The sequence below is a fragment of the Dendroctonus ponderosae genome, unplaced genomic scaffold, assembly GCF_020466585.1.
Source record: "Dendroctonus ponderosae isolate FM_Combo_2020 unplaced genomic scaffold, Dpon_F_20191213v2 Dpon_F_20191213_1, whole genome shotgun sequence".
Lineage (NCBI taxonomy): Eukaryota > Metazoa > Arthropoda > Insecta > Coleoptera > Curculionidae > Dendroctonus > Dendroctonus ponderosae.
The window spans coordinates 27,970,883-28,073,778 of record NW_026017110.1 but is presented as its reverse complement, the minus strand read 5'-3'; the positions used below and the strand labels follow the sequence as shown (position 1 = coordinate 28,073,778).

Below are 102,896 nucleotides of genomic sequence, written 5' to 3'. Positions count from 1 at the left end.
TGTACGCTCCTCTAGTGCTATTCTCTTGGTTTCTTGAGTTGGTGTTGTAGGGGTTGGTTGAGACGGCTTGGATTTTGGTTTTCGACCGCGCTTTTTCGAGGCCGGTTTAATGAAAGTGCCGTCCTGGGAGGCATAGTCCGATTCGGACTCCTGCCAACTCACAGGATTCATCCTTATTTTGTTGTAACCCTGTAGTTTAAGTTAAATCGACGACGAAGTGTTGACGAATTCTCGAAATTCTTTTACAGACTAACAGTCACATTAACAGAAAAAATTGTTTTGCTTTCGGTTCACTGTATACACGTCTTATCGGTACGAAGGTTTCGACGCGTTTTCAAATATTCCGATTTTAAGCGATTTGACTGAAATTTTTTCCATGCATCGGCTCTCTTCTATAGAACGAGCGAACTTCAAGTCCTTAGCTGTTCGGGATTGAAACCTATGATTTTTTCAAAAACAGCATGCTCTTGAGTTAAATTGTCCATTTTTGGCCGATCATTTACAGCGATGGTTAAAGTTTTGAAAAATCAGAGTGTTATTCGATTTCAGTGAAATATCTACAATATTTAGAGACAAGCTTTTTCTATTGGGCGAGCAAATTTCAAGTCGTTACCTTCTCCACATGTATAGTTACGAATTTTTAGAGCGTACTTGAGTGCAATTGTTTATTTTTGACCAATCATTTACCGCGTTCGAGAAAGTTTGAAACCCACGAATTTTTTAAGATCAGCAAGCTCTTGAGTAAAATGTTCATTACTTACCGCTGACCTATAACGTTAAAAAAAGTTTTATAAACTCAGAATTGTATACGATTTCAGCGAAATTTTTACTGTTTTTAAACTCAAGCTTGTTCCTCGGTCGTGTTGTCAAGTCGGTACCTGCTCTCGATTGGAACCTACAAATTTTTTAAAAAGCATGCTCTTGAGTGAAAATGTTAATTTTTCAGCGATCATTTACAACGTGGGTCAAAATTTTGAAAACTTAGAATTTTATACGATTTCAGGAAATTTTTGCAATATTTAAACTCAAGCTTTTCTATCTCGTGAGCAAATTTCACGTCGCTTCATTTTCCACATTTGAAGTTACGAATTTTTATAGAGCGCGCCCTTGAGTGCAATTGTTTATTTTTGACCGATCATTTACCGCGTTCGAAATATTCAGATTTTAAGCGATTTCTCTAAAATTTTCTCCACATCTTTAGTAATCGACTCTTTTCTATTGGATGAGCGAATTTCAGGTCGCTACCAGCGCTGGATTGGAAATAACGAATTTTTTAAAAGCAGCATGTTCTTGCGTAAAATTGTTCAATTTTGGTGGATCATTTACAGCGTTGGAAAAAGTTTTACAAACTCAGAATTTCGTACGACTTCAGCGAAATTTGTACCGTAATTAGACTCAAGTTTTTTCTCATGGGCAAGCACATTTCAAGTCGCTTCCTTCTCCACATTTAAAGTTACGATTTTTTTAAGAGCGCGCCTTTGTGTGCAATTGTTTATTTTTGATCGATCATTTACCGCGTTCGAAAATATTCACATTGTGACCGATTTGACTGAATTTTTTTCCATACTAAGCATCGGCTCTCTTCTATAGGACAGGCGAACTTCAAGTCGCCAGCTGTTCGGGATTAGAACCTACAATTTTCTTAAAAAGGGTGTGCTCTTGAGTAAAATTGTTCATTTTTGGCCGATCATTTGCAGCGATGGTTAAAGTTTGGAAAACTCAGAATTTTATTTGATTTCAGCGAATTTTCTACAATATTTAGACACAAGCTTTTTCTATTGGGGGAGCAAATTTCAAATTTCAAGTTGCTACCTTCTCAACATTTAAAGTTACGATTTTTTTACGAGCGCGCCCTTGAGTGCAATTGTTTATTGTTCAAAGATCATTTAGCGCGTTCGAAAATATTCTGATTTTAAGCGATTTCGCTGGACTTTTCTCCATGTTTTTAGTAACGATTCTCTTCTATAGGGTGAGCAAATTTCAGGTCGCTACTTGCTCTGGATTGAAACGAAATATTTTTTTAAAAAGAGCATGCTCTTGAGTAAAATTGTTTATTTTTGGCCGATCATTTACAGCGTTGGAAAAAGTTTTGCAAGGTCAGAATATTATACGATTTCAAAGAAATTTTTACAGTATTTAGACTCAAGCTTGTTCTATGGGGCGAGCAAATTTCAAGTCGCGTTCTTCTTCACATTTTAAGTTACGAATTTTTAAAAAGCGCGCTCTTGTGTAAAATGGTTCATTTTTGACCGATTATTGACAGTGTTGGAAAAAGTCCCGATTTTAGACAATTTGAGCAAAATTTGCAGTTGGTTTAGCTGCAACTGTGCTATAGGACTAGTGAATTTGAAGTCTCGGCTCTGAATTAAAAGTAACAAATTTTTAAATTATAGCGCACCCTTGAGTGAAATTGTTCATTTTTGACCGATCATTTAACCCGTTGGAAAAAGCCTCCATTTTACGTAATTTGACTGCAATTTTCCCCGTATTTAGCATCGACTCTCTTCTATAGGGCGAGCGAATTTCAAGTCGCTACCTGCTCTAGATTAAAAACTCCAATTTAAAAAAAAAACAGCATGCTCTTGAGTAAAATTGTTCAATTTTGGCAGATCAATCAACAGCGTTGCTTAAAACATTGAAAGCTCAGAATTTTATTCGATTTCAGCGAAATTTCTACAATATTTAGACACAAGCTTTTTCTATTGGGGGAGCAAGTTTCAAGTCGCCATCTTCTCGACATATAAAGTTACGAATTTTTAAGAGCGCGCACTTGAGTATAATTGTTTATTTTTGGCCGATGATGTACCACGTTGGAAAAAGTCCAGATTTTAAGCGATTTGACTGAAATTTTCCCCCTGTTTAGCAGCGATTTGTGTCTATAGAGCGATCGACTTTCAGCTCGCTACCTGCTCTGGATTTGAACTTACATTTTTTTTTTAAACGGCATGCTCTTGGGTAAAATTGTTCATTTTTGGACGATCATTGGTTAAAGCGTTGGTTTCAGCGTTGGTTAAAGTATTGAAAACTCAGAATTTTATACGATATCAACAAAAATTTTACGGTATAGAGACGCGAGCTTTTTCTATTGGGAGAGCAAATTTCAAGTCGCTAGCTGCTCCACATGTAAAGTTACGAATTTTTGAAGAGCGCACTTATGTGCAATTGTTTATTTTTGACCAATAATTTACCGCGTTAGAGAAAGACCAGCTTTTACGCGATTCTCTTGAAATTTTTCCCATACTTAGCTCTCTTTTGTAGGTCGAGCGAATATCAAGCCACTACCTACTCTGAATTGGAACCCACGCATTTTTTAAAAACAGCATGCTCTTGAGTGAAATTGTTCATTATTGACCGTTCATTTACAGCGTTGAAAAAGTCAAGATTTTAAAAGTGAAGCAGAGTTTTTAGGAAAAACTTCGTTTTATTTAAACCGCCCAATCGTTCGCCCAAAACAAGGTTGATTAAGCTCCGATTTAAAAAATTCAAAATATTGAAGAAATCAAAGATTCGGTGGCTCACAAACGCTCTTTTGATTTTCCAGAAATTCTTAAAGACGCTCTAACTACAGTTGCACTTTTCTGAAAAAGTTCGCTTTACTGAAACCCTCTAGCACTTTCAGCCAAAAACGAATTCAATTATTGGTCGATTTAGAAATTTCCAGAAGTTAGAAATTTCCAGAAGATAGCGAGGATTTGAAACTTCCGAATGCAGTTCATTTCGCAAACTACTGAAACCACCTTCGAACTTTTCCGGGAAATTACGTTTTTCCGAACCCTCCACACCCTTCACTATAAAATGAGCGCAACTAAAAATAATTCTGAAGACGGAAAAAACTGATGATTTCCTGTATTCTAATGCGGTTTTAAAATGTCGTAATTTCCCAGGGTGACCAAAAACCTCACCCCCGTTTTTCGGGAAAAGCTTTTTAAGCCCTCTACACTAGTTGCTACAAAACGAGCCCAAGTAAAAAAACAAAAAACTGACGACTTTGGACTTTCGAAATTTTGAAGGACGCTGAAACTACAGCAGGATTTTTTCGGAAAATTTGAAAAACAATTCATCTCAAAACGAGCCCAATTTAAGGCCGATTTTGAACATTCACTGATGCACAAAATTAAAATTAACCGACATAATTACATCGGTTTTTTAACTCTTCTTAACACATTTTTCGATTTCAAACAGATTCACAGTGGAGATTCTAACAATAATAATATAAAAAATGTGCAACACTTTATATCATTGAAATCCCATTTTTTCGGATGAATATTTGCTGCAAATCGGGTTCAATAAGTTCTATAGAACTATAGCGACTGCCGTTATTAGTCGCATTTAATTCGCTTGCGTTGAATTGAAAATAATCCCATTTCGGAGCAGGACGAAAGTGTTCAATGTTCAAGCCGAAATGCTGGTCCAACCAAGAATTGGCAATTATTTGATTTTTTTGAAGTCTTAAAGACAGCAGATGGACCTGTGGGCTTTTAACACATTCCGGTTCTGTTACAATGCACGAAACGAATTATAGCGGATTTTTCGCTGTTTCCCGCTAATGCCTAAGGGCAGTGTTATTTGAGCAGCTTTTCGACTAAAAGCTTTTAAAATACTACGCGATTTTGCTACTATTTGCGCAACGGCTAAATCAAATTAAAAAGTCGGTTGCTTGCGTAGATTTTCCAATTTTTTTTGCAAAATACAGTCAGTAAATACTTATCCGAACCCCGGCCACATTGCAGACAGTTAATCCGGAAGAATCGTATCGCTGTCGCCTTTAGCATGTCTCCATTTGGCCAAAATCACCTATTAGAGCCGGCCATTGACGAAAATCTGCTAAACAGATTAACATACAACAGGCAGCGTATTATTGCTAGTTAGAAAAATGCCCACAAAGCTGATCCATCTGAATGAACTGTGGTACTAAACCGGGCCGAGATGGGGGTGTCAATCACCGCAAAAGAAAATCCCCCTTTTCAACGCCCGAACGTCAGATTAGCACCCTTCTCAAGACTCGATACATATGGGTAGAACAAAGCTGTTGTTTGCTCGATTTTACTCATAAGGCGATTAATGGGGCTTAAATTTATTAAGGAGAGCTTTTAAGGCCCTGATCGGGCCAACCGCACAAACTGCTAATGAGAAATCAAGTGGATTTTTCCTGGAACGTTGCTGTTTTTTAGAGTTAGCTCTCGTTAGCTCTAAAACTGGCATCGCTGACCGAGCGGGCACAGTTAAGCGCTTCCAGAAGGGCGAGACTAAAGCTTCTCCTTTAGGAGCTTTCTCTAATCCGGCGTTGTTTTAGCGAAGATTATGCGAGAAGGGCAGTGAGCCTCCAGGGATAAGGGCCCATAGACATCACCCTTTTGTCTAGAGTGGATAATTATGAATAGTGCAAGCAGTGCCTAGCAAAGGAGCGTGCTGACTTTGTAAAATTAGCTTAGCTGGAAACAGTGCAAGGGCTCACATAGAAAAATCCATCTCTTCTCTCCAAACACTTGAAGATGTAAAACAGATTTTCTTTAGCACCCCAGGAGGTCGCCATCAAGAAGTCTTCAGCTGAACCAGAAGAATGGCAACACGCATGGTAAAAGGGTTTCGTCTTAATACAGCGAACCGTAACAAACAATCTGTTTGAATACAAGCTAAAACCAAACACGCAACATCTTTTTTACGGTTATCTGCGATCTGGAGAACCCCTTTTAGGGCAATCCGCTTCTGTTTGGGCAGATGCGAATGGGGCTTAACAAAAGGGAAATATGAATGCAATAATTCAGGCATCGGCTGAGATTCGTGATAAGTTTTCGAGGGTTTTATGTTTCGGTGTTCACCATTATGTTCGAAATTATCAGAGATGGGCTCGGAATCGAACAAACTGGTCAATGTGATTCGCTGAACAGTTAAAATTGCTTTGGAATGAGCAGCAAGTTGAGGGTTTTCCAAGAAAAGAGCTGGATTTTTGAATGGACGTAGAAAGTTCTGGTCTAGTTCTAGCTCTAGAGATCCACTACTGAGTTGCCAGATTCAAGGATTTTTCGGACAAAGTTCGCTTCTAATCCAGGAAAATTCATCGAAATCGACACGATGCTAGATTTTTACTGACCTTAGTATTTGTTCTTCTCTAAGCCCGGGACGTCCAGCCGAGCTGCAGAACTGCAACAAAAATGACTGGTGTCAACCTCAGAACTAGTATTTTTTTGCCAGTGCATAGGCTAACCTTTCATCTATGAACCCAGAAAATGTTTTTCCCATACACCTACTGTTGATTTTTAACAAGCTGTGCAACTAGCCGCTTATTTAAGCCTGAGGTAGCTAAGTGGCGAATAAACAAAAAAAAATTCTGCTGGCAACACCAGATTTGGCAGCTTCTTGCAAATTCTCCAGTGCATCGCAAAACCTTCCGGCTTCAAATCCTGAAAAAATCGTTCAAATCAAGGGACGCGTTCATTTTTCACAGACCTTGAATCTTGCGCTTCCACTGAGCCAGGGACGTGAAGCTGTATGCCTAAGAAAGAGCTTCTAACGTTAATTAAAAAATTAACTGGCGTCAACCCCAAAGCTCCCACGCCGCTGAAATTTGCCCAACTCATAGAATAACAATTCCTCTATAAATCCAGAAAAACTGATTTATATGGAGACACAGATTCATTTTACGCACTATTTGAAACGTGCTCCTGCACTAAATCCGGATCGCCAAACGGCCGAATTAAGGAAAAAAAAATAAAGGTGCCGTCCTCAACGCCGGCAGCCTTTTGCAATTTCACCACTACATCGGGATGCTTCCAGCTATAAATTCAGAAAAATTCGTTGAAATTCAGAAACTCGCTCATTTTTTGCAGACCTTGAAACTTGCTCTTGCACAAGCCCAAAATGTCAGACTGTAGGAATACGGAAAAATATTGCTGGTGCCAGCCACACAATTGCTCTTGGTGTCAAACTCAAAGCTGGCAGAATTTCACAATTTCGCCAGTACATTCAGGAAGCCTCCCGTTGTAAGCTGAGGAAGACTCATTCACATTGAACTCCTTAGTTTTTTTACAGAGCTTGAAACTTGCGCTTTCACTAAGCTTGGAACGCCAAACTGCAGGACTCTGGGAGAAAATTGCTGGTGCCAGCGACAAAACTGCAGCGCTTTGGGACTTTAATTGCCTCATAAAAAAATGTCTGAGCTGCAAATGTGGGAAATCTTACTCGAATCGAGACATTGGTTCATTTTACATTTTGACTTTGAAACGCGCTCCTGCACTGAGCCCACGACTCCTAACTACGGCTACGAACAAAAATTACTGGCGTCAAATCCCAAATTTGGTGGAACTTTGTGCTTTCACCCACAAAAACCAGAATCTTCTAGCTATTCACACAAAAAATATCCTTAAAATCCTGCCACTAATTAAGCAATTAGGCGCTCTGAAACTTGTTCCTTATTTAAGTCTGAAACCGCCAACGGTGGGATCACCAAAAAAAGTCCTAGTATCAACCGCAAACCTGACTGATTTTTGGAGTTTCTGCAGTACATAGGGGAAGCCTTCAGCTATAAAGCTAGGAAATTTCATTGAAATCCAGCTATTAGTTAATTTTTTACATCCATTGAAACTTGCTTCTCTACTAAACTCAAAACTCCAAACTGTAGGCGCAAAGAAAAAAATACTGGCATTACCCATTAATTTAACGAATATATAGAGAAAGCTACCAGCTATAAAGCCATCAAATTTTATTGAAATCTAGTGTTCATTTTTCTGTGAGCTCAAAAATTGGCTTTTTCACTAAGCCCGAACGCCAAACTGTATACCTACTAAAAAAATACTGGTGTCAAGCACGAACGGTGGGAGTGTTAAGAATTTCACTAGCGCATAGAAGAGATTTTCAGCTATAAGTTCGGACAATTTATTCCAAATCTAGACATTGGTTACCTGTAAGACACCTTGAATCGTACTGTTGCACTAAGCCCAGAACGCTAAAAACGGTAAACTGCAGAGCTACGGAAAACCTCCCTGGTGTCACCCCCAAAGCTGGCAGGATATTTGAATTTAACCAGCTCCAAGAACGGCTTTCTAGCTCTGCATCCCCGAAATTTCAGTGAAATCCCCAAACCGGTTAACTTTTCACAGGCCCTGAAACTTGCTCTTGATTCAAGGCTAAAACAGCCAACTGTAAAATCACCTCAACAAATTTTTGGTGTCTACCTCATCACTCACAAATCTTTGCAATTTCACCAGTGCATAGAGGAAGCTTCTGAATATAAATCTAGAAAATTTAATTACGTTTCAGAAATAAGTTCAGTTTTCACAAACTCTAAAACTAAGCATCGAACGCCAAGCTGTGTAACCACGGAGAAAATTATTGCTGTCCACCCCAAAATTGGATTTAAAAAATTGTGATATAAACCTGAGGAAAGGGAGGTTTTTAAAATTTGTCCAGCCCATTGAGGAACCTTCCAGCTACGATTTGAAGGAATTTGATTAAAATTCCAATATTGGTTGAATTTTAACAGACTTTGAAACTTGTCTCTAAAACTAAGCTTTAACACCCAACTGCAGAACTGCGACGTAAAATTGCTGATGCCGTGTAAGGATTTTAAAGCTTTGCTGTTGTATTAGGGAATTTTTAACCTATAAATGTAGGAAATGGCCCTAAAATCTAGGGGCCAGTTGATATTTTAGGGGCTCTGAAACTTGTGTGTCAATTAGGCCTGAAACGACCAACTGTAGAATTTAAACATATTATGTTTTTAACCTCCGAACGAGCACATTTTTGCAATTTTTCTCGCTTATAGAGGGACCTGCGGGCTACAAACTGAAGGAATTTCAATAAAATCCAAGTATTTTGCCGACTATAAAACTTGTCTCTAAAACTAAACCTGGACCGCCAAACTGCAGAACCACGAAGAAAAAATCGTAGTGACATCTCCAAAGCCGACAACTTTTTGGAAGTTTGCTAGCGCATAGAGGACTCTTCTTGCTAGAAATCCAGAAAATGTTCATAAAATTCATGTGCTCATTGGTATTTAGTTTATTATTAATTAGTTATTATTAAACCCAAATGAAACAAGTGTAGCAGGATCAAAGAAAAAATCGTGGAATCAATCCCAAAGCGAGCAAGTTCTTGATACTTTGTCAGTGCATCGAAAATTCTTTCAGCTAAAAATCTGAAAAAAATTGTTAAAATTCAGTGACACATCGATTTTTTCAGAAATTTGAAACACGCCTTTCAACTAAGGCTAGAACGACCAAACTTCAAACCCAAAATTAAAAATTCCTGCTTGCAGCCTCAAAGTCGGCAGCTTTTTAGAGTTTTGACAAAAAAGACATAAACTTTCAAGCTATGAATGCAGAAAATGTCATCGAAGCCGAAACTTGGGCTGATTTTTTACTTGGGTACTTCTGACTGTGATTCATACTTGATGCGTGTTGGGATAGACAAAGATTACAAACCTTCCGGCTTCTCTTAGCGTTTTCTCTTCGATTTTTGGATGTGGCAAAGACGGGACGAAAAACTGGTTAGTTTTACCAGAAAAGTGCCCAATTTGTCACGTTCCATCGACGTGATTTTCTGCGCAAAATGAGATCACAAAACCGATTTTCGATGCTTAGAAAATGCCTCATAAAAAGTATGCAGAATTCCCAGTCAGAATCGCATAAAAAGCCGAGTGTTTGAAGATTTTTTTTGAAAAAAACTATTTTGAAAAAGCAAATTCTTGTAAACTTCAGGAAAACGGCAAATTTGACAACAATGTTGACTCCGTAAGTTCACACCTGAAAGTGTAAAATTTCATGCAAATCCTGCGGCCACTGCGGGCCGTTGCTCAAACGTCTCTAGCTCAGAATTAAAATCGCTCAATTAAGGTTTCATTTTCATACTTCCCTCAAAAACATTCAGTTCAACAGGGAAATTAAAAAGAACCTTGAAATATCCAATCAGCAACAGAAGATTAATGTATCTATCTAATAATCGACTGAAAGGATCGTTTTTTTTGAATTAACTGAATATTTGACAGTAGCTTGTCAAAAAATACAAACTTATTGTCAACGAATTTACAGCTGTCATTCACCGAAATGTCACGTAGGGGGTGATAATCACGTCAGCTGGCAATCTATGTCATTGTCACTGTGTGCATTTAGTATTGAAGAAAGTTGACTACTTCAAAGAGAGACAAAGTCGAAGTCACTTGATCCAGAGCACGAAAAAATCAATTCCAACTTCAAGTCATTTCGGGGTAACTGTAAATCTCCCCCGAGTGGATTTTTCACCCCCACCCCTTCCCCCACAGGTGTATTACCGCTGTGTCGCCATGGATACCAATCATCCCATTTCATTTACCTGTATAGAAACCTCAAACAAGATTATTGACATACTTCCCGGTCTCGGTATAACGTAAAAGGCGTATCTCCAAACTTATCGCACTGACAGAGTTATTGAGTGTGGAGAGAGGACCACTTTATCCATCACCTTTAGTTAAGCATAAAGCACAAAAGCTGGCCAGCTGATCCCCGGCCTCCCAAATCGACAGCAGAAACGCCCAATGGGCGGAGCGCCGCCCCTCCATTCGACTAGCGGATTGGTGGGCCGCGCAGCGCGTAGTTCTAGTAACAGCCCATCACTCACCAATGGTGGCGGCGGACGCTCAAGGTGTTGCTAGACAGTGAAACTCGAGCACCAGTGCGCTTTCGTGGGCTGTTGGTACAGACAGACCGGACACTCTTCGAGTCGTTTTGGCTGCTTGGGTTTGGGGAAAAAGAATTAGCAACAGTGCGATGCAACGACGCGATCGGTGAATTAGTGCTGCGAATATTCTGAGCGAAAACTGTCAAAATTGCAGTAGCAACGCTGGCCAGCCACATGGCTCTGGGTTTGAGCTCCGGTTTGTGTTCCGGAGCCGGCTCTGGGCCCCATTCGGAAAACTCCTCGTCCCCAGGCATCAGTGTTCCCATACCGGTGGCTCCAACGCCAATTCTGCCCAACCCCATGTTCGGTCTGCCGACGCTGAGTTTCACCGTAGCTCAAGTGGCTGCCGTTTGCGAAACTCTCGAGGAATCGGGCGATATCGAGCGGCTGGCACGGTTCCTCTGGTCGCTACCGGTCGCTCATCCCAACATTGGCGAACTGAACAAAGATGAAGCGGTGCTCAGAGCCAGAGCCATAGTGTCGTTTCATAGTGGCAACTTTCGCGAACTCTACTCGATTCTGGAGTCGCACAAATTCACCAAGAGCTCCCATGGCAAGCTGCAGGCCATGTGGCTGGAGGCCCACTATCAGGAGGCAGAAAAGCTGCGAGGCAGAGCCCTGGGGCCAGTTGATAAGTACAGGGTGCGCAAAAAGTTTCCCCTGCCCCGTACGATCTGGGATGGGGAGCAGAAGACGCACTGTTTCAAGGAACGCACTCGCTCGTTGTTGCGGGAATGGTACCTGCAGGATCCCTATCCCAACCCCACGAAAAAGAGGGAGCTGGCTCAGGCCACCGGCCTCACTCCCACTCAAGTGGGCAATTGGTTTAAGAATCGACGGCAACGGGATCGAGCTGCTGCTGCTAAGAACAGGTCAGTGGTCAATCTAGAATAAGGCTCTAAAAGAGGCTTGCCACACAAGCTAAACTATCAAAACCGATAGGATCAAATGAAGTTATTCCTTACAGGCGTGTAGGGAAGACTCAATCGCGCGATAGCCGAAGGATTGGCCATTTGAGTGAAACCGCGCGCCAAAAATGCAAAACATCCAAATAATCAAACTTAAAAATTAGTCTAAATAAGCCTAAAACCCTTTTTAAGCCCAAAGTTTCACTGGATTTGAAGAAATTGACGGGTTCCGCACAATGTACCAGGCGTTTGGCTAATAAGGGATGTTGTGAAAATGTCAAGTCCATCGAAGCTAACCCGAAAAAATCCCACTAATGAAAATCGAAATTCAGTAACAAAACGATTAATAAACAACAAACAAATTCAATTTTAAAGTTAGTTAAATTAAGGCTGAAATTCTTGAAAAATTTCACTAAATTTCGAGAAACTGACAGAGAGCAATACACTTGTAGGCAGGACCTTGTTTTTTTTCGCATTGATTTCATATGGGAAAACGTGTTAATTTGTTTATACTTATCGTATATTATCCGTGTAAATTTCGGAATTTTATGATTGTAGCTATTTTGAGCAAAAATGCTTGGAGAATTCGAAAATTGATAGAAAAAATACAATAAATATACAAAAATAATCATTCAGTTTTGTTTTAAGTAAAGTATTGTTTCATGTGTTCAGCTTCTAAATCGTGTGCGCTTTTTCTGTCTACATGTTTATGAATTCTTATGTGGGCTTTTTACGAACAATTTGAAAGTTTTTTCACATTCAACTCTGTTTTTCCCCAATCAGAAGGCATTTCTTGCTGCCAGGGCTTTCCCAACATCACAACCGATTTACAACAATTCAACTGGTTTTTTATTGGTTTCTTCCTCGCTCGATTTTTATTTTGTTGGTCTTATCTTTGGTTCATTTGTTTAAATCAATAATTTTAAAATGAATAGTAGATCAAAGCATTCTACTTCGATCATTTCCTACGATTTTTTTAAGTCTAATTAGCTAATTTTAAACACAAACGTCGATTATCAGGAAAATTTTGTCTTCAGTTCGTCAGTTCCTGCCGTTCGATTTTCGTTAATCTTTTTCGATTTGGTTTTGGAAGCCCAGAAGTTTTTGGTAATTTTTCTTCTCGTAAGCGGGTGTCATGTTCGTTTGCTTTATGCTATTTTATAAGGTGTTTTTACGAACAATTTGAACATTTTGGATCATATCGCACTGAACAAATTTGACTTTCTTTTCCTGTTCTTTGTTGGCAATTTTTCAATTACCCCAAGCAATTTTTTTGCATGTAGGAAAAACCGATGGCGCGATAAGTTGAAGATTCACTTTTTAATATGAATTCGAGTGAAAAGCAATCACAAAAGATATGAATGATCATAAATCAAAATTCAGCTGCAGAACTTATTAAATTACAATTAAAAAGTAAAGCTGAAAAAAATGTATGGAAGTTCCATTGAATTTACAGAATTAAGAGAGCAAAATACCGAGTTGGCGACTAATAAGAGACATTTCCCGTTTGGCTAAAAAGGGACGTTTTCCGTTTGCTCAGGAATTTTGAGCAAACTCTTTTTTCTTGACCAAAACGTCAAGGCCATCGAAGCTAACACGAAAAAATCCCCATAATCAATAGCGAAATTCAGTAATAAAACGTTTAATAAACAACAATCTAATTAAATTTGAAAATCAATCCAAATAAGGTTGAAATTCTTCAAAAATCTCACTAAATTTCGAGAAACTGACTGTTTGAGAGCAATACACCAGTAGGCAGGACCTTAATCTTTTTTCGCATTGATTTCATATGGGCAAACGTGTTAATTTGTTCATTCTTCTAGAAACCCGTGTAAATTTCGGAATTTCATGATTGTGGCTATTTCGAGATGCTGAATCGAATGATTGGTTATAAGCAAAAATGCTTGGAAAATTCGAAAGTTGATAGCAGGAATACAATAAATTGGCCTGTATTGACCATAATCATTCAAATTTGTTTAAAGCAAAATATTTTTTTGTGTGTTCAGCTGCTAAATCGGGTGCGCTTAGTTTCTGTCTACGTGTTTATTAATTCTTATTTGCGCTTTTTACGAACAATTTGAACGTTTTTCATATTCAACTCTGTTTTCCCCATTTAGAAGGCTTTTATGGCTTTGTCAAGCTACAACAACCCAATTGTTTTTTTATTGCTTTCTTCCTCGCTCGATTTTTTTTTTGCTGGTCTTATCTTTCGTTCATTTGTTTAAATCAATAATTTTAAAATTAATAGTAGATCAAAGCAGTCCACTTCGATCAATTCCTGCAATTTTTTAAAGTCTAATTACCTAATTTTATGCACAAACGTCGATTATCAGAAAATTTTTGTCTTCAGCTCGTCCGTTTCTGCCGTTCGACTTTCGTAAATATTTTTCGATTTCTTTGCATGTAGGAATTATGGTGGCACGAAAGTCAAACATTTCCTTTTTAATATGCCAGAAATCAAAATTCAGTTACAAAACTACTATTAAATAACAATTAAATAGTAAAGCTAAAAAATGTAGAAAAGTTTCGCTGAATATGCAGAATTTAGAGAGCAAAATACCGACCGTTCGAATGCTAAGATCTATTTCGCGTTTGGTTCAGCGATCTCAAAATGAATGTTTTATCAAATTCGCATTTTCCAACCTAAAGCAAGTAGCAATTTGTAATGTTAACACTCTGTAGCCAAAGGTCGATTCTTCAAATGCAGAAAGTTGTATAAAACTCGCGCAAATCATTATTTTTTTAGAGCTTAGGAAAGACCAACCTCAAAAGGAATAATTCTACACAGCTGCGCTCGCTGCTTAAACAATATGCAACTTCCAAACGGAAAGAGGTAGCAATTTTAAATACTCACCATCTTTACCAGGGATGCGACTCTACAGATACAGAAAGTTTGATAAGAATGCCAATAATTTTAATTTCTGCCTACTTAGTAAAACCGACCTCTAAATGGACGTTGCTACCCAATCGTTCCTCCCTTTTAAAAATTTGTACTTTTTCAACTTATCCACACAGGCATTTGAAATCTTCGGAATCTTTGGGAAAAAACCGAGTGTAAATATCCAGAAAGTTTAAGGAAGACCGCCTGTAATAATAATTTTTGCAGGCTTTATAAATACCGGTTTCAAAATGGAAGTTAATAGCCATTTGTTCTCCCCTTTAAAAATTCGTATCTTCTAAAGTAAAAAAGACAGAAATGCAAAACCTTTGCCAGCATTGTCAGAGCGCTCTGGCTATAGATTCTGAGAAGCCGCAAAAAAATTGCAAATAATACTGATTTTTGCTAGCTTAGAAAATATCGGTCTCAAAATTGGAAAAAAAGCTTTTATTCAACAATTCTGCGTCTTTAAAAAATTCGCATCGCCCAAACTAAATTAGGTGGCATTCCGAAATTAGCCCCATCTTTAGCCAGCACTTGTACCTACAGACCTAGAGAATTTCGTAAAATTCCCTGATCATCCTGATTTTTACTTGCTTACTAAACTACTCACCAATTTCAGAATACATGCTTGCTTTTACTCGCCGGCGCATACACATCGTCTAAACTGGCACAAGTAGCAGTTTTAATTTTTCCGGCTCGTTAGCAGATACTTGGCTCCGCAAATAAATACAGAACGTTTCATAAAAATCTCCCAAAAATCGTGGTTCTGCCCGCTTTGTAAATACCGTTCTGAAAATTGATGTTTTCACTCAACTGCACTCTCTTCTTACAAAAGCTCAAGTACTACAAGCAACTGAAAATGGCAATTTAAAATTGTCACCATCTTCAGAATAGACTTGGAGCGACTAAAAGAGGCAAAAAATTCGGTAAAAGTGGCACAAATTATTAATTTTTTCGAGTTGAGGTTAGACCGATCTCAAAATGATAAATTTAGTCAACTACGCTCGTTATTTAAAAAATTCGCATCTTCCAAATAAATCACCACGAACTCTAATGTTTGCCGATTGAGAAAATATCGGGTTATAGAGAGATCAGCTAAATAATGGATTTTTCGTTAAAAATTTCGTATTTTCGCAAGTGAAAATGGAAGGGATTTTAAATTTCTGCCCACTTAGAAGACAGTTCACAGTAACGACCTGGAAAAGTGGACTAAAATTGTACTCAATGCTGATTTTCCAGCTTAGAAAATCTCCATCGCAAAATTGATGCTTTTATTCTACAGGACTCTCACTTTTCAAAAATTCAAATTCAAGTCAAATTTGTACTTTCCTTTATCAAAGGTGGCAGTGTAATGCTTGTTTTATCCTCTTTGTGACTGGCGATTTTTAAACGTTCCGTTCTATTTAAAATTGCGAATTAAAACAGCTTAAGTTGCGATTTTTTAAGAATGCGGTGGCCCAAAAAGGTTTTTTTTTTAAGGAAACCAAACGTGACTTTTGCTGGGATGCAAACAATATTTCCGTTCACATTTAGTTAAATAGAGAGTAGGTATAATAAGTGTTAAAAAAAATAGCCAAATTTTTCTCATGGATCCAATTAACCCATTGTGACTGCAAACTACCTCTTTTAGCTGCTCACACTGAATATTCTGTTAGTAAGTCAAAATAAGTTAACAAAATAACTTCATTTTGAATTAAACTTTCAAATTATGCAGTTTGAGCTCATTTAGGAACAGGCATTTTTTTACATTTCCAAGTTTTGCAACAATTTTCAAAAGTTTTCCGCAAAATGGCCACACATTCGTATATACGCAGTTCACTATTAGACATTTAATGTTAACAAAATAAACATGTTCTTTGAAGAAAAAAGATAGCTTTCTCTGTAACATCGCCTTTGAGTATATTTTCCCTGGATGAAAGCGAAATTGTCGGTTTTAAGACAAAAATTTCTGCTACGCTTCAAAATTTTAATGAGTAAATAATTGGGTTTTACCACGTTAAGCAATTCCATGCCAAAATTATTAAAATTGGGAATTTTGAAAAATCGAAGTGGTTAACTTGGTTGGCCTGCAGTTGCCCCCGATTTAGCATCTACGGATTTTAAATGGCTGAATTATTTTAAAGGAAAAAGTGAACCGGGTATTAATTTGAAAATTCGGACAAACGAAAGATCACATCAAGCAGAGAAAAGAACAACGAACATCTTGATTGTAAGGATGGCAAATTGAAAAAAGTAGAAATCTATGTTCACATTCTAATGGGCAAAAATGATTTTTTTATTCCTTACTAAAGCTCGTAGAGTCCATGACATAAAAATCTCCAACTTTCAGTAGAAAAACCCGCTTGGAACTATTTAATTCATTATATGGAAAAGTCCATAAATATAATTAGCGCCACGGCGCGCTCAGTTTTAAGTGCTGACCAATGATCGATTGTCATTTGCCGGACAAAAATCCAGTGAGGAAATAGCAACAATCCCATTAATGGTGGACAAAGTATTTCATTGTTTTCCGATAATAAAAGCAATAAAATTTAATGCCTCCGCTGGAAATGTCGGTCATTTATCAAAAAAACATATATTTGCTGCGACAGTGTATGATTAGGTTTTTCTTCCCTATTTGTTTAGTTGTCATTAGTTGTTCCTTTGTGTTTTCCATATAATTTATTTGTGAGTTAATATTTAAACAGCTCATATATTTTATTTACTTTCTGCCTTAAAAGATCGGAGTGCTGATGTTCACTGGTCGTAAATTCTTTGAGGTTAATGAGGGAAAAGTCGAGTTTTTACCACTGGTAATAAGGGAATGTTCACTTTGGAAGATCAACTATACTGGGTGTTTTCAATCAGGTTTCTGCTTTATATTGACTATTTAACTGGCAAACTGGACATTTCCAGTTAGAATAATAATTTATCGTCCATTGTTATTAAAAATTAATTGCACATATTCCGATCCAAGCTCTTAATCCTCAAGGCACCAAGTCGTGGCACACACAATGCGACTTGAAGGTGATTTATCTATGCCGGTTGTTTCGTAACGGGGACTCAGATATCGCCGCTTTACATACTTATATCGGCAATTATTAAATTATAATACAGATAGTTCATTTATTATTTTACCTGCACAGTGTTTTCCGCAGGAAAACTCTGTTTTTTTCAGTTGTACATTGGCGTAAATATATACTTAAGTGAAGTTAAAGATGTGGGGTTCAGATCCAAGTGCAAAGCTTGCATTGTTGCCTTTTTGGGTGTTATGCCTTTAGCTCAGCATTGAGTAGAGACCCTTACTTGGGCGCAGTTTATCAGAGAATAGAGGCTTTATTTCTGCGGTTTTTATACTTTGTTATACAGTCAAAGTTTTCTAAATTAGTTCAACCATCTTTTGAAAAAATGTTTCTTGTGAGTCCTTGTATCTCTTTAGAGATTAGGAATTCCTGATTTGTTTGGCTTTTCTTGAACTGAAAGTTTTTCCAAAAATCGACCTTCCAGTTTTTGTCGATGACTTTTAGATATTATATAGAGTACCTAAACTTTGCTCTATTCCACTCACAAATCCTCGCTAAAAATGTGCTGTGGTTAAGAAGAAATCACTGTTTGAAGAAGCGGCTAACGACATGAGCATGAGCGCATCGAAAGCCTCCTTCTTCATTCCAAAGCTTCTTCAAAAATCTATCTCTCTTCTTGGTTTCTCCAGTGTCTTTTCGCGCATTTATAGAGCCAAGTTTCCTCTATTTTCTCTTTGAATTTTCAGACGAAAATCTATTCTGCTTTGGCAAGAATTATAATTTGACCAGCGGTTATAGAATTGCTCATCAAGAGCTTGATACTTCGATTTGCGACCCATTCAAAAATTGTTCTTCTGAGTGTCTTCATCTGTTTCAATCATTATTCTAAAGCCAACTTCCTTCTGTTTCTTCCTAAAGTCCTTGGTGGAAAATATCCGCTGGTTAAGCAGAAATTAATGTTTGAACAACCGTTGTTACCGACTCGCGTATCAAAAGCTTCTTTCTTCATTTTGAAGCTTCTTCGAGCATCCCTCTTCTAGGTTTCTACAATGCCTTTTCCATCATTTATAGACAAAATTATCCCCTATTTCCTCCGTAAATTTTTAGACGAAAGGGTGTTCTGGTTGACCAATAATTAATACTTGACCAACCGGTTATAGAATTGAATATCAAGAGTTGGTTTCCGTTATTTGAGGTTCATTCATAACTCGTTCTTAACTGAGTTTATTTAACTATTGTAAGCGCCAGTGTAGAGCCAACTTGCTTCTATTTCGTCCTGAACTCGGTAGTAATAAATAAGATCTGGTTGAGCAAAAAGTTAAGTTTGAACAAGCGGCTGCTTCAGCTTCATTATGAATATTCTTCCAGAATGGTTCTTCTCGGTTTCTTCCACAAATTTTCCGGCACTTGTAGAGTCAACTTTTCTCTACTGTCTCCTTTAATACTCACAAGAAATTCCGTTCTGGTTAAGCAGAAATTAGTGCTTGAACAACCGGTGGCCGACTCGGGTATCAAGAGCTTTTACTTTATTTTTGCGAGTTTGACAAGAAACGCTCTTCTCGGTTTCTTTAATGGATTTTACGGAATTTGAAGAGTCATCTTCGCCCTATTTTGTCCTCACTTAAAAATAATTGTTTTGTCCTCACTTATAAATCCTCACTTAAAAATAAGCTATAGTTAAGCAGAAATCACTGTTTGAAGAAGCGGCTGCCGACTGGCGAATCGAAAGCTTCCTTCTTCATTTTGAATCTTCTTCTTGAATGGATCTTCGGGGTTTCTTTTACATTTTTTCCGGCACTTGTAGCGCAACGCGTGTCCCTGTTGTTTTCATTAATTTTTACAAGAAAATTTGGTCGTCACTCGAAAATGTGCTGTTATGCAGAAATTACTGTTTGAAGAAGCGACTGACGACTAGCGCATCGAAAACTTCCTTCTTCATTTTAAACATTCCTCAAAAGTATCTCGTCTTGGTTTTGACTTAAGTATCTCTTTAGCAATTTATAGCGCAAACTTTCCTCCACTTCTTCTTTAAGACTTTAAGACGAAAATCGGTTCTGGTTAATCAATACTTAAAATTTTACCAAGCGGTTGTAGAATTGAACATCACGAGCTTGTTACTTCTATTTGAGGCTCAATCAGAAATCGTTCTTCTGGGTTTCTTCAACTACTTTTTTTGTGTTTTGTCGGGAATAGTCAGTTTTGCAAGCAGCAAAAGTTTCGACTCAAAGCCATCATCAGACTATTTTCAAGACTTGTTGAGATTTGCAATAGAAATTTGCGGTTGTTCATGCTGCAGGAGGGCCTAAGTTTGGGATTTATTTCCCTAGGAACCAGTAAAGTTGGCGACTCAATTTCACAGCCGTTTTGTAGCTCAAAAGGCGTTTTATCTGTGGAAGGGATTTCGCTTTTGACTCATCCCAATAGACTTTTCAGAAATTTTCTGTGTTTGCTGAACATTCCTTTGCGCTCTGACTGGATTTTATCAATTATTTCCTCAGAAACCAGTCAAATTAGAGATCGGCTTTTGTATGACTTTTGTAAGCGATAGTGAGTTTGGCTAGTGGCCAAAGTTTCGGTTTTGAGTCATCATCAGGCTGATTTCAAGATTTTTTGAATTGTGGGGTGGAATTTGGTGGATGTTTACGTTGAACCAATCCTAACTTTGGCTTAAATTTTCTCAGAAATCAACAAAGTTCCAGATTGACTTTTGCACCAATTTTCTAGTGCAAAAAGCGTTTTGCATGTGGAAGAAGTTTGAATTTTGTCTTATAAACAGGGAATTTTCGGGCAGTTTTCCAATGTTCACTTTAAAAATGGAGTTTTGAAGTTGCTTTACGGCCCAAAGTTTGCCATTTGTTTGATCAATCAAGTAATCTTTCGCAGCAACACGATCCTCCCTATTTTGGCCATCATTTTCACTCCCAATTTCCTTCGAAACAACCGTAATTTTTTTTCTTTTACAACCTTTAAACATTTTCCTCCAGTTATCATGCAAAACATCCGAAAAAACTTGTATAAATGGCAATGTCGAGACCATCCAAGTTCGCTCTATGTACTCAGGCAAAATCGGGTCGGACACCAATTATGATGGCAGCAAAGTAAGTTACAACTTAGATGGATCTGCGATAGGCGGCCGGAGAACGGGCAATAATGGTTCCGGTAGTCTTCTTCAATGGGCCGTATATCAAACCTCCAACTTGTAATTATGATGTTCCGAAAGCAGACCTTCGTGCCCCGGTGGTAAAAATACGATCGTTTACGGACCCGGCTACCGTCCAGCCTCGGAATGGTTTATTTGATATGGGATTGTACGTCATTTGTCACGGGTTGATGAACCGCCACTTAGTTTTTCGTTTTCATAGATTAAGAGGAATCAATTTGCTGCCCGTTAAAGGCTCTAGTTCAGGCCAGGCCATTCAAATTTTTCATTTCTAAGGCGCCAACTGTTAGCTACTAACTTTGATTTGTTCAGCTCCAGTTGGTTATTCGGGTTGCATGCAGGCAGCTGTTGTGACTTGAGAAAGGCCTTTGACCGAGCGCTCTTGGTGACGCCACTCGAAAGAGGTTCAACCTAAATTGCAACTTTTTTGCTAAAGATGCTGAATGATCGTTTTTTTTTGGCGGTTTAGAAGTTGGGCCCATTTGATCATTTTAGGTAGTTGCAGGGACTGAAATGCTCCGTGAAAACGACAGCTAAACAAAGATATATTCAACTGTTTCTTAGCACTCAACTTTGGCAACTTCAAAACTCAACTTTTAGAATAAACATGCTCAAAAATTCCCTGACTATGACAAAAAAACCAAACTCCACCCACAAAGAAAATTGAGAATTTCTGAGAAAATACATCATGTGTTACACGTAAACAACCACAAAATTCCACCGCACATTTAAAAAAATCTTGGAAATAGCCTGATGATGGCTCAAAACTAAACCATTTTCCTCTAGCAAAACCCACTATGCCCTATAAAGCTCATACAACAATAAATCTCTAATTTGACTAGTTTTTAAGAAAACAGTTGCGAAACTTCATCGAAATGGCAAATGAAAGCCCAGAGAGCAAAGAAAATTTTGAAAATTCTCTTAGGACAAGTCAAAAAATTAGTTTCTTTCACATATGAAACCCTCTTTGAGCTGCAAAACGGCTGCAAAAGTGAGCCTTCAACTTTACTGAATTCTGATACAACAACCACAAAATTCTGTGGCAGATCTAAACAAATCTTGAAGGTAGTTTGAGGATGGCTTAGAGCCTAAACTTTTGCCGCCTGAAAAACTGGCCTTTCCCTATAAAATCCATTAAAAAATTAATTTCTGAGTCGATCAGTTTCTGAGGAAATCACTCTGAAACTCTTGTAGGAATGCAAACGAAAGGCCTGAATGCAAACAAAATTCAATAAAAAATAATGAAAATCCTCTTAGGATGAGTCAAAATCGAAACACTTTCACATATAAATGGCCCTTTGAGCCACAAAACGACTACAAAAGTGAATCTCGAATTTAACTGGTTTCTGCAAAAATAACTTTGGCCAGCGAGTAGTAACCTCTAAAATCAAAGGGATGTTCAAGAGGGTCCTAAAAATTTGCTAACTATGACTGAAAATCAAAACTTTATCCACACATTCAGCGTAGATTTGCCAACAAAACGCACTAAAACTTGAATTTGGAACTTCACTAGTTTCTGAGAAAATAAATGCCAAACTCTAAATGAAACCCTAAAAAAATTCCTGAAAATTTCCTGAGGCTGAGTGAAAATTGAACCGTTTTCCACTCTAAGTGGCTCAAACTAAATTTTCAAATTTCTGAGAAAATTGATATCAAAATAGCACCTGCATACAAATCCACAAAACACATATGCAACTTTGAAAATGAAAATTCCTGTAAATTGCTATATGACGGTCAAAGAAAACATTTTTAGCTTCTACAATGAATTTTTCCGCGCAAAATACATACAAAAGCAAGTCTCTCACTTGACCAGTTCCTGAGTAAAGAATTTGGACTCCCACTGAATTGAAACTCCCACTGGCAAAAACAGCCTTGTAAACCAGACCAAACTTGAAAAATGTTCAAACATTGTCTGATGATGGCTGAACATTGAAACTTTGTCCGCTAACAGAAGGGATTTTGCCCTATAACATGCTTTTAAAAGTGACTTTCTGACTTTGAAAGTTGCAGAGGAAGAAAATGCTAAACTCCGGCCTGCGGATTTCGAGCAGTTTTCTCGAAAATCCGGCAAGAAGCAAAAAATCGTCAGCAGCTTGATTAGTGATCACTTAACAGCGTTTTTGTATGTTTTGAGCTAATCTGTCTATTGGCGTGCTCGAAATTTTTCCATCGATTTTTGTTTTGAAAAAAAATTGTTTTTTATCATAGTTTTGCTATTTTTTCATAAACCACTCTTTGTTTTCCCATTTTAAACCTTTACTTTTTACATTTTGCTTTTTAGCTACATTTAAAATTTCGAGCAATTTTCTCGAAAATCCGGTAAGTAACAAAAAATCGCCAGTAGCTTGATTACTGATCACTTAACAGCAAAAGTGTAAACCAACGTTTTTGTGTGTTTTGAGTTCCTCTGTATATTGGCGTGCTCAAAATGTTTCTATCGATTTTTGCTTTGAGAAAAAAAAGTGTTTTATCATATTTTTGGTATTTTTTTATAAACCACTCCTTTGCTTTCCCTTTTTAAACCTTGTTAATTTTTTACATTTTGCTCTATGCACTGTTTATTTAATCTTTATGGACTGGACTTCAATTTCATACTTTTTCTTCAGCTGCAGCCGATCTCAAAGTCAAGTTTTGCTTTATTATGCAACTGTCTAATTTTCAAGGTTGTTTCCTTAAAAGACAAAGTAAAAAATGTAGAAAAGAGCAAAGTAGAAACCAGCAGAAAAATCAAAGTGGAAAGTTTCAGCAAGGTTTTTTATAGGAATGTTTCAAAATAGTGAATTTTTTATTGAAGTAGAGCAAAATGGTTTTGTGAATTTTATATAACTTTTATATAACGTTTGATATGGATTCGTCAGAGAATAACTGACATTTTGACAAATTTTGATGTACGTTTTAGTAGGCAGAAATGACCCGTTTTTCATTCAAACAGTTCCAGTTTTTTTGTCGAGTGTTGACGGAAGAAAAATGTGAATTACAGTGAAAATACATAGAAAATGTTAGAAACTTTCATTTGTACAGAAGCAAAGGAACGAAGAAATGTTGAGAAAATAATCAACAGAATCGCAAAAGGCTGCAGCAAATCCTAGAGAATGGCAATTCAGAATTCGGCAATTCGGAAAATTTTGCATGAAGAGAAGTTGGGCTGCAAAAAACCGCAAATAGTTAATCGGAAACAGTGATTGATCATTAGAAGCATAAAAAGTTAGTACAAGTTTCACGCCCAAATTTCGCAACGAAGAAAATCTTCACTGTTCTCGTTCCAGCTGTAGTAAAAGACACTTTTTTTAAGATCTTGCAGACGCAAATAATTTGTTTCCGGTCAACATCCAGCTACACTTTATTTCCTATTTATCCAGGCCAGAGAATTACGGAAATCCAATCAAAAGCACAGAAGCCCCATTCGGAAACGTCTACATGTGTGTAAGAGGCCACTTATCCAATTCCCTTTGTTTAAGTGGCACAGTCAGTAAAAGTGTTTTGACATTCCGAGGGCGTTAAAGAGTAAACACCACTCCAGTTCAATTGTTTTGTTTAGGTAGCGTTTTATCACGCTTAAACACTTTAATAATGGCGACCTCTTCAACACTTGATCGTATTCAGTGTTGACGGCATTGGGAGGCGCACGAATGCGCCCTCTGTTTTCCTTGCCATTTTTTCACTTGAAACACTTTTATTAGGGGCCCTAGTGGTTGTTTTCCGGAAAAACTTTCAAACGTTTGCAACATTGGAAGCGCAACAATTTTTGGCTTGGACAGAAAGCTTTTGTTTATGCCCTGCTCTATCAGAAGTAATTTTGAAAAACCGTGGAGACTTTGGGGGGTGAAGTTCTTCGGGACAGGGAATTAACGATACTTTTTGAAACTTTGCAAGGTGGCGATAGTGAAAGTTGCGTTCAAAAACTTAAAAAAGCGCTCCTGGAGTTTTTCACTTGCTCCTACTCATTCCCGCTCTTAGATCGATTTGGAAAACGAAACAGTTACATTTTCCTTGCACAGTAAAGGGATGAATTTCCATTGTGTGCCCGTTCAACAAATATTACTTCAGCCCACTTTGCGCCCAATTCGTTTGCTTTCATTCGGGCAAACAAAACGATGTTCAGTTGTCCCTCCGCCCGAAACCGATGTAGCGCTGATTCCATTAGGCGAACAATTTCGAAAACGTCCTTTTATAATTTATTCACGTAAAGCAATTAGAGAACGAGAGCTGATCCCGAAAGAGCATTCATTAAAAATTTGACGATTGCGATCCGACAACTTAAGCCAATTGCGCAACGATACAATAGACGTAGTAGGCAGCAGGCTGGGGAAACAATGAAACAGTTCAGTTGTTTGCTTTTGAACTGCGCGCCAAATCGAATTTAAAATTTATACCCGGCACTCTTTGATATACTTGAAATCTTTTGTGCAAGTCGGCGACGGATTGGAGCTGGATTTTTGTTTGGACGGGGGGATGATTGCTTTTGTAAATATTCTTTTTCGGGGAACTTAAATGAGATATAAACGAAGCCCGGGCGCTGGTCCCTGCACGGATCAAATATTGAGATCGAATTGAGCACATTTGATTTCAATCGGCTTTGAAAGCGCCCCTGCATGGATTCTGTCATTCATTTTCCTCGATTTTTATTAACCCGCACATCGATAATCAAGCGAAGATTTTCAACAGCAACTGGTTTGTCAATTTTGTAAGTACAAGTTGAAAATCTTGCCTTGAATCACTTGAAAATGTCGTTGTCAAAGTGTGACCAATAACGACGTCATTGTCACGTCAAAATGTCATCGTGAAATGACGTTCACCAATGACCTATGCGTACGTCACAAAGCGGTGACAGAGTCACCAGAATTGGCACATTGATATTGAAAGAGATCGCCTAATGTTTGAAGGGAAAAAATCACTAGTCACTTCTAGAGTCGGTAGAACTTTTAAATAGATCGCAAATATACAGTGCTATATTTCAAAATCAGAGAAAAATTGAAATATTTTGTTCAAATTTAGTTTACTTTTCCAGTTTCCCACTATAAAACCTCAATTTTGTTCAACATCAAATTGCGCAACTCCGTCCTAATTTAACCGACTCAATGTGAAGACTTCGAATTTGTAACATCCTGTATAGTGGCGGAAACTTGGGACAGTCCCAAATGCATCTAAATAAATATTGGTACATTCGGATCTACACTTTATAATTCCGGTTTATTTCCATTTTAATATATGGAAACCTCTTTGGTCGAAATAAGATCTTCAAACTGCTGAAGATTTTCTTCTTCAGTTGAGGCATTTGCTTGATGAATACTTGCGAAAACTTCTGGAAAAGAACAACATTTGATGTGCTTTTGTAACCGATCGACCACGAGCTAATTTTGAATCCAAACCTAAAGAGCCGATTGAAAGTTTAAAAAAATTACAAGAGTCCAAAATGCAAAAGGTTCCAGTTCGAAAATGTGAAGTAGAAAAAGCAAACAGAAAATCAAAAAATGGACGCCAAATTTTGAAATAATTGAGGCAGAAGAAAAATTTGTGAGGACGCAGGCCAGAAACGAGAAGATCAAAAATTTAACATAAAAACTTTTGAAGAAAGAGCTGCAGAATTTGGAAACACTAAAGGTTTGGAAAACAACGAGTTAATTTTCAAACCAAAGCTCAGAATCAGAAGTTTCATTGTATAAGTCGAATAAGACAGTCCAGAAAGCAAAAAGTCGCATACAACAGTTGCAGTTGGAAAACGTAAAGAAGAAAGAACGCACCAAAAAAAAATAATGTAAACTTTTTAAATAAATGAGCTAGAAGAAAAATTTTTGAAGGTAGGCCAGAAAGTTTATAATCGAAAAGTGAGCACAAAAATGTTTGAGGAAAGTTTAGGAAAGAATTAAAGATATGGAAATGAAACCGGAAAAAATCCATGCGTCCTTACAAATGGGAATTAAAGAAGATATTGAAAAATAGATGCTTGTAGCTGGCCGAAGAAAATGAGGAATTTTATGAATTTTTTTTTGCAAGAAATCAGGCATTTTTATTTTATTGCTTCTATATCCAAAAAGTAAAGCCTTGGAAGTGATTCAAACATTGAAAATGATTCTTCTCAACAAGAGTTTTTTGATTTTAGCTAAATTTAACGTGCAGATTAAACGTTTATAAGGAAATCGTCTGAAAGAAATATCGTGTGTAAGAAAATCAGGCAAACATTTCAATACTCATTTCGCCGCATTTTAACTAATAGAGAAAATCAGGGAACATCTAGTTATAGTTTGAGGAGCCAATAACTTCTTCATAGCCAAAAAAACTCTTTGAAGATTTTAAAGGAAACAGGAGGAACAAAAGAAAAGAAAAAATTAAGCAAGCCGAGAAATTGAAGAACAACTAGAAAAACAACTTTGATCTTGCATCGGTCATCAATAAACTTTGTTTTAGAGTTCAGGAGAAATACAGTCAAATTCCTGGAAGCAAATCGATAATTATAATGATTATGAGCTCGAAAACAAGCAGAAAAACACTTCAGAGTGCGTATATTATCAAACAGCAAAAAATGCATGAAAAAAACTTTATGACACGGGAGAAACAATGCAAGAAATTACACCTGAAACCCAAAGAGAAAGAGTTAAATGACACCGAAGTTATGTGGAAAAGAGCTAAAAAAATCGCCTTCAGCAAGGAAAATCAGATATTAAAGTTAAAATTTAAAAATTGTCTGAATCTTGAAATTGGTCATAAATCAAGCCTATTTTGAAGATTTGGAGAAAAACCATCAAATACGGTATAAGCAAATCGATAATTATATTGATGATATGTTCGGAAACCGACAGAAAATATTTTAGAGTACGTATATGATAAAAATACAACAAGCGAACCAAGAGAATGCTGGATAAAAAATGCTGAAAAAATCCGCGAAACATCTGTCAAAGAAACCGTAAAAAAATATGGAAAATGTCTACCTATCTATTGATAGAATTCAAGAAGACAAAATCCATTCATCCTCACAATTGGGAATTAGTTTGTTTGTTAGTAGAATTAATTGTTTGGAGCTGGAGGAAGAAAATTGAGAATTCTTGCAAATACTTTCTTCTGCAACCATATAAAAAGAAGACGCATTTTCATCTGGTTGCTTTTAACGAACGCACTTTGCTAATGATATAAAGACCCATGACTACTTAGACAACTTCCAGAATTTTTTTGCAAATCTGTGCTGAACAGGGAAAACTTTTGCAATGCAGTGTTTCTGATAGGGGACGCCACTTAGATGCTATACGTCGCAAAAATGTGGCCAAAATTTCTTTCGGTGAGGATTTTTGAGGCTAATGTGGCTTTTTGAGGCTAATGGCTATAACAGATTGGACATTTTTATGCAGAAAATTTATACATTTCAACTGGATATCTGCAACCGTTTTTGAGATATCGACAATTGAAAGCATCATGCCCAAGTGGCTGAACGCCATTGGTTTTTTATGCTTAATGCAGTGAAATCAACCAAATACTGAATATGAATGTGTTGGAGCCACAAAAGCCTTGAAAACACGGGATGAGTTTAATGCACGGGCATTCCATCCATACATATCAGGTATCAACGGGCTTAAATGAGAAGGTAATACGAGCGGGACAACCGCTGTAGAAAATTAAAGAAAAGCTGAGCAAATCTACCGTATAAACGACATCGTCTTGTACGAGACCCTCGTTTAACGGCTCAAATTACTCAGATGAAATGAATATGGAACATTTTCGACCGCACTTTGTAATTACTTGCGGTCGAGATACTTTTCGGGCAATTTTACTCGCAAATTGTTCGGCGTCGAATGCAAAACCCCTCTGTTCGGGACAAGAACAGAAAAAGCCATTCTTTCAGCTCAAGCGGGCATTTAATGTACTTTTTCACTCAATGTAGAATCTTTCATCTGTTATTCTTATTCAGATGCGTTCTGATACGTTTCTGATTATGGAGCTTTTAAAGTTCTTCTATTTTGAGCAGTTTAGATTACTGTCCAAGTTCCGTAGTGGATTGGATTAGAAGTTAGCACGAGTTGCCAAAATGGCTGCGGATGAAGGCCAAGAAAACTTCATTGGATTAATTAAACAATTAAAAAAGCTTTGATTTTCTACACAACAGCACCTGATCAGAAGCTTCTGTTAAGTCCAAGAATGTTCCCTCACCTCCTACCGCCGCTAATCATGCTTACCATGCTTTTGTCGGAACTCTGAAATGAAAATGAACGTTGTCCCAGTATTGAGCAATTATGAAACAATTAAAATTATTAAAATAGTCGAAGCAAATCTGGAAAAATAATTGATACGGTGTTAGGTGGACCATGCAGAAATCCGGCTAACACAATCACTGTAATCGGCTCGTATTGTGGAGCCCTACAAAGCAGTGTTTCACCCCCCAGGAACAGTTCAACAATCAAATTTTCGATGATACAATTTGCCTTTCTAACCCAATGCCTGGGGGGCCCAACTGGTTTCACTGGGGCTCAAGCAGTTGATGCTTTACGGATGATTGAAAGATCGACGATTCCAAGTATTTTGCTGATTAGAAGAAGAAATATAAGCATTAAGGTGGGGCAACTACATTTTTTGGGGAAATTATTTTTGTACCGCAAAGACGAAACGTTCTGCTGTATATTTTGCTTTATTTATATTCTGCTCATTTTAGTACTCATTTTACTTCCATTGTTTGTTGCTCATTTATTTTTATTTAATTGTCATTATTGGTTTTTCCTATAATACATGTGTTTATTTGCGTACTTTGTTGGCAATTTTTAGCAATACCTTAACGACCAAACTGAGAATCTTGTACAAATCAGAATAATCTTGCGGGGCGAGTGATGAGGGAGTTTTTAAGGCAAATTTTAGTCAGCAGGACTTTTCTTTTCTTTGGAATTGAGCTCAAACTCAAAAAATGAAATCTCAAACGATCAAAAGTGATTTACGAAAATTATTCACTTTATCAAGAGTTATTGAATTTAATTAAATTAAGCATGAAAGCTCAAACAAATTGAATAAAACTTGCATTAAAAAATGTTGAAAATCCTCTAAAACTGATTTGGCTGTTCTTCGACTTCGACGAGAAAAATAAAAAAAAACAAAAAAAGTAATAAAAGAAGCCAACATTCTTCAGAGAAAAGCTTTCATGCGTTCACAATAAAAATTATACTTAAAAAAATTGTTACAAGACAATTAAGTACTGTAAGCAAAACTTATATGATGGAAAGGAAGGAAAGCGAAAAACACGCTTTAGGGAGCGCATATTATAAAATTGTAAAACGTAAACCAAGAAACTTTATCACAAGGAAGGATGAAGGATGGAGGCAAGAAATCATGTCTGAAACCCAGAAGGGAAAGAAACAAAAGCAACGAATAATATGTGAAAAGCAATGAAAAACGTACCTGAACAGGGAAAAGCTAAAACATTGTAGCAAAAGGTTAAAGCGTTAGAACAAAAGTTTAAACAAAAGAACAGAGAAAATACTATAAATAACGTTGAAAGGACAGGTGGAGAATGTGGAGAAAAATCGAGCTTCACTGTTTGAAATATGCCCAAAAAACACTGTGAACAGCAAAAAAGTCCGAGTATAAACTAAAGTGTTAGACTATAAACTAAACTAAAAAAACGACTGAACAACAATGAACAATGAAAAAGAACAAAATGCATCAAGAAACTTTATGGAAAATCAGAAAAAAATGCGAATATATAGATTGATTTAAAGTTGAAAGCAAACAACAATTAATCCATAAAATTACATCGCTAAGTACTTCAGCTTGTTTCAAAGCTTATTGGCCCTGAAAATGAACAAGAAAGAGTCAAAAGCAATGAAAAAACAGTGAAAGAAAGCGGCTTAAGAAAGTGCAAAGAAGTAATAAAAACTGGAAATATTAAAAAAGCCCTAGAAATTCGGGCAAATCATCACGAAAAAATTAACAAGAAAAAAACATCAAGGAAAGTGAAAAACTCAATATTTACTGTATCATACAGTAACTATTGAGTGGCAAAGTATGGGAGAACTGACTATAAAGAATTATGTGTAGACGAAATAAGAAAATCAGCTTTTTTGCATGAAATGTGCAAAATCTTGCCAGACTCAATATCGAGAGCAAAAAAATACGTTAAAGATTAGGAATATAAAAATGAGGACAACATAAATTAACGGAATGAAAAATGAGGACAACATAACAAAAATGAAAAAAAAAAAACTTAAATTTATACATTTAAAACTACTCACAAACCACATTATTAAATTATAATTATTAATTTAGTAATCATTCAATATTCATATTAAATTATGTTTATAATTACCTAACGTGGGTTTAAAAGCCAAGGAGCGAACGTCAGTTAGTTAGTTAACTATAGTTAAAAATATCTAGAGAATAATAGAGAAGAGAAGAAAAAATTCTAGAGAAAGAATAACGGAAAATTGAAACTGTAAAAACGAAAAGTCCTTGGAAGGATTAAAACCAGTCAGAGGCAAGAAAGGAACAGGAAAAAACCATCAAATACAGTGAAAACGTATCAAATAAATGAATATTAATTGACTGTTGAAGTCAAACAAACTCTAACGAAGTCAATGTAGACCACATATAACAAAACAAACATTTTTATTTTAATGTGCGAACGTCTGCACAACAAAATGTATTAAAGAATAACAATAGGATACTTTATTTAGCAAGAATTGTTACGAAATGGAAGAAGATAAGACAATTTTTCATTTCATGCATGTGAAGAATTAGAGAAAAATCAAATAAGCAAAAAACATCAAACATTTTGAAAACACATCGATAAATAAAAGTTAAAATGCGAAGTAAATGCGATTCGAACGACATCAATTAAAAAACAAGAGACGTGGAAGAAAATAAAACATAAATTTTGTGAAAAAGAAGAAAAAAGGACGAACTTGTTCTTGCAAAAGTTCCAACGAACAACAATAAACGTATCAAATTACGTTTATTCTAATGCCCACTTTTTTCGAGAGATAAAGTCAAAGACAGTAAAAAATCGGTTGAAAACAATATCGCAATAACGCAATTTAAGAAAGATACGCCAAATTTTGTTACTGCAGAAACATGAGAAATGCCTCTGAAGCAATAAAAAAAGAGGATGAGTATCAGATCGCAAGCGTGAAACTCCACACCACTTAGGGTGAAGCAGATGTAAAAAATCGAGGTTTATTGTTTGAGCCAGACTTGTTCTGTTTTAGAAAAACATTAATTAATAAAGCAAGAAACTTCGATGAAAAATACAACACAAAAGTCGAACAATTGCATTTAAAACTGACAACAAATATCTTTTTAGATTGGAAAAAGTTGTCTCCTATACACAGTTCCCATAATTAACTCTCAACATATTAAATTAAGTTCCTAATTGCTTGGGCTCGTTCCAAGGCGCATTAGCTCTGAACACCAACGTGATCATTCGAACAAAAGTCATTTTAAGGGTCATATTTTAGCATTTTACATAATATATTGTCGGACTTCATTAGGCACTAAAATCACTTCGCGAGTCGACTAATTGGAAAATGCGGTTTCAAATCCACTTCTTCGGAAAATGGTCACAATGAAAGTTCTGAAAAGGCGAAAAGTACAGAGGCTGGTTTAACGTTCTTTTAACACTTTTAAAGTGTAGTGTATGAATTATAAGTACGATATATTTTTGACTGAAGAAAATTGGTTTAATTCGGAGTATCAAAAATAACAGTCATCTAACATTTAAGTCGCCAATTGAGAATTTTTCTAGTGAAATGCAGTCCCCTGTTTCGTAAAGGAAACCCTCCGGATTCCAACCAGGTTTATTCGCAAATGGTATTCAAATGCCTAGATGGTATCACATGACTGGTGCGCCGCCCTAATAACGGTGTATCGAAGTAATACCCTTTTGTAGGCACCCTAGGAATATGGAAACAAATGCAACACATCCATTATGTGACTTGGCTGCTTTTGTTGTTTTTTTTTGCTCTGGGACACGCCCATTTGTAATGATACTGGTGGCCGATAATGGGCAACTGTGCCCAGCCAAATACTGGATGTTTTCGCAGGAAAACACGCAGTATACAGACGTGAAGTAATCCGTTTTTCCAGTGCATGTTGGGCCCCCCTTTGAATACGGGCAAAACCTTATTATGCTCTGTAAATCCGAAAAATGACTGAAGATAATAAAGCGAGAAGGGCACACAGAGTGGGCCAAATCGAATAAAACAGTAATTTCAAGGTTTGTTTAACTCCAACTCGTTTCCTTGTGAGCTAGTGAGGGTCGAGGACAAACACACCACCACATTGCCGAATAAGAACGACAGTGGCTTTCGCTGGCAGGGGAATATTTATGTCTCGAGGTGTAACATTCACTAATTAATGGAACATTAAAGCCTGGGCAAATAATAGCTGAAATGCGGCATTTCGGCCCTATCGGTGTGAAAAGATCTCGGGAAAGACGCAGATAGCATCGTTACATATTTACCCTTCATCCCTGAGTGACATGCCCTGCCTAACGAGCCGAAACATAATTAAGAAACCGGAGAGTTTTGCCGCAAATTTCCAATCTACTCCATTCAGGGCACGTCGATAGACTACCCTCTTTAACCCTATAATTTGCATCGTGCTCAAAAGTTGCAAATTGAACCATTCAAGATCGTTTCTGGACGATATTTTCCGGAATCGTTTATTCAGTTGATCTAGAAATTGCCATCGTAAACTAGGAGCGCCTAATGATTACAGTTCCAACCCCCCCCCTTCTTTAATCTTCAAAGACATTCTTAATGGGTTAAAATCCAATTTTTCCAGTTCAGTCGACTGCTGTTGTTTGCCACCGGGCTGAAGTGCCCTGGACAAATATCCGCTGCTTGTTCGATTGATTTCAAAGTCATTCCAAACCTTTCCTGTATCAATATCAGGCTCTAAAACTCCTCGTTCCGACACCATCACATAACTGAATCGTTTGGCTGTGTCACGTCTATTGTTCTAAACACTTCTTTTGTGCCAAACTGTTTACCCACCTTGTTTGGATTCTACATTCGTTCTCGTCTAGCGGTCAAGTCAATTGGGGTTTTAGACACTCTGTCACTCGCTCGGTTTAGTTATTTTCCGACAAAACACCGTCGCTATTGTTTTCCTCGCTTTGTTTGCCGTCTGTGAACCAACGAGGGATTTGTTTAATTTCATTAAGGAATTTCTCTAATACGAAAGCATTAGCACAAGATTTTTCCTCGTGTTCCTGCAGATCTTGAATTTCCCGGATTGGTTTGGTTTGTCTTATGGTATTAGCCCATGTCTGATTTCTGTTGGGCTCAATTGCCATCATTGCATTTTTCACACATATTCAGATGAGCATTTAGGGCAAAACTTGCAGGATTTCAGATCGTGGTTCCACGCATCAGTGGCGTGCATCCTCAGATTGCTTGTTTTCTGCTACTTTTCCCAGTTGACACAGACACCAATAGAGTCCAAATTAATGGTTCCTCTCATTTCTTACTTATTTTTCTTGTTGTTTCTCGTCTTTGATGCTTTACTCATTACCTACTTGGCTTTAATGCATCATTTGTTTTTCTTGTTCTTATTTTCACACAAAATAATGTTCGTACTTTTTGTATTTCTTTGCCATTTTACTATTTCTTACTCTGCATTAACGTTGTTTACATAACTTATTTTATATTTTCAATTTGTTCAATGCTTTTATAGTTTTTTTTAACTTTTCGTCGGAGTTCCGCACGCATGCTACTTCGCTCATTGTTTTCCTTGCAATTTCTTACTTACGTTCCTTGTTATTTTTCATCTGTACTGCTTTACTCGTTATATTTCTTTCCCCTCCATATATTTTCATTCGTAACTGGTGATACTGTCTTTTTAATTCCCCTTTTTTCTCATTTTTGAACTACTGTGTATTGGCATTTTTCACATGCTGTTTTCAGTTTGTTCATTATCTCCTTAAGATTGTTTCTGAGTGGTTTCACAGTTCGTGTTATTTTGCTCGCTACTTGACTTGCTATTTATTACTTATTTTTCACTTGTGCTGCTTTGCTTATTGTCTCCCTTGCTTTCCGCATCGTCTTTTTATTCCTTCTATTTATTTTCACTAATATCTAGTGTTAATTTCTCTATAAACTTTTCTATTTTCGATGTGATTCACTGTTCAAGTACCTACTTGGCATTAACTTTTTTTATAATTTTTCGTTTTGTTCTCATCAATCCTATTTTGCTCGTTGTTTCCTTGAAATTTCGCACTTATTACTTGTTATTTCTGACCTGTAATACTTTGCTCGTCAGCTTCTTTGCTTTGCTCATCTCATTATCTTTCTTCTTCTCCTTCTATTTATTTTCACTGTGTCTATTGTTACTTTTCTCTTCACATTTCCATTCTCCATTTTATTTATTTTTCAACTACTATGCATCTACTTGTTTTCGCATTTTTCATTTTGCTCAATGTTTTTTTTTAGCTAGTTCCTAATTGCTTTCGAAGTTTTACCTGCATATTGCTCGCTGTTTTCCTTGCAATTGACTATATATTTCCCTTGTTATTTCTCACCTATAAAGTTTTGCTGATTATCTTTCTTCCTTTGCGCGTTATCTGTATTTTCTTCATATCTAGTGTTTTCATATCTCTATTCGGTTTCTTCATTTTTCATCTCCTGGGCATTAACGGTATTTCGAATTTTTAATTGTTTTCACAGTTTTGTTAGTTTCTTCTTCTTTCTTCAACTTCTCGTTGTTTTGCCTAGAATTTCTTGTCTATTTTCCTGGTTATTTTTGGTGTGTAATGCTTTCATTGCTTTCTGTAATCTTCACTAATTTATGATGTTACTTGCTCTGCTCACTCATTCAATTTCCACTTTCATTTTCTTGAATGTTTTTTAACAATATGTTTTTACTTCCTATGCCCGTTACTTTCCTTGCGATTTCGTTCTTATTTTTCTTGTTGTTTCTAATCTGTAATGCTTTGCTCGTTAGATCCCTTGCTTCGATCATTATCTTTGATTTCTGTCTTCATTTTCACTAATTGTAACTTTCTCTATGCACTTTTCCATTTTCCACTTTCTTCATTTTTAGCTACTCTCTACTAGCATTTTTTACTTGCATTTTGCCCCATTTTAGTTTTATTCAATGTTTTAGTATCTTGTCGCTAATATTATTTGTCATTTTTTTGGTACTTTCCTCTCCGTTATGCTCATTTTCATTGCAAACTTTGCACATGTTGCGATTTGCTTTTTCTTCCGATAGTTTCGTAATACTGTTCAGTTTGTTGATTTATTTTTGCGTATCAGTTGCGATTTTCTATATTTTCCTATTCATTACTATCTTGTTCATTGCTTTCCTTGTAGTAATTTTAGCAGCTGATGTTCACTGTTTTAACTTACTATTCCTTACTCCTTTGTTTTGTTTAGTCCTCTTTCCCCAATAATCTGTTTAGATGAAATATAAGTTTAAATAATTTTGATTTGATGATTTTCTCTGTACGTTTACTTCTCCATCTTACTTATATTTTTATATCTGATGTATATATTTGTTTTGTTATGGACCTTGCAACTGGGGAAAATCGGTATGTTTACGATTACTATCCTTTTTGCTGTTTAGATTAGTTAGTTGCTCTGTGTTGTTATTTGTTTCGTCTTCTCACCTTGTCTTTGTTTGTTATTTCGGCAGTTCTTTGTTACTTGTTTTTATTATACATTGCAGGTCTATTTCTTTTTACTTTAGAGCGAAGCTCCTCTGAGGATGCCAGTCACACGCGTTGGCGAAACGTTTGCAATATTTTTCTAGCCAAGATGGCCTCATCAGTTTCTTGCAACTGTCGCGAAAGCCTTGCGCTTTTAATCAAGCATTGGGTTACTTTTTCATTCTGTCTCAGTTTCAGTAGTCTTTTACCCTGAACTATCAGACATTTGCACGGTTGTTTTTTCATTTTTCTTAATTAGGGCAGGTGACCATCAATAGCTCCCGGAGATTTATGAATTCCCCCCGAACTAATGATCATTAGGCCAGACGGTGTTGAGAATTACACACGATTCGTAATGATCCTTATTAATCTGGTATTATGCTTTGTGCGATTCAATATTGTTCGGAACCACCTATAGTCCAACTGTCTTGACGCTTTGTTTCATGACTAATAGAGCGATCAGCGTTTGATGAGCCGCATTTATCCAACTTATGACGATAATCAGTGAAAACGGGTCGTTTCATTAGTCGGTTCAACATCCCGCTGAGAAGGTCACTTCATTCATTTGTCATCTCCACACCACGTCCGAATGGGGCTCCACACGATCAGTTTGTCTATTTCAAAAGGGGGCTCAGATCGTTCACTGAGCTACTGTGCCTTCAAACACATTCTTCCCAATATTTCCGATAATTGCCATCAAAGAAGTTACTTTGGACCCGAATTGTGCCAATTTTTACGTGAAACTGTCTTTAAAAAATTAGGCTTAATGGCTTTTTGCACCATAAATAAACGCCTGAGTGTTGAAAGGTGTATTAGGTGTATTGCGAGTGATGATTTGCGCAATTAGTTTCACTTTCATTGTTCAAATGCGGTGGATTTGGACACAAGGTTAGTGATATCAACACATTCTTCTCATTCTCCCAGCCCCCATCATCAAATAAAATGGAAGTGCAATATTCAGCTTTCGAGCTTCTTCTATTCAAGTTCGCAACTAAAAAACCTGCAAGGTGATTAGGGCCGAGCCTCCGGTAGTAATTGCTTCTTTTCTAGCCGCTACTTCAACATCGTATCAATCTTATGAGAAGCTGCGCTTAATGGCTTTAGCAAATCCTATCAATAATTATAACTCTATAGCTTCTGCAGCGTATAATAGTAATTTTTAAAAGTCGAAGGAAAATACACGAGTGCCAAAAAAGCAGGCTGAAATAATGACAACAATTTTAAAGCAAATAAATATAAATGTGGCGCAGCATGTCCAAAGTTGATGCAAAATGAAGCTCTGGTGTGACTTAAAAATGATGGAAAAAAACGTCCAGAAGACAGCGAAGAAGACGAAAAAACAATTTTGCCAAAATGGCAAAACATAGGACGGTTAACATGTACAACAAGGAGAAAAGGGAGGTCGTTGCAAACCGTCACAATGTAATTGTGAAAAGTCCATAATTACAGAAACAAATGGGTTTGACAACAAACATATAAAATATGACATGGAAGAGGTGTTTAAAAAAGCTTCACGTCAGGAGTATTTAAGTTTTTTCCACAATTTGGAGAACACAAAGATGAACAAATGAAAACAATTGAGAAAAGGAGAGTAAATAAAATTGGATGCCACCAAACAAAACTACAATAACATTGACAAACAGGAATATCAATTGAAGATGAACAGAAAGCGCAAAAAACTGTAGCGATGTAAAAAAGTAGGAATGTATGTAGCAAAAAGAGTGTGGACGCACAGAAGCGATCTCGAACAGACAAATCTCAACAACTGGATTTAATATTGAAAATATGAGAGAAATAAGCATTAGGGTAGAGTTCAATGAAACTTGAAGAACAATTCAAGGAAAGTAAACTAAAGGAAGCAAAGTAAAAATTAAAAATTTCATTCTTATGGCTTTATGGAGCGCTAGTCTAAGGAAATTTTCATGTGATCACTTTGAATTCTCTACTTAATCAGGCTGGCATGATCCAAAGGCTCCATTCTCCAAATTAACTCAATTAACATCATCCAGGTCTTGTTGCGCGCCCTCTGGCACTCATTTCAATATTCCCGGTAAACTTAGTTTGGGGATTCTGAGCCACAATAGCGTTGCCACAAAGATGCAGTAGAAAATCGGTTATATCAATTTAAGGGTAATCCGCTAGATTGCAAATTATCCAAATTATCTTATGACGTTCCAATCTGTCTTCTCTAAGTAGTTTTCAGTCCTCCTTTGTATCAGATTAGGTACTTCTGAGAGGGTGATTGAGTCAGATTTCTGCATACATACTTTGCCTGTTTGCAGTAAGTTTTTGAACATTATTTTGGTTCTTAGTGAGTTGTTTTATGCAGCCAAAGTTTTACTTTAAACGGGTTTTGAAACGTTTTTGTTTTATCTCAATCACCTAATCAATTATAAAGCAATTGGCAGTTCAGAACAGAACAACTTAATCACATTCCAATAATTAATCAATCAAGATTCAGTGTGTTCCGCATGTAAGACGATAATAAATGCTGGAATTCTTCGATAATAATTCCAGTATTTCTAGGTTATTTAGGAAGTATCGTTAGATTCTAGTTTATTGGGTCTGTTACCTCGCTAATGGCCAGTTGAATAGTAATCATGGGAAATATCGACGTTTCAGTTAGCCGAGATTCGTTGCGAACGCAAACAGCGGAAATGTGTTAGTTAAACTTGGACAAGGAATCAGAAGAAAAACGACCACTTTTTCAATGGGAAGGATGCATTTGGCGTTTGTTCGCTTGGTTGCAACTACGCGAAGTGAAATTGGTTCCTCCTCGGATTAGTCAAATTTCTTCTCATTTCAAGGATTCTCTTGCCGCTATAAAAATAATTGTTTAGTTTGACAAAAAAGCTTCTTTTGCTCTCAATTTTAGGTATCGAAACTATCGAAGGACTTGAAAGCTTATTGATGGGAGCTGAAGACAAATTAGTGCTTTGCGTTTTTGGAAACCCATGAAGTTTGAATAAATGTAGTAAAAACTCGTTTTTAAATCAATCTTTTTGTTCTTACCGATCCTCTGGGTGCAGTTTACATTGCATGAAGAAAATTCCTCTTCCTATACCTACTTGGTTTGTGTTTTTTAATATAATTGTACCAAAGTAGTCGAAATTTATAATAAGCCCCTAAAAGAAGCCGCAGAAAACGCAAAAAACGACAGTCTTTGAAAGGCGCAAAACAGCTTGAAAGCCAGATTTGTTTGGTTCGCGTATGCCAAAATCAGTTTAGTAGCAAATCGAGTGGAAAACGATAGAAACCAATCTCATGTAGACACTCTAATTAAGCCGTGGAAGGTCAAATTAACAGTTGACATTCACTGAGATCGAGTTTCTCGGATAAATCGTGCAAAATACCACCGATGGCCACCTGGCTTCGATGAAATCGATCCTCGAATCGGATCGAATTTAGGTCTTCTAAACTGTGTGATTCGAGTCGATCTCTCGGTGTAACTCGAGTGGCCGACAATCCTGATTTATATGCGGAGGATTTTTATTCGGATTTTTCCAAAGTGATTAACTTTGTGACTGATTTGTCCTCTATCGGCTTCAACAAATGGCGGTAACAACTGAGAGCCCCATTAGCTTCCGGCGGCTTCCAGCCATTTAAATTTCGCACTTTCGTTTCTTTCGGCATCAAGTTCAGATGTCGTTTTCGCAGTTAAGAAAGAAGCCAGATGCTGGGGTGCGAAAGTCGGATCAAAGGGATCGAGAATTGAAATCTCCAGGGGACTGGCGCTCCAACTCCCGAATCGGCAACTATCGCCTTGGTTCTTGCTTATTTGCGCCCACCTTATCCATTCCTTTGAAGGGTGTTTATCGGAGATTACGTATAATAAACTTCTGCCCTTTGGTGTCTCTCGTAAAAACGTTGTTTTTGTCTACACTATTATTTTAAGTTACTAAGAGGCACTTGGATGAACGTTAAAGTCATTTGATCAGTTTGCTACTTAGATATTCAAAATAATTGATGTGCATTCCAGAAATTTATCTGCATACAAGAGTTTTTAAGCTTAAAACTGACTTTTGAACTTTGGAATATGTATGGATCGTTTAACTGTCGAAGAACACGTAAAAAATTATTCAATTTTACTATGAAAATGGTGATTGTGCCGTATCAACGTTTAGGGCTTTACGAGCAGATTACGGTCGACATAATCGACCCACAAAGCAAACAATTTTGAACACAGTGAAAAAAATTGAAGAGACTGGATCGGTCACTGATATTGTAAGGCCTGTGCATCATCGCAACATTCGTTCAGCTGAAAATACCGCTGTTGTTGCTCAACGTGTGGAGGAAGATCCGAATTCGTCGCTTCCCCGACGTTCTCAACATTTGGGCTTGTCTTACGGCTCATTGTGGCAAATTTTGCAATTGGATTTGAAGTTCCATCCGTACAAAGTACAACTGACTCAAGAACTTAAACCTCAAGATCATGGGCAACGCAGAACATACGCAAATTGGGTGATTGAACAGCAAGCCGTTAATGATGATTTTTTCGAACCGGATTTTCTTCAGCGATGAGGCTCATTTTTCGCTCGGTGGCTACGTGAATAAACGGAACAGCCGTATATGGGGCTCTCAAAATCTTCAGGTGATCGCAGAAAGGCCTTTGCATCCTGAAAAAGTGACCGTAAGGTGTGTATTATGGTCCGAAGGCGATCAAGGAAGAGCCATAACAGACAATTCTGAGCGCTACGGACACATGTTAACCGATTACTTATGGAGATAAATTGAAGATTATGATTTGGAAGACATGTCATTCCAGCAGAATGGGGCAACGAGTGACACAACACTGGCAGTTAGAGCCCTATTGCAAGAGAAATTTATAGGACGCGTAATTTCGAGATTGAGTGATGTCAATGGGCCCGCAAGATCCTGCGATTTAACACCGTTAGATTTGAGCAAATGAAAGTCAATATCCGTGAAGTTAAGACCGAGATATTATCGGTAATGTGCCAAAAAGTAATTCAAAATTACCTCGAAAGGATTGAGCCCTGTAGGAGGTCCCGTGGAGGACATTTAAATGATATTGTTTTTCACGTATAATGGCAAGGTTTAATCTTTATATTGAATTAAAATTATTTTCGTCTCCATCTGAACATTTTGTGTGTTTTTTTGTTTTAGTTAGTTTCTTTGTTAAGTTAGTTTAATTTTTGTCGGCGATCGCAGCGAATTTTGGACTTTTATGGGAAATTCCTGGAAGTTTCCATGATTTTTTCTGTTACTAAGGCGAGTCGACTGAGCGTTGGTAAACACGAATTTTCAAAAATTCGTCAATGAAAAACCGAACATTTCTGAATGCGCCGACCCATAAGATCACTCGACGGAGAAAATCGGCTGCTTTAAGTAAGGAAAAACTTACTTGATTAGAAACATTTTGGGAGTTTCCAGGATGTTTTCAATTGCGAAGAGCTAGATTAATCTCATGACTCATAGTAGGGCCAAGGAATTCGCCAAGGAAAAACCAAAAATTCCCGAAGACATCCTGGGAACTCCCATAAATTTTCTAAGCAAGTGATTTTTTCGTCACTTAAAACAGCGGATTTTCTCTTTCGAGTGATTTTATGGGCCGCATAGCAGGATGTTTTCAGTTACTAAAAGGAAGCGGTTGGCCGTTGATAGAGATAAACGAGTCATAAAAACACTGTTAAGAAACAACCAAAAATCTCTCAAGTCTGTACAGAATATCAGTCGAAAGAGCAAGTCTACGGTTTTAAGTGAAGAAAAACTCGCTGTAATAGGAAATTTCTCGAAATTTTCAGGATTTTTTCCAGATACTGAATCGAAGCAATTGGTCGTTTGACAACGCGGATTTTTCAAAAATTCACCAAGGAAAAACCAAATATTTCTGCATGCGGTCCATAACTTCACTCGAAAGAGAAAATTTGCCGCTTTAAGTGAGGATCAAATCAGTTCATTAACAAATTTCCAGGAGTTTCCAGGATGCTTTCATTTACTAAGACGAAGCGGTTGGCCGTTGGTATAGATAGTCGAGTTTAAAAAAAAATGTTAAGAAAAAACCAGAAATCTCTCAAGCCTGTACAGAATATCACTCGAAAGAGAAACTCTGCGGCTCTAAATGAGGAAAATGTCACATGAATAAGAAATTTCTGCGAGTTTTCATGATTTTTTTCAGATACTAAATCGAAGCAATTGGTCAATTCAGCAAAAATTGCTGAATGCGGACCATGACATAGCTCGAAAGAGAAACTCGTCTGCTTAAAGTGAGGAAAAATCATTTGATTAGAAAATTTCTGGGAGTTTCCAGGATATTTTAAGTTACTAAGGGGAAGCGGTTGCCCTTTGGTATAGAGCGACAGATTTAAAAAAATTGACAAGGAAAAACTAAAAATCTCTCAAGCCTGCCTTGAATACGATTCAAGAGAGCAAATCTGCGGCTTTTAACGAGGAAAACCTCACTATAATAGGAAATTTCTGGGAGTTTTCAGTATTTTTTTAGACACTAACCCGATTGGTTGTTGGACTACACGCATTTTCCAAAAATTCGCCAAAGAAAAACTAAAAATTTTTTAATCCGGCCCGATATAAGTTGAAAGAGAAAATCCGCGGTTTTAAGTGAGGAAAAAACCACTTTATTAGGAAATTTCTGAGATTCCAGTATTTTGTCAGTTACTAAGGCGAGGCAATTGGCTGTTGGAAAACACGAATTTTTCAAAAATTTTACAAGAGAAAGCCAAAAATCTCACAATCTAGCTCATTATATCACTTGAAGCAAAAAATACGCTGCTTTTCCTGAGGAAAAACGCATTTTTATAGGAAATTTCTGGCAGTTTTCAGGATTTTTTTGAAAACTAAAGCAAAGCGATTGGTCGTTGGGCAACACCGATTTTTTCTAAAAATCGCCAAGATAAAACCAAAAGTCCCCAATCCGGCCCATAATATAACTCCGAAACAAAATTCGCTGCTTTAAGTGAGGAATAACTCACTTTAATAGGAAATTCCTGGAAGTTTCTAAGATTTTTTCAGTTACCAAGTGAAGTGAAGAGATAGAAGAGTCTAGAAGAGACTCATAGAAGACTTCTTCCACTCTTCTAAATACAGGTGTCTCTCTAAAATCCATGAAAAGTACGACCTTTAGCTTCTCAAGCCAAGCTTTAACCCACAACTGAAAGCACTAAAAAATCGAGTTCGATATGCGTCTTTTTGTAAAATTGTATCTGTCAATAGGGCAACAGTGGCGTTTTCGCGCTTGAATGAAAGTGGAAAGTTTGTGGTTTTTCTACCGGGAAACTTGCTTAACTTCTTTCTGCATTTGCAGTTTTGGAGACTTAGTTATAAAAAACCGGCAAAAAAGGAAAAAAAATTGCATGAGAGATACGCTTTCGAGGCCTGTGTGAGTGGGAACATAACTTAATAAGCTACGATTGTATGCACTTTACGCAGGGAAATGAGTCAAACTTGTTAGTAGTTGGCGTGAAAACATTGATGCACTTAACACAATCAACTCGCCTGGACGTTCGCTCACGTCATTTGTCAAATTCGCCATTGTTTATGGTATAATTAAACTCCCAGTGTAGGAAACAACTCCATCATAATATCCAATTAATTTTCCAATGGAAATTATGCAAATAGTAAATGGGTTCGTGTCAGATATGGTGTTTTTGATTGAATATTCGTCAAAAAAGTGCAAGCAATCCTCCGCTAGATATTACTTACCATTCTTTGCGTTCTCTTGGGGATTAAAATCGAGATGTTATCGGGCTCTGAGCGCCCTGTCAGCATGACAAAGCCAGTTTGGTGGTATCCCGCAGCTAAAGAAAACACACGATATTGCTGGCGCCAAACTTCCGCCAGTGCTGCCAACATATGTGAAATGTTTATCTTTGCCTTGAACGGCCACGGAATTAAAATCGGATCAAGTAACGCGGCGTCTAAAGAGAAAAACTCAGTTCTAGAACCTTCAGTTGTACCTTCAAAGTCAACGAGTTTTACTTTGGTTGCTCATGATACAGTCAAAGGCTTTGCTCAAGTCAGAGAAGACACCTGTTTACCGACGGAGTGAAACCAAGCGAAAAATTTGTCGATTTTTGAATGCCCCAGCATTACAGCACTGAGACCCTTAATGAGGTTGTTAAGAAAAAAGGAAACCTGACCTGACCAACAAACCCACAAAATCGAAATCTTTGGCCTCAGGGATCCTCTTTCGCACATAACTTGCCATTTGACGAAAACCAATCAAGAAAATCTCGTGCAGTTATCCACTTGCAGGAATACATCAAGAAATACGAACTAAACACAGAATTTGAATCAAACAAATTGAAATGTTAACAAGAACAAAAGTTTCTGTAGTGATGAGTCAGTCTAGATTTGAAAAAGCCTAAAAAGAGCGTAAATAAACCAACTGAAGAAAAATGGTTCAACAAAAGCTTTCAACTCCTTTAATCAGCAAAACTAGGTGAATAAAAGTGAATAAGTAACAATGGGGGAGCAAAGAAATCGAAGAATTCAACAGAGGAGAAAGCCAGAAGCTCGAATAAATCAACGCAATTATCAATCAATACCGAGGAATAATAAACAGATCAAAAAGGAAAAGCTATAAGTTAATAGAAAAGAGCAAACACAATCAAGCTAAAAATGTCCAACACATGCAAGATGAGTTAGAAACTGTTGGGAAACACAGACGGCTACAAAAGCGTCCACATACAGTGAATATATCGACTAGTTTTAAACGGTTTAAAACACATGCAACAAATCTAAAGAAAATTACCTTCATAAACGAATTACACTCGAAAATAAATTATTGCAATCACGAAATTGAAAACTAGCGAAAGAAATAATAAATAAATTAACAATTTTAACTAGAAACTCAATCAGAGACGTGAACCAGAACTTCAGAACTAAAGATCCATAGAAAAATAGTTAAAACATTGTCGAAAAAAATGTTGGAAAATATTATTTAAAACCAAATTACACTCGAAAGTAATTGAATTTTACAAACGAACTACAAACCGAACAAAGTACCTTAAAAGAAATATAAAAATTTCAATAATGGTAGACAATAAAATAACGAATCTCAATGGAAACAAAAGTGAGTTTATATTTGCAAACGACTCCAGAAATTAATAACTGAAACTAACTTGAAGAAAGTTCACAAAAAAGACGTCTGTAAGGGAGTCACAAGTGAACGTCAGGGGATTGTACTTAAGAAATGCCAAAACATTCAAGATAAAAAAACAAATTATAAATATTGAAGAAATCAGTGGTAAAATATTACCTAAGGTAGCCAATAAAACGTAAAAACTCAATTCGTTTAAAGGTGCAAGCCTTAAAAGAAGCATAGAAAAACATAGAAATGTCAAGTGAAGAAACATTTGCGAAAAGTTTTGGGAAAATTAATAATAAAAATCAATTATAGTGATTCAGAGTTCACAGTTAGAGTCACTTAAAAATTATCAAGGTCAGAACAAAAAGAAAAATAACCATAAAAAACCAGTAAAACCATCAGCTTCATAATAAAGTGGGTGACAATTTCAGAAAAACTTATTTAATAACCAAGTTACACGCTAAAGTAATTGAATTTTGAAAAGAATATATAAACATATCAAAGAACCTGAAAAGTACACAAAAGTATCATCAAGTCAGTTTAGATTTGTAAACGTCAAAACAATGTAGAAAGGCTTTTAAAAATGGCACTCGGAAGCGACTTCCACGCTAAAGTAAGTGGATTAAATTGAGGAAATGCAAAATTAATATAAAACTTGCAAAATAAGTAAAAAATCAATTATATACATTTCAGACAATCAAAACACGAAAAACAAACTAAACTATTCAAAAGAGTTAGGAGGAGACAGAAACTCTAACGAACCATTCGAAAACAGTATAAATATGAACTTCACATGAAGTGATGAATGAATCACATGCGAAGTTTGTTGGATTTTATAAAATTATAAATCGAACAGAGAGAATGAAAGAAAATAAAAATAATAATAATGGTAGGTTAGGTTAGGTCACTAATAATGGCAGCAAATGAGACAAAAAAAACTCATTAGAAACGAAAGTCAGTCTAGATTTGCAAATGACTCAAGAAATTATTAACTTAACTTAACAAAATTGAACAAAGTTTAATAAAATAGACGTGTTTAGTCAATTCAATCATTAAAAAATGTCTTCCAAATTAAACCAAGTAGGAGTTGGATAGTTGGATGCTCAAATTGGATGTTTTTGGTCAACTGCTCTGTAACTGCAACAGCTCTGTAAAATTGATAGAAATGACCATCAGCCTGATTGCGAAAGTGTAAAAAATCGAAGCACGGCAGTGAAGAATCAACTTAATTAAAACTGACTTAAAACAAAATGATGAAAGTTAGGAAAAACTGCACTAAAAAGCAGGTCACATACTCAAGTGAATGCAAAAGCTAAAATTCAAGGTGCTAAAGAAAAAATTATAAACCAACAAAAAGGTTCAAAATTATCAAAGGTAACAAATAGAAGCGAGAAACGCTGTAGACAACAATCCGCTCAGAAGTGCTCTCAAAAATTCGCATAAACAATGCAAAAAAACAGTAAAAAATTAACACTGATTAAAGCCACAAGAGCTATTGAAAGACAGTGAAGATATTAACTTAAAAAAATGACAGACACGTTTGGGAAAAAGAAAATTCAATAATTTAATAAGGAAATCACACAGCAAAGTAATTGAGCCATAGAGCAAATACGAAGCAAAGAAAGAGTTTGAGAAAAAACTTAAATAATTTACAAAGAGAAGGAAAGGTAATGTTCTAAAACCACAGTCAGTTAAGGTTTGGTAATGTGCAATTAACCGGTAAAGCCCCAAAAAGCCCCAAAATATCGAGGCTCATATTAAACAGGCAAGTTTTTCGCTCTCGGCCAAAGCAAAACGATGGAAATCTCCATGCGTCCCAGGCCAATATTGTGGACAATTTAAAATTGTCCGGTCATTACATCTTTTGTACGTCCCGAAACGACAGAAATTGAATTTTCTGCCATTCAAAGCCGTAATTCGAATGCGGTGGTTTTGACGTGTCCGCCGGCCTTAAATAGGGGGCGCCGGCCTCCCCACAATGACTACAAACTTCAGCCGGCCTTGTAATCTAATGTGACGTTTATATTTGGACGTTTATTCCGCACTTCAATTCGCTTTCCTGCACCCGAACATGTTTCACACCCTCCGCCTTTATTCACTTTCACACTATCGGAATATTCGAAGATTTGATCATATTCAATGCAAAACTTTCTTTTCACTTTCTCTCATCCACTTCTAGCATTTTCCGTTTAAGTATCGCAAAAGGATCTTCGCAATTTAATCAACTTGCAGGATTTTTTGGCATTATTCAAATTACCTACTTGATCGCCCTGTATATTTCGCAAACATTGAGAGCTATCGATGACTTTATGGTTGTTCCTTCAATTTTCTGTCTATTTTCCTTGTTGTTCCATAATTCTTTTGATCATTATCATTACCTTCATTTATTCTTGTCCACTTTTTCATTTAGATTTATCTACATTCTGCATTTTTCAATTAGGTACTATTTATTGACATCTTTTTGCTTGCATTCTGCCATCGTCTTTTTATTTCAGTGGTTTTTAGTTTATTTCTAATTGCTGATATGGCGCAAATGAAGCCTAAATTCGTAGTTTTTTGACAATTTTGTTGTTACTCTTTTCTTTCGTCTCGTTTATATACATTTTTACTGTAGACATTGTTGCGATTTGTTTTTTTGTCAGATAGAATTTTTTTATTTCATACTGTTGATTTGTTTTCATCATTTGCTCGCAATTCTCATTAGGGCTTCATTAAACAGTGGTTCAGTGCTTCTGCTTCTTCCCTTTGATGCATTTCAATGCTTTCGCCTTCTTTCTTCATCTAGAATTTACCCCAGTCGACATGTTCCTTATTTTTATTTTTACTGTTTCTTATGTGTAATGCTTTGCTTATTGTCTGCCATTTCCTTCTACTTATTTTCATTCATCACTAGTTTTGCTTTCTCTATTGTCTTTTACATTTTTCACATGCATTTTTCAGTTTCGTCAATGTGTTTGAGTTTGTCTCAAATTGTTTTCAAAGTTTATCATGCATGTTATTTTTTTCGTTGCTTAACTTTTTTTGTGATTTCCCCGCTGCAATGCTTTTCTAATAAGAAAATTAATTAAATTAAAATTAAATCTAATTCAACCAAGGGAGATAACAATCTCCCTTGGTTGACTCTCTATCTTTCTGTTCCTTATCTTTATTTTCATTCTGGACTAGCGGTTGCACTTATTATTATGTGGTTTTTGTGTATCATTTTCCTTCTTATTTTTCCCGGATCAATGTGGTGCTATGATGTTTTTTTTTCAAAATTATCGTACTCTTAATGTTTGCTTTTATAAATAGCAAAGCACGCAGACTGAAAGTTGAATGCTCTTGTACAATTTCGTGGATTTTTTTTTCTTCACATATTTAGATTTTATTCAAAATTTGTTACTGTATAGGTGAATTAGTATTTTCCATCCTTTCCACAGCTTCGAATTTTCACTTAGGTCTCAGTGAATTGTCTTTTCAAGCTTGATGGTTTCTCCTATATTTTCTGATATTTAATTAATTTGTTTAAATTTGTCTTTTCCAAAGCGCGTCTGTAATTCGACACTTTCTTCATTACATTTGAACATTCTGTTTTACAAATACTTTTTGTCTCTTTCGATGTATGTAGAATTTGGAACAGACGAAATTTGGTGTTTCCTCAATTGTTTTAGAATTGTTTTTAGAAGCAGCTAATGTTCAGCGTTCACTTGATATCTGATATCTGATATTATATTTAATATAACAAAATAATTCAAATTTGCGTTGATTATAGCTTAAAATAAGAATTGGTGATCACAAAACGACAGACTGTCTCATGTTCTGGGATTTCTTTTATTTTCTCTGTATTTGGCTTATAAATTTCACTTTCACTGTGCGTTTTTATTTATATTTTCATTAGGTGCTGTTAAAGAAAATTTTCTCATTGCGTCTGACTCTCAATGTATTTGGCTTGTAAACAATATTAGTTGCTTTGCTTAAGCTGTGTGTCTTCATTTGTATTTCTGTTTAAAGTTGTTAATGTTTTATCACTTTTTAAAGTTTGTTTTCCGTATACTTTCTTTCCTATAATTTTATGGAAACTTAACTGTTTTTTTGTTCTTCTATATGTGTGGGCCTTTTACTTAAGTTTGCCATCATAGCATTCAATTTGCTCGTTGTTTGCTATATTTGGCCTTTATTTATATTCGATTTTTTCGTTTAGCGTGCTGCTGAAATTTGTTGAAAATTGCCTGCTGGCTTTGTTTTGTGTTGAATCTGAGCGAAAGGTTAAATTCAGTGGAAAAAAGTTTATAGAATAAAGAGAATAATTCATAAGAAGTGATAGCACTTATAACAGAGGTCGTTAATTAGCAAAAAATTAAAGATACTTGAAAAATTTGAGAAAAAAATTGTAAAATGGCGCTAAAGAATTCCGAGACAAAGTATCAACTGTTAAATTAAACCGTATGTAAGTAAACAAAGAAGCAACAATGGTTAAAAAAATATTGGGAAACCAAAAGGAAGTAGCAAATCACAAAGCAATTAAGTGTTTTTGTTTTTGAGCTTGGAGTGTATAGAACCAATAGAAAGAAGAAAATACAAAGGTGCTAGAACGCCCAAGAATTAGCCGGAAATGGGACATGGAGCAAACGAGCACACAACAATTGGCACGTGTTTGAATAAAAAATTACCGATTTATAAACTTGGAATGAGAAAAGCAATGAACAGGAAATACAAATCAAAGAATGAAATGAAAGGATTTAATTTGCAAGGATAGTTTAAAACTTTTAGTTGAGTTAACTAAGAAGAAGGCATAAGAATCTTTGGAAAATAGTAACATGGAGGAAACGAAAGAAAGAAGAAAGAACACTTTCGTCCTTAAAAAACTAAAATTTTGAAAGGTTAAACCAAATCAATTAAATACAGAGAGAAGAGTCCGGAGGAAGCAATGGACAGAAAATGAAATCAGCTTGAAAATATGAATGTAAAAAGGCGAAAGGTGGCAAAGAAACAAGTAACGATAGCAATGGAAATAGAAAATAAGGAAACAATGGAAAAAACAAATTTGAACGCATTTAGCAAGTGTTTGAATTGAAAAGTGCAAATACAAAGCTACCAGAACGGTTAAGATTTTTCAGAAACGTAACATGGATCAAACGAAGCAAAGAGGAACCTAATTTGATCCTTGAAAATGAAGAAATGCGGAAAATAAAAAGTACAAACAGGAATATATGTTTGATGAAAAAATAGCAGAAAATATGACATTCGAATTTGATAATACGTTATAAAACATAAAAGGACAACTGTTTGGACATAAATTTGCAAAAAAATGGTCTTCGTATCGTAGAGACTTTCGCAAAAATTATTACGAATGGATAATTAGCATGCAATCTCAATTTTTTCCAGATTCAACTGAAGAGTTGGATGAACAACGTACAAAAAGCTTGAATTAAAAAAGCTTATTAAAACTGTGGAAAGTTTCGCAGTATAGAAATACGAAAAAAATTGAAAAAAAAGACTTGATTTTGCAATCGAAAAAGTTTTAGATTTACTTGTTTTTTTTTTGGAGTTGCAAAATCGACTCAAAGATGACTGCTTCTTTCGAAATTTCTCAAGAACCATTTGAGCCACATAATTCGTTTTTGCATAACAACATGAGTGAGGAAATTCGAGTAGTTTTGACACAGAAAGCGAAATTTGAATATCATACATTGAGCAGCGGCGGATCCAGCTTTCAACTCGAAAAACGAATTGATCAAATCAGTATTATAATAATTACTCGCCGTATTATTAATGCCCCACAAGTCTATTGCCTTATTATAATAATCGCATATGGTGCACTCGCATAATACTGTAATATACCCGGTTCGAATTACCGGGCAAAAGGCTGTAATATGCCACCCTTATCGCTCGCAGCATCAGGAATTCTATTGAAGCTGAAGCCTAAAGAGGCCCATTGAAGAGAGGAATTTTTTTCACAAAATAAAGACCAATGAAATGGCCGCAGACAATGGGCATGTGAAACTGATCCCTGTAAGGTATTGTTTGAACGTACCAAATTGTCATTGAGCACAATAAGCTAAAAATATCAGTTACGGAGAATTGCTGTTTTAAGGGCGATTTTCTAAGTTGTTTAGCCCCAATTTAAGTCCAATTTTTGCCGAATTTGGCTGTTAATAGTGATGGAAGCACAATCGTCTAAATAAACAGCTCGAAGCCACCCTCCAGGCGGATTGGATGGATTGGCAGTGTGGACATTTCCCTCGTTGTATCCAACGTATTATGTTACGCGGTTCAAGCAGCTCCGACTGAAACACAAACTTTCTCAAAACCTATTTGAAAACACTTTGAGAGTTTGTTTATTTAAATAATAGGAGAGTACATTATTTTTGTGTGTTTGGTAACTCGATCGCGGGTAGTTCGAATCTACCTTCTCCGGTTTTAGGACAGTTCACATATGTTGGTTGGCAGCAGTGCCGGAAGTTTGGCGCCGCCAACATCTTCAGCAAGGTTTTTATTTAGATACTTTAATTATATCGGGGGCATTGATTGTTCTGCCACAAACGATTCAAAAACGATACTAAATAGTTTCTGAATAATTTATGCAAATACATATACTTGAGATGATGCTTAGTCCAGATCGGAAACATCCAAAGTTGAAGGAAATTGTGAAAATGTATATCCCGATAGTCAGGAAAAGTACTTCAATCCTCAAAATTCGCGTGCGTAAAGAGTTCTTCTGCAAGCGGAGTTCTCAAACTATTGGAAAACGTTTTTCTTTTCATCAGCCTGAAAAATACCCAGAATAGAATACAGAAGAATTGTGGTCTCTGACCGGGTCAGATTCGAATCCCGTCAATTTTTCTACAGTATTTGTGCCAAGAGTGTATTTGTATACGATTTCATTGAACATTAAAGAAAACAGTCAGCATCAGTTGTTGAAAATACATTTTCTAATACACAAACACCCACATGATCTGGGTTTCCTCCAGTTTAAACAAACTACCTACTGATGAAGAAAACGAAATCGCTGAGTTTCTTCCGAATATCGTGCTGAAGCATCAGTATTTTAGGGACTTTAGGTATTTGAAAACTGCGGTCGAAATTTCCAAATATTCGCCTTTTTAGTTTTGCCAAATTTCCAAATCAGCCCCCAATTGGGCTCGTTTTATGATGAAGAGTTTTTAATTTTGGAAAATAAATCCAACGGTAGCTTCAACGTTTTCAGAAATTTCCGGCGTCCTAAAGTTACGTTCAAAAGCTGAAGGTCTGTGCATTTGAAAAACGGAGCCTAAATTGGGTGCGTTTAGAACTACGGAGCGTGAAGAGTTTTGAAAAACGAACCTTCCGAGGTAAATCCGGCTGTAACTTCAGGGTTTTAAAGCACTTCCGCTACCTGAAAAGAGCGTTTGGAAGCCTAAAGTTGGAGCTTTATTCGGTATTTTGACCTCTGAAAATGTACCGTTAAATGGGTTGTTGACCAAAAATGACTAGAAATTTGGGAAGCGCGTGGATGATTCAAAGGTGATATTTTGCGCAATACTGGCAGTGACTTCCGTCTTTTAACGAACTTTCACTATATTAAACATGCATTGCAAAGCTCAAAATATGATCTCTTTTGAGTCTTAATAATTTCAAAATAAGACCTTAATTTGGCTCATCGGGGCGTAAAAAGTGTGGAAGGTTTCGAAAATTATAATTCACCCGCATAAATCCTGCTATAGATCAGCATTTTGTATACACTTGTGACCTCCAGAAAGTGCATTTTAAAGGGCAGATTGTTTTTATTTCTTAGCGATATTCAAGTTTGAAAATCAGCAGCTAATTGGTCTAGCTTCGGTGTGAAGAGTGTGGAGGGACTTGAAAAAGCAACTTTCCCGTATAAATCCGGCGGCAGTTGCAACGTCTTTAGAAACTTTTTCTAGTTGAAAACCATTGTCAAAAGATCAAATCTTTCGCGTTCTTCGCAGCTTTGAATTTTGATAATCGGTGGGAAATTGACCTTGTTTGATCTGAATAGTGTCGAGGAATTCGGAAAACAAACCTGCTCGGATAAATCAGGCCATAGTTACAACGCCTTTAGAAACGTTTTATATTTGAACACTATTTTTGAAATACTTATCCCGTTTTTCGCATTCTTCTTATCTACAAAGTTTGAAATATTAGGCTCTTAACAGGGCTCATTTTGATGTGAAAAGTTTGAATGGATTCGACAACCAAGTTTTGCCGGCTAAATCCGGAGGAAATATTAGAGTCTTTAGAAACTTTTGTTATTTCAAAACGTTTTCTGAGAGCTCGAACTTATCGCGTTCTTGAGATATCGGAATTTTAAACACGGACATCTAACCAGCCTCGCAATGTTGTATATAGTGTGGAAGAAGTCCACAGACAATGCTTTGCGGATAAATTTGGCGATGGTTTTAAAGTCCTTAGAAACTTTTTGAATTTGCAAACCACTGATGAAAAACCTCAGATTTCGTATTCTTCGGATTTTTGAAATTTGAGAATTTGCCGCTAATTACGCATTTTTTACGGTGAAGAGCGTGAAGCATTTCAAAAAACAATCCTCCTCGACTAAATCCGGCAGTAGTTTCAACATCTTTGGAAAATTTCTGTATTTAAGCACTACTCTCGAAAGAGTAAATTTTGCACGTTTTGCGGCTTTTCAAAGTTTGAAAATTGGCCTCCAATTGACCTCGTGTTGGTGCGATTAGTGTGGAGGGATTCAAAAAACGAACTTTCTTTCATAAATCCACATAAATCCAACGTCTTTAGAAACTTTTTCTAGTTGAAAACTATTTTCGAAAGATCAAACCATTCGCGTTATTCGAAGCTGTAAATTTTGATAATCGGTTTAAAATTGACCTCGGTTTGATCTGAATAGTGTGGAGGAATCCGGAAATCAAACCTGCTCGGACAAATCCGGCGGTAGTTACCACGCCTTTAGAAACTCTTTATATGAAGCGTTTTTATGTGCGTTTTTCAGGTTTTTGAGTTGAAAAAACCGGTCCCTAATTGGCCATGTTTTGGTGTGGATAGTGTAGAGGGATTCGAAAGTTGAACCTTGCCGGATAAATCCCACGAAACTTTCAACCTCTTTGGAAACTTTCTGCTTTTGAAAAGTATTTTTAAAAGTTCAAACTTATAAGGCTTTTCAGAGTTTAGAATTAAAAAACAGCCCCAATTAGCTTCGTTTTGGTGTAAATAGTGTGGAGGGATTCGAAAGTTGAACCTTGCCGGATAAATCCCACGAAAGTTGTAACTGCTTTAGAAACATTCTCAAGTTGAAAAGCATTTTCGAAAGATCGAACCTTTCGCGTTCATCGAAGCTTTCAATTTTTATAATCGGTGGCAAATTGGCCTCGTTTTAAACTCAATAGTGTGGACGAATTCGGAAAACAAACCTGCTCGGATAAATCAGGTCATAGTTACCATGTCTTTAGAAACTTTATATTTGATCATCATTTTTTAAATATCCAGTTTTTCGAATTCTTCTCATTTCCAAAGTTTGAAATATTAGGCCCCCGATTGGGCTCGTTTTGGTGTGAAAAGTGTGGACGGATTCGACAATCAAGCCTTGCCGGATAAATCCTGCGGAAATTTCAACGTCGTTAGAAACTTTGCTCATTTGAAAACGTTTTTTGAAAACTCGAACTTATCGCGTTCTTCAGATTTCTGAATTTTAAACACGAACCTTTAACCGGCCTTGCTATGATGGAAATAGTGTGGAGGACGTCGACAAACGACGCTTTGCGGATAAATTTGGCTCTGGTTTTATAATCTTTAAGAGGTTAAAAGGTGAAGAGTGTGGAGGATTAAAAAAAAATCCTTGGCAAAATCCGGCGCTGGTTTCAACATCTTTCGAAAATTTCCGCATTTAAACTCTACTTTCGACACAGTAAATTCTGCGCATTTTTCAGTCTCTAATTGACCTCGTGTCATAGTATATAAAAAGTGTGGAGGGATTTAAAAACAAACCTTCTTTCATAAATTTACTGGCTGCTTCTCCGGTTGTAGAAACTTTCGACATTTGAAAACCATTTTTGAAACCTGAAAGTTATTGCATTTTCAGATGTTTGAGTTTAAAAAATCGGTTCCTAATTGGCTTTGTTTTGGTGTGGATAGTGTGGAGGGATTCGAAAGGTGAGCCTTGCCGGATAAATCCCACGAAACTTTCAACCTCTTTGGAAACTTTCTGCTTTTGAAAAGTATTTTTGAAAGCTCAAACTTATAGAGCTTTTCGGAGTTTTGAATTAAAAAAAGAACGGTAATTTCAACGTCTTTCTAAACTTTTTGAACCTGAAAACTACTAATGAAAAATCAAATATTTCGGATTCTTCACATTTTTTAAGCTTGAAAATGGGCCTCTACTTAGGCATTTTTTGCGGTGGAGAGCGTGGAGGGAGTTAAAAAACTAACTTTTCTGTATCAATTCAGCCGCAATTCCCGCACCTTTCAAAACTTGCCTCGTTTGGAAACAGCTATGGAAAGCACAAGATCTTCGCTTTTGTCGATTTTTTGAAATAATATATTCGCCCCTAAATTGAGCTCGTTTGGATGAGAATAGTGTGGAATATTTCATAAGGGAACGTTCTGGAAAACATCAGGCTTGACTCTTTTCTTTAATACTTTCTTGTTGCAACGCACACCAATTCCAATGGCGGTTGAAAGGGAAATTTATTCTCTTAAAACCTCCAATAATCGAACTTTTTCAAGCACCACTAATACGAATTCAAGATTCAAAGCCAGTTGATCTGACTGTTTCCTTCAATATCAACACGACCACCAAGCAAGATGGGTTTTAATCACTTTTTTGCACAGCTGATTAGTAATAACAGCTTTTGGAATTAAAATAGCAGACGAGGAAATATGAACTAGTTGAAAGGCGTCTAGCATGGGGCCGTTTTTGTCTTAAGCGCATATCGGACAAATTAATCTTGCGACTCGATAACACTTAATAAGAGATTCCTGGCCTTATTAGAGGGAAACGAAATGCAAATGTGCTCGTAGAAGGAAGGCGACACCCATAAATTATAATATTAATTTCACGAATGTGACTAGTTGCGGTCATTAGTGGGAAAAGTTGACGGTATTGGAGCTTTTCGCTCAAATTGGTTATGACTGATATTTGGTTCTTGATGATGTAAATCTGAATACATTCTTGGAACGTAAATCACCATAAAAGCTCCAGCACTCAAACTTCTTCTCCACCTTCTCACCTTTTCATTAATATTAGTTTGTGGTCAGTTCTTCGCTCTAAATCACCCTCATGGAAGCGTAAATGTTAACAAATAAAACAAAATATATTATTCGATAATGATGAAGAACTGAACTGCAATTCGCGAACGTGATGATGCAGAATGTCTGGACTATACTCACTTTCACTTTAACCCTCTTCAGGCTGATTATAATGGCCAATCATGAGAAGAATAACTAAACGTTGACTTTGGACTAGAAGGCAACTTGAACTGGAAAATTCCCACAGTTGCCCAACGTGAAAACTCATTCCTGTTGACCTGCTGACTAATTTGGAACAATCAGAAACAAAGGACTGTAAAAGTATAACTCTTCGAAGCTGAAGCCGAGCAGTTACTTCAAGCAGTCACATTATTGACATCATGGCAAATAAGGGGGGTTTCTGTCACAATTTAGGGCGTTTAAAGAGACCATTATTATGTGAGGACACAATAGGGCAATCGAGATGTGCATATTTAAACTGGAAGGGTTACCCTTCGAAGGTTAATCGATGAGAAAAATAAGACTAATCATTTAATGCTTGAAATAATGTATCGTGCGAATATCGAATTCGCTTGTCAAGAGCGTACGCCTTTGTGGTCTGGAATAATGGCCAGGGTAATGAGTTTAGTCGATTTTTCGACTCTATTGTTCCTGACGGTGAGAATTGGTTGGGGTTTCATTTCAGGTTGAAGAGGAAAAGTCAAAAAATTCTGAAGATTTTAGTGAGTTTCTCGTCTGGAATGTCTACTGGGCAAAGTGAAGGGTTACAACAGTTTCTGAGTCTTTAGGATGGCCAGTTTTTTTTAGTCCGAAACAATTCAGAGCCAAATGGAATTGAATGCAATTTGCGCCATGTACACCTTCATCTTCTGCTGTAATCCAACCAAATCTGTCTGAATTGAACATCTTCTGCTTTTCGATAATGCCCCCCTTCTTCTTCTTTGTCTTAATTTTCTTCAGGAATTTGCAAAAAACTTGCTTTTCGGTCGCAGGGATTTGCGCCTTTTAGTTGGTCAATGTTTACCCAGCGATCTTCGTCCGTTTATTCGTTTTCGGTTATTTCCAGCAGTCATTTTGGCTTCGCTCACTTAAATAGGGTCTAAATTTTGTCTCTGTTCGATTGCGGTCCAAACATCTTCATATGTTTCTAAAGCCCTTCTCTTTTAAGGATCTATCGTAAGTTCCAAGGACATCAGAGCACATGCTTCCTTCCTACTACTAACTAATGCGGGATTTATTCGACGGGAACGATAGTTTTCGAAACTCTCCATAATCTTTATCGCGAAACTCGACAAAAGTGGAGGTTTTCAACTTGAGAACGCAGCTTTCAGATTTGCTCACTTCCTGAGGAAGCTGTACGGAACGTTCCAGGCATATTCGATTTTTGAATCCTTCCACGGTCTTCATCTCAAAAGAGATTCGACTACGAACTGCTTTCCAACTTTCCTAAACCCGTAGAAAGCGAAGGTTCAGTTCTAACAAACGAATAATTTAAATGCCTGAAGCTTCCAAAGCTGCTGCAACTGCAGTCGGAATTATTTCGAAAAGTAGGTATGTGTTTTGAACCCTCCATTTCTTTTGAAACCTTCTCAACTTCAGTTTTCATATGGAGCCAGTTACTGAAGCAGCCGGTTTTACGGCCGGATTTATGCGGGAAAGTATCACACTCTTCACCGTAAAACGGCTCCATCTAAGAACGGATTTTCACATCTTTCAAACGCTTTTATAAATGCTGGAATTTCCTCCTCAGGCTGCGGGAACTCAAATGATTTAAGTGAGTTAAAGTTTTTACGTTGCCTACAAATACAATTTTCAAATGCAAACCTGAAAGTTTCTAAAGCCGTTAAAACTGCGTCATACCAGCTGGCTTTTAAACCACTAATTCGAATTAATGCTTTTTGAAAAAGTTCGATTTGGAGCGGCCAAAAAGTGCGACTTCGATGTGAAGAAATTTCCTTTTGAAACGCTCTTGAAATTTTTAATCGTGCTCTTCCTAAAAAGAAGATTTTGAAGAAAACACTCACTCCAACTGGCCTCTAATCCATTAACCCATTTTAATGCAGTTGCCAAATTTCAATTTAGAACTGCAAAAAAAGTGCGACTTTGAGGTGAGGAAATTTCCCTTTCAAACGCCATTGAAATTGTCAGCCGTTTTGCATTTTTATATACTTAAACACGCTTGGAAAACAGCAATCAATCAATTAAATATAACAGTTGCAATCAGGATTTTAAGTGCAACTTTTAGCCCGTTTGCATGGCAAAAGATGTCCTGTTTGATAAAACCTCAACAAGGAAAACATTCTAGGAATGCTATCAAACACCTTGTGTTAAAGCGCGCTCACAATTAGAGAATTCTTGCCTAGTTCAAACCCATGTCTTAACCTCACTTTACAACATCAGTTTTTCGTTGTTTCCAGAATGCAACAGCAGCAACTGGCAGCGCAACTCGCCCACCATGGCGGCGACCGAAGGGCGCCCATGAGCCCAGCGCCCACAGATAGTGACTCGGATATTTCGCTGGGCGCCCACTCGCCAGCAGGATCGCCAGGGCCGCTGCGGATGGGCGTTGCGAGCCCCAATCCCATCACCTCCTTCAGGTTCGGGCCCCATTCGCCCGGTCCCATGCCGGCGCAGTTTCGATTCGACGGCACGCACACATCGCCTAACTATCGGTAAGCAACAGGAAAAATCTGGGAAAGGTTTCGATTTTGGATCATGATCAGGCAATTTTCCAGAAGTTTTTGATTTTATTTCTTCTTTCTTCGGGAGCCTTTTGAAAGGAAAAGTGAGTTCTATATGTGAAAGGAGTTTCGATTTTGACTCAGCATTAGGCAATTCTGGACGACCTTTTGAATTTTCACGTTGCGTTTGCAGGTCTAAGTTTGACCTTTATTTTCTGAGAAACTAATATGCAAATTCCCTAGTTCCGGTTTTTTTTATAAGGCAAAGTTCTTTTTGTGGAGAAAGTTTCAATGTTGCGTTCAGTGCGTTTTTGAATGTGGTTTTGCAGGCCTAAGATTCTCATTTATTTTCTCAAAAACAAGTAAAGTTCCAGATTTACTTTCGGGAACCTTTTGCATGGAAAAGGAAGTTCTTTATGTGAAGAACTTTCGATTTTGACTAGTCAACAGGCAATTTTGGAGGAGTTTTTGAATGTGCTTTTGATTTGATTTTTTACGTTGCTTTTGCAGGGCTAAGTTTCATATTGATTTCCTCAGAATCCAATGAACCTGGAAATTTGCTCTGGTTTCATTTTGCAATGCCATGTGCGTTCTCTATGAGGAAAAAGTTTCAATTTTCACTTATCATCAGGACATTTTTGAGGATTTTTTAAATGTGCTTTTGATTTTTGATGTTCCTTTTGCAGGCCTTCGTTTCTCAATTATTTTCTCAAAAACAAGTAAAGTTCCAGATTTACTTTTGGGATCTTTTTGCAGGGAAAAGGAAATTCCTTATGCGAATAACTTTCGATTTTGACTAGTCAATAGACAATTTTGAAGGAGTTTTTCAATCTGCTTTAGATGTTGCTTTGCAGTTTCATATTAATTTTCTCAGAAACCAATAAAGCTGGAAATTTGTTTCTCGTTTGATTTTGTAATGCCAAGTGAGTTCTCTATGGGGAAAAACTTTCAATTTGACTCATAATCAGGACATTTTTGAGGATTTTTTAAATGTGCTTTTGATTTTTGAGGTTCCTGTTGCAGGCCTACGTTTCTCAATGATTTTCTCAAAAACCAGTAAAGTTCCAGATTTACTTTCGGGATCCTTTGGCAGGGAAAAGAAAGTTCTTTATGCGAAGAACTTTCGATTTTGACTAATCAATAGGAAATTTTGAAGGAGTTTTTCAATGTGGTTTTGATGTTGCTTTTGCAGGGATAAGTTTTATATTGATTTTCTCAGAAACCAATAAAGCTGGAAATTTGCTTCTGATTTCATTTTGTAATGTCATGTGCGCGTTCTCTATGAGGAAAAAGTTTCGATCTGCACTAGTTCCTTCTGTACGCCTAAGTTTCTCGATAATTTTCTCAGAAACTTACAAAGGTTCAGATTTTCTTTTGGGATCGTTTGGTAGGGAAAAGTGAGTTGTGTATGTAAAAGGAGTTTCGAATGTGACTCAGTATCAGGCAATTTTTGAAAAGTTTTCGAATGTGGCTCTGATTTTTGGCGACTATGTTCTAAGAAGAAAGCATCCCATATGAAGATTTCAGCTGCCATTTCGTCAATATGTTATTCATGCACATACACTCAGTTCACTACTTAAAAAAATCAGGCTCTCCGTCCAAAAATCTTCGTGTTTTGGCTTCAAAACAGACTCATCTTCTCTAATCAACTAAACATATTTATGTAAATTTTATACTGAAAAATTCAAAACTTATGCCATCTAAGTAGCAGTTTCAATCAAAAACTCGCCGACGAATCCCCAAGTAAACATGGTTTCGTTCTTGGAAAAATCCACAACTTTATCGGTCCAGGTTGCTAATCTCAGTAATAGTGCCACCGTTAAATTGACATCTGCATATGCGCATTTAAGCTTTATTAAGGCGTGCCACTAATAAGGCTTGTGCCTGCCGTTATTTCTGCACTTTTTACGCTTGCCACTATCAATCTACCAATTAAAGTCTTGGGAAAATCCCGCTGAGTGTAAAATCGATAAATAACGTTGGCGTTATTGTTGCCGGCAGGCATGAGCGGCAGTCGCCCACACCTCCAAATTTCCGGCTGGATCGCACAACCGCCAAGCTGGATTCGGAGTCGCCCTCGATGACCGTCGATTCTGGATCCTCCAACTACGCCGATGCCATCAATTTGAGGCTGTCGGCCAACGAGAGTCCGATCGATGTCGATTCAAACAACGACTACGACTCGGAAGTGAGGGTGAGTGTTTTATGTAGGAAATTGAAGCATATCCAGTCTGGATTCAATTTAAGCGCCAGCCGCCAACGGTCAGCCGTGCGCAATCTGAAAGGGCTTTTGCTGATGTAAACTGGTTCCTGTAAATTACTTAGGTGGCGGAAATGGGGCTTGAAGTTCTTGGGCGGTCCCTTAAAATTGATGAAAGACTAAAGAGAGCTTAAGCAGAGAGAAATAAAAGTTTGGAAATTTTTAGATTTTATTCAAATTCGAAAAGTACCTACTCCATTGAGCGCCAACTTCGCCCACATATAAAGGCGTTGCTTGAGTCTATTCGAAAGTGGCTGATAGTTTGTCAGTTTCTTTAGTTATTTTACTAGAGAGTGAGAATAGAGGATTTGCATATTTTGAGTAAATTCGTGCAGATGTTTCTAAAAATTCAGCAAATTATTTCAAAAGATTACTCTATTGAGCTCAATGTGCGCCCATATAACAAGTAATTTTTTGTCTAGTTAACGGTATAGTAGACAACCTCTCAGCTGTTTCAATGACTTATAGACGATTTTGAAAATATACCAAAGTTCGACGCAATACTCTATTGAACTCAAACTGCGCCCATATATAAAGTAATGTTCGGTCTTTTAAGCGTAAGACACAGAGTCTCTTAGTTGCCCTGCTTCAATTATTTGACTAAACAGTTTTAATGGAAACTTTACAGACCTTGAGCAAATTGAAGCAGCTGTTTTTTTGGAAACTCGTGAAAATTCGACAAATTACTTTATAAAGCCTAAACTGCTCCCACCTATACAAACACCGCTATTAAATAGTGGCCTAAAACACATTTTGGTCTTTTGGTAAGTTTGAAAGAAGAAAAGCATACTACGAATGAATAGAATGAAACTATTTTACTGCTTCATAAACCAGAAACTGTGCCCAAACATAAAATAAAATTTATCTAATAAATAGTGTTCGAAGTAGTTTACAGTTTCTCCTTCTTAGTATACAAAACAATTTTCAAAAACCGCAAACGTTGAGCAAAAGTTGGCAAATCACTCCAATGAATTGATGGATATTGCGCCCATCTATAAATCTTTTTTTATATTCAGAAATGTATCAAATGAAGCTGCAAGCAATATTCAGCTGTGTATATCAAGCAAACTTGTTTTCAAAATATTTATGCTCGCTTCAAATAACAAGTAATTTTTGAAAAAAATTGCAACACGCTAACGAATTACTTAAATGAATCCACTTTGCGCCCATATAGAAAGCGACTTTTGTTCTATAAAATGCGAGGCTAAGTAAGATTCTAACTTTTTATAGGGTCTGCAACACGTGTTTAAACATATACTTGCACATATTGAATGCAGATATTTTTGAGAGCCGGTCAAAACTCAACAAATGACTATACTGAATTGAAACTGCGCCCATATATAAAGGCATTTTGGGTCAAATCAATGGAGTTATAAGCAAGACGCTGTCTAATTTTGGGCATTTGCTAAATAAATTTTAATATGTAGTTACAACTTAAGACTCTAAAATAAACAGATTTGGAAAAATTGCCAAAATTCCACAAAACTCTGTAATGGATCCAAGTTGCGCCCAGATATAAAGGAATGCTTGCTTCTTACATTGCGACTTAAGCACCCTCGTGGCTGTTTTAAGTTGTTCCCGAAGAAATTTTGAAAATTCCCCCACAGAAGTCGGGCAAATCCAGAACAATTTTGAAAATCATCCAAAAATTGACGAATCGATTGATTTCTAATTGATGCAGCTCCCATGTATATAGATTTTCGTTCATTGGAGGAATGGTTCAAAAATTCTAGCTTCTTGGTCAAGGCCACAAAAGTCTTCCAAAATTCAGTCAGTAATTCTAGTAATCTGCAATTGCGCCCATTTAAAAACTATTGTTTGAGTTAATGAATAGGGTTATAAGCAATATCGTAGGTATGTTTTGTTGGTGGCAGTATAAATTCAAGGTGGATTGGCAATCCTAGCAGACATAAAGATAATTTTTGGAAGTTTTGCAAAAATTCAAGCCACAGCTCTGATACATTTAGACTGCGCTCATGTATAGAGCAGTTCTTGCTGGATAGAGTGCTGGTTTACACAGTATTGTATCTGCTTCAGGTCGTTCGTAAAAATATTTTGAGATAAAACTTGCCCACATTGAAGTAAATTGAAATAGTCAATTTTCGAAAATTTGTCAAAATTCATCCAAAAGCTCTAATGAACTTCACCTGCGACCATTTATAAAATAGTGTCGAGTGTCTAAAGTAATGTCATCAGAATCAGGAAATTTTGGAAAATTGACTTTTTGAAAAGCGAACAATTTTTCAAAACTCAATTCTACTCAAACTGTCCATAATTATAACACACTCTAGTAGTAAGTGAGTTTATAGCAGCGGCGATCGAAGCTAAACTCCTCATTCTCACAACTTTACTCAAAATCTCAAACCTCCTCGATTCAAGCCATTTTTTCCATTACTTTCAGGAAAACCGCAGTGGAAACAGTCCAGTTCGATTGACCAGGACCTCCCCTCAAACCACCTTGGAGCACTCCCCACCTCCCATGAACCTGAGCGGATTGAGGGCGCACTCCCATTCTGAGGGTCTGAAAATCGAGACCCCATTGGCAGTCAGATTGGGAGCGGCCAGCCAACTGCCCACCTCCCCACTGCGGGTCCAGGTGAACCCTCACCCCAACCGAATGATGACGGCATCGTCGCCCCACACCCATCTTCTGAACCATCACTCAGGAATCATGAGGATAGCGACTCAGAACCTTCAGAGCAACGGCCCAGTGTTGCATAGGCCTTACTCCCCACCGCGGTTAACGTGATATTCAGCCTTTGAGTGGGAGGACGCTGTGTGAACTTGTGGCTGATCGTCAATTCTTGCAAGGTAACGCTCAGAAGCTGAGGATGGTTAGTTTGGAGATTGACGACATTCGCCGAGTAATCTTGTTGCAATATTCTGTACAGTTTGGCTTTGGAAATTTTGAATGTACATAAACGATGCTAAATTTAAGACGATTAATATATTTTATGTTTAGGTTCTGGTTTGGCGCAGGCACGCTTCTTTCAACAGAAACCAAAGCATCCAAAAATCACGACTGTTCAAGTTTTCACGAGAATCACTAGCGAAAAATTGCTTTAAAACAACAAAGTTAGTCGATAATTTAATCTATTGTTGACCGTTGGTTTCTTTCGAAAGAGCTCTAGTGATTCAAATTGAAAGACTACACTAAACTTTTCTGTATACAGAGTGTCCGGGTTTCAATCTTCTGTTCATATAGAAAGCGCTCTGCAAACTGAGTTAAACACTTTTTTGCTAACATCTTTGAGTGTACGATTCTTTGATTGTCCAACCTCTTCTGCCACACACTCTGTATAATTTCGCTTCTGAAATCCCAGTTTGACTCAATTGTGATATTCCCCGACTATTTGAACAACGTTGCCGTGTCCCCAAACCGTTTTAGTCGCTGCACATATTTGGATTGAACCAGAAACACACTGTTTAGTTGTGGTCTTGACGATCCTCACTTGGGACGATGCTCTTTTGTATTGCCCTGTATATTGTATTTAGTTGCGAGTACACTTGTTTAAGAGAAAAGTTATGATATTTATATCGTCAGGCGTATAGTGAATATTAGAAAGTATAATATACAAAGTCATTGAAAAAACACTGTGTTTTATTTCACTGAGCGTCCAACCAAAGATTCTGAATGTAGGCTATGGAGAGTTTAAATTTGTATTAATTTTCCTACTTCGCTTGCCTTTTTATTTTGATCCAAATGTAGGGGATCGTTTGGCCTTTACTGCTTTGGTAACTACCAGACCTTCAATCAATAGCAGAAGAAAAAAGCAAAAATTCCAAAAAATGTCCCTTTGTTAGAAAACCAGCGAAGAGAGTGCAAACTTTCAGCTAAGTAGTAGAACGCCCTGTATGTAAGGGTGAATGATGCACGAGAAGCAGTTAGCCAAAAATTATTCAGCTTTAATGAGTAGGTACGTTATTCAAGTTTGCAGAGAAGGAAGAAATAAATTGAAAAACTGGCATAACATTTCTCAATTTTATCTCTTTTAATCTACAGCCAAAATCTAATTCTATACAGCCAAAATGTTGATATTTCAAGTTGAAAATAGATGAACTGAATGGAGCGAAGACATTGCTTGGCAAGAACGCGCGTAAAAAAACCGAATTTCATGTGAAAATCCGCATGAAATTTAAATTTGTATGCTCAGCATTATTGATTAACATTTTCGAACCAGAATGCCAGCTGTTGAATTAACAACAAAGTCAAAATAATTTCCCGATCAAACTGCTGTTTTGAATGTGAGCTTTTTGAATACCTTAGAAATGTTTGAAATTCGATTTACAGTCTTCGGCTCAAACGCGCGTCAAAAATAGCCAAATGCCTGCAGGAATTCGAAATTTGCAGCTTTATGAGAGCGAAGTTTTCTCATTTAAACAATGGCAAAACTGACTTGGAGTCGTGTCTCAATTTTGAGTGGCAGCTTTTTGAAAAAGTTGCTGCTAAAATTTTTTAAATTACTCTCTTGTTCAAACGGACGTAAAAAATCGTCTCAGATCGTCAAGACTTTTTTTCATCCCAAAAGAGTGGAATTTTCCTATTCTGAGTCAAGCTTCAATTTTGGGTGGCAGTTTTTGAAAAACCTCAGTACAAATTTTTGAAATTGTTATGTTTATCCTCATGTTCAACCGGGCGGAAAAAATCGACTCAGATCGTTAAAATATTGACATCAAAAGAGTGAGGTTTTTCATTTTGAGTCAAGCTTCAATTTGAAGCTCCTGAAAATTTTCGGAAATTTTATGTTTACCCTCAGGTTCCAACGTACGTATAAAATTGTCTCAGATAGTCAAGGTTTTGAAAATTTCCACCTCAAATGGGTGAAGTTTTTCTATTTTGAGCCAAGCTTCAATTTTGAGTGGCCGCTTCTGAATAAGCTTCTGTTAAAATTGTCAAAATTAAATTTTCCAACTCAAAAGGGTGAAGTTTTGCTATTTTGAGTGAAGCTTCAATTTTGAATGCCAGCGTTTGAAGAAACGATTCCAGCTCTATGTTCAAGTGCAAGTCAAAAAATATTGAAAATTCCCAATAATTTGAAATTGGCAGTACCAAAATGAGCAGGTTCTTCATATAAAAAGCACAAAAAAAATGTTCAAGCAAATTTCAGTTTTAGGTGGAAACTTTTTGAGAAGCTTCTGTTAAAAAGTTTGAAATTTCGATTTTCAGCGTTAGATTAAAAAGCGCCTCAAAGCTTAAAGAAACCCCGCAAGTATTTGAAATTTTCAGCCACACACTTAAACTTTGTGATCTAGATGCTATTAAAACTTATTATCAGTTGGGTCTCAGTTCTAAGTGGCAGCTTTTTGAAAAGTTTCTGTTAAAATATTTTAATTTTCCATTTCAGCTTCAAGTTCAAAGAAGCGTCCAAAATTATTAAAAGTCTCCAAATATTTAACATTTTTAGCTTCACAAAAATGCAATTTTTTTATTAAGGTAGGTACTGCTCAAATAATTTCTTAACAAATCCTGGGGTTAAATGTTAACTTTTTGAAAAAAAACTTCCTGAAACTGCCATTTTCAGCATCTGATTCAAACGCACACAAAAAATTGTCGAAGACTTTTAAGAACTTAAAATTTTCAGTCCTTAAAAAGTGTAGTGTTTCCATATACAGTATTAAAATCAATTATTGAGTCGAGCACCAATTTTACGTGAGAGCTTTATAAAAACTATATGTTTTATATGTTATTAATTTATTATTAATATATCATATTATCATTTCGAGGTTCCGTTTCATAAGCACTTCAAAAATTACTAAAAATCTTCAAGAATGTGAAATTTGCAGTGTCACAAAAGTAACGTTTTTCCATTTCAACAGCGCTAAAACATTTTCCAAAACGAATCTCACTTTTGAAAGGGAACTTTTTGAAAACCTTCTGTGTAAAAGGTTGAAATTTCCATTTTCAGCGTTAGGTTCAAAAGCGCCTCAAAACTTAGAAAAAGCCATGTACTTTAAATTTCCGGTCACAAAACAGTGAAACTTTGTCAGAAAACATTTTTAAACAAATTATTAGTCGAGTTTCAGTTTTAAGTGGCAGTTTTTGAAGAGTTTTCGTTAAAATGTTTAAATTCACCATTTCAGCCTTAGGTTCAAAGAAACGTATAAAATTATTAAGTCTCCTAAAATTTGAAATCTTGAAACCTTAAATCTTGAAACCTTAAAATGCATTTTTTCATTTACAGCGTGCTAAAAGTAATTCTCAAGCGAGCCTTAATTTTCAATTAAAGTTTTTTGATAAAAAAAAGTTTCTATAAAAATGTTTGAAATTGCAATTTTTAGCAAGACTTAAAAATTTTCAGTGTTCAAAGAGCCAAGTTGCTCCATATAAACAGTGTTAAAATCAATTTTGAGTCACGTCTTAATTTTCAGTGGCAGATTAAAAAAAAAAATATGTTAAAATGTTTAAAATTGCAATTTGGAGCCTCAGTTTAAAAAGGATGTGAAAAATTACCCAAAATCTTCAAGTGCTTCAAAGCTATAGCCTCAAAAAAGTGCATTCGTTCTATTTCAATAGGGCTCAAACACATTGTCAACCGAATTTCGGTTTTTAGTAGCATTTTTTTGAATAACTCTTTTTAGAAAATTTAAATTTCCATTTTAAGGGCCAAAAGGAAAAGCACATCATAAATCACAGGAAATCTTCGAATATTTGAAGCTTTCAACCTCAAAAGAATGAAGTGCTCGCTGTTAAACACTATAAAAATGAATTATCTATCAACGCCCAATTTTAAGAGGCAGCGTTTGGAAAAACGCAGCCTAAAATGTTTAAAATTTTGTTGTTTTTAGCCACATATTCTGAGGCGGATAATGAAATGCGAAAAACTTTCAATAATTTGATATTTGCAGCATCAAAAGACTCCAGTTCTTTGATTTAAGCGTAACTAAAATACATTCAGTTAATTTTACACTACAGTTAAGTTTGAGTTTTGAGCAGCAGCGTTTGGAAAACTTTACGTTTAAATGTTGGAAATCGACCATTTTCAGCCCCATGCGTAAAGGCATGTAAAAAATTGCGAAAATTTGCGACCAACTGGAAAATTACAGTCTGAAACGACTACCCAAACTTTCCCAAACTACGCAATATCAAAATCAATTTCTCAGCTTGAAATCAACCTCAGGTTGAAAGTCGTGAAAAAAAATTTAAAATGTCTGCAGAAATTGTATCTTTGTAAGTTTAAAACAGTCAGTTTTCCCATTTAGAGGAAAATTAAATCTACCGCGGGTCGAACCACCGTTTTGTTTTTAAAGTTTTTGACAAAAATATCCCAGATGTTTGGAATTTGCATTTACAGCCTCTCGCTCAAACGCCCATGAAAAACAGCCAAAATTCGACACGAATTTGCATTTTGCAGCTTTAAAATAGTGAAGTTTCCTCAAATAAACGATGCCATAACGAAGTCCCGCTCTAATCTGGCATCATTCCCAGTTTGAACTGAGACCATTTGTAACAAAAGACAACTTGAAAATTGGGCAAATTCTTCAGGGAAGATTGATTGAAAGGAATGAGCGAAAAGCAAACAGTTAAACAAAAGTCGTAAAATCACACAAAAAGCAGAAAATCTGAAGTCTAAACAGTTTCGATCTGGAAAACAAAAATTCATCTGTTTTAAGTAAGTAAGACCTTTGAAAAGTGAACGCAAATAAAAAAAATAATGACGGTTTATAAAACTTTCAGAAAATATCATCATTTTGTCATGGTCTTGAAGTAGCCAGTGAAACCTGGAATTTTTTGTTATTTTTGGGCAAAATCTTTGAAGATTTTCGGCTCAGACTCAAACAATATTTCCTAATTAGTGGCCAAAATTTTGATTGCCTCTAATTGGGCTTTCGCCTGGTGCAATTGTCGGGCCCGACAGCCATTTTTAAATACTTAAGTATATGATATTGCTAACGACTTTAATTCACTCTAATTGGCCATTTGTAGGGAAATTAGCTTGATTCAATAACGCTGGGACCACCCAAGTAATTGCAAATACTTTACGTCGATATGTGTTGACTGTTCAATTATGGCCATTGTCTATTGATGGGAATTTGCACCTTTCGCCACATAATCTTATGCAGAAATGCGAAAATTTCTTCACCAAATTGGTTTCAACAAACCTAAAAACTAACGGTTGGATTCATGGAAATATACAAATAATTGCTCGAGTTGATGTGTTTCTATTAGTCCAACGGTCGTAAATTCTTAATTACTATTAGAGCGACTGGCGAAAGAATAACAACCTCTAATGTTTTTCCTGACATCAAGTACCTGTTTATTATGGATGAACATTAGTTCCAACGACAACAAAAACATCGCTGGCTTATAATTTACGGCCCCCATGCATTATTGCCCGAAGGAACTTCTTATTGGGTTTACGAGCGAAATAAATTCATTGTTTGCACCTTTACACGATATTTAAAAAAAATGCTAAAATGATCGAAGCAAGCTTCAAAATCCTGCTAATTGTCCGGATTTACATTCTACGAACTTTTGAACAAACTGAGAATTTTAACTCTCCGTGTGCATTCAATATTTACAAAAATTGCTAACTACTGGAAAAGTTACGTGAATTTCCTCCCCTTCCACTCATTTGGGCAAATTGATAGAAAAACCCTCATTAACTATCAACCAGTGCCAATTAAGAGCAACAGCTAAAAAGATACAAAATACTTGCACTAAATCGTTGATAATTGTTCAAGTCTTTTAAATCTGGTACCATTTGAGGTTGCAAATATTGCCACTAATTGAAGACATTTTCTTTTACTTGCCATTTTAATTAATATTTTAATTAAAATTTTAATTAATATTCCAATTAAGTATTTACATTATCAAAAAAAAATCCAAGTTTTGCGGCAAAAAAGCACAAAATTTGTCGAATTAGTGGGAGCAATTATCACTTGAAATAGTTAAGGTCTATTGAAAATGTATCAAACTTAAAAGAGCTGTTGGGTTTGCCAGCAAAATTATTATAATTATTTTAAATTTTAAGCATAAACAATTAAAATTTTAAATCCTTAAATTGCAAATACATCGACTGCCACTGGTCTAAAAAGCATGCTTTAAAACCATAATTTTTCTTCAGTGGGAGCAATTGCTATTTTCTTCGCAGAAAAGTTGGCACTATTTCATTTAGAATCTTGATATTCCACGACTATCACAAGATTCACTTAGGGGATCATTTAACGTTATAATTTAAGAGAACAAGTATTTAAAAAGTGCAATAATTAAAGCAAATTAACATTAACAACATCTAAAAACACCTACAAACCAGAAGTAGGTACCAACTAATTACACCAAATCCTTCAAAACAGCTCAAATCCAAAAAATTTTGTTCCATTTGACGTTGTAAATATTACAATTATTTTCAGAAAAATGCATTTTCTTGCTTAATTAAGATTCATTCCTAGAGCTAAATTTATTTTAAGATTCTATAATTTACTTAAACATTAATAATTTATTAATAATTTTTAGTGTAAAACATATAATTATAATAAATTAATCTTTTTCGGCTTCAAACTGCAAGAACTACGTTTCAGTGCAAAATGCGCTCAAAAAAGGAAAATTACTTAACATTTAGTGCCTAAAAGTGACAATTGTTCCTATTACAATTTGCGTAACTTATGCAGCAAGACAAGGAAAACAATCAGGATTTTTAAGATCTAGCTTAATTTGGCTTTACGGCAGCTATGTATAGAAAAACGCAAATGTTATCCGAAAAACTACCAAATACTCCCACTAAACGAAAATAATGGGAAACTAATGAATAACTTCAACACAAGCCTAATTTTTTCGACCAAATACCGCAGTTAGGTGAGGATGGCTTTGTAAAACTTACAAGTAAATTGTGTGGAGTTTTGGAACCTATATGTGGCAATTGTTCCCACTAAATGGAGGGTTCTCGCATTTCATGAGGAACAACTTGGAAAAGAATGAGAATTTTTTAACCGAGATTGAGTTTGCTCTAGTGCAGTTCCAAGACAAACTAATTTATTGGATACGATTACTGCAAAACTTCTAAATACTCCTATTAAACAAAAATAATTGCAAAAAGAGCGAATAACCAACAAATGCAGTCTTTCTTCTATTTTTTACCGCAAAATTAGGCTGGTTTTGCAAAACTTGTAATAAATTGTCTAGGATTTTTGAACTTAAAGTGACAATTGTTCCCACTAAATGGATAATTTTATTATTTTATAAGGCAAAACCCGAAAAAGAATCCGAGGTTGATTTTGCCCTTTTGCAGCTATCTTAATACACTGGACTGATTTTCTCATCACGATTAGTGAAAACTACCAAATACTCCAACTAAACCGGAATAATTGAAAACGATCCAATAATAACTGATGCAATTTACCGGAAATGTAGGTTGCATTTGCCAAAATGACATGTCAAAGGTTTAGCAGTCTGACTACTCCTACTAAAGCGAAATAACTGATAACGTACCAATAATGTATAAAAACCGAAAATAATTTATAATATTTTCCGCAAATGTAGGTTTTATTTGCAAAAATTATATGAAAGGGTTTAAAATTCTGAATTGAAACTTGACAATTGTTCCCACTAAACCGACAATTCCAATAGTTTATGAAACAAAATTTGAAAAACTATCTAAAGAAACTAAAAACTAAAAAAAAAATCTATTGTAGTTTTTTAAACAAAACCTAGTTGCTTGTCATCTTAATTAATCTCTTAATCTTAATTAACTAAGTTGGTATTACAATCAACTTTTTAAAACAATTTTTAATTGTTACAATTTACAAAGTGAGTGTTTAGTCGCAGCAACGATCTGCTTATGAATGAAAATTAAGTCTAAAGTCTGTCTGCTGGGTAGCGGCATTTATAGGGGGTTGTTATCTAAATGGCTATTTAATCGGGTATTAAGGTCCAAGTTCCTTAATTCTGATAAACTAGCAAATACTCCTACTAAAGCAAAATAACTGAAAACATACTAATAAGTTCAACAAATGAAAAATTCGTTCGACTATTCACAGCAAATGTAGGGAGCATTTGCTAAAATTATATGAAAAATGTTTAAAATTCTGAATTTGAACTTGACAATTGTTCCCGCTAAATCGACAATCCAACTAGTTTATTAAAAAATTTGAAAAACATTCAGGACTGTCCAAATCTAGGTTAATTGCGCTCTACGCCAGCGATTCGGACAAAACCTTGTTGGTTGCCAGCATCACTAAAAAACCAAATATTCCTGGTAATCCGAAATACATAAAAAGTCAATCAGGTAGTATTGCGAATTTAAACGTGATAATTGTTTCTACTAAATAGACAATTCTCGCATTTTATCAGGCAAGACTTTCAGAAGAATCAGGATTTTTCAAAACGAGAATGATCTGGCTCTATCCCAGCTTTTGAAGCAAAACGCTAATCAAATACTCCTACTAAACCAAAGTTACTGAAGCACAATTCCTACACATGCACAATTCTGTCGATTATTTACCACAAATTGATGCTGAATTTGCAAAAATTACATTCCAATTCTGAATTTAAACGTGAAAATTGTTTGGAGGAAAATTCTGCCAGGAAAAAATTCAGGGAGAACCGGGATTTTTCGAACCAATCTTGATTTGGCTCAATTGCATCTATGTGAAGAAAAACATGTTTATTCAAATCAAATACTCCTACTAAACCAAGATAATTGAAACACAACTAATAATTCCTACACATGCATAATTTTGTATTTTGCAAGAATTAGATCTAAAATCGTTTGCTTTAGGAACTGAAATGTGGCAATTGTTCCCACTAATTGAGCAAAACAGTGCAAGTGCACACTTTCTGCACGAAAACCTGAAATTTTACTAGTCAAAACTAAACAAAAAAGACTAGAATTTACTGGTGGAAGGAACTAAAGATTCAGAACAATTATTCCTACTAAACTAACAAGTCTGTTATTGCCATTCAAATTAGATTTTGAATTTCACTTTCATTAAGAGGAATTGCTTCAAAACGACCATAAAGTAAACGCCAGTGAATTTGAATGGACGAAAAATAATTGCCAAAAACTCTCCACTGTGAAAAAATGGAAAAAAGCTGATGAGTCAACGACTGAAGAAGCCAAGTTAAACCAATTTACTCACTTTTTCCATCAATTTGCTCGTAAAACGGGACGATTAATGCCGAAAGACAGTCTCCTGAACCGAGTATGGCTCCATGCAAGAGCTTGCGCTCATCGGCCAACTTTACCTCCAAACAGTCCGATTTGTAAATTCGGTGAAAGAAATTTGGTGTTAAAATTATGTAACAAAGAGCGGGTCTCGATGACAAACCGGGGCGTAGCATAGTCAATAAACAGAGCCAATCGGCGTGTCTTTCAAACGCCCAATGAAACTGATACCTCGGTTGGGCTCGGTTGGCCTGCGACTCCGGCTTTTCGGCCCATTCGTATCGCTTTCACATGGAAATATGAGAAAGTCTGACTCTTGGTGAAATTCCTAGGCTGATGGCAAATGTGTGCAGGAATCCTGCTAGATCGACTCCACCAGGAGACCGATAGAAAGAGGTTTGTTGGGGATGGAAGCCAGGCTACCAGATGGGCTATTGCTCTATTCTAAACACTAAGAAAAGACGTGGAGCTTTAGGAGTCATTTGAGCTAAAGCCATGTACGATGAATGTGACTTATACCATTTTTCAGTTACTTTACAGGCAAATTTCAGGAGAACATTGAATCACTTTCGGTCGATTTTCCTGTGATTTTTCAAAATTACCACGAGGAGGAAACAAATTACAAATGCGATGTTTCTCGAATTCCTTCTTCTTCTAATGAGGTCACACCAACCAAAGAAAATACTCAAAAAATATGTAAATGGCGGTTTTACGCATTATTATTATCAAATTATTATCTATCAAATTTCCTTGGATTTTTGGACGAATTTGAAAAAGCACCCGGAAAATAATTTATGCAATATTCACTCTTTCCAGTTTTTTCAATTTGCACATTTAATACTCTAATGTCAATAATAATAACTGATTCTTTTCCGGCTTCAAACTGCAAGAACTACGTTTCAGTGCGAAATGCGCTCAAAAAAAGAAAATTACTTAACATTTAGTGCCTAAAAGTGACAATTGTTCTTACTACAATTTTCACAACTTATGCAGCAAGACAAGGAAAACAATCAGGATTTTTAAGATCTAGCTTAATTTGGCTCCACTGCAGCTATGTATAGAAAACACAAATTTTAACCGAAAAACTACCAAATACTCAAAAAAATAAGTAAATGGGGGTTTTATGCATTATTATTGATCAAATTTCCTTGGATTTTTGGACGAATTTCCAAAAGCACCCAGAAAATAAGTTATGCAATATTCACTCTTTCCAGTTTTTCAATTTGCACATTTAATAATCTAATCTTTATTTATTTATTCCAAAAATCTTTATTCCGATTCGTTTATCTTCCATCTAATAAAAAGTGTACACCTAAACAGGTTTTTGGGTTTAAAATTTGATTTTCCTGTTGCTCTCAAATATTCAATCATTCAATATCCAGTTAGAAGCTTCTCTTTCGGTTCGTTTGCGATGCAAAGTGCCCACAATCAACGACTGTCGTCCTCAAGAACATCAGCCAACTAATTTACGAAAAGCATTGTTAATCCCACATATATTTAAAGTCCAATTAGAGCGTCCCTCGTAATAGCAAAATATGTCACTCGAAGAGATTAGGCCTGAAACACGCCAAGGTGAGAACAGGAACTTCTTTTTGTTGTCCTTTAGTTTGTGTGTTGGGGGATTATTTGCCCATCAGAGATTATGTCGGCCGAGGGTTTATAAGCCACCAGCGATCGAAGAGAGACTCTTCACGTTTTGACAACCGTTTCAATTCCCGTTTAGTTAATGGTACACCAGCTTACCTGCCTATTGGGCGACTAATTCGGAAATCGAACTGCATAAAATCCAGTATTTACAGGGCAAAAAAGGAGCAGGAAATGTGCTTGCCGTGATAACTGGACCATGGAAGGCTCGAGTGCCTAGCCAGGAAAAGCTTTGCCAAATCGATACTGAACAGGGTTGTTTTTACAGCGGCGTACTGGGGGATGGAAACACACGCACATTGTGATTTTCTCATGGATATGTTTTTAAAGGGGTTTTGCTCAGTAATAAATGAAATTTTTATTTTCGGAACGGTTTGGTGCCTTTAAACACTTTAAGTGTTTGTTCGAACGAGCAGTCAAATGTTTTTCTAGCTTTGTAAAAAAACGTATCTTCCAAACTAGTGCAAGAAGCAATTTGAAATTTTCACAATATTTAACACAGCCATTAGTCTATAGGTTCGGAAAGTTTCATAAAAATCTCAATAAATTCGAATTTTTACCAGCTTGGCAACAATCGATTTCCAAGCTGAAGTTTTTGCATAAATATGTTTCTATCTGATTAAGTCTGATCTTTACCAGCTTAGCGAGAAACTTGCTCTCAAAATCGATGTTGCTTCTCAACGGCGGGGTATTTTTGAAAAATTCGCAGCTTCCAAATTAAAGGCGTGAAATTTCCAACGGTCCTAACAAAGGATTCAACTCCACAGATTCTAAAACCTTCATAAAAATCTAAGCGAATGATGCTTTTTACCAGCTTAGTGAATATCGGACTCAAAATGGATGGTTTTGGGCAATTGCGCCCTCATTTTGAAAATTTTGCGTCTTTCAATTATAAATTTTTCACAAAATTCCCCCCAAATTCTGATTTTTGCCAGCATTACAAATATTGGTCTCAACATGGACGTTTCTGCAGATTTGCAGTCTCTCCTTTCAAAATTCGCCTCTTCCAACCTAAAAACAGTAGCAATTTGCAGTTTTCACCATCTTTAAAATAGACGCGCCTTTAGAGACCCTGCAGGTCACATAAAAATTGCGTTGAAGTGGGACCTTTACCGGCTTAGAGAGACTTGCTCCCAAAATCGATGTTGATTGTCAACGGCGAACTTTTGTTGAAAAATTCGCAGCGTCCAATTTAAAGGCGCTAGAAATTTGAAATTTCCTACGGTCTTAACAAAGGATTCAACTCCACGGATGCTAAAAAACTGTCATAAAAATCTTAGCGAACTATGATTTTTACCAGCTTAGTGAATATCGAACACAAAATGGATGTTTTTGCGCAATTGCGTCTTCATTTTGAAAATTTCAGGTCTTTCAATCTAAGGCCACCAGCAACTAGAAATATTCGCTATCTTTAACAGAGACCTCTGTCTACCAATTCTAAAAGTTTAAAAAAATTCACTTAAATTCTGATTGTTCTAACATTATAAATAATGGCCTCAAAATGGACGTTTCTGCAAATTTGAAGTTTCTTCTTTCAAAATTCGCCCCCTCCAACCTAAAAACCGAAGCCTTTTGCAATTTTCACCATTTTTAAAAGAGACGCGCCTCTACAGACTCTGCAGGTCATATAAAACTTGCCTTGAAGTCGAACCTTTACCAGCTTAGAAAAACTTGTTCTCACAATCGATGTTGCTTCTCAACGGCGGGCTCTTTTTAAAAAATTCGCAGCTTCCAAATTAAAAGCGCTTGCAAAATGAAATTTCCTACGGTCTTAACAAAAGATTTAACTCGACAGTTTCTAAAACGTTCATAAAAACCTTAGCTAATTAAAAATTTTTAAAGCTTAGTGAATATCGAACTCAAAATGAGTGTTTTCGCGCAATTGCGTTCTCATGTTGAAAATTTCGCGTCTTTCAATCTAAGGCGACCAGCAACTAGAAATATTTAATATCTTTAACAGAGTCCTCTGTCTACCAATTCGAAAAGTTTAAAACAATTTCCCTAAATTCTGATTGTTCCAACATTGAAAGTAATGGTCTCAAAATGGACTTTTCTACAAATGTGCAGTCTCTCCTTTCAAAATTCGCCCCTTCCAACCTAAAAACAGTCAGGATTAGAGAAACGTTCTCAAAATCGATGTTGCTTCTCAAAGCGGGGGATTTTTGAAAAATTATCAGCTTCCAAATTAAAAGCTCCAGCAATTTGAAATTTCCTACAGTCTTTACAACAGATCCAGCTCTACAGATTCTAAAACCTTTATAAAAATCTAAGTAAATGATGATTTTTACCAGCTTAGTGAATGTCGGACTCAAAATTGATGTTTTTGCGCAATTGCGTAGTCATGTTGAAAATTTCGCGCCTTTCAATCTAAGACCGCCAGCAACTACAAATATTCACTATCTGTAACAGAGACCTCTGTCCACCAATTCTAAAAGTTTCAAAAAATTTCCCCTAAATTCTGATTTTTGCCAGCATTACAAAAAATGGTCTCAACATGGACGTTTCTGCAAATTTGCAGTCTATCCTTCTAAAATTCGCCTTTTCCAACCTAAAAACAGTAGCAATTTGCAATTTTCACCATCTTTATAAGAGACGCGCCTCTAGAGGCTCTGAAGGCCGCATAAAAATTGCCTTGAGGTCGGACCTTTTCCGGCTTAGAGAAACTTGTTCTCAAAATCGATGTTGCTTCTCAACGGCGGGGGATTTTTGAAAAAATCGCAGCTTCCAAACTAAAGGTGCTAGCAATTTCAAATTTGCCGCACTCTTTAGGACAGATTAAGCTCTACAAATTCTGAAACTTCCATAAAAATCGAAGTGAACGATAATTTTTAACAGTTTAGTGAATATCGAACTCGAAATGGATGTTTTTGCGTAATTGCGTCCTTATTTTGAAAATTTCGCGTCTTTCAATTTAAGACCGCCTGTAACTAGAAATATTCACTATCAGTAACAGAGACCTCTGTCTACCAATTCTAAAAATCTCAAAAAAGTCCCGTAAATTCTGATTTTTGCCAGCAATATAAATAAAGTTTTCAACATGGACGGTTCTGCAAATTTTCAGTCTCTTCTTTCAAAATTCGCCTCTTCCAAACTGAAAACAGCAGCATTTTGCAATTTTCACCACCTTTAAAAAAGATGCGCCTCTAGAGACCCTGCAGGTCACATCAAAATTGCCTTGAGGTCTGACTTTTACCAGATTAGAGTAACTTGCTCACAAAATCGATGTAGCTTCTCAACGGCGGGGCATTTTTGAAAAATTTGCAGCTTCCAAATTAAAGGCTTTACCAATTTGAAATTTTCTACTACTTACAACAGATCCAACTCTACAGATTGTAAAACCTTCATAAAAATTTAAGCGAATGATGATTGTTACCAGGTTAGTGAATATCGGACTCAAAATGGATGGTTTTGCGCAATTACGTCCTTATTTTGAAAATTTCGCGTCTTTCAATCTAAGGCCACCAGCAACTAGAAATATTCACTATCTGTACACAGAGACCTCTGTCTACCAATTATAAAAGTTTCAAAAAATTCCCCTAAATTCTGATTTTTGCCAGCAGTACAAATATTGGTCTCATCATGGACGTTTCTGCAAATTTGCAGTCTCTCCATTCAAAATTCGTCTCTTCCAACCTAAAAACAGAAGCAATTTGCAATTTTCACCATCTTTAAAAGAGACGCGCCTCTAGAGACTCTGCAGGACACATAAAAATTGCCTTGAAGACGGACCTTTACCGGATTACAGAAACGTGCTCTCAAAATCTCAACCGCGGGCTTTTTTTTTTCGAATCGCAGCTTCCAATTTAAAGGCCGTAGCAATTTTAAATTTCCTACAGTCTTAACAACCGATCCAACTCTATAGATTCTAAATCTTTCGTCTAAATGGAAGGAAATGATGAGTTTTACCAGCCTAGTGAATATCGGTCTCAAAATAGATGTGTTTGCTCAATTGCGATATTATTTTTAAAATTTCGCGTCGTTCAATCTGAGCCCACCATAAATTCGAAAATTTTACCATATTTAATACAGTTCTGTGTCTACCAATCCTCACAGTTTCATGAAAATGCCATTAAATCCTGATTTTTGCCAGCAAATTGCCTTGATGTCGGAAAGAGAATCGCTCTCAAAATCCATGTTTCTGTCAACCGCGGCTTCTCCTTTAAAAATTCAACTTACAAGTTTAAAATTTTTACAATTTCCACGGCAGATCTGATTCTACATATTTTAAATATATGGGAAATGGTAAGTGCACATTTTTTGTTTAGAAAATATCTTTCAACAAAATATGGCCAACAAAAAGCAATATTCTACAACCCAAAACATTTCTGGTGTTTTAAATGGATCCAGACAAAGTTGGGCGATAAAAAATTTGGATTGGTCTGTCTAAAACACTCCTAAACACATACTTGTTTGGATATAGTAAAACGGATTAAGAATCTATTAAAAATAATCGAAAATTTATCAAAATCACAAAACCTGCGTTTTCTGATGTTCCTCAACGTTTAAAAGCTTCTACATCCGAAACCCCTAAGCACATTTAAATGACCTTTAAAACAATTTCGATAGATGGTTTTGAAAACTGTTTCTCCATAATTAGTTCGATCAGAAATGCTAACCTCTAAAGAGATTAGAAGAGAAGCAAAAGCAAGAGAACCAATTGGCAAAACAGTGTGAATTTTCTATATAACCGCCAAAGTTTTAAGAGCATATTTATCGGAAAAGGTTTCAAATTTGAGCGCAATTTGAGATATCATGGAAGGGGCTAAAAATCTCTGATTAGTCATTCGGAATATTTCGATGGGACTTCATGCAACAAATTAAACGGTAACGAGGTCTCAAAGTTTCAGAACTTCTAACGGAAAAACGGCAAAAAATAGTGAAGTAATCATTCGAACGTTTTTGATGGCACCATGGGATCGATTTTTCCATATGCAAAATCGACCATTTAAAAACTTTGTCTAAGAATATGTCAGATTTTTAACTGTTCTTGCAGGTTAATACTTACATTAAAAAAACCATTAACAATATATGAACCTTCAGTAAAACCTTTTCGATAGAGCGCTTTGGGAACGTTCTGTTGCTAATAAGGCGCACTAAAATAGAGCAACAATTCACCTGGAAAGCCATTTTCAAAAAGCCGTTGTATAAAACGGCAAAAACCAACTGGAAAGCCACTCCATAAATGCCTCATATCAGAATTTTTAGATCAGGAAGAATGCTTACCAGCTTTCTGCAAGCTGGCGCTCCATCCCCCATTTTACCCCCATTCATTCTCCAAAACTTCAGGATATTCACTGCACTTAAGGACCACAATGATTCAATTTTTTCATCGCAATGCGATTTCAATTTCTTTACTCTTGACTATTTTGTAGAAATATGCACACGGCAACATTTTCCAACCATTTTGGGTGATCGGCGTGAACAAAACCGGTTTCTCGGCCAAACAAGCACATTCCAGGCTGGGCGCATTACAGGTTTCACAATAAATTAACTGCTGGCTATCCAAGCAGTAATTTTGTTCAATTTTTCTGAAATTTGCAGCAATTTGAGCTTGAAATTTTGCGTAAAGGGCAAACTCACACTCAATTTATCAATGCTTGTTTGCTCGCATCATTGTGAGCTACGGAATGTAATAATAATAGAAGGTTTTTATTTTTGGCACTTGGCAACGATAATAACAATACTAAAACTAACATATATCTATAAAAACAATAATATTTCACTTTAACATACATAAAACAATATGCTGGCGCCAAAAATAAGGGCCGATCAGCGTCCACCTTAAAGATGGAGCTGCTAAGGCCAACACGACATGAAAAATACAATATCAACATGGAGGAAAAAAGAAAATGGAATCTTAAAAACTAGACAAAAAAATGGAACGTGCACATGCAAACGCTCACAGCCGAACAGAATCTAATCTAAATGCCACTCTGCCGGGCGAGCAACAAAGCCGTTGGTTGCATACTTCTTGAATGAAAACACTGACTTAGAGAAATCGGTAATGCGGAACTTATTGATAGTTGATGCTATATTGTATGAGAAACCTTTTTTAAATAGCTATTTTCTGTGTGACGGTATGGTGAGTAAATGTCGCCTTCTAATGTTCGGATTATGCACATCAGTTCGGAAAGTTAGTTTGTCATACAGGTAAGGAGGAGATTGGAATTTTATGATCCTATAAAAGAAGCAGATCGTGCGAGCTGTCCGTCGATTAGACATATTCAACCATTCCAGCTCCCGCAGTTTATGAGTCACGCCATGCCCACGTCTAATTCCAAAAATAAATCGCAAGAAAGAATTTTGTAATTCTTGTATCCGTCCTCGGCTGTAATGGTCCAAAAAAGAACAATAGACCGAGTCGGCGAAGCTCAAATGTGACAAGATCATACTATCACAAAGCAGCGTCTCTACCTCCCTGGAAAGAATGTGTCTGTGAGCGAACAAATATTTTAGCACTGAGGACCCCTTCCTCAAGCAAAGGGAAACATGTTAATCAAATTTAAGTTGTGAATCCATGAGTAGACCCAGATTTCTGGTGGATTCCTTAAAGGGAATATCAACCTCATTCAGATTCAATCTCATTTCAGACAATATAAAGTCCCTATGCCGAGCACTGGAGAAAAGAAGAGCCACAGTCTAATCTGGATTAATCTTTAATGAATGCTTCTCGGACATTGCATATATATTGTTTAAATCCTTGTTAATTTGTTGGCAAGCCATAGCTGCGTTACTCGGCTTAAACGACAAGTACAACTGAATATCATCAGCATACACATAATACTGACAAAACCGAAACGAACTCATGAAGTTAGAGGTAAAAATTTGTACAGAAGAGGCCCAAGAATGCTCCCCTGTGGTACCCCAGACGTAACCAAAAGCAATGATGAACAATACGCGCTGGTTCCTACCACTGAGAAAAGACAAAATCAAAACAGATGCCGAACCATCACGACCATAATACTGCAACATAGATATCAAACTACCATGATGCAACATATCAAAGGCCTTAGAGTAATCAAGCTAAACAAGCGCTGTAGATTCATTCATTCCTGTCCAAGGCAGCAGGAATGTCGTCAGTAAGGTCACAAAGCGCCGCAGCACAGCCATAACCCTTCCTAAAACCCGACTATTTGACAGTTGTATTTCCATTGTATTTTCCAATAGTTTCGAAAGAACAGGTAATATAGATACAGACCTAAGCTGACCATACTCAATCGGATTGGCTTTCTTGGGTATAGGTGCAACGTTAGCTATTTTCCAGCTTGCCGGAAAGTAAGAAATCTCAATGCAAGCTTTCACCACGTGTGTCCAACATGGGATAATAACAGGACAGCACATCGTGACAAGAGTCACATTAAGTTTGTCGTGACCAAAAGCTCTTGACTTTATGCCCAAGAGAATTCGGGACAACACCTCATCAGTAATGATCTCAAACTTGAATCCAGCTGCGAATGGTGACCGATTGTCTTTGTAGAAATCAATCAGTTCAGTTGATACGGAAGCACCAGATTCTCCAGAATGGACAAAAAAATTGTTAAGTTCTTAAGCATTGTTCAGTTTTTTTGGAATTGTTTTAGTTTCGTTCTTGATTATATTAAGTTTTCTCAACTCTTTCCATTTTTGTTTTGTAGATGAATTAAAAAGTTTGTTATTTAAGTAAACTTTCTTCTCGTTTCGAATTGCCGTAGTAGTCTAATTCCGCAATTGCTTATAGTACAAACCAGTCTGTCTGTGTAAAACTTGATTTAGACACGTGCTCACCTCAGAGTCTTTTGGTAGAGTTTCATAGAACTTCGGACTTTTATAGTTTGGCATGTAGCTAAAACACTGCGTAAATGGCAGATCGATATTCGGTCCAGGTCAGGATTTGGGAATGTTTCTAATTGCTCGCACCATTAACTGCGCCGTTTTCTCTCCTCCTCTCCTCGAATTTTCGTGAAATTCCAAGCTTCTACAGGCTGATGTTTTGTCAAAAGGTTGGCTAAATGAATGACCAAATTCCAGCCAGGCATTACTTATCTAGGGTTCTTTGATCGCGTCATCAAGAGCGACAAAATACATAACTGGAGTCGGACAAGATATTTCCAATTGGTTTACTGGTCGATTTTCAAGAAAAATTCAGCTTTAGATGCTGGATAGACCCAGATTGAAGCCATTTGCTGATTTGTAAATGCTTTCTTCTGCTCGCAGCATTAAGGCGACGGAAAACTTGACTGGATTTCGCTTTTTCACGCTCTCACAATTGATTATCTTGCTAGTTTATCTACAGGGCGTGCTTTATACAAATTTATATGGAGAGTTTAGACAATTGCGTTTTAAGCAAATTTGTCTTATTTGAAAGCTACGAGTTTTCGAGATACAGGGTGTCAAAGTGTAACTAAATTTTTGGTTAATTTTTAATATATTGTAACGGAAATGGCATACACCCGGAATTGGAACGGAAATGGGGTACTCACGTTTGGAATGGGGGGATCGAAATTCATGGTATTTAACAGTAAATGGAGCCCCATTTGGGCCCCATTTACTGTCAAATATGACACTGACAAGCGGGACGTTTCGCACCTGTTCTGGAGATTTCGAGAAGCATCTGGGTTACTTGAAGGAATCTATATAAGCGGCAAGGAGAACCACAGGCGGGAGTGAAGTGACAGGAGCGACCGAGTTCAGAAGAGGTTAAACCCCGCGAGTCGGAAGAGCGAGTTTTCCGTCTGTTATTGTTATTGTTTGTGAAGTTGACGGTAATTTTGAAGTTCGTTTGTTTCTGTTCCGTATTTAAAGTGATACCGAGTTGAATAAAAGTTGGAAGCTGAAGAAAGAGTTTGATACCCGGCCATCCAGGGTACAATATTCTAAATCAGTTTTACTATGACCACAAAAAATGTGTTTGGGTGGTTTTCAAATGGACAAATCCAAATCTACTATTACCTAGATTTAAGATCCTAGAGTCTGGAGCCATTTAAAACATCAGACTTTTTTTGCTTTTTCAAATATTGTCCATGTTGCGATGATTTCTGAATAAAAAATGTGTACTTGATCCTAGTCGATATCTCTAACCGTTTTCGAGATATTTCACATTTAAACTGCTAGTGATTTTTGAACCAGGTAACTCAAATAGAAGAAATATTCTGCTTAAATGTCCAATAAAGCAAAACTTAACCAACATTAAACAGCATTTAATTGGGCACGTTAAGGGCTGTTCTAAACTACTTTTTTAACTGATTAAAGTCTCGAAATTACGCGTTCTGGACATTTCTCTTGCAATAGGGCTCTAACTGCCAGTGTTGTGTGACTTGTTGCCCCATTCTGCTGGAACGACATGTCTTCCAGATCATAATATTCAATTTCTCTCCAAAAATAATCGGTTAACATGCGTCCATAGCGCTCAGAATTGACTGTTATGGCTCTTCCTGGATCGCTTTCGGGCCATAATGCACACCATACGGCCACTTTTTCAGGATGCAAAAGCCTTTCTGCGATCGTCTGAGGATTTTGAGAGCCTCATATATGGCTGTTCTGTTTATTCACGTAACCACCGAGCGAAAGATGAGCCACGTCGCTGAAGAAAATTCGGTTCGAGAAATTATCATCAACGGCTTGTTGTTCAATCACCCAATTTGCGTATGTTCTGCATTGCCCATGTTCTGGAGGCTTAAGTTCTTGAGTCAGTTGGCTTTGTATGGATGGAGCTTGAAATCCAATTACAAACATAGCCACAATGAGACGTAAGACAAGCCGAAATGTTGAACACGTCGGGAAATCGACGAATTCGGGTCTTTCTCCACATTTTGGTAAACAACAGCGATATTTTCAGCTGAACGAATGTTGCGATGATGCACAGGCCTTACAATATCAGTAACCGATCCAGTCTCTTGAAATTGTTCCACTGTGTTCGAAATTGTTTTCTCTGTAGGTCGATTATGTCGACCGTAATCTACTCGTAAAGCCCTAAACGTTGATACAGCAGAATCACCATTTTTATAGTAACATTTAAAAAAATTTCCGCGTTCTTCGACAGCTAAACGATCCATATTCCAAAATGGCAAACCTTCAACTAAATCAAAATTTATGGACAAAACATTTATAAAGTTATCTAACAAATCCAACGCCCGTCCATTGTCCATAAATTGTTTATTTTTTATACTAAACATTTCTTTATTGATTTTTTCGTTGAGCAATTTTTCTAGTTTATTGGTATGAATTTGTTTCTGAATATTCAATTTTCTTTCATAGGTTTTATTAATTAAGTCTAATAATTGACAATTTGTACAGACGAATTATCAGAGCGAGTTTATGCATATTGTATTCTCCTACTACTGTTACACAATTTATTAACATACTCTTTTTTAGGTTCATTTGCGTTCTCTTGATAACGATAGCAGAAAATAGCTATCGAAACGTCAAGGTAATTTTTTAAATTAATTTTTTTACTAATTGGATTTTTCTCTTACAGCTTGAGCCTAAGTGTGTCGCAGGATACCCTCTAGGTGATAGTTCTTGATTACTTTTGATAAATAATTCGTTGTTATTGCGAGATAAGAGTACTGTTTATCAATCTGTAATGAAAAACGTGAGGAAATTCTGTCTTATTTAGAGCCAAAAATTTTTGGGTCGAAGTAGCCAACAAACAGTTTGTTAAAAAAATGTTTGAAGTTCAACAATTAAAAGGATATACAAATTTTCAAAGACTTTAATCATTTAAAAAAGTAGTTTAGAACAGTTCATAACGTGCCCGACTAAATGCTGAAAAATGAATCCGCCTTAACAATGCTAAACTTGTCTTCAAAAAATTTGTCGCATTCCAAAAATAACTAGTGTTTCTTAAAGTTTTCTCTCTAAGTCTTTTGCAGCATTTAAAATTATCTTTTGCGTATTTCTTCAATCGAAAAGAAGTTATGTCGGTGCATTTTGAATAATTTCAAAGTAAGAATGAAAGGTAAAATATTTCTTCTGGCCTTAACGAACATCAAACTGATAGTAAAACAAATTTTGTCTATGGCCGGGTTTTACAAAACAAATTTTAGCTGCTGATTACAAAATTTAGAACAAATTTCGTAGGAATTGGGGCTGGTCGGTGAGTTAAATAAATTTCAATGGAGGAATGATAAGAACGAAAATAAGCAGTTAAAGTTAACAAACATTTTGTAAGAGTTTAGTAGGAACAATTATCTTTGTATGATTTTAACTTTATTATTTATTCTGCGCCTGACAAGAGTATACCGTTGACTAAATTGGTATGGACATACCATTTTAGGATCTGAGAGCATGACAAAGTTCCACCCTTGCAAATATTAAGGTTGGTTTTGTTGGCAGCAAAAAAACAAAAAAGTTTAACTGGATTTAAAACTGAAAGTAAAAGAATGGCGAATTTAGCCTGAGCCACCGCCACATTTATGGATGATGGGTTTTCGCGAGTATTTTGGTCTGTTTTTGGGCAATTTCTACACCACTGTATGGCCGTTATACAGTGCCGGCTGATACAATGCCAAAAAGCCCTCAGTTATCACTTTTCTTCGGTTTATCGACGTATCGGGGCTTAGGTAAACAGTGATTGTGTGCGGCCAATGTCCCGTACTAATCCCGTCTAATACTGCGAAGGGATTAGGGCGAGTGTTCGCACCTTCGGGATGAATAGGGATAATGACGGTGCCGCCTAGCCGGAAGAACTGAAAGACATAATAGATACCGTTTTGTTGGGTTTTCTTAGAAAACCGCGCACATTCTTCCGGTTCGTATGGGGCGCAAATGGGGGTGCAATTAAATTTCACTTAAGACAAAAAGACGGCCGGGCTGGTAAGTAATCCATCATGAGGGGCGCAATAATGAACTTCACATTCGAACGTACATAAGTATACGTTTCATTTAATCTCACTTTAACAGAGCCAGTATTCTTTAAATAAAACTCCAGTTATTAAAAGCGAGTCCCTATCGAGACAGGATCTGCCAATAATACCCGCCACACCTGGCGCCGCCGCCGCTCCAACAGCTGTATATTTTCAGTAAAAATGTTTTTGTAAGTAAATGTATTTTATCTGCCATGTTTATCTAACACCTCAGACCACTTTAAATCCACAACAGCTCGTGTATAACAGGTTCTCTGCCTGACTCTGATGGGTGTTGCGCTCGAAAATAAATCAATTAGCATTTTTCACTCATTAACATTCTGCAGATACTTTGGGACCACTTTTCATTGCCCTCCACAGCGTAGCAATTACAACATTTTATCATCGTCCGTCGGGTTGATTTACGTTTGCCAAAATATTCATTTGGTTCGCATTGGGAAGATATAAGTACGCAAGAAACGGGTGAAGGTACAGATGAAGTTGAAGATTATTTAGATGATAGAATGCCCCAGTTCCTGCTGAAAAACTGGAAGTAGCACTTACAGCGGCTAAATTAAGTCTTCTCCAGTATTCATTTTGCCAATAAAATAGGACAAACTCGGTTGCGAACCCAATTTTGCACGGACGAATTATGAGCTTTTCCTGCATTAAACATAAAAAAATGCCTCATTTGCAGGAAAATCTTCCGATTCAAATACTCATTCTCAGATGAGTGCCTGATACACCAATTGTTATTCCATGATACACCATTCATATCTGGTTTATTTTATTTCTTAACTGCCTTTCACTGCTGTTAACGAGGTTCACTGTCTCAAACAAAATTCCAAAGAGAATTTTTCAGATCCTGAACCGTTAGGAAGTGGGGATAAATCTCTAGAAGAAAACGACAGCTTTTTAAACCCTCTGTCGAAATGGTTCCTTTCATACTTCACTAAGTTCAACCGTTTTCGAAATAGAAACTTAAACTACGCCCGCGCTTTAAAATTGGACATTTTGCCTTCTAACTTCTTATCAGTTGGAAATTGGGGATATAACCCCAGCAAGGTAAAGACAGCTCATTACACCCTCTATCAAAAAGGTTTCCTGCAAAATCTCCTTATTTTCAATGGTTTCCGAAATACAAACTGTTAAACTTTGACGGCGCTTTCCTTTCCGCTCTGATTCTGTCTGGTGTCTGTCCCCCTCATATCATAGGAAAATGCGACTTAAATTCTTCACTTTAGAGAAAATGTGAATGCCAAATATATTGTGAATTTTGAGACGAAAGAGCGTAGTTGTAAAAACATACTTTGAAGCCGATGCTGGTATAAATGAAAAGTCACGTTTTCAAAGAAGAGAACGCAGTTGAGACAAATCATCCACCATGAGAGCAATATTTAAAAATTTTGATACTCACATTGACTCAGCTGGAATATATCAGGGTTTCCAGTCAGTTTTACGAAACTTTCAGCATTGTTAGAGCCGAGCGTCCTTGGAAGATACAAAAAATCTCAAATTATTGCTTGCGTTAGTTTAGAAGGCGCGAGTGTAGAAAGAAGAGAACTCACTTTGGTGGAAATTTTCATTTTGATAACCACATTTGCTAAGCGGGGAAAAATTGGGGTTTTCGAAGATTTGTGTCAAACTTACACGATCTATGTAGTGCGGTTATCATGGTTATTTAACTGGAACAAGAACAAAACTTCTTGTGATTTTTATCAAACACTCATAATCGGTTGACCCAAATGTCTGTTAAAGATGATAAAATTCTCAAGTCGGTGCTCATGTAAGTTTGGTTGATACGAATTTTTAAAAGAGAGGGCACAATTGGGTAAAAAGGTGCATTTTTAGACTGATTTGCTCAGGTGGCCAACATTTTTATGCTACCTTGACAATATTTAGAACCAAGAATTTTCTAAAGATGGTCAAAATTTCACCTTACTATTTGCCTAAGTTTCGTCGATGGCCATTTTTAAAGGAGAACGCAATTGAGCAAAATCAGAACACATCACACACAGTCCACAAAACAAAATCAAACGAAGAATAAACCCTTTCAAAAGCCCTCAGGGCCTGAAAAAGTTTCTATTTGATCCCAATTAATGTGCAAAAGTAGATCAAGACGAGATTTTTTTGAAAGTCACTCAGGCATGCCACAAACCTGCAATGTGACCCAAAACCATAAAAAGGCCTCAAGTTACCCAATGAGTTTCCCGAAAAAACTTCCTAAGCTGAGGTTGGTCTTGCCAAGGAAAACACATTTCTGAGACAAATTTGGATGAAGTTCAGATGAGAGCTGGCAAAAATGCCCCGCAAAAACTGCTTCGTCTGGATGGAAACTAGAAGAAAGTAGTGAGTTTCTGCAAATACATCTTCTTCTGCTACATTCGAAGATGCTGAAACAGCTACTGAACAAACTTCTTTTGATAATAAAAACCATTACTTGTGCAAACTTCCCAGTTGTTAAACAATAAAATTCCGCAAGTTTGACCAAACAATTTTCAAGCTTCACTCTCAGACACACGCAGCGAGCGATTTTAATCTGATCCTCTCCATGTTGTTCGGTCCCCGTAAATGAGGGTTCGACCACAATAATACGGCATATAAACCGTGGAAAGAGGCATTAACTGCATCACTGGCTCACCGTAATCCGTAAAGATCTCACTTTGGCTTTAGAGCATTTGACACGAGGTGTAGGAATAATTTTGATGGGGCAGACATGCGTATGCTCTAAAGAAGCTTATCTGATGCATTCCTAATGGGACTGCCATTATATACACTTTGTTTAGGTGCTTGCTTGCACTGAATGGGTGTTTTAGGTTCTGTTCCCGAGTGCAGACACTCTAGTAAAAATACATCATTTGAATCTGTGTTAGTGAAGTTAAGTTGTGTTGGGAAACCTCAGGATTCTGGGCGAAGGTTGCAAAACTTGTCGAATATGTAGCGCCAAGTGGTGTCTGAATATGGTGAAAATTTCAAATTTCTCCAGGCTTTAGTTGGGAAGATGCGAATTTTTCAAGGAGAGAGAGCTGTTGAGAAAATCGTTCATTTAGAGAAGCAATTTTATTAATTTTGAGGCTCAGAGTTACTCAGCTGGCCTACTTTAGGGTTCTGAGTCAGTTTCATGAAACATTCAACATATTTAGCCTAAAGTGGTGGCATAAAATGGGGCAACTTTCAAGCTGCTGGTTGCTTTAGTCTGGAAGTTGCGAATTCTGAAGAGTTGTGTAAAAACCTCCACTTTGAGACCGATTTTCGCTGAGCTGGTAAAAAACAGAATTCATCGAAAAGATTATGACATTTTCTGCATCTCTCAATCGGCGTTTCTTCCAAATATCAGAAAAATTGACAATCGTTGTTTACTTTAGTTGGGAAGATTGGAATTTTTAAAGGAGAGAGCGCAGTTTGGTAAAAACATGCATTTTGAGACTTATATTTACTACGCTGTTGAGACCCAGAAATCTGTACAATTGATATAAAAATATAAGCATTTTACTGACATGTGCTATCTACCGATGTAAACTTTCACCATCGGTTGCTGTTTGATTTAGTTGAGAAGATTGTAGAGAGCTTTTAAAGCAGAATGCACTGTTGGTTAGAATCATCCATTTTTAGAGCGATTTCACAAAGCTGGCAAAAATCAGAGTTACGGGTAGATTCGATTAATTTATTAACACCTTTAGAGCCAGGTTTCGTCTATCGACGGCCAAGTTTTTAACCAACTAGCTGCTTTGGTTGGCAAGATGCGAATTTTTAGAAGATCAAGCGCTTTGAGCAGAAAGTGGCTTTGTGAGGCAAATGTTTATAGTAATTTTGAAACACATTTGCAGCGCTGCAGAAAATCAGAATTGCATGTGGGTGTTTAAAAATGTTGAAAATATTTACAGGCAAGTGTCTTCTAAAGATGATGAGAGTTTCCTGCTATTGCTTAATGTCGTTTGGAGCATGCATTTTTTTGCTCGGGTATGTAATATTTTCAATTTTAAGACCGCGTTTTGTTTTGACAAAAATCAGAATTAAGCGAGATTTTCATGAAACTTTCAGCATCTGTTGAGTCGGGGGTACTCAATGGACTGTGAAAATTTGCAATCGGTACTTACTTTCATTTGGAAGATGCGAATTTTTAAAAGTGAAAGCGCAGTTGGATTAAAATATCTCATTTGGCACTCTCATTTACTGCGCTATTAATACCCAAGATTTTAGATCATTGCTATAAATCTCCAGGCATTTTACAGCAATTGGTCTTCTATAGATGGAGACTTTTAACACGAGCTGTTATTTTGCTTGGTTTGGAAGATGCGATTTTTAAAGCTGGATTTGCGGTTGGGAAAATTATCCATTTTTAGCCCGACTTCATAAAACTGGCAAAAGCTGGATTTTGGTCAATTTGCATTAGTCTTTGCCCATCGTTAGGGCCAAGTCTCTTCTATCTATGGTCAAAGTTTTAAGTAATCAGATTCTTTGGGTTGGAAGATAACAATTTTTAAAGAAAAAGGCGCAGTTGAGTAAAAGCACAAAAGTAACAGTTCAAGCTCACATTTCCTGGGAATTTTTTATTCTTTGTATTTGGTATTTGGCAACATTTTTAGGCGTAAATGTCTTCTAAAGGTTGTGAAAGTTTCCAGTTACCACCTAATTCAGTTTGGAGCCTGCAATTCTTTGAAGCAGGAAGTTTTGATCATATATTGATGTCTATTTTGAGACCAAGTTTACTAAGCTTGCAAAAATCAGAATTCAGTGAAATTTTCCTGAAACTTTCAGCATTTGTTGAGTCGAGTCGCTGCTATGGTCACTGAATGTTCTCAATCGATACTTGCTTTGATTTGTAATTTGTGAATTTTTAAAACAAGGGTTCAGTTGAGTAAAAACTTCCATTCCAAACGCCTCGATTCGCTTTGAATCCGAATTTACAAAGCGGGCAAAAATCAGCGTTATGGGCAATTTGCATTAATTTATCCCTATGTTTCGAGCCACGTTTCGTCCACCGATGGCCAAGGTTTCAAGCTGTTGGATGCTTCAGGTTGAAATATACAGATTTTTGGAGGACTAAAAATATCCATTTTGAGACCCACCTTTACTATGGTATTAAGCCCCAGAATTTGCTGCGATCGCTAGAAAACTTTTAAGTTACACATTGTGAAGTCCCGTTTATTCTACAGATGGAGCATTTTGCCAGTATTTGGGGTTTAATTTAATTAGAAAGTTGCCAATTTTTGCAGTAGAAATTACTCTGGGGTAAAATCATCCATTTCAAAACCGAGTTTACAAAGCCGACAAAAATCAGGTTTTTCGCCAATTTTTATTAATGTTTACACATATTTGGATAAGTGCCTTGGATCGATGGGCAACTTTTCAAGTGGCTACTTGCTCTAGTCTGTAAGGTGTGAATTTTTAACTTTTCACAACTTGTCACCCATTTCTGCAAAGTTGACAAAAATCACGATTCTGGGCGATTAAACCAAACGCCTATGAGAGATAGACTCCAGCTCTAAAACACATAGAGAAAATCTACGGTTTTGCGCAATATCTGCCGGGCTTCGCGACTGGAATATAAATAACAAAGTGCGCGTACTTTTTGCGATTGGGCGTTCCCATGACGGATTGGTTGCCACTGACCGGATCCTCTGGATCAATATCACATATACAACAGCAAGACTGGGAAAAACCAGAGCGTTCTCGACGTCCCGGATTGACGACAATCAAATTATTTGCTTTTCAAATAAGGCACTCCTTTGTCATTTTTAATTTTAACGATTTTATGATGTAATGTTTCCTATTTTTCGCGTTTCCGCTCTGAAGCTTCTAAGTCAGCTTCAGTATGCCTAGGCTTCCATTTCAGCAGAAGAAGCTTTTGAGACAAATGAGATTGTCTTTTCAGGCCGCAGTTTGGCAATTATTTGTTTAGGAGCTCGAGAAGGTAAAAGTATCGTTTGTACTGATTTTCTGTCGCAAAGCCTGGTCGGTAAAAGCCAAAATTTTGCATTTTGACTCATTGTCAGGAAATTTTGTACGATTTTTCAAAATTGCGTTTGTTTTTGCAGACCGTAGTTTGGGGCTGATTCATTAATACACTAACTAAGTGAAAGAGTTGTTTTATATCGATTTTGCTCGCCAAAATCGGGTCTGTAAGGCATAAAAGTTTCGAATTTTAGACATCATCATGCAATTTTCAGGAAGTGCATGGTTTTTTCGCAGATATATAAGATGGTGGTAGTTTGAAAAGTTTTTGCTAAAAATCTTGGAAAGTTAGAGAGTCACTTTTGTATCACATTTGTAAGGCAAGGTGCGTTCTAGAAGTGGAGAAAGTTTCGATTTTCAGTCATTATCAGGGAATTTTGTATTATTTTTCAAAATTGCGTTTGATTCACGAGGTTGTCTTTGCAGGCCGCAGTTTGGCAATTATTTGTTTAGGAACTCGAGAAGGTAAAAGTCTCTTTTGTACGGATTTTTCTGTCGCAAATTCTGGTCTGTCAAAGCGAAAAGTTGAAACTTTGACTCATGGTCATTCATTTGTATGATTTTTCAAAATTGCGTTTGTTTTACGAAATTGTTTTTGCAGACCGGAGTTTGGCATTGATTTAATAAGCCACTAACTAAGTGAAAGAGTTTGTTGGCCAAAATATGTTCTGTAAGTCTCAAAAGTTTCGAATTTGAGACATCATCAGGCAATTTTCAGGAATTTTTGAAAAGTGCATATTGTTTTCGCCGATTTTTAAGCAGGTGGTAGCTTAAATTTTTTTGCTGAAGATCTTGGAAAGTTAAACAGTCACTATTCTTTAAAATTATGAGGCAAGGTGCGCTCTAGAGGTGGAGAAACTTTCGACTTTCAGTCGTAATCAGGGAATTTTGTACGATTTAAAAGGTTCTTTTGTAAGGATTTTCTGTCGCAAAGTATGGACAGTCAAAGCGAAAAGATTGGATTTTGACTCACCGTCAGGAAATTTTGTATGATTTTTCAAAATTGCGATTGTTTTATGGTATTGTTTTTGCAGACCGGAGTTTGGCATTGATTTACTAAGACACTAACTAAGTGAAAGAGTTGTTTTTATAACGATTTTTTTCACCTAAATCGGTTTTGTAAGATTCAACAGTTTGAATTTTAGACATCATCAAGCAATTTTCAGGAATTTTTCAAAAGTGCATGTTTTTTTCGCAGATATATACGATGGTGTTAGTTTGAAAATTTTTTGCTCAAAATCTTGGAAAGTCAGAGATTTACTTTTGCATCGGATTTGTAAGGCAAGGGGCGTTATAGAGGTGGAAAAAGTTGCGATTTTCAAACATTATCAGGGAATTTTGCATAATTTATCAAAATTGCGTTTGTATTACAAGGTTGTCTTTGCAGGCCGCAGTTTGGCAATTATTTGTTTAGGAACTCGAGAAGGCAAAAGTCTCTTTTGTGCGGATTTTCTGTTGCAAAGTATGATCGGTCAAAGCAAAAATTTGGATTTTGACTCATGTTCAGGAAATTTAGTACAATTTTTCAAAATTGCGTTTGTTTTATGATATTTTTTTCCAGACCGGAGTATGGAATCGATTTTGTTGGCCAAAATCTGTTCTGTAAGTGTCATCCGTTTCGAATTTTAGACATCATCAGGCAATTCTTAGGAATTTTCAAAAATTGCATGTTGTTTTCGCGGATATTTAAGCAGGTGGTAGTTTGAATTTTTTTGGCTCAAAATCTTGGAAAGCTAGAGAATCACTATTGTTTTACGTTTGTGACAGAAGGTGCGTTCTAGAGGTGGAGAATTTCGACTTTCACTCATCATCAGGAAATATTGTATGATTTTTTAAAATTGCGTTTGTTTAAGGAGGTGGTTTGATGTTACGTACGGTTTTTGCGGACCGGAGTTTGTCATTTATTTGCTCAGGAACTAAAGGAAGAAAGACATTTCCTTTGGATGAGTTTTCTGATGCAAAGTATGTTCTGTGCCTTTCGAAAGTTTCACCAGGCAATTTCCAGGAATTTTTAAAAAGTGCATGTTATTTTCGTGGCTATTCAAGCAGGTGGCTGATTGACATTTTTTTGCTCGATGTTAATAGTCTCTTATGTTTCGCGTTTATAGTGCAAGGGGTGTTCTATAGCTGAAAAAAGTTTCGATTTTCAGTCATCATCAAGCAATTTTTTAGGATTTTTCAAAATAACCTTTGAGTTCAGAGGTTGTTTTTGCAGTATGGAGTTTCGTATTTGTTTGTTCAGGAACTAAAGAAGGAAAAACATTTCTTTGTATGATATTTCTCAGGCAACATCGGTTCTCTAAGAGCCAAAAGTTTCGATCAATATTCAGTCAAGATCAGGCAATTTTTGAACAATTTTGAAGACTATTTAAGCAGGTGGTAGTTTGATATTCATTTTCTCAAGAACTTGCAGAGTTAGAGCATCACTTTGTGTCACGTTTAAATGGCAAAGTCCATTCTGTATATCTGAAGCGTTTCGATTTTGAAACATCTTCAGGCAATTTTGTTAATTTTTCCAAATTTTGATTGTATTTTAAGTTTGTCACTGCAGTTAGTTCTTCAGAAACCAGTTAAGCTAAAGGGTCTTTTTGTATTGATTTTATTAGGTATTAAATTAATTAATAGTAAATTTTCGATTTTGAGTCATCAGGTTCATCAGGTTTAATTTTAATTTTTTTTTTAATTTGCGCAATACTTTTACGGTTTTTATACAGTCTAAGTTTGGCATTTATTTTCGCAGCAACTGGGCAAGTTGAAGATTGTCTGCCGGATGCATTTTTGACAGCAAAGCTCGTTTTACATATGGGAAAAGCTTCGATTTTGAGTCATCATCAGGCTAATTTCAATTTTTTTCCAATTTGCGCCATAATTTTACGGTTTTATAGAGTCTAAGGTTGGCATTTATTTTCGCAGAAACTAGGCAAGTTGAAGATTGTCTGTCAGATGCATTTTGTAGAGCCAAGCGCGTTTTGCATAAGGGAAAGTTTCGATTTTGAGTCATCATCAGGCTAATTTCAATCGTTTTTAAATTTGCGCCAAAATTTTACGGTTTTATACAGTCTAAGTTTGGCATTTATTTTCGCAGCAACTGCGCCAGTTGAAGATTGTCTGCCGGATGCATTTTTTACAGCAAAGCTCGTTTTACATATGGAAAAAGTTTCGATTTTGAGTCATCATCAGGCTAATTTCAATTTTTTTCCAATTTGCGCCATAATTTTACGGTTTTTATACAGTCTAAGATTGGCATTTATTTTCGCAGAAACTGGGCAAGTTGAAGATTATCTGTCGGATGCATTTTTTTACAGCACCGCTCGTTTTACATATGGGAAAAGTTTCGATTTTGAGTCATCCTCAGGCTAATTTCAATTTTTTTCTAATTCGCGCCATAATTTTACGGTTTTTATACAGTCTAAGGTTGGCATTTATTTTCGCAGAAGCTGGGCAAGTTGAAGATTGTCTGTCGGATGGATTTTTTACAGCAAAGCTCGTTTTACATATGGGAAAAGTTTCGATTTTGAGTCATCATCAGACTAATTTCAATTTTTTTCCAATTTGCGCCATAATTTTACGGTTTTACACAGTCTAAGTGTGGCATTTATGTTCGCAGAAACTGGGCAAGTTGAAGATTGTCTGCCGGATGCATTTTGCAGAGCAAAGCACGTTTTACATACGGGAAAAATTTTGATTTTGAGTCATAATCAGGCTAATTTCAATTTTTTTTTTAATTTGCGCCATAATTTTACGGATTTTATACAGTCTAAGTTTGGCATTTATTTTAGCAGAAATTGGGCAAATTGAAGATTGTCTGTCGGATGCATTTTGTAGAGCAAAGCACGTTTTACACACGGGTAAAGTTTCTATTTTGAGTCATCGTCAGGCTACTCTAAAAATTTTTTTTTGCTATTGAACTTTTTGGTCGCTGTTGCAGGCCTTTGTTTTCTCAGTAACCAGTAAAGTCGGAGATTAATTTTTGTAGGGCAAAGTGCGCTGTATATGTGAAAATATTTTACTTCATCCCCATGCTGATTTCAATTTTTTTTAATTTGCGATTGAATTTGATGGTGGCTTAAGCCGGCCAAAGTTTGGAACTTATTTTCTCAAAAACTAGTGATGTTTGAGATTCACTTTTGGGAGCATTTTGTGGGGCAAAGTGTGCCTTTCATTTTTACGCTTATGCTTCAATAAAAAACATCACCTACACCTGTTTTTACATTATACCATTTTGAAAATTAGTTGGAATGTTTTTCTCTGTTATTTCAGGGTCCACCGCAGCCTGGTGAACCTTTGAAATTCACTGTGGCGGAGTCGTGTGATAGAATAAAGGGGGAATCAATCTTCTTCAGCTTGTAAAGATCGCATTTTTTTATCACCTGATTGAAACTTGCCCAACTTGGCCGACTTCCTCCAGTCGGCTTCAAAAACACATTCTGCATTATGTGAGGTGATTTTCAAGTTTCGTTTACTAGCAGGGAAAGGCAACAGTGCCACAAAGTGGGCATCTAAATTGAGTTGTCTACAATCACCGGTGTATTTGTTTTAGATCGTAATCGGGCCGCAATCAATCTCTTATGGTGCCTGATAAAGTCTTTTCGCTCCGATGTGGCACCCCATGGAGGATGACAAAGCCTTGCCCTGATCGGCGGCCTAGAGCTGCTTTAATGAACGATGTAGTAAACAAAAAATCCCGACAACTTTAGATTCACTGGTAAATTACGTTTGACTGAAGCTGGGGCTGCTGGAAAAGTTCGACTAGGGCTTTTTATATTCACTGATGCAATCCGATATCTGTCTTGGATATTGGGAAATCAGCAAGAGAGGACGATGGAAGAACGGTTGAACAGCAAAAATCTAGAAAAACTTGATTGAATAATGAAATGTAAAGCCTTGGCTTTACGGGAACCGAAATCCCACGAAGGTTTAAGTAAGGCTTTCTCTATCGATTGATGCAGAGGAAGGCAGGGCAAGAATGAACTTAGTTGAACGGGGACCAACTTAACCTCAGGTCTGAACCAAAGCTTTATCAATAGATTCATGCAGTCGGAAGTTTTATATGCCTTCGGGGTGCTCAGAAATGAGCAATAGACGAAGTAAATGCAAGAATGGTTAATGGGCGCAAATCGTCGGAAGGTTCACCCAGTCATGATAAATAAACGCTCGGGCTAAATTGAACTTAATTCACCCCAGGCCTGAACCCATGCCTCCTCAATGGTACGTGAAATTGTAAGTTTCCCCCATTTGCTGGATACTGAGAAATGAGCAGGAGAGGAAGTCAGTGCACAAATGGTTAAAAAAGTCAAACCTTAGAACGGTTCTAAAAATTATGAAACTTTACCAAAGACACGAAGTCACTTTCATTTGCTGTTCATCAGGTTTAATACCGGCATTCTGATTCCTTCTGTGGCTTTGGATAAATGAGCAATAAAGCCAAACAACCCTAGAATAAGAAAGTGGCCCAAAAGTGGTTGAAGTTACAATATCATCCTTTATTAGGCAAACCATTATTAGTAAAATAGACTGCAATCAGTGGTGGAGTCGCTGAGCAGGCCACTTTTCGCAAATCCATAGTCGTCCACACAGTAGTACTGCTTTTGATTATTTTCATCGATAACTTGCTGCAGCAGGACGTAGTTTCCAGTTCCTTCACAACTTAGCGAGTGTTCATACCTCTTGTAATCTCGGGCACAATCTGAAATCAGCCACCCGAGCAATTAGGCAGGGACAGTAAAATTAAGGTTGATTCTTGAATGGGGACTGGAAAGCTGTGGAAGTAAAGAATTTTCGGAAAAAAGCAAAATTCACTTACTGCAGGTTAATTTATCTGTCATCCCCGCGAGATTCGCCTGCCAGGTTCCAATTTTGCTGTTGTCCCTCCAGGTGCAGTAGGCTCTAGAACCAGCCCTCACTCACATTCAGTTTCCTCCCACAAAAACCCTCTCACTTACATTCCAGATTGTACCATGTAGGCTCCATAGCTACCATCAGATTGGCACAGCAATGAGTCGCTTTGCACTGTCACCACTCCATGACCTTTCAGCTTGGAAGTGACCATGGTGGTGGCAAATTTCTTGCTCTCACATTGTCTGAGGTACTGGCTGCCCACGGTGCCTTGTGAATCTGGAAACCAGCCCTTAAAAGCTCGCTTATCCAGAAAAGCTACTTACAGCACGGCAGTTTTGCCATGGCAGCGAAAGGAACGATCGGCGCTGTTAGATCTCCAGTGAAGGGTTCAGCGCACCAACAAAGGCTCTTTTCGATGTCGCATTGCAGCCGCTCAAAGTTGCCCAGGCTGTCGCAGTGCAAGGTCACAGCATTGCGTCCAGCTGCTTCAAGATCGGCCTTTTTCCTGCTACACGCTGTACGCTTGTTTAAGAAGCTGGGCAGAGTTGTAAGGTCTTACCACATGTCATGTTGGAGGCTTCCTTGTATTTGGCTTCGCCAAAGAGGCGAACTCCTGTAGAGCTGTAGCACATACACCTGAGGAATGTTTCAATAAATTATTAAATATTCAGATTCAGGAGTTGGAGCACGTAGCAACTTGAAATGTACACCATCTTTTAAAGACACTTGAGTTCACAGACACTGAAAGTCCCTGAACCGGGATTTTTTCCGGGCTAAAAAATATCTCTTTTAGAATGGATGTTTTTGTTCAACTGTGCTCCCTCCTTTCAAAATTCGTACCCCCAAACCGAAGCCAGTGGCATTCCAAAACTTTAACCATATTTAGCGGACACTTGACCCTAAAGATGCTGAAAGTCTCGTGCAATTCGCTTGAAACCCTAATTTTTGCCAGCTTGATAAATGTATGGGTTTGAAAATGCTTTTTGTCTACAAAAAAATAGTATTTCCTTCACTAAAGGCAGGAACAATTTGAAATTTTCACTATCTTTCGCCGACACTCGAGTGTACGCATGTGGGAAGTTTCATATGAATCACGTTTAACACTAATTTTTGCCAGCTTATTGAATTCCGGTCTGAAAACTTTTTGTTTTGAAACAACTGCGTTTGTCATAAACAAATCGTTTCTTCCAAAATAAAGCATGAAACGAGTCTAAATGCTCACTGTCTTTAAACGGCACTTGGTTTTACAAATATTTCGAGTTCTATAAAAATCTCACTATTACTGATATTTCACAGCTTACTAAATATCAGTCCCAAAACTGATATTTTTACCCAACCGCGCTTATGCATAAGCAATTCATATCTTCTCCATTAACGGAGTAGTAAACTGACAGTTTTCCATTTTTTCCCATACAATTAAGTCTAAGGATGCTGATAGTTTTATAAAAATTGCACTAAATCCTGATTTTTTCCACCGTGGCAATTATGGGTCTCGAAATTGGTAAATTGCGGTCCCCGCATGGGATTTCTTACGCAGCAAGTAAAAATTCGCACTTTCTAAAAACTACAACAAGCAGCAATTTGGAATTTGTTTTGTCATCTTTAAAAGATTGTTGACTATATAAATGCTCACGGAAAGCTGATCAAAATTGATAAGGAACTTTTCCTGCTTAGGAAAAATTGATTTCAAAACTATTTCAACCTACGGCGTTCACTCAAAAAAAATCGTAAGTTCTAAACAGAAGCATTTAAAAATTTAAAATTTTCCCAATGATTACACAAAGTGCGGCTCTCTCATAAAAAAAAGAAAATCCCTAAAAACTAATTTTAGGCAGCTTAGTAAAGTTATTTTACCCAACGACACTTTCTCACAAAAGATTGTATCTTCCGAGGTAAATACTACAGAAGTTTAAAGGTCTCACTATCTTTAGGATAAACTTGGCTCTACACATGCTGGAACTCATGAAATCTTGCAGAATCCTGATTTTTTCAGCTTGATAAGTTTGGGTCTCACAATTGGCAAATTGCGGTTCCATTATGATTTTTTTACGCACCTGTTCGCTGTGTTTTAAAAATTAGTCTCTTCCAAACTACAGTCAGAAGCAATTAGGATTTTTCATCATTTTTATAGTAAACTTCACTGTACTGTACAAACTCTGAAAGTTTAATAGCAATCGCCTCCAAAACTGAGTTTTGCAAGCTTTGTAAAAACCGGTCCCAAAGTTTTTGATGTGACCCAGCTGCGCTTCTCATAAACAAATAGGATTTTCCAAACTAAGACATGTAAAAAGTTGAAAATTTATCTATCTTTAGCAGCCATGTGCTGGTGAGGATGCTTAAAGTTTGATAAAAATCGCATAAACTACTGATTTTTGACAACTTGGTATATTAGAGACTCAACATTTTTATGCTTACGCAATAGCGCTTTCTCAGAAAATCGTATCTACCAAACCGAATCGTGTAGGACATCGAAAGTTTCACTCTCTTTGAAGATACGTGAGTATAAAAACGCTAGAAGTCTTATAAGAATCTTACTCAATCCTGATTTCTTCTAGCTTGAAAACTTGTTGTCTCATAAGAAATTTTTGAACGCACCTGCTGTCTTTTCCTCAAAAATTCGCATCTTCCAAACTAAATCAGGGCGTAATCCGGAAATTTCACAATCGTTTGAACACACTTGACTAAACAAACATTGAAAGTTTAATAAGAATTGCGACAAAGCTAATAATTATCATGGTCTAATCATTTTTAGTTTTGCACAACTTCTGTTTCTCATAATCAAACTGTTTTCCCAAAGTAAAGCGTGAAATCATTTAAATGTCTAAATCCTTAAGTTCCAAACTGAAGCATTTAAAAATTTGAAATCTTTCGATATTTCCACAATAGCTGACCATATAAATGCTGAAAGTTCGAGCAATATTGCCCCAAGTACTGATTTTTTTAGGCTGAGTAAATATGGGTTGCAAAAGATATATTTTCAACAAAGTGTGGCTCCCTCATAAAAAAAAAATCATATCTTCGAAACTAGAGCGTGTAGTAATTTGGACGTTTCACTATCATTAGATTACAATTTACTCTAAAGATGCTGAAAGTTTCATAAAACTGTCATCAAATCCTGATATTTTTCAGGATCAGGTCTCAAAAATGGCTGTGGACTTATAATGGACTTTTTTAACACAAATGCTCTTTCTCGTTCAAAAATTTTCATTGTGTAGACTAAATCAAGGAGCAATTGGAAATTTTTTTGGTTCTTTTAAAGGACACATGGCTATACAATCGCTGAAAATTTCGTAATAATCGTAGAGTTGAGTAGATATGCGGAATTTTTCTTTTTATTTTTAACTAGCTCGGCTTTCTCATAAAGACTTCGCATTATTTTAACTAACGAATGTAGATGTCTTCAATTCTCAAAATCTTTAGAAGACACTTTACCGTATAGACGCTGGCAGTTTCATAATAAGAGCCCGAAAAACTAATTTGTGCGAGCTAAGTAAAGCTCGGTCATTTTAATCAACAGCACTTTCTCACAAAAAAATGTATCTTCCAAACTAAATCCTACAGAAGTTTAAAAGTTTCACTATCTAAGGATAAACTTGGCACTACACATGCTGGAAGTCTCATAAAATCGTGCAGAATCCTGATTTTTTCAGCTTGCTAAATTTGGTTCTCAAAATTGGCAAATTGCGGTTTCAAATCCATTATGGTTTTTTACGCAACTGTTCATTCTGTTTTAAAAATTAGCCTATTCGAAAGTAGAGCTTGGTATATTAAAGACTCAATATTTTTATGCTTACGCAACAGCGCTTTCTCAGAAAATCGTATCTGCCAAACCGAAACGTGTAGGTCATTGAAAGTTTCACTCTTTTTAGAAGACACGTGACTGTAAAGACGATAGAAGTCTTATAAGAATCGAACTAAATCCTGATTTCTTCTAGCTTGGTAAATTTTGGCCTCAAAACCACCCCACATCAAAGTGACGACATCGGGAAAGAACATTGGGCAACTCCCCCAAAAACAAGAAAACATGACATTTTAATCCCATTAAAAACCCAGATCAAGCTGAGAATATCCTGAAAGAAGTGAAGAAAAACTTAAATGGTTCAAATGAAACAGTTAAA

At 36.6% G+C, this 102,896-nt stretch overlaps 2 protein-coding genes across 2 annotated transcripts in view; one reads left to right on the top strand and one right to left on the bottom strand.

The window, feature by feature from the left end:
• The first annotated feature begins 10,322 nt into the window (after positions 1–10,322).
• Positions 10,323–64,360, top strand: LOC109536088 (homeobox protein SIX3). The gene is made up of 4 exons (XM_048670539.1): positions 10,323–11,522; positions 58,895–59,149; positions 61,160–61,352; positions 63,820–64,360. The coding sequence occupies exons 1-4, from the start codon at positions 10,825–10,827 to the stop codon at positions 64,165–64,167; spliced, it is 1,494 nt and encodes a 497-aa protein (XP_048526496.1). The 5' UTR covers positions 10,323–10,824; the 3' UTR covers positions 64,168–64,360.
• Positions 64,361–98,402: 34,042 nt separating this feature from the next.
• LOC109536090 overlaps positions 98,403–102,896 on the bottom strand; it is an 8,024-nt gene continuing 3,530 nt past the window's right edge. The window contains exons 6-10 of the mRNA XM_048670419.1: positions 99,338–99,414; positions 99,102–99,293; positions 98,883–99,054; positions 98,744–98,826; positions 98,403–98,626 (exon numbers count right to left, since the gene is read on the bottom strand). Coding sequence (XP_048526376.1) covers positions 98,442–98,626; positions 98,744–98,826; positions 98,883–99,054; positions 99,102–99,293; positions 99,338–99,414 — 709 coding nt within the window. The 3' untranslated portion in view covers positions 98,403–98,441. The remainder of the gene's footprint in view (positions 98,627–98,743; positions 98,827–98,882; positions 99,055–99,101; positions 99,294–99,337; positions 99,415–102,896) is intronic.

What these genes read in the sequence shown, in the direction of transcription:
- LOC109536088 (XM_048670539.1), top strand. Translation starts at nt 10,825, where the DNA reads ATGGCTCTGGGTTTGAGCTCCGGTTTGTGTTCCGGAGCCGGCTCTGGG. An exon ending in GCTGCTGCTGCTAAGAACAG is followed by an intron (nt 11,523 to 58,894) that starts GTCAGTGGTCAA and finishes CGTTGTTTCCAG; the next exon opens with AATGCAACAGCAGCAACTGG. An exon ending in CACACATCGCCTAACTATCG is followed by an intron (nt 59,150 to 61,159) that starts GTAAGCAACAGG and finishes TGTTGCCGGCAG; the next exon opens with GCATGAGCGGCAGTCGCCCA.